Here is a 118916-nt window from a genome sequence, read left to right on the forward strand (position 1 = left end):
TTGGTCACACTGGGTGAGCTCTAACAGGCTCGGTCAATGAAAACAGGGGGGCAGGGATTTCCAGTACAGTCCTAGCTGTACCATTCCCAGCTTTGCCATATTTCTCTAGGACATCTTCCCCTTTCTCACTTTGTAGGCTTTTATTTACACAAACAGAACTCCTGCAAACTGGATTTCGCACTCTCCATGAGACAGAGGAATGCAGCTAAACTGCCCACATGATGGGCTTTGATAGGAACACAGGTTTCCAAAAAACCCCCAAACTAATCAGACATTTATATGAATTAAATTACATTGTTAATTAAAATGATTTAAGATGGCAGACAGTCTAGAAGGGACACCAGCTCTCTTGCTTCAGGATTGAAAGCAAGCTCCAGTTTTTACACATCCAGATAAGTTGTCTTTGAGAAATGGGAATTTGGCTCCTAAATCAATTAGACCTGGCAGCTCCACAAAAGGAAATTTATAACTGAGCACAGAATTAACCCTAGACCTTGCAAACTGTATGTCTGAGCACTGCCTCTGTGCCCACTAGAGTTTCACGGCCCAAAGACAGAAATTACTTTGCAGTAATGGTGTCAGAGACCAAAGCAAATCCTGATGCTCCCAGACATGTGGAGGCCGCAGGTCTTGACCTGGGACTGTAACCATCTGCAGGCAAAGGATTCACCCATTTGAGCAAGAGAAGAAACAAAAGCGAGCATCATCACTGGTTTCCTGATAACTGCCTCTTCACTGGACATCAGCAGCCTGTGTCAGGAGCCCTGGCAAAGTCCTATAATGTTTAAAGACTCGCCTTCATGGTCCTGGAACACACATCATCTGTCCCCATGAAAGACAGAATTGGGACCCTTCAAAGAAGTAGGCTGGACTGCTTTGTTTGCCAGAGATCATGACCAAAAAGACTAATGAAGGACACACATAGTGCAGCAGTTCATGTTGAAATGATCTTGTAAATATGCCCTTGAGTTTGTTTTAAAGCATTTGGTGACCTCTTTTCTAGAACAAACGTGTCGGTCAATGGTCACTTGCAGCATGGAGACACAAATCATGGAATTCCAGTCAATCTGGTCTCAAGCCTGACTTTGAAGCCACTTCCTCCCAAACATATACACAAAATTTGGTCATCGAGGACCAGATATCCAGAGCCCGAGTCATCTGCTTTGAATTTAGCATCTTGATTCAGTTGCCCATGAATAGGCATCAAGTGACATTTTAGATGTCCTCAGCCTCCAGCTGCTCTTCAAGACCTGCATAGGTCTCCCACAGATCTGTTGTCATACCTCTGTGACACCATATAAATGTGAACACCTCAGAAGAAAATGTCTTTGGGTTGGAACTAGACAATCATTGAGGTCCCTTTCAACCCAAACCATTCTATGACTATGATAAACCCTAGAACATCTAGGAGGGCACTATATGACTATGTGTGCGCAGCTAAATGGATGCATCCATTCAAGCTAATGACCTCTAAGCTCCTTTTCCAGTCACTACAGACCCTTGCAGACAGGCAAGCATGAATCATTTGACCTCTTTGAGATGCCTGCTTTAGGTTGAGACAAACTGTGCCTTAGAAGTGCTTTGTCTCTTTTCGGTGACTACAAAGTGAGCTTGGAGTGATCAGCTCAGCTATGGATGTTTACAACACATAAGGCAAAATCTGACCAGAAGACTCACCCTTGGGCCTTTGCTATTCTACATGTCCCTGTGTCCCTTCCAAGGCTGGGTTTCTAATAGAAAAAGGGGAAAAAAGAAAGACGAAGAGGCCCTCCCACTATGCCTCTGCTTACATCGTCCTTACACTAAATGGAGAGGATCCTAATAGGATATTTAGAAGAGGTTAACTCTTCAGAAGCCTCTGTCTCTGCCCTACATCCTGGACGCCTGCCAGAGCAAAGCCAAGGATAACAAACCAGCTTTCGTTCAAGTATTCTGAGCCAATTAAAAAAGACAAATTAGTTTGGCCTTATCTCTCCCTCCTCCTCCCCCTTCCCACCCGAGAGACAAGAGGGGATTCGCGGAGGAATGTTTCTCCTCTGTGATGGCTCTGCCTCGCTGAACTCTTCAAGGTCTATGATGGATGAAAGCTTTCTCTTCCATTATGCTTCCGACAGCCCGCTGGGTCCTAATGGGATGGGGGGCAGGGGCAGTGGTGGGGAGACTGGAGTGGCAAAGGAGGGAGAAAGCTTTATGAGGGGAATGAAGGTGATGGAGCTAATGGACATCTCTTCCCCATCCAAGCTCAGCCTGAAGATCTCTGCAACCTTGCAAGCCCCAGTGTGAGATAAACAAGAACTATCCTGTGCCATCTGCCCTTTACTTTTGTTGTTCTTTCTTCCTCTGCATTTTTTGACATGCGGTTGCTGCATTTTCCACATGCTCCAAGCAGAAACTCTGGCATGGTCTGGGTATGTCAGGAGGGGGAAAAGAATAATTGCCAGGAAACGGTTTTTGGAAGAACAATCTGGTTCAGTTCTGGGCTTTTTAAAGCTATCACGTGCTGGTTTGACCTCTGCCATGGTCTGTGCTCATCTGCATGAAAAGCAGGGCTAAAACATCTGAGCAGCCGCAATGAGTCAGAGCAGAGCTCTATCTGCTTACGTGCTTTTTCCCAATCCTGGCCACTAGCAAATGTTTATGTAAAGGGTTTAAGAAGCAGGGCAAGAGGAGTGATACATCAACAGGCTCAGCTGTGCTGTGGCCACATGCTTGCTGCACCCAGAGAGGGTTCAGATAGGGCACCCCAAGAAACTGGGTGCTCCACCTGAACAGCATCTGAGTGAAGCATCATCCCTGTGCTTAGACTGTGAAAGTAGATTTAGGATGGCTTAAGTTGGCAGTAGTTGATGGGGGCCAAAACTGTGTCAAGCATCATGTTAACAATATAGACAATCAAGTTCCAGTATATGTGCTTGGTGCTGTTTATTACTTGAGCTGTATCCTCATCTCATTCCCAAGACTAGAAAACCACTTGTTCTTGTATGTCATGATAACGCTGAGCTTGTTTCATCCTACTCTTGCACTATATTGCACATAGAGACACAGGATGAGAGTCTGCAAGGAGGGGAGTTTAAATCCTATCCCACTTTCCAACTAACACTCTACCCAGTGGGTAAATAAATGTCTCACTTGGCCAACCGATTGGCTGGGGAAGGCAGGGACAGGACCCAACATACACTGCAAATACTCTGTCCCCACTTCATGGACCCTGGCCTGAAGAAAATAAAAATATCCAAGCAGTTCTGGAGAACAAGACTCCTTGGTTTCCATCCAGTGTCAATCTCCTGGTTCCTCTGTGGATTTTGCAATATCCTGCTTCTGTGAGTGTAAGAGAAACACCCCAGGATGTCTTCGCAGTCAGACTGTGTCTTTACAGAAGGAGCAAAAAAGACATTATAGAAAGGTCCTGGGGAAGTCTTCAGTTCTTTTGTGAAACAGCTATTGGGAAAGACTTGCGTTCCCTTGAATTTGTGCTAATGCTGTCCAATAGTTTGGAATGGGGAAAAACAGCAGCAGACAAGTATGTACGGGGACAGCAAGAGGATTAAAATACAAAACAAATCAGAGGACCACAGAGAGAAGAAGATGCTAGTTTTCACTTTGTTAGTTCCATGCGGGTTCGGCCGATAGTTGTTTTGAAAGGCTGGTGGGTTGGAGTGGCGTTCTCCCTTCTTATTTCATCAGCCTGACCAGCCACTGCTGTTGTGTACCAGGGTGCCAGAAAGGCCCAGATTTCCCACAGCATAAGCATATCGCAAACAGCAGCAGTGTACAACTCCTACCTCACTCCATCACTTGCCTCTTCACCACCTCCACCACTGCTTTGGAAGGAGATCATCACCAGGAGGTTAACGACTGATTTGCATCCTTACATCTGCCCTTTATGAGTGATTGGGAGGGGTAAAACCTAGACTGAGGAAAAGGGCTCACAAATTATCTATGAAGCGGTAGCTATGTAGAGCTCCTGGAGACATGCACAGCTTGGGGGGGTCGCATTATACCCACTGTAATGTCAGTTTGTAAGGACCTGGTCTCTGCATAGTGTCTGCAGCAGCAGGGACATTGCAGAGGCTCAGACCAATGCCAGGCACAGCATTCCCAGGGCAGAGTGGTGACTATACCCCATGGGCAAGTGCCAGGAGGGATTTCTAGGAACCACTCAAAAGGACCTGCAGGGCTTGAGGTCAACACTGCAGCACTTCCACATCAGTCCTGGGGATGCAGAGTGTGGAAAGACTATCAGAAGCACAGGAGCAGTCCCCTCAAAGGGGCTCTGGACAGGCTATAAAAGGAGCTGGTCTCTGCTGAATTCCAGAGGGAGGGAACAAGCTGTAATTACACTGGTGCTGTCTCCATCGACAGTGGCACAAACCAGAACCTTCCGGTTCTGCAGTGGAGAACAACAGCAGAACAAACGCCTTGTGCCCTTGAAACGGGGAGCGTGCAAATCAAAGCCCAGGCTGAAGGGCCACTCCTCTGCAAGCTCAGGCCTGGCCTTGAGAAGGAGGTGTGCGTCTGGGCTGCTGAGAGAGAAAAACAGTGGGAGAGAAAGCAGGGAAGGGAGAGGTGGAGGTGGAAAGGAGGAAAGAAAGATTTAGGATAAACATATTCCCTTTGATAAGCAATCAGGGTCAAGACGGGAGGGGCTGGAAAACCTGCTCAAAAGAAATGGATGGAGGTGCTTTCTTTTCTTCAGCCATGCAATGAAAGGCATCACAGCCTCTCTATATGCATGAGCATACAACCCCTCCCTGCCAGGCTGAAGGCTGTGTACACAGACATGCAATACTTGATGCTCCCAGGGCTGCAAGCCCACATCCATCTCATATGGAGATGGTTGATCTGACATCCAGAGGGTCTGGGTCAGCACTGGTTCTGTGGGTATTGAAAATTAGCAAGAAGAGAGCACTGTATTTCCATTGGCCTCTTTGTATAGAAACTCTGTGCTGGAAGCTGGGTTTTAATAAAGTGATCCTGCTCACAATGAGATAGTACTGGTGGAAAGGGACAGATCAGCAGGAGCAGAAGAGGATCTGCTTTGCAGATCAGAAGCTGAGCATGAGTCAGCCAGTACAAAGGAGGTTAGCTCCACACTGAGGTGTATAAACTGGGGCATCACCTGGGAAGCTGGCGGTCCAGAGGGGACCCCAGCACAGGGTTCAGCTTGGGTCATCACACAGGGCTACAGGAGCAAGTGGAGGGAATACTGAAGACAGTAACAAGCATGAGCAGGGGAGTGGAAAACACAGACAATGAAGAGCAGCAGAAAGATGTGGAGTGTTCAAGTTCAGAGATGAAACATAGGGTAAATGTGATACGTACTTCATTTGCCTCATTTGAGAGGAAGGACAGTGTCTCCATAGGCAGTGGTTTATAAGAACAGGCTGCACAAGGAAGAAAGGTTATGGAGGCCTAATCCAGCTGAGCAAGGAGTGTTTGGACTGGCTCAGGTTTTCAAGGGTTCCTATATGTTACAACATCCTTCAGTCTTGTTCTCTTTTTATTCCTCCGTTGGTGGATATTTGCTCAAGATTTGCTCAAGCTGCCCTCCTGATGGCCACACCTTGCAGGCTATAGTCTAAGTGGTGGGTTTAGACCCTATTTAGCTGCTGGCAGCTCTTCCCAGTGAGAACCTGTCAAGAGCTTTGCTCAGAATGGCAGGCAGAGCTCAGAGAATCATTTGGTGAAAGTTTGTCCTGGAGATCTTGCCCAGTGAGGAAACTGAACCTTGACAGTGAAATAGCTGGCAGTGAAACATGTCTTTAAAGAACAAAAGAAATAAAAGTAAAAAAATAGGAGCAGAATGAGTGATAGAGAAAGGAAAACCCCATTTTGAAGAGGTGAAGTACAAGCTCACAGAGACCTGTTTGCTTGTGATCTGCAAGCACAGTGGCACCAGGAGTATAATAACACCAGTATAAAAGCAGAAGAAAACATTTCCTGGATTTCTCCCAAGTTTTCCTGGTGAAAATTTTGACCCGATGTCTCCATCACCTTGATTTGATGAGCCGTTAATGTTACCTCAAGCAGGAGCTCTATGACTGTAAGGGCTGTGCCCTCAAACCAGGAGGGAATCTTACAGCTCTCATAAACATTTACCAGACCAGCCAGCAAGTAGGTGCCAAGTCTTCCTCAACAGTCCTTCCAGGATAAGCAAATCCAGCAGGAATCTCCATACATCAGCTGGGCATCAATACAATAAATCAGAAAAGATAATTTGCCCACATCCTTTTCCTAAATCTCCCATCACTTTTCCTGAACTAAGGCATTCAAGGCCCCCACAGTCTCACCTTCCATATAACTCAACTGATTATATTTCAGCACTATGAGTATGATATTGAGATGTAGCTACAGCCCATAACTCAATTGTTTGCACTTGGCTAAAACATTGCTTCCCGAAAGGCATCTGCTCTTAATTTAAAGTTATCAAGGGATGAAGAACCTGGGTAGCCTTTTGACTAATTGCCCTCAGCAGTAACCACAAGCCTGGGTGGTTTGGCTCTTCTTTGGAGCTGTGGGAAGGCCATTTTTTCTCTAGACTAAAGAGACGAGACCTTTTGCATCAAGTATTTTTCTTCACAAGCAGTTCTTTTCCAGTCACCTCTCCATCTCCTTTTCTGATAAGCCAATAAGTTTTCTGTGCCTGTCCTGCTAAGGCTTTCTCTTCACTCTTTAGGTAATTTTTGTAGGTCTTTCTTCCATGCCCTTTCTCATTTTCTTTTTCTTTAAAGCAGTGATGTGGCTTTCCCAGTGTCTAGCAACAGCCTATCTCTGCATTCACAGGGAGAAGAAGTCTCTGGTTTCATCTCTGTGGCCTAGTTCGCAATGAGAGGAAAAGAGTCAGGAGGTTTTATAAAGGTAAAGTAATTAGGATGTTTTCATCTCTCCTTTTCAATATTTTAATTTGTTCCACCCTGTTTACAGTGAAAAACTGGAATAAAAATAGGATGACAGAACCTATATTTAGGGAAACTCACAAATCTGGGGGCCGGGGACTGTTGCTTTTCACCTTTCCTGAAAAGAAGGGGAAAGTTTCAGAAATGGGAACAGTTCCTGCAGATCTTTTTTCTTTTCATGTAGCTATACCAGTCAAGGAAATAGAGCCAGGAATACCCATTGCCACTAGCTGACAGTCACTCAAACCACTGTTAGCAAAGCCTTTGCCATAGCCTTTGCCCTGGATCAACCAGCAGTTAAGCTTCCCAGGACCTAAGTCCTACCTGGAAGACATGACCTATGTGAGCAGGCATTGCCTGCCCACAGCAGTGCTGATGCTGGACTGCAGGAGTCTCTGGCTCTTCCGTTGCCTCTGGCCCCCACGAAGATATGGCTAATTAACAGAGAAGCCAAAGGGTTGTTGGGTAGTGGAGAAAGGTGAAGGAGAAGGAGATGTTGCTCAGATAGAGATTAGTGTGGAAGAGTCAGGTGAGCCAAAAGGCCTCACCAGCAAGGCTTTATTTTCAAGCTCTCAACACAGCTACCTGAACCAGGTCCAGGACAGACCAGGGCCATCCTGGCTCTGAAGAAATGCACATCCCACAGAGTGTTGGAAGTGAGACCCAACATCGTTTTGGGATGCAGCAATCACAGAAGGTCACCAGCGGCCAAAGAGTGCTGCTTTTCATGGTCAGAGCTTTGCACCAGAGTGCAAAGTTGGTGTCCCACCTTTTCTTTAGCAATGGCAATGAAAGAATACAAAATCAGGGCAAGGACAGAGCAATGCTTCCCCAACAGCCTCTTCCATACATAGCAAGTTGCTGCCACATGACATCCTGAGCTGGATGAGCTGATCTCCTGTATAACAGCCCTCGATAGATGTTTTCTCCACCCAACTGACCAGTTACTCCTCTGAACGTGCATGAACCTCAAGCTGGGCTGGAGTTCAGCTCCTGGGTTTGATCCCATGCCCTGGTGTCATGAGGCCAAGCTTCTTGCAGACGTTAGGTTTGAGGAGGCAAAGGGGGACAGAGGAGCCCTATCAGCCTTACCCGCCACTGAACTCCTGCTGACACCGAAAGGAGCCAGCCAGACTCCTGGGGATGCTGAGCACAGGGGAACTGCACAGGCCACATCCCAAACAAACAGGAGGGAAAAGGCAGAATGGGTCCATGTAAAAAATGAGAGAAGGAAGTAAGGGGCAAAGTGAGAAGGGAAACGACTGATCCATTATGAGCTTGTTTTGCTTTTGTCTTCTCCAAGGAGGAAGAGGATGGAGCGCCGTCGAAGACAGAGACAGAAGGATATTTCCTGGCCTGGCCTGGGAGAGGATCAGATAATGAGCAGATAACAATAGAAATGATGACTGAGACGAAACTGGAGCCATTTGATGGGCAGAGAGAGCAGCCGGCCCTACCACAGGCAGCCAGAGGATGAAGAGGAAGAAGCAAGGGCACAAACAGCATTGGTGCATGAGCTGGCTGGCCCAGGTAGGACCTCTGCAAGCCAAAATGCTCCAGGACTGCTGCAGCCCCATTGCATGAGTGCTTTCAGGTTTTTATTGGGGGTTCTGAGGGCACAACCGCAAATTCAGACCACAGACGTGGCTGGGGATGGGCAGTAACCATTTACCATGACTCTTTCTGGACGCTGTGATTTGTATTTCTACTCTTGGTATCCTTTCATCAACACTTCAGAACTGCCACATAAGCACTCGTTCCGAACCCAGTTCTGTCAAGTCCCCATCACACTGGGATTCCCACTAATCTGATGGGTGCTGTCTTATACAAAGGAGCAATAAATCAGGCTAACTCTGAAGGTCTTCTCAAAAATATCTGCTTTTGTTTCTCCATTGCAAGTAAAACATGCTGTGGTCTTCACACATCCCCAGGGGTCAACATGCAAACATCTCGGGTATGCAAACACAGATGCAAAAGTACTGGTAGGCAAATGCCGAAGTCCCAGGCTGAAGCCAGTTGTGTATGAACGAAAAGTACTGTTGTTTGTGCCTGAGTTAGTGGTAGACAGGACATTCTACCATGTATGAGGTAATTTCCAACACCAGACCTCAATGGAAACTGCTGCATGATGTGTATGTACATACCAGTTAGCTTCTCCTCTGGGGAAAGCACACTGTGTGTGAGTATTGCTTCAGCTGGAGAGCCATGTCCGTCACACCCTAGGCAATAGCCCAGAGGATAATGCTCACATGTGTGTAGAGAGTTTACCAGGGGTTTCAGTTCACTCTAAGTTCCTCTTGGCTTAAGGATAAACTCCTAAGGGATGCAAACGGGTCCTGAGCAGCTTTTCAGAGCTCCGCTGACTCTATGTATCACAGAAAAGCCTTGAATATGACTCTAGCTATTAAGTGGGAGTTTAGGGGTCTATAGCAGGATACACTACTTATCCTTCCCCATCAAACAAGCCTGCTGAGCTGACACCAGAGCTGCCTAGCCGCTGGGGTGCTGGATGTGCAACAGACACCAACATAGAGCCACACAGTGCAGCTCCTTGCCTGGTGTGAGTCACCCAGCAGTTGAACCCAAAGTCTAAAATCAATGCTGTCCTCTGCTTGGTCACGCTGTGAGCGAGGCAGTAGTGAAACAGCCAAAGTATGAGTCATACCAGGTTCTTATTAATAACCCATTAATCGTTGTACAGCTTCTACAAGCGGCTGTACATACTTTATGAGAATGTATTGCAGCCACAGCATCCAGCCTACTGGGCTGGAGTGAAGTGAAATAGGAAATGAACAAGTTCATTATAAGCAGTGGAAACCCAAGCTGGAATATGTACCTGCAAACATCTTCTGATCTTACCCCCATGCACAGAGTTGGGCAGACAGGGTAAATACAAAATCCCATCAGGGAAGGAGCAGAGATTTAGTGGTCCACTCCCTTACACCAGAGACTGCTCCAAGGGGGAGTTACAGTGGGTTTGTAAAGACTGGTGATGATGACTTTGGCCAAAGGATGGTTGTGCATGGATGCTACCATGTGGGCTGAAGTAGACAAGTGAAATCAGGCCATAGTAACCAAGGAGGGTGCTCAGGTATGGCTCCAGATGGATATTGATATCAATAAGGTTGATGATAACCTCATTGCTGCTCTTACTCCTACTAGATAGGCTAAATCTAACTCACTTAATCCTACCTGGCCATATACCTCATTTTGCTGTATTGACATATGTTCAATGTGCTTCTCTTACTGACTGTCATTGTTGCTGTGATGGAGATGGGTCCTGAGGGTTTAAATGCTCAGGAAGCAAAGCCCGTGAGGCCAAATTATTTTAGTACTTCATGCAGGTAGCTTCATTTATCCTTCCCATTCAACCCCAGAATTTTTTTAAGCTTTTGGCCACTTACGGATGTTCATTTGCTGGGTTTTTTTTTTTTTTTTTTTTTGTGAAAATAGATGTCTAGAGATGGGGGGGATGAGGGAAAAAACGCAGTGAGAGCTCAACTAGTATAATCCAGTGAAAAGCTGCCCAGGAGAGTGCTGTTAGGGGTGACCCGTGCTCACCTTGCCAGCAGCATGTGGGCCAGTCCAGCTTCAGAAAGCCAAGTCTGCACATTATGGTGCTTGCAGAAGGAACCAGAGAGGACATTCATCAACATTTTATGATCCAGTTAAAAATACTGTGTGGAGAGGAGGAGCAGAAATTATGTTCATTAAATTGCTGCCTGCACATGGCCTGCTCAGCTCAGGCTGGTAGTCCCCCTCCACCACCCAGCCAGCCCTCCCTCCCTGCTCTGTGCAGGAGAAGGGCTCCTATCTCCTGAGAATCCCGATAAACCCTCCTCTCGCACCCTCCCCTTCCCCCCCAAAATAAAAGTGAGCTGTCTTAGTGCTAGGATGCAGAAACCACTTCCAAGCCAGCATTACATCAACAGTGCAGCTGATAAAGGGATGCACAATGGAGTGTTAGACTAATAGAAAAACACAGCTCAGATAAGGCAGGCTCCTGATAGCCTGGGCTGATGTAAAATGCCATTGTCTCCCTTTCTGTCAGCTGAGTCACAGAGTGATAGGGAATTCCAGTGGCAACAGCAAGTCAGGGGTCAGAAACCACAAACCCTGGGCAATGCAAAACCCCAGTGTGGGCATTGGTGGGCAGACCCCAAGAGCTGGGCTGGGGGGACATGGTTGGGGGTGCAGGTGGTGGCAAGGAATGGGTAGCGATGGTGGATGGAAAGGCTCCAGACTGCAAGGCTACCCCCGTGTCTGTGTGCAAGGATGTACCCAGCGCAGATCCCTCAGCACCAGTCCTGGCATGGGACCTGTCAATTTTAGTGTCTTTTTCTTGCTGTTTCACCTCCCTCCCACTACTTCATCCACCTCCAGTATTTAACCCAGGTACTCTGAAGTCAGGGAGGGTGGGAAGTCAGCTGAAGAACGTGTGTGTGTGTGTGTGGGATGTTGGTGGCACTGGCCTGGGCAACCACAGTCTTCCAAGTTCTTTTGGGTCAAGATCATCTTTTCCATGGAGCTTGAACAGCACCAGGCACAAGAGGGGCCAAATCTCATCTCACACCAGTGCGATGATAAGGTGGGAGAGGCATGGAGAAGGATGCCGTGCCTGCACCCACCCCAGTGCCCGGAGCCAGAGGAGGATGTGTGTCTCCATCCCTCCCATGAATGGGAACTCCCAAAGCCCACCGAGGGCTGCGATTACTCCCTGGCCAGTGGCTGAGGGTGTTTTTCCCTGTATGGGCTCTGCTTTCTTTTTCCTGTGCTGCCCTTTGATCTCCTCTCACACGGGCCCAGCCAGTGAGGCTGCCCCAAAGGAGGAACTCCAGATTACGTGACAGGGTTATGTCATTTTTCCAGCGGACGTGCTGGCCTGGCTCACTGTTGAGAGGGCTTTTTTTAGTGCTGGCACCACACTCGACAGCCACATAGGTCCTAGAGAAACCCTGTGGTGGGGATGCTGCAAAGTCTTTGTGCCCAGTAAAAATCTGGGCCAGCCAGATGAGACCCAGAACAGTCTCAGGAACCATCTCTGGTCCTTCTGTCTGTGTTTGCTCACACCTCCATGGGAGTATGAGGGGTTCAGAGCCTGCCACAGGCCAGTTGGTGCAGGAACAGCCCTGCCTGAAGCTGCACCATAAAGGCAGAACATGGGTTTTTATCTGGGGAATGACTGCTGCCTCCTACCCAAGTCCTTGGAGGTGAGTCAGAGCTATAACGACATCACACATTACAGGGGTACAAAACATGAAACTCCAGTGATGGAGAACGAAATCTGGCTGAAAATCATCATATATTGCTTTTCTGTTGCATCAGAAGTGGAAACTTTTGCTGAAAATTAAACAACAGTAAAAAAAACCCTAGCAAACAAGTTTGGTTTCAACAAAGCTTTCTTACATGTTTTTCTTCTGAAAAAAAATCTGATCAAAACGCTTCTCTTTCTCCCATACTAATGGCTTTTCTTACAAGCCTGGACCCTTTGGGATCACTTCCTCATTATCCAAAGGTAGAAGCAAAACCCAAAAGACTGAAGAGTGCAAAAAAGGAGTATAAAGGCCCATCATTTACATGACTGTGAAGAAGGCAAGATGGCCAGGCAAAGCTGCAGAAGGTGGAAGATTGTGGAGTAGACCCTGTCACATAAGAAGCTCTGACTCTTACGTCTTGATCCTACCTATACTCTTCTTTGTGTCAATAAAATGACACTGACCAGCTGAAGGACCCCCATATCAGTCACATTGCAAAATCTTGTGATGTGGAAAGATGCAGCTTGAAGCAGGCTTCTGATACCAGCTAGATGGATGAAGGGCACTTTCTTGCCATAGTGTCTGGCTTTAGTACTTCAGTGTACAAGGAAGGACAGAAGGTCCTCTCCATCTGGAAGAAGAGAGGGATGGAAGGTCAAGCTCCCCCTTGCCCGTCAGGACTGCTGGAGATAGGATTTGTGCCCTGGTTGCATTGGTCTGTAGAGGTGTACTTGTGAAGGACCAAGACAATATCCCAGAAAGTGCTCCTGACATGCTCAAGGCCTCATCTGACTCTATCAAGATGAAGTGGTGTTTCAGGGGTCTGGGAGATGTTCCCAGGAGAAATTCATTGTCTGCTCTGGAACACCACCGGGGCAAGGGATTAACACCTCTGTTCCCATGTGGAAATCTTTCATGACCACAAATTTTGCAGGAAATTTTCTGTGAAGACAAGACCATTCCACACAATTGAAAGCATCCCCACTTCTGGAAAGAAAAGGCCCCTGGAACAGCCACTCTGTTCCAGAAGAAACTGTTCCACTTTTACTCAAGCCTACTTGAAGAAGAGCAGTTCTGCAGCGCCAAACTGCAGCTCAGAAGGCGAAGGTGTTTCTCTGTGACACATTTCTATGTTGAAATGATCAAAGCTGCCTAAGCTGCAGATGGGGTTGAGGACTGGGGAACAGGCTTCAGAAACCCAGGGAGAGGGGATATGGGGTAGATTCTGGGTTTCAGGAAACAGAGCAACCTGGATCTGGTCTCTTACAGATGCCCAGTGCTGTGAAGCATAATGTTTATTCTCCTGCAGAGATCTTGGATGGGATTCAAGTGAAAGATTCAGGAACCTAAATTACGGTTTAGGATAGTTGTCCTCACTGAAGATGCGCTAGAGATGCCGAGATGCCCTCATGAGGCTGGAAGGCAAAGGAAATAGAGGTGACTCATGCCCTTCTGTCCAGAAACTGGAGATTAAGTGGGGATATTCCAAGGCTGACCTAAACCTGGTGCCTAGATTGGTATGAACTAGTCTTCTCTTCTGCCTTCATGGACTGGATCTCCAGTGATTATTATGGGAGATAGGCACACAGAGCCTTCAAGGACCCTCCAATGTATGTACCCAACACAAGTGTCTGATTTTGCAAGCTGAATCCCTCCCTCCATCCCCTTCTGCCAGCACAGAAAGGCCTCAAACTAAGCAGAAAGTTGCTCCTATCCATTTAAAGATAGTATGGTTACCATAGATCTTCATTCAACAAAGCTTGGCTTTTTCCCTTTCTTCCTTACTGGGGTAATGGTTGGACTTGATGATCTTAAAGGTCTTTTCCAACCTGGTTGATTCTATGATTCTGTGATTCTTTTCCTTCCAGATACACATGTGTAGCTGTAGAGCATGCCCCCACATCAGCGTAAGGCTTACTTACAAGCCACAAAAACTCTCAGACCACCACCTGCAGTGGTGACCTCCTTACTCCCACTGTAGGTCTGTTTACACGCCAAAACCCCACCACTGGGTCTTTTTGAAGGCAAAACCATTTAAATCATGAATGTGTTGGGAGAGGAGCTATGAGGATAAATCCCAGAGAATGCAGCTGGACTGACAGACAGGATCCCACCTATAAGCTGACCCTCTTTCAGGAGAGACAGAGACTGCTGAGCTTCTGCTAGGGAAGAAAAATCCAGTCTGGCACTCAACCCTTGAAAGGTTCCTGGCCCCTGGATTAGATGACCTCAGTATGCCTTTTTCATATCTGCTACCACAGATACAGGCCTAACTTGAGCCTGCTGGGAATTTTTGGACAAAACTACTCTTTCTTTTTTATTTTTAATGGAGAAAGCCAGTTTACTTAGCTATTATTATTAATAATAATAATAATAATAATAATTGTTGTTGTTGTTACTACACTTTTCTATGAAAGCAAGCTGGTTTCAGTGAATCCTGTTAAAAACTGTCAATGTTGGATGGAATTTCTGCTCAAAATGACCACATTTCTCACCTTATAGATTTGAAGACCTTTACAGTCCAAGCCAGGCATTTAATTCTCATTTTCTCAGTATAGGGATCAGCTTTTACTCTTCGAATATCTCACTTTAATGTTTCTCCATGACAATCTAGGGCTAGGGAAAGGGTCTACTGCTTTGTGAATGAATGGCGAGAAAATGCCTTCCCCACCTGAGAATGGTCTCTGGATCTGAGGGTCATGCAAAATAACTTCCTTTTTTTTGCCTGTCCTGAAATAAAATTACAAGGGAACACACAACTTCCTAGGAAACAACAGCTTGCATTAGGTCTCCTATCCCAAAGCTCTTCACGATACTGTTGTTTTCTCATCTTTCTTGGTTTTTTCCATCTTAGCTGGGGGATGGAGGAACCGACTGACTCGAGACCCCCACTCACCTGCAAGACAGGTTGTGCTTTTCTGCTTATGACCAAATGTTAAAGCTAAGTTATGATGGTCTGTAATGGTAGAAGATTTTCATATTATTCATTATGAAATCTGGAATTGCCTTCTTTATGGAAAACAGCATGACTAAAAAAGCTGACTTCATTTTGGCAGTGATCAGTTTGGCATGCCTTAAAAACATCCTGTTGTTATACAACACCGAATACATTCTCCTGCCCTGAGATGGAGTCACATTTCCACAAAGCCATTATTGAATGTTTTGGCCCATTTCAAGAAACTGATTTTCCTGAAGGAGACTCTTCCCACTGACAGCCTCCTGAGAGCAGCTGTGGGGTTAAGGGAAACACCAACAACCAGAAATCCACATTTTGCTCTGGTATTCCAAATCAGAGATAGCAGAAATCAGAGAATGGTTTGGGTTGGAACGGACCTTAAAGCTCAACCAGTTCCAACCCCCTGCCACAAGCAGGGACACCTTCCACTAGACCAGTTCGCTCCAAGCCCCATCCAACCTGGCCTTGAACACTGCCAGGGATGGGGCAGCCACAGATTCTTTGGGCACCCTGTGCCAGGGCCTCAGCACCCTCACAGGGAAGAACTTCTGCCTAAGAGCTCATCTCAATCTCCCCTCTGTCAGGTTAAAGCCATTCCCCATTGTCCTGTCCTTACAGGCCCTTGTCTAAAGTCCCTCTCCAGATTTCTTGTAGCCCCTTTATGCACTGGAAGCTGCTTTAAGGTCTCCCCTTAAGGAGCCTTCTCTTCTCCAGGCTGAACAAGCCCAGCTCTCTCAGCCTGCCTCCATAGCAGAGCTGCTCCAGCCCCTGGAGCATGGAATATAAAAATCCTCTATGCAGCAATCATAGAATCATTGCTACTAAAAACACACCCTCACAAAAGCTGGTTTGAAAGTATGACGTCTTATCTGAAGGCAAGTTGAAAGGTCCAGGTTGTCTGAGTTTGTTTTGCTTTTCAAGGAGGGAAAGGAGTTTCATTTTCAATCGATATCTTTACGTCAAAGTTTGGAGTCAAAAAGACAACTTGTGACTTGAATCAATTTGAAATTACCCTGAGGGAAGAGGAAATTTTGCTGCCAAATAAATTCTGAATCAGGTGTGTTTGTATTTTGATGGGTGCAGAAGGACACACATGCTCTTTGGAGGTACTGCTGCTGAATTCCCCTTTTCTAGTCCAACACATTGCTTTCCACCACATCAAGACCACGGTGGATGTGGTGGGATGGGGCAGCTACAACAGCAGTTTAGGTTCAGGGGTTGCTTCCTTCACCCCAATGGCAATATCATTCTGTCCTTCCCCTGCTGCCAATGGGAAAGAGTCCCAAGACTGGAAGTTCTGGCACTGAAGGAGACCGGGGTGAGCATGCACAAGTGCAGGATGAGGATGGAGAGAGCAAGGGGCAAAGCAAGGTGTATCGATTGGTGTGTGAAAGGCCTCCCCGGAGCCCCGTTGCTGAGAGACAGCCCTGGGAGATGCAAGGCTGGAATTAATAACTGCTCCATTGGGGCCCTGTTTGCTCTCCTTGCCCAGAGCCAGAGGACTTTGGTCGCAGCTTATCACCCAGCCGAAAGCCCCAGGAATGCAGTCACAGGCAAATGTGCATGTTCACACGACATCTATTAATCAAAGTGCTCCCCCACCCTTTAACCCTTTGCTGCTCAGGGAGTGGGGAGGAGGTGAGCATAGCTCTGCTTTGCCTAAAGTCAGGGTCCCAGGAGCCTCTTTAGAGCAACTGGAGATAGGGGTAAGTCTCCTGTGAACTTCAGTTAAGATATCAACCCTTGCTCTGTATCCGGGTCTTTTCTAAAGTGATATCCTCAATGCCCTTCAGAATGCTTAGAGAACTGATTTTGGTACCTGCATCTGAAGACATCCCTTTTCAGTGGAATCTCAGCATCTGACCACCTTGAAATGCCTTCAAAGTCCCAATCATTTGCCTTGAAAAATTATCACAGACTTTTTTTCCCCTTCACTCTGTTTCAAATTCCAGGCACTGTTTGCACTCACACCATGGTGGCGGTAGCTTCCCCAAGGTACTACTGTTCCTCTGCTGCTGTACATCTCCATAATGGGATGATCTCTGCTCTGAACAGCACAGAGATGATCATATTCTTTCTCCCCAGCTTTCACCTGGAGACACAAAGCATCACAGGTAAATGACTTTGCTGCAGCCTACAGCCAGCAGGATTTACCCCAGTTTTGTGCACACCAAAGTTAAGGCTCCTGTATCATCCTCTGGAAGATCCTCATGACAGAGACACCAGGTAAACATCACCTGCTGAATTAAATGCTGAAAACTGTCCAGGATAGACATTGCTTCACTGGTTACCCTGAGATTTCACCTCATCCTTGCCAACACCATGCAATGGGCAGGTTGGATTAACGAGTCAATCAAACATAGACAAACAGCAAAAAGACCATTCAAAAAGGCACCAGGGATGCTCCAGTGTGGCACAGTATGAGTTAGCTGTGCTCCTACAGAGGAGTGAGGCTCTTGGATGGCCTCCCAGGAGCTCACAGGTGGGATAATAACACCCAACTGACAGGTGGACTCTGAGCATCTTGGATCATAGAATGAATCACAGACTGGTTTGTGTTGGAAGGGACCTTAAAGTCCATCCAGTTCTAATCCCCTGACATGGGCAGGGATGCACACCTTCCGCTAGGCCAGGTTGCTCCAAGCCACATCCAACCTGGCCCTCTGGTGTCATGACCAAGTGTGGAGGCTGATGCAGCTCCTCCCTGTCCTCTGTCCCCTGTTCCTGGATAAACAGTGCCCAGCGATAAGGTGCCCATTTGTAAAAGGGGTGGGGACTGAGCAGCCTCGGGAACTGTGGTCAGTTCCACATCACCTGTTGACACCCAGACTGGCATCTCCTCCCACAGCCAGGTTGGGTGGCAGGGTGAGGCTGTGGCTTTTGTCACAGGCCAGATCAGGTGGTATGATGGGGTGGGTGACTTTCATCCTTCACAGACCAGGAAGGAGGAAGGACAGGTTTTTGCATGTCATGTTTTGGAAAGACATGACATCTTTACCAAGAAAGGTTGGACCAGATGACCCTTGAGGTCCTTTACAGCCTGGCATTCTATGATTCTGTGTTTAAGTCTTTAGCCCTGGGTCCTGTTTATGTCATGTCAAGAAGGAGAACCATGAGCTAAAGAAGGGGCTCGAATGAAGACAGAAGTCATCTCCCCAGAGGTGGGATTTGGGTTATTTTTACCTGCATCTTTCTTCCTAGCCTAATTAATGAAATCTAACAGGCTTGGCTCCTAGGGTATCACAAAACAAAGGTGCCAGGATCACAGCCACCTTCTCGTGAGGTCAGATTTCACCTGTTAAGGACAGTGAAGGAGACAAAAGATGTTATTAGCTGTCATTTTTAGACATGCAAAGTTTTGGGTTCTTCTAGCTGTCAAAGAACCAAGCACATCTTTGGGGATTGAAACCGTTCATTTCTGAAGCACCACCACACTCTAGTCTTGAGAGCCTTGAGAAATTCCCTGTTACATCCAACTATGCCTAAAAACCTAGATTGCTTTTGAATTAAACTAACCCAGAAAATGCACTACAAGTGATAATGAGTCTTTCTTGTCTATGTGACCAGAGCAGGGCTGCCCCAGAGTAAACCCCTGATGAAATATGTGCATTGTGGGCATCATGTGCTCAAGACCAACCGTTTGGCTACACTGACCTACTCCTACAAGACCACCCCAAGAGACTGATGTAATCTTTCTTCTTGCTCTTCCACAACCTATTGCATAGGACTTTCCACATGTCTGTGCATTGCTGAAAGTAAAAGGACCCCGTGGGGCCCCAACATGAAAGACAAGTGCTAATAAGGAATAACCATGTTACAGGACCCCATTCCTTAATCCTGGTGAATCAGTGTACAGAGAGAAAGACATACAAACTGAAAATTGCATTACAAATTCTGCAGTGCAACCAACCACCAGGAAACCAGGTATTAAGAAAGGGAAGGGGGAAAAAATCAAGCAATTTGACACTTCTACCTCTATTACTATTCATCCAAGCCCTTAAAATAAGCACATGACACTGTCCATGCAGGTTAGCACCCCAATAGAGAATAAAGCACTTATTGCTTTCCCTCTTCCCTGAAAAGGCTGTATTGTTCCCAAAGAGTTAACAGCAAAGCAGGTCTGCAATTACCTGGTAATAATGGGGTGTGATTTGGGCACTAAAGACCTGGAATTGATTTTTTTTCAGGCCTTCAGCCTTAGAAGCCCCTCCCTGACTTCCTGGTAACTCATGCCCAGCAGGGTCAATAGAGCAGAAATCCTTATAAAGGGCCAATCTGTATTTGAATTATTTAAACAATGTAGTACAGCCAAGTTAAATGGGGCTTATCAAACGTTACACCTCTTAAAGCACGATTGGAGACAGAAGGATATTAACTGCTGAATGCTCCACCGATGGCCCCAGAGAAGGGGGGTGAAAAAAAGAGCAGGGAGAAAGAATGAAAGGGGGGGCTAAGGCAGGCTGATCTGTACAAGGGGAAGAGCAGGTGTTTGCTGTGGAGTCTGGCTAGAGATGGTCTCTTCTTCCCTTTCGACACCCTCTATGCCTACCCAAATCAGGGTTGGCTTTAACATCCTGCCCAAGGGAATTAAAACCCCAGACTTGGGCTATATGAGTGCTTCATCTGCATCATCTCCCCCTCAGGATGAAAGCATCTGGGGATCTGGTGCTAGAGGATATGGGTCTTTTCTTTGCTTTTCCTAAAGGAAATGCAGGCAGAGGTTGTTTCCATGTCATGATAGGCTGTGGGTTATTATCCCCATGCACTTTGCCCAGAAAGGGCTGAGACACGGAACCATCAGCTGCTGGAGAAAGAAACAGGGAGCTAAAAAACATAATAATAGTAGGATTTTCCTCCAAATTTACAAGCCAAACAATAAACCTCTTATTTGCTGAGAGGGCCTAAGGACAACCAGGGGTAGCCCAGCTTGCTGAGAAGCCCCAAAAGATGGCTTAGGTGTGGGAACTGAGAATTTATTTGTCCAGGAAAACAGCTCATGACTCTCTTATGAAGGTGAAAGCAAAGAAGAATCCACATGAGGGTTCTTCTGGTCATTTATCCTGCTTTACCCCAACCCTTTTGTGGTGTTTCAGGTGACCGGCTGTACATCGGGAAGCTCAGAGGGGCCCTGGTGGGATGCAGAGGGTAAATAGGTCTCAGGTAATTCATGCACTGACATTTTCACATGACTTATTTGACCCAGAGAGAAAACAAATATGTTTGCAAGTAAAAATGTATGATCTGCCACCAAGATGCAAACAGAGTCCAAAAGAGCCTGAATTCCCTAGATGATGTATGGATGGATGGGTGAGAAATAATTCAGCCATGTAAGGGTAAGGATATAGGGAAAAATACACAGGGGGAAAAGACTTGTAAATTATTCATGAACCAAAAATGTATAAATATAGGTTAACTGACCCACAGAGCTTTTTAGCAGAAAGCCTTAAGTTTAAAGCAAAGAAGAGAGGGAAAAAAGCAGATTAACAACACTGTCCTAAGAATGCACTTCCCTCACTAATAGAGCTACTGTGCTGCCTGTGAGATAGTTAACCATGTTAATTAACAGGGATTCCAGTTGTTTTCTCCATGCTGCATGCACAGGGGTACCGGCTCCCCAAAAGCTGATTGTTTTGTGGGGGGAGCTGTCTTTGCCCATCCCTGAGCTGAGCTGCAGTGCCCAAGCTGAACCTTCAATGGATCTGGGACGTGCAGTCGGCCAGAGCTGGCCAGGAAAATCCAGAGGGAAACATTTCCTGCTGCAAAAGTCTCTCCCATCCAAACTGGAACATTTCAGATGTTGCTGCTTTCACTGAGGGTGAGGGTGTTTTTAAGGGGAAAAAAAAAAAAAAAAGAAAAGAAAAGAAAAATAATGAGGGGAAGGAGAGGAAAGTTTTCCTGACTCTGTTCCATCCTTTTTATCAGAAGTTAGGAATATAAGAAGGTGCCTCGCGGCTCAAATCCAGACCAGTGCTATCTCAGTATTTGACATTATTTGTCATTTGGGGAAGAATTTCAAAATGTTTAGATTTCGTTACGGTTCAGAATGGAGCCCCAAACTCAACCCTTCCTCCCCCTCCTTGCCAAGCAGCATCCACCAACCTTCCCCAACTGCGCTTTTAGGAACATCATTTGCTACAAACCCAAAGGAGTTTTTGGGACAACGGCTGTAACCTCCAGCTCAAACAAAACCGGGCACTGGGTTTGCTCACAGATCCAGACCCAAGCACCCTCTGCCTCCCTGTGCACTGGGGGGGTCCTGTCCCCACTGGCTCTGGATGTCAACATCTCCAGTGGGTTCTTCCCCCTTGAACACCAGATGTCTCAGCAAAGGTCATCATCGCCAGCCCTTCGCACCAAGCGATGTTGGAAGGGGATGGGATGATCACAATATTGAGAAAGCTCAACCCAAGCACATGGAGGGTTTACAGAGTACTGGCCTAGCCCGCAGGCTGCAAGGTCGCCCCTTATCTGAGTTTGCAGAGGGTTTGCAAAGTGCTGGCAGCCTTCCAAATATGTTTGGGAGTTTTTACTCTAACCTAAGGCTGCCGGACTCCCACATTTGACATTTTCCAAGTGCTGCTAAACGACAAGGAGTGACCGGGAACAATGTGTGATTATAGCAGCCGCCTGGCATCGGGAAAGCCTCTAGCTGAGACTTTCCAAGAGCTGTAGCAAGTGTGAAGGTTCAGCAGCCTGGCTGCCCACCCCGCAGGCATGCTGCAAGGGCGGAGGGGGGTGACAGGCAAAGCCAGCACTTGCCCCGTAAGAGCTTTTTAATCATGGCCCAGAGGTGGAATAATGAAGCTTTTCAAAGGGAGAAAAGTTGGGGTACCTTTGTCAGAGCTGCTCCTGGAGCATCCCTGCCTGGTTGTCTCTGCTTTGCCTGCACCGTTGTGGTGCAAGACCCTGCAACGGACCCCATACACTTAGCCCGGGGAGTCTGGTCTACAATGCTCATTTCACAAAGAAATGAGACAAAAATTAGCTACACGGATGCTTCAGAGTCAGTAAAGGAGCCTGTAGACTCAAAGCTGGGTTTCTCAAGGTTTGTATTGAGCCCTGCTTAGAATCTTCTTCCTTTTTGAGCCTTAATTAATCCATCAGGAGCAAGGGCTAGCCACAGCTGAAGAGCTGCATCCATTAACAGATGTGCTCAGTATTCCACAGTAGTTGAAATGAGCTGAGGTGCCCTAATTCTCAGCTGGGAATATTTCTATTATTTGGTGGAAAAAAGGAGAAGGGAGGAAAACCACGCTGAACACAGATAAAGACATTGACTCACTTGTTGTTTTATTTCCCCTTTTTCTTCCTTTTATCTGTCTGGAAAACTGGCTGTGCCGGACAAGAAGTAAAACAAAACAAAACAAAGAGGAAGGAAAGTGTGGAAACAAAAGTGCTGGTTTCCCTCAGGACAACAAATCCAGAACATTTCTCCCAAAACACAGTTCTTCACCTGACAGCTGCCCCCACTTAAAATACATATTTTTGGGAGGTGAAATGAAAGGAGAGGAATGGCTGAGGAGAAGTGGGATGTGCTTGAATACAAATTGGATCGGAAGCGTAAAGAGGGTTATTAGTCAGATAGGGGTGATTATTTTATGCCTTAACCACCTATACAACCATGCATATGACTGCCTAAATGAAATGTTGGCTTAACCATCCTGGTCAAAGTCCTCTGGCTACAAGCAAGGCTGTTGTACTGTGGAGTAATAGGGGGAAAAATAATAAGGGATTCTATATACACAGCTTTCCTGGCTTTGGTTAGAAACTCCAGGGTCAGAGCAAAGCTCTGATTTCAAACAACTGTATTTGGAGTGATCCTGTTTATTCCAAGTGTCTGCTGAGGCTTTGACTCCGAGCCATTAATACAAAATAAATAATTTTCACACGAGCTATTTTTTCCTCCGTTGCCAGAAAAATAAAGCAAGGCAGCCACAGAAGTGATGTGTGAACAGCAGAGAGGCAGAGAGATGGGGCTGTGGGGTGCTGCGGTTTGCTTGGCTGCTGAATGACACATGGCGCACCACTGGCAAAGGATCCCTGGAGAGATCCCCTCAGCCAGCGCAATGAGGGATGCTTTCGTGACACATAGGGGGTGGTGGGAAACTCCCAGGGTGTGTTAGACCATGGGTTTTATGGCATTTAAATCCACTGCTGTTTGAGAGGGTGTGTGACCTGCAATAAAGGCAGCTTAGCCTCTGTAAGCAGTAGCTTTGAAAGCTGCCCGTTGCGGATCCTGCCAGGCAGATGTGCCAGATGATGCAGATGTGCTGCCATCTCTGCATGGGTGTAAATGCATCCAGAAGACTGTTCTGTGGGGTTGGGTGCAAATATGTTTTTTGGGAAGTAGCATCCCACCATGGTGCTCCTAAGTAGGGATACAGGGGATTCCTCAAGGACTCTCATTCCCTGTAATGTGGGGCCCATCCAAGCTGGCTGGGATGTACTTGCACCTACAGCATTTGGATCCTCAGGGCGGGGGAGCAAGAGGTCAAGAGATAAAGGCAGCAGGTCCCTGCTCAGCTGTGTTCCAAGAGGATGCCAGGGACGAGCTGTATTTGCACACCTGCAGCAGAGCCCCCTCCCATGTGGATGCTTGTACACTCACTCACAGCACACACCTCCACCAGCTGCTTTCCTGGTCCTCTTTAGTCAGATTGATGTCTTGAACTCACCAGGTCTCTGCACCTGGGTACTGGATTTCAGATCTAGTGATGGAGTAAAATGGGAGGGAGGTTCAAATGGTGGCATCCACTCCAACAAATAAGGGTCTTAGAGATGGGAAAGAATTCTGTAAAGCCACAGCAGAGACCACCTGTCTTCCTTGTATGGTGTATCTGAAGGACACCATATAGCCCTGTAAGACCAAATAGCCCTGATATTTGTCTCCAAGAACCACTTTAAAGTCTCCACCACTTGCTTGTTGTGATCCCTGTAATAAAGGGGCTTCACTAGGGTTAGAGGTTCAGAAATTATGGCAGCCTTGGGGAGCATCAGCAAGGCAAGAAGGTGGCTGGTGAGAAGTGCAAAGTGATGGCCTCTCAGAATCACAGCCCTTAACCTATAACCATGTGAGACACTCAAGTCTGCTTGGGGAAATGGAGATCTCTGCTCTCTGCAAACACCATGGCCCCTCCATTGAAGTACTAGCTGGACCAGGAATGGCTCTCCCACCTCTGCTGGATATGAGTCACGGACGGACACAGCCTGACCCTGAGGTGTTTTGCTTGCTCAGACTCACAGAACCACAAAGAAAGACCTTCAAAGTTGCTGGACAAAGGACCCAGTGTTGGAGGCTCCCTCCGGAGCTGGAGGGGGAATTGATTGCTGCAGAGATGTGGGAGGTGTTCACTGGAGTCTGAGTGTCTGCAGGGAGAGCACACAGACAGAAAATCCTACCTACCACTCACATCCAGCTTTGGTGCTGGGTTTTAAGCATCTATTAAACAATGTATGGATCAATTGAGATAGCTATCTTGAATCACCATGTTATAAAAAGGCATACATCCATTTATGCTGTAAGAGCTCCAAGGCAGGACTCTGTCCTACAGAAGGTAAGCACTGCAGTGAGGTGTAACATCCCTGTTAAACTATGGGTTGTACAAGAAGCAGACAAGGTTTCAGATACACAGGTGTTTCTTAAGGGGAAAAGATAAATAAGGATTTAAACACAATAATATCAGTTCTGGTTCTGGACAGCCATCACCTGCAGTTTTCTAGAGGCAGGGGGAGTGTCCCAGGGAAAAATCACTGCAAGCTCACTTTGGTCTCATTTTTTCCCACAGGTGTCTCCTAACAGCCACTATTTTCAGTTTGGAGGAAGGAGGTGCAAACACAGCCCATCCCTGTCAGAAATTATACATTTCAGTTTCCCCTCTTTGGCAAAATCAGCATACCCCTAGTGCGAAGCACCGGCTTGGGTTTACTGTCACCTTTGGAGACTCTAGGTGGCTGGACCACTGTCATGTTCATAACTTCTTGATCTCAAATAGAGCACCTGTACAGATCATAATATGGATAAATACCAGTAAAATGTGGGTGTTCTGCACATCATTCCGGTGGGGATGGGAATCTGCAATGCCCCAAAGGAAATCTATGAATAGCCCAAATCTGAGGTCCCACCAGGACCCAGGGAGGAGAGCAGAGGGGGCCAGCTGGCTTTCCTGAGCCACGAGCTTTAGGCATCTATTAACAATTAGCCTTTTGGCTCCACTAAGTGCACTCAGGCTGACTTGGTTTTATTGGCATCACCCATCTCCCAGTAAATGTGATAAGGGAGTCTGATTAGCCACAGCATTCAGACTGGGCTCTGAGCTAGTCTCCAGCATGGCTGTCTGAAGACTACTTACCACATGTGCTGTCCGTGCCACACTTCCAGGCCAAGGAGGGTCTAATGAAGATTACGGTCCCTGGACCTCACTATTTACTCTTAGGCAAGCATCGGAATTAAGACCAATTTAGCAGCCCCTTCTTTTCCTTTTCCACCAGGCTCAGTCTAAACATGCATCTCAAGAAAGAGACTTTTTTATTGCCAAGACAGCAAATGATAAGGAAAGATCATCTGTCTGCGAGAAAACGACTTCTGTGGGGTTCAGGAAGTGGTCCCAAGGGCCTGATTCCAGGCAAGATCAGCCCCTGGAGAACATTAAAGAATTATAACCCCCATGATAAGGCACTTTCTTTTATAGTTTTTTATTTCATAGCAATAGCCACAGCTTAAAGATAAGAACAACATACATTTTGTTTAACTAGGCTCTTGTTCCTTGGTGTGGGGCTCCCTGTGAACTGGCATCCATCAAACTCTTTTGTGATTTACATGAATACCTGATTCTCCTGATAAGGGAAAGTGTAAGTCAACACAGTTCTGTTGTAATTGGGTGTTACCTGTTTAGATACTGAACTGCTATCTCAGCATCACAGGCAAGCTTGACTTTACCTTTCCTTGCTAGGTGCAGAGAGAATGTCTCTTGGTTTTGCATTGGCCCCCAGGTGTTGCAACAAGCTGCCTGGAAGTGTCTTTTCTCTTCAGCCTAGCGGAGGTGGCCCCAGGATGTTGTGGATACTGAAAGTCAATGTGCATTCAGACAGTGATGGGAAAAAATTGCAGAAGGCAATTACACAGCTAAACCCAAAGTCCCCACTTCAGGTTCAGCATAATCCTTGACCACAGATTGATTGAGATTCCATGATCTAGCAAAGACGTACTACTGTATCCTTACCTTGCTGACGTAATTATTTACCTTAGTGAGCAGCATTTAACACTTATAGTATAAAAAAGTACTCCAGAGGATAGCAGGAATCTCTGATCCTCAGCATACCAAGACTTGTTTGCACTAGCTGATAGAGATACTGAGACACAGAGTCATAGAATCATAGAATAGGTATGGTTGGAGAGGACTTTAAGATCACCCAGTTCCAACCCCCTGCCATGAACAGGAACACCTCACACTAAACCATGTCACCCAAAGCTCTGTCCAGCCTGGCCTTGAACACTGCCAGGGATGGAGCATTCACAACTTCCCTGGACAACCCATTCCAGTGCCTCAGCACCCTTACAGTAAAGAACTTCTTCCTTATATCCAATCTAAACTTCCCCTGTTTAAGTTTTAACCCATTACCCCTTGTCCTATCACTACAGTCCCTAATGAAGAGTCCCTCCCCAGCATCCCTACAGGCCCCCTTCAGATACTGGAAGGCTGCTATGAGGTCTCCACGCAGCCTTCTCTTCTCCAGGCTGAACAGCCCCAACTTTCTCAGCCGATCTTCATATGGGAGGTGCTCCAGTCCCCTGATCATCCTTGTGGCCCTCCTCTGGACTTGTTTCAACAGTTCCATGTCCTTTTGATGTTGAGGACACCAGAACTATGAAAGCCTGATAACTTTGCAACCTAAAAACAAATCAGAAAATGAGCCTAGTAAAGTATTTGATGACTGCTATGAAGAAGGAGTTCTCAGAAGAGGGACCATAGCACCTGCCTTGGACCATACCACCTTTAGTTAGATGGCAGTGTTGCAGGAGACAACTGGAACTAACTTCTAGCAAAAACAAGAGCATCTGATCTTCCATAACAAGCATGACTAGGAAAAGAGAAAAGAAAGAAGGCAAGACAGCAAACAGCCTGAATCTCCTGCCTGAAGCCTCTGAGGGGAGAAGGACTGGAAATATGAAATGTAAATCACTAACCCCAGGAATACCCCAGAGGCTGCTCACTGTTTGCTCTCTCTGCCTGACATCTTTAGGAGAGCTGAGTTCAGGAACCTGAAGTGGAAAAGCAGTGTGGAAGTTGCCATTAGCAGCAAGATGACCTATTTTGCGTCCATCCCAAGTTTTAATATCAGGATACCACATTTTTTATCTCCCTGGTCTAAGCCTGGGCCCCACCAAACCCCCTGGATCTGCAGAGGTGTGGACAGCAGGACCCTCCCAGGAGCTGCTGGTTGAGAAGCCAGAAGACTGAACATCAGTGAGATGCAGACTGGGGAGATCCCGTACAAGGGCTGTGAAGGGATGTTTGGATGCATCTCCCTCCCAGACCAGAAGGTCAATCTGAGTGACTTGCCAGCTCCTCGCTGGGGTGATACAGGAGCACCCACAAGTTTTTTATTAGGCCAAATTGTCCTCTCAATGTGAACCCACCCGACTGCAGTGAAGGTGCAGCAATACTTTGCCATGAAAAGCAGAGTATTTGCTTTGGGGATGCTCACTGAAGATCTCCCCAAACCACAGTGATATCCCACACGCTAATCCTATCTCCCTGCCCAGATGGGAGGAACATTGCTTCCTGACATCAAACACTCGGGGCTGGATATACAGGAGGAACAGCAGGGTAGATACAGCCTTCTTCCCAGAAGTGGGATCCATGCCTTCAAAAAGAGTAAGACTCAAAGCCTGATCCCTCCTCAGCATTCCTGAAAGCTTCTGATCCATTCAAGCCTTGCTTAAGCCCCCCTCATCCAAGTGCTGGGCTCCAGGCTGCAGCAGATCATGCTCTACCTAAAACAACATCTTGGCCATGCTTGGTCAAAGCTTTTCTCTGTGGAGGTATCTGCTTGGCAAGCAGAGATGATGGTGCCCTCAGAGGCTGGGAGTATTTGATATTGGAGAGACCTGGAAAAATGCTTCAGCCCACATAGTTGAAAAGGCAGCTCGTTGTATCCACTTGTTTTTATGAGTTTAAAAGAATTTCTTGGCCACCACACTGATAGAAGACAGGGATTTTATGGTGGTGTGGAGAAAGACAGACATAGAGATATGTACATGTATAAAATGCTAAATATACTTTTAGCAAGGGAGAGCTGAGGTTTAAGAGGCTATTTCCTGGCTTAGTCTAATTCTCTCACTAGGCATTTTTCTTCACACTAAGTGAAATTCTGACTGAATTAAAGAGCCGCTTTCCCCCTTATCTGCTGTTCCTGTTATCTAGCTCCAAGGGGAAAGGCAGGAAGCTGAGAGACAGCCAGGGCGTACCATTTTACAGCTCGCCTTCCCACCGTTCCCCTGGGCTTGCATCAGATGCCAAGAAGGTTTGTTAAAAAACAGCCTGTCATTCTCAACCATACAGGAGGAACAGCGATGGGGAAGCCACAAAATAGGTCACTTTGATGGATATCCTGATTTTAATACTTTTCCTTTTTAGGGAAGGGTATCCCAGTATCTCCTGCAGACCCCAGTGAAGTTGCTCTATGCCCTGTGGAGCAGGGACCATCATTTTTCCATTAAAAATTCCATGTTCGTTCACATGTGCAAGCCTCAAAGGGTGTCATGAAAGGGGAAGGAATAAAAAGCACCAACCCTGTTCATCATTTACTGTCACTACTTGTTTCTGGCTCCTGAAGCAGGTTGGTGCAACCAGCATGAACGAAGATAACTCAGCTCCCTCTCTGACTCCATCACTACTTACTGCTAGCTCTGGACAAGTTCTTCCTCTAATTTTCTCCTCTTTCTTTCCCTTCAGCAAAGTCTCTATCTTGGTTATAGAGGTTGCCAGTTTTGGGGGAGCAGGGTAATTTTGTTCAGCGCCAAACACAACAGAGGCTCCTATTTGCAACTGATCCTCTTTATGCCACAATCAGAGCAATACACATGCACAATTAGGATAGCCCTTGACTAATAAACCTCTTTTATAACTGGATTTTTCATTAATGTCTTGTATCAGGGTTATTCACGTACCTTTCTGCAGGCTTCCTCCAAGTCCTCCCTTGTCTCAAGGTACCACAAGACTTTTCCACACTTCTTGTTTGTGTGTCCCAGACTTCGCAGCTGAGTTAACTCTGCCAAGAGCTGCACTTCTCACTCAGGACAGGTTTATCAGGTTGGCATTGCCATTGTGTGACATGTCTGTTCCCTAAATTAACAACACAATGCTAAGGACAGAGGTGATTACAGCTCTTGAAACCAAATTAGCTACTGTTTTGCTCACATGCAGGTTCCTTGGTGTACCCTTAACTCAGGGTTCTTGCAGCCCCCCTCCTTGCAGTGTCTTGCTCTCTCTGAGAACATCAAGCAAAAGAACACTGGCAAAAGGGGTCCTTTCTCTAAAGATCCAGATGCCCTTCCAAGAAGGGCCCTGCTCCTTCAGGTGGGACTTGCAGCAGCCTCAATGTCAAAGGCAGTATGGATGCTCAACACTAGGTCTCAGGAGGAGGTATTAATTCCAAGGTTTTCCAGAAACGGACAAGCCAGCATGCATTTAGGTCTATGGCAGAGAGTTATGCCACTTCAATTTTCTGCCTATAGAGAAATGTCAAAATAGGTATTGACATAGGTGGGACATGGCTGTGGTTGGATATCTACTATGGGACATGGTGGAGGCTGAGATGGTGCTGGATGCCAAGGTGTTTATTACTCTCCTTCTTCCTTTTTTCACCTTCCTCTTGCACAGCCAGTTTTGACTTGTAGACCAGGAGAACAAAACATCTCAGGCAGTGAAAATGGGCAGATCCACCTCTGAGGAAGACAAAAGGTCTTGATTTGAAGCATGATCTTATGCCCAGAGCAACTAAGAAGCACAAAGTTCTGCTTGTCTTCCCAGGCCTCTCTCTTGCATCATGGGGAAGTTTGGGAAAGTCTCCTGCCTTGATTTCCCCTCCTGTGTCTTCATCAGGGATGCTGCAGGGTGGAAGGGGCTTCCTCAGCCAGTGAAAAGGGTGTACAGCATCATAAAATGAGGGTGATTAGAAAGACATGCCTCTCCCCATGTGAAACAGATACAGATCTGGCCCAATAATGCCACAAAAAACCCTCAATCTGAGTATCATTAATACAATGATCTGATTTAGAAAGAAACAGAAACCTGGAGTTAAAAGCAGGTGGGTTTTATCGCCTCTTTTATCATTTAATTTGCCTGGAATGCCTTTTTTTTTTTTAAGATGAATGAACCTTCTGCTGACAGCAACTCCCTTGCTTTTTGCTTTCAAACCAAAATTGATGGGATTTTAGGGGATTTTCTGTTAAAAAAAAAAAAAAATGAAACCAAACATCTTCCTCACAACAGAAAGTGTGTGCAGCTGCGGTTATGAAAAACTCTGGCTAAAACCACAGTATCCTTCTGATGAAGTTACACCGCATAGAGTAGATCTGCAGCCCAGAACATTTCTTGTCTTTCCTACTCTGGCAGGTTTAGATGTCAAGTCTTTCAGATGTTCACAGGTCAGCATCCCTGTACCTACCTGCCACAATGCACTCATCAGGGCTTAGACCTATTTAAAGTTATGGTGAATCAGATGGTGTGCATCTTGGCCAATGCCACCCAAACGTGGTTTGCCACCCAAGCTCCAAACACTGCCTCTGAGACACACAAAGCTTGGTACAATGGTCTTCCATTGTCATGGTCTTCCAAGAAGGAGCACTTGCTCGCACACTGCCAAAAGACGAGTATGTAACAGCTCCACCTGGTGATACCTTCCCAACAATGGCCTTGACCCCACCAAACTTCACTCACTCAAGTCCTTCTGTGCAAATGTATGGCACTACTCACTTGGATAACACAACCTAGCTACAAATTCATCACAAAGCCAAGCCTCACAGAGGTTTGGACAGTATAGCTTTCACAGATATGTAGCACAGTGGTTGGCTTGCGTTACTGCTGTCCAGATCCCCAAGAAGTAACACCACCAGTGAAACACCGTGTCTTGGTCTAAGTGAAGTTGTAATCAAATGATCATCAGCATTACCTCAACAACAGCTATTCAGGGCAAAACCTGTGGATGCCCAGTATTTGTTAGTTAAGTTCGTTCTAAGCTTTGCCTCTAGACAAATATCCTCCTGAGCATTAGGGTGAGATCTGAGAGCCCTCTATCTAGCAGAGCATAAGCTGGAGACCTCTGAAACTTTCCTGAGAAGCCTTAGATTTTCCTATAAAAATAATACAATCACTTCTTTGCACTTCTTCTAGCTCATCCCACGGGCCTGTCCAACCAGCCATTGTCAATGCCTTTATCTCCCACCTCTCACTCTTGGGGGATGCCACTGCTTGGCCCAGCAGTGAAGGACCTCAGCTGACTCAGGAGACCTGTAAGGCAGAGCAGCACCTTTACAGCCCAAACAGAAAATACAGCAGGCAGCTGTGTATTTCCTTTAGACGAGTCATACTGGGGACAACCAGAGCCCAGACTTTGCTTCTTCACATTGTGTGGATTATAACAAGTTTTTCTTGCCGCAGCAATAGCCCGTCCTCACTAGAAGTAACCTCCACCTTTTTAAGTGCAGAATTCACGGGCTCTGCCAAGTGGACAGGAAATTAATGAAGTTTAAATGAAGAGCTGCTCCCTTTTCTAGCTGTCTGATTATTTCTTTTGATTTAGTATAATCCTGGCAGCACACTCCTGATCTAATCACAGGAGCTTGCACTTCAGTGATCTAATTACTGCCAAGTTTCTGGACCTTAGTTTTCCTTTGATGGGAGCATTTAAATGTGTGAACTTCACAGGGGCTGGCTGACAGCTCTCAGCTCTGGGATCTTATTTTAATTATAGACCCAGTGGAAATGGGTGCAAATTGGTTGCCTCAAAACACTACCTTGTGAGAGCACATTTCTCTTCATGGGAAAGCTTGAAGCCTTTCATTTGGTGTAGGGTGGGGAATAAAATAATGTGACTTTTACACAGACCACATTTACTTCACCTTTAGCCAGTCTTGCAGCCTGCCCATAGCTTAGACATGCAATCAGCTCAGCATTGATTCTAGCCAGAGTCTATAAATTCTGATACGTCGTACCTATTCTTACTCTTACCTACAGATCTCCAGCTCTCTGCCAAAGCAGGCTTGAACTAATCAGTAAATGTAAATGCTATCTGGGCAAACATGCAGCCAGCATGCTCACATAGTTTCAGTTTTAAAAAGGAAGCTGCAGACACAGAGATAACACAAAGTCTGTTTTCCAACAGCCTTCTTCAACCCAAGCTTGCAAAAAGTTGGGCTGAGAACTGATGATTTCAGTGCACTTGGTGAGAATCCAAGACATAGAATCAGAGAATCATAGAATGGTTTGGGTTGGAAGAGACCTTAAAGATAATTTAGTTCCAAGGCCCCTGCCTTCTCCCAGACACCATCACATTGTACCCTCAGTCTTCCTTGACTTAAAGTTGCCGTAGTTGCCAATCCCCCCCATCACCACTGGGCAAAGAAAGCATCTCCCAGGGTTTGCCTTGCAAGATAGCCTCACCCCACCAGCTCCCAAAGGGTTTCTTGCAATGCTGCTGCCCACTGTTTGCTCATGTCTTTGCATTCTCCCCAACCCTGATAACTCCTCTGGTCGATGTTATCCTCTTGTCGCCACAGCAGCACTGCTGAGCCATCAGCCCTCCATGTTTCACAGGGAGGGCACTAAACTCAAGCCACTGATAGACCTATCCACAAGTCCATTCAGGATTGGTTTAATCAGTGGCTTAATCTCTGTCACTATGATCAGATCTCTCTCTCCCTTGTCTGCAAGCTGGATGTTGGGATGAATGTCCCCTTGGCTTGTGCCATATTATATCAGGCTACACGGAGAACACGTCGCAGTCAATGATTTACCATTTGCACCCATGGGGCTTTATTACCCTTGTTTTAGCAGATGGGAAACTGAGGTCCCTAGAGGTGCATTGGCCTCGCCGAAGTCTCAGGACAATTGAGAACTGAGCTAGGCTTTCCCAAGCCTTAAGGACATCCTCCTCCTCCAACAGTGTTGCAAAGGACCGGCCAAGTTAGGGTGTTATTGTGCTGACAGACGAGCACAGGAGCCTTGGCCAAGACACCTTTCCATCTGAAGTCCTGATATCTTTTGAAGACGTGACCATTTGCTTGGCTTTATTTACCAAGCAATCCTCTTCCAGTCAATGGAGCAAAGACAAGCACATTAAGCACATACTGAGATCTTGATGAGATCAGGACTCATCTGACAGGATTAGAATAGGGTGGAGAAGAAGAAAGAAAAAAAGTAAAAGTAAAAGTTCATTAGTAACCCAGAGTCCAAACTGGACCAAACCTGAAGGGTTCTCCCCAAATACTTCTCTTTTTTCTTCTCAGAAACAGCCATGTAAGGCATTTGGACTACAGCATTGAACCAGAGGGGAAAAAATGAGAGTGGGGGAAAGAGAAACCCAACCTAAATGATTCTGTGATCCTATGACTCTGTGACTTGATTTGATCCAGAGGTTCAGATGAGGATGAAAATAGTGCATCCATTTTCACCTCGCAGGAGGTGTCTGGACATCAGAGGAAAGGAGCAGAACAGAGAGATTTCCGTGATTACAAACAACCCCTGAATTTTGCCCACAGCCTCGAACGTCTGAGGAAAGAGATGGTGAGAGCAATTCTCCAGGTACCACCACCATAGCCACAGTGTCCAGGCTTCATCAGATGTGAAAATATTAACTCACATCACTTATGATTTGGGGATGAAACGCAAGGACAGGCAAAAGGCAGGAAAGCTCAGGCTCAAAGATGCTCTTCATCAAACCAATTACTAGAAAATAAAAGATTTTAGGTTGTCCTCAAAAAAAACTGTAATTTATTCCAAATGGAACATAAAGGTGTGCAGAACAAAGAGAAAAACTTCTCTGTTCTTTAGTGTACCTCATTTACAACCTCGAGGCCAGGAACAGTGGACACAGCTATGATGCTGTGATTTACTCAAACAGGTGAGTAGAAGAAACATCTGGAAGGGGTGATGACAGAAACATGCATCCCATGTAAGAAAAAGACTATTGGAGGCTTTTCTGTTTTCCTGGTATTTGTGATGGAGAGCTATAACTCTCATATTTTTAATAACATTTTCCAGGGGAGATAGAAATAAATAGTTGAATAACAAAGGCCCTGTTTTTTTCTGTGTTTTTCCCACTGCATCTTGTTATAGCCAAGGCTTTTGAGACTTGCTGGCCTGCAGTCAGAAGATTGAAATTGGTAAATGTTCTTTATTCTCTATATGAACACCCCTCCAAAAAAGAAGACTCTGGAAAGAAGGAATACATACATTTTTATTGCAAGCTAAGGAAAATGCTTCAAAAAGTTCTTAGTTATAATCAGTAAAACCCATCTGAATTCATGCCCCGGTTATATTGTGTTTTGACATACAAGATCTCAACCTTAAATGTAGCTGAAAGCAATTAGAAATATTTAAACTCCTTGCTTATGGCTGTTCAAGCCCAACTATTCTTTTTATGGCGTTCAAACAGCACTTCATTCAAAAATGTCTCCAAATCTTCATAATCCAAGCAAACCAATCAAAACCGACCCAGAAACTATGAAAGTGAAATCCAATTCCATTTAATACCAATAAATAAATAAAATAACCAAACTGTTCTGCTTTGGAGCTTTGTTCATCCAGAAACAAAACCCACTGAACCTGAACCTTCCAGTTTGCTGGGTTTGTGTTTCTGCCTCTTCCAGATGAAACACGAATGACATTTTTCTTGATTTTGGGAGGATTTTCCACTGATCCAAATAATGCATTTCCTAATCAGTTCTGCTTCTGACACGTGTGTTTTTCTGGAGCAAACATCAGAAGTACACACAGCTCTACCACAGCCTGTAGGGAAAGGTGCTAAAACTTGTCCTTTTGCATGCCAGAAGACAGTAAATCAAAAGTCTATGTTTTGCAGAGGAGCAATCCCTGGGCGCATTCAACCATTTCTCCATGGTGTTTCACATATCTTCGGGTGTTAACAACTGGAATAAGCTCCGATGCCTCCGATGTCCCACTGGCATTACAGTGAGACTTCACAGCTGTTCTGCCAAAAATACATAATCCTGCATTAAGGCACAGGACTAAGTGCTCTGTGAGAGATGAGTCCTGTCCTGCATCTGCAACACCCCCCAAGCCTTTCAGTCATCCTTTCCCTTGTCTTCCCAGATAATAAGATGTTGCAGTGGTGTTGTAAAGTACATAAGGATTCTTTGTAAAAGAGAAAATATATGATGCTGCCTGGTTCTGGTCTCATATGGCCAAGGAGCAACTCCTGAGGAGCTGATTGACACATCTCCCCTTCTCTGATGAGACCCCCGCTGCAGTCCTGCATCCAGCTCTAGGTGCCAGCGTAAGTGAGATGTGGAGCTGCTGGAGCAAGTTCAGAGGAGGCCACAAAGATGCTCTGAGGGCTGGAGCACCTCTGCTATGGAGACAGGCTGAGAGAGCTGGGCTCTCTAGCCAAAAGCCCCTCTGCAGAGCTCTGTCAGCTCTTTCAGGCTCTGGAAGCTGCTCTAAGGTCTCCCCAGAGCCTTCTCTTCTCCAGGCTGAACAACAGATTAGGATCTCCCACTATCCCCCTTACAGCATCCATCCAGTACCTGGTGCCTGGCCAGGGCAGGATATCATGAGGCTGAGCCCAAGATGCTCTATTCTGCAAGCTGGGAGCTATATACACCTATTCAAAACAGCCAGGTGCAATACAAAACCAAATAGCTGTGTGTACAAGTGTATCAGGCTTTGTCTAAATCTGTTGTGGTTTTTTTTCCACTTGGTACAATAGATAAATTGATTGATGGATTGATTGACAACCAATAGCTGGAACTACACAGACATTTAAGTCCATCCTGCCTCTTCAGTGGCTTTTCTCTTTCTCTATTACCAATAAATCCCTCAACGCTCCAGGGATGCCCAGCATTCAGCCTCTCCGCCTCCTGCCCTGCCAGCCCCAGGGCTCACATTCCTCCTGGTTTGTATGACTCAAGGGAAACCAGAGGTGCATCTGTCTCCAGGTGTGTTAACAGATACTACTGTTTATTAACAGTATCAGCACTGTGTTAATGAGCTAAGAATGAGGGCTAATTAGATATCAATTTGCCAGCATACCTGAGTATTCTTTCCACAGTGTGCTGCGCTGGGGTTTTGCCTAATGGTAGCAATATCACTTCATGATAAAATGAACTTTCATGCTACTGTTACGATTACAGTGTTGTGTATTTCCTTGCTTTCCAAAAAGAGGACAAAATGCCACCTTCATCCAAGATCTTCCATCCTGGGCAGCACTCCTAGCCCGGTGTGAAGCTGCAAGCCAAGTCTGAAAGACAAATCCAGACTGGGACTCTGCAGATTTAAGGGATCACCAGCTTTGCTGCTCTCCAGCAATGCCAACGCATCAGCAATATTAACACCAGTGCTATTTCTCTTCTCTTTATTAACACCAGTGCTATTTCTCATTGCAGCACAAACCCCAAAGAGAAGCAGGAGGGTGAGCAGACTCCTTCTGATGGCAAAGGGAAACCAGGAGCTTTTTTCGTGCAGCCGTAGGAATCTCAGCGGCATAGTCTGAATTCCTGCTGCTGTGAGTGAAGGCTGCAGCGTTTGCTTGGCTGGAGAACAGCAGGGCAGAGGGTGCTCTGAGGGGCCTTGGGAGGGATATTTATGGAAAGTTGGGTGGATGTTAATTAGGAAAATGAAAAACACCCAAAATGTTGCCACAACTCCAGAAACTGTTGGGGAGATCATGTGGAAATCAGATATAATCCAAAGGAGCAGCTGGAGATTAACAACTACTTAATAGCACTGGCTCTGCTTATCCAGCCCCTGAAACATCCCCACTCTGAAGATGCTGAGCCCTTCCTATGTGCAGCTCCCCAACACCTCTCAGGATATCCCAGGGTTTAGCTGCAGGAATTGGGTCCTCCCTTCCCTTGCAAAGCTGAGGCCGGGGGTTTGAGGGCTGGGGTTTGGGGGAGGCTGTGTGAGAGCCTGCCACTGTCCCAAGCTCAGGGAACTCATCTGTGACAGGTCCAAGTGAAGAGAAGAAGATTCCCAGGAAGTTCCTGGCTGCCTGCAGTGTCCCTTGCTGAGGACACTGTCAGCCTCAGGTCTCACACTCGCCCTGCGCCACAGGGTTTTTTCCCTTGTTGAAAATGAATGGACATTTTTAATGCCTTTTTCCCAAGTTTTCCGTTTTTAAACCCTTCAATATTTTGTGGTTTTGTCAATCTAGTCCAAGGCCAAACCAACCTCCTGCGTTACTGCTCAGCCCTGCCAGCACGTGAAACTTGCCTGCACGTGAAACCCTTCACGTCCTTTGCTCGTGTGAGATCATTTCACATGGATTTGGCGCTTGGAAAACCAGGGCTTGGAGCACTGAGCATCATGATAAAAAAACAAACCTACTACTTGGCTTTGAGGTTTCTCCCGTCCAGAATACATGAATTCAAACCCTGATATGCCACTGCAGAGAGAGAAATAGGTTTTTTATTCCAGCACAGAAGGAAATCAGCGGTGAAGCCTCCATCCTGATCCCACATCTGCCACCCAGGGGTGTAGGATTTGTGTCAGGATTGGCCCTTTCCCATCATATCCAAGCTCACCGCTCCCATCACCCGGTGCCCGATGCTCGGAGGGGGAGCAGGGGCATCCCTCCGGGTCCAGCCCTTCCCTTCCCGGCGGCGACGGGGCTGGCCGGGGCACTGACCCCAGCGCCGGGGAGTCTGGAGCGGAGCCGGCGGCCGCCGCTCCCCGCCGTCAGCCCACACCTCATCAATAGGGGCTGACAGCCGCGGCCTCGCCGCCCCGACGGCACCGCTGACGGCACGGCACGGCTGGGCACGGCTCGGCACGGCACGGCCCGGAGCCGGGGCTGCGAGCAGGCAGCCCCCTAAGCTGGGACTGCAGGCAGCCACATCACTTCGGGCTGTAGGGAGACCGGTGGTTTGGAGATACAGGGATCGCCATGGGTCTGAGATGCAGGCAGTGCTGTGGGTCCAAGTGGAGGCAGTGCCAGGGGGACCAGGGTGAAGGCAGCCCTGTAAGTCAGGGTGCAGACAGCCTTGTGTGCAGGCAGCCTCATGGAGCTGGGGTGTAGGTATTCCCATGAGGCAACCCCATGAGTCCAGGGTTTTCAGTCATTCCCACAGACTGAGAGTGCAGGAAGCCCCATGGGTCTGGGGTAGCGGCAGCATACCCTGTCCAGGGGTACAAACTGCCCTGTGGGTCTGGGAGACACCAGAGGGTCAAGGCAGCCATGGATGTGGAGGGGTGCAGGAAGCCCCAACGGCAGAAGGGCACAGACAGTCCCACAGCTGAGGTGGCACTGACACCCACATGGGTAGGGGCAGACCCATAATAGACATCCATGGGGATGTGGCCAGTGCAGCCACACACAAAGGTACAGTGACAGATAAGGACATACAGCAAACAGCTGTAGGCAGATTGACCCATAAGTGAGTGAAGAAGAGATCCATGGATAGGTATGTATTGATAAATAGGTATGTTGTGAAGTAAATAGGCACAAACAATCAAATAGACAGAGGAATGACTAGAAAGTCACATAGATATTGGATATATGGCTAGATAGATCGATAAATGAATAGATGGATAGATGGGCAGGTGGATAGATAGGTGGCAACACTGACTGAGGTTCTGCACTGCCCGCGCTCCAGCCCATGCATTCCAAGGCAGCTCAGCTTTCTGCCTGGTGCAGAAGGCTCTTCCAGCCTCTTTGACATGGGAAGGGGCTTTCCATCACCACTGCCACTGCCCCCAGAATGAGGGGCTGTGCCTAGGCTTGAGCCACCCGTGGGCACCCAGCAGCCAGGAAGGTGGTTTCACAGCAGGTGTGCTCCAGATGTGTGTTTTTAGTGCTGTTACATCACCACGGTCCTTTGATGTGATGGCAATCAAGCCACACATGTGGTCAACAGTGTGAGTGGGCAATGGGAAGCTCGGCAGCAACGCACCCTGATTTGGGTGATGGATTTTGGTAGTGAAGCTTAACAGGAGTGTAGCACATTGATCCATGCTGTATTTTCATTGTACCCTGGGACACCTCTGTCCCCTGTAGCAGGGATCTTCCATGCAGATGCAAAGGCACAGCCAGGGCATGTGTTCACATTCTGTGGCCCCTGTTTCCCTAAAGATCCCAGTTCCAGGTGGGTTTTGGATCCTGACTCTCCCTAAATCACTCCAGCACTGACGCTCACCACTTAGCCCCTCTCCCCTGCTGCTGCATCAGAGCACTGAGCACTGCTCCACACACCTCCGCATCCCACGGTTTTGTCCTTGGGGAAGTTATCTACACTGCCAGTAGGGAAAAAAATACAAGGAAAAAGCAGTAACATAAGATTGGGGGGCAGAAGGAGTGGCCAAAATGGATTTAGAAATGCCCCTGGAGCATCGCTGAACGATGATGCTGTTTGGACACCCTCCTGGCCTTGAGGAGGTTGTAAACGCACGGGGTGGGGTGTGCATTTTGGGACCACTGTTGTCCTGTAAGCAGATGTGACAGATGTTTAGGAAAGTGTCTCTGAAGGTGTGACAGGGACTTTGATAAGTCGGGGTGGGGGTGGCAGCCAAAGCAGAGCAACCCTCCTGCTCTGACACCTTCCTGCCCACATACTCCCTTGGTTTGGAGCTGACCCCCCTCCCATGCCCTCACTCCCATGTGGGGTTTCTTTCCTTGGGCCACGTGTCCGTGGACAGGGGTGCCAGGGGGTGCAAGGTGAGGACTCCGAGTCTAAGCAGGGGCTTTGGGAGGAGCCAGGATCGGTCCCGCGGGCGGGAGGACTGATTCACCCCCAGCAGCTCTGCACCGGGGTTTGATGCTCGGGGGTCACCCCTTCCCCTGTGTCGGCCAGATTGGGGGGGTGGGGGTATGAGCATCCCTTCCGCCCTCCTCCATCCCCAGACCCCAAAGGCGGGTAGGGGAGGTGGGTGCGCTCCGCTCCAGGGCTGCCCCGAGATGTCTCTGGTCTCGCAGGGGCCTGAACCCCCCCAAACCATCTCCCCGCCCCTCCAGTCTGACACCCCCAAAAGCCGCGAGTGCCAAGCCATGTCCCCCTCGGCTTGGGACATCCCTCCGCCACCTCCCGAATTCCACCGGCTGTTCTAATACAAGACAGCGCAGGACAAACCCCGCCGGCTGCATCTCCATATCCCCTATGCACCTATAGATACACGCACCAAGAGACACACACATCTATAGACAGGCAGCCATAGATCCGTGCTACCCAGCCGAGGGTACCCGCACTCTGGAGACCGGCTGCTCGCTCCCCGCAGCCCGTAAAGCCCAGACCCCCCTCATCCCCAGACCCGCTCCCCACATGGGATAAATAAAACGGTGATAACAGCACCCCCCAAACCCGCTCACAAAGCCCCGGGAGGGCTGCACCGACCCCTTTGGCTCTGTTTTGCTCTCCTAAACCCCTGCTTGCTTGATGATGTTTTTCTTTTCTCCATTCTTTAACTTTTGGGGGGTTTGGTTTGTTGTGGGGTTGTTTTTTTTTTTTTGTTTTTTTTTTTTTTGTTTTGTTTTTTTGGTGGGGTTTCGGGGGTTTGGTTTTTGGTTGTTTTTCTTGGGGTTTTTTTTTCGTTTGTTTGGTTGGGGTTTTTTTGAGTGAAATTTTAAAAATTCGATTTTCAGCACAGTCCTGAAGAGAAAATTTTAAATAAACTCCCCCCCTCTCCTCACCCAAATTCCTAACGTATATTTTTCTTTTTCCTTTTCTTTTTCCTTCTCTTGTTCACTGCCTCTCTCGGGTGCATCTACCAACACCCGCAGCTTTAACTCTAAAACCGCCACGGAATTAACTTCAATGAGGGGGAAAAACCCTAACAAAACCACCCCCCAAACTGGCACCGTATCGATCTATTTCCTCCCTGGGGGGGGGGGAAGAGAGCACTGGAAGGGAGAGCGGAAAGGCCGAGGTTTGTTCCGCACGGTTATTTTCAGCCAGATTTCGTTGACCGCTTCACTTTGCGGGCGAGCGCAGGGAACAAGGCTCCTCGGAGCGCACAGCTGAGATTTACACACACACACACACACACACACACATACACACACCCTTGTCGCTGGGCTCTGTCCCTGTCCCATTCTTTGCATCTGGGGGTTTTGGGGGGGCATAGAAAGTGTCCGAAATCCATCCTCCCCCTCCCGGCTGGCGCTGAAGGCTGGGGCTCGGCTCCTCACGGAGCAGCCCTCTGGCCGTGCGCACCGGCCGCGACGCGATGCTCGGCACCGAGGGCCGGTACTTCCCCATTGAAAGAGTCTGGATCTGGCCACGGGGTATTTTCCCCTGTGTGTGCGCGTTCATTCCTAGGAGAGACAAACCCAAGGCAGGTCCTTGAAACCATCGGCTCCTGGTAGAGCTCCTCCAGCGGTTTTAATAGGGTTTAATTGCATTTTTACTTCGTTTTTTTAAAGGAAAGCGCTGATATTTCGTAAGAATTCAACGAAGATTTAGCAGAAGAAATCACCAAGAATTCTGCAAGGCGTGGATAAGGAGATGCATGTCCCGAACCCTGAACATCTGGATACACAGCTGCTTTGGAGAAAGAAAGATAGGAAAAACATCGATATGTTTAATTCTCCCTTCTTTCTCTGCCCACTGACAGCTCTGTGTTCAGAAGCATATTTTTATATATACACATGCACACAGCGTGGTATAAATTACACTGTATATTTAGGTATAGGAGTATATATATATTTATATGTAAGACATGCATTAAGTCCCATCTATAGGCAGTGTTTGTTTTGGTAAGTATAAAGCTACATACTCATTATTACATGAAGATTTATCCCGTGTGCTTAAAATATAAATATCGAACAAGGCACATCGTGGCCCTTATTTCTCTATGCCCTATTTATGTACCCATAAGTTTATTTCTATAGGTACCTCTAGCCATCCTCCTGACCATATTGCTGTATCTGCCCTGATTTATGTGCAGACACATTTTTAAGCTCTGTGCCGGGCTGGGGCACCCTTTTGGGGGTTTCCCGGTCACAGACTCTCTGTGCCCCCCACAGAGGGTACCCCAGAGTAATGGGGGGGCTGCTGGCGGCTCCGCGGCAGAGGATGGGGGGATCCCCCGAGCACTCCCGGCACTGTCCATTCCCCCCGTAGGTGAATCACTTCCCCTCCTTGTCCCCCCACAAACCCTGCTCCCTTCACCTCTTTCATAGGGATATCTTTAATTACTCAAGGACTTTTTTCTTTCCCAGTCCCAAAAGCTGCTGCCAGCCCCCACCTCAGGTAGGACCCCAAATTTCCAAGGGAAATCCCGGAACCAGAGCGTAGGAAGAATTAAGGGTGTGAGCATTATTCCCTGAATTGGCTCTGTGCTGCACCATTAACCTTTAGACCTCAGCGCACACGGAGGCAGCGGGGGGCAAAAGATGGGTGTCCAGTTTAGGGGAGCACTCTCAAGCAAGTTGGGGTGGAGGGGACAGAGGCTGTCACCTCTTCACTCTGCTTGGACCATAAAGGGGTTTGAGGCAAGATCCTGCAGAAATCCCCACCTTGTGCAGTATCCCCACGAAAGGAGGTTACCTCCAAAGGGACAGGGGAGATGCGGGGGGTCCGTGCCCCCCAGAACATACCGCTTTTTACTTGTGTGGGCTGTCCTTCTGGGTGCAGGGGAGGTGCGGAGCAGGGCAGCCCGGCTGGACTTTGCCTGCAGCGTGGGGCCGGCCGTGGGGCCGTGCCCGTGGTGGTGGTTTGATTTTATTATTATATCCCTTTTCCCCTTCCCTTGCACAGCAATGAAACCTGGCGCCCGGCTGATGGTGCAACAGATACCAGACACCCCCCGGTTACCCCCGCACTTTCCTCCCATCGCCACCCATTTCCACGTGATGTGGGCAAACCAGTCAGCGAGCGGGACTGGGGAGTCTGGCCTCACTGGGGAACCAAAGGGGGGGGGGGGGAAAGCAGGGCCCCACTGTCCCCCACAGCCCCCCATCCCAAAGCAGGAACAGGCAGGAGGCAGGCATCTCCTAGTCCTCTGCCTTCCCCGCAGAGAGGGGGTGTCCTGCCCCACGGCCTGGCCGCCTCCACCGCTTGTGCCCCCAGCACCAAAGGTGGGTAGCTCTTCTCTGTCCCCTTGCTCCTCTCCCTCGCTGGATCCCGGCGAGCCCCTTCCTACGGGCCTCCCCTGAAAGCTTCCTCCTATTGTCTCCTCGGGCTCCAAACCAGACTTAATTTTGCCCTTTTTTTTTTTCCCCTCTTTTTTTAGTTGATTTTTTTAATTATTATTATCATCGTTACTATTTTTAAGGCAGGAGGGAAATTCACTCCTTTTTCCCCTCCTGTGGGTCCTGCTCCTCTTTGGAGAGCCCAGTGGAAATGCTCCATCCAAGGCTGGTTACAGGCACACGACCCAGCCACTGCTCTATCCCCTGGGTTTTAGCGGGAGGGGGGATGCAGAGCTCCCTTAAACCCTCTTTTTTCCCGGCCCATTTCCATCCTTACCACTTCCCAACGCTGCCTCCGGCTTCTCCCCCTCTCCTCGGCCGCCTGCCCGTCTCCCGCTGTCCTCCCGGGTATCAGCCGTTATCTGCCGATTATCTCTTGTGCTGCTAAATTCAGCCCAGCAGAGGGGTTCAGCCGGGGGAATCTGCTGGTTACATCGAAATCAGTCCCAAGAGTTGTTTCTCTGTCCATAATTGCCCCCCATCCAGCCCTTCTCTGGGTGTGATGTGGGTTTCTAGGATCCCTCCATGATCTGCAGGGAAAACAGCATCTTAGAAGGTTTCACCCCGTTCCCAGGCCCTCCTTGGGAAGGGGATTTCCCCCTGACTCCCCTCCACAACGCTTTTTGGGGTCTTGCCACTGCAAGCCCCATGCAAGGCCCTGACAGCACCCCTCGGCCTAAGCCATGCCCCTCTACCCCAGCCCCCCCCCCCCCCCCAAAGGAGCTCTTATCAAAATCAAACCATCATGGGGAAAAGCATCCATCACACCCACCCTGCCCTGTGGTTCTGGGAAATGACTCCCCATCCCAAGCCACAGCATCCCGTGGGTCACCCCACTGTGCTTCCAGCTTCCCGCAGCTCCCCACGCAGGAAAAACGGGAGTAAAAACACTCAGGAGGGAGTAGTTTTGCAGCTGCTCCTAGGGGTCTGCTCCCCACACGCCATCACCTGCAAACGAGCAGCATGGATCGGGGTGCAGGGGTTAATGCACCCCCCTTCTTTTAAGCACCCCTCTTCCATGCATGGCCGGCCACGAGTGGGGCAGGAAGGGGGGGGTGTGACAGGGTCGAGCCAGCCTTCCTCCTCCTCTTCCTCCCCACCGTCTGCCTAATTTACCCCCCTCTCCCGCAGCCTCCGTGTCGCCCCCCCCGCCGCCAGCCCCACATCAAACACGGGCCTCGGGGGCCATTAACAACTTAAAGCACCGATCGTACCTGCGGGACAAAGGTTTTTGCTCCAGGCCCTAGCAGAGAGCATCGCTGTCTCTCACCTTACCGGCTGCGCACCCCCCCCCTTCCACCTCCCCTTTCCAACACCCCCCCCCCCCAAGAACTGCTCTAACCTCCCGATCCCTCCGCCCCGAGGCGGGGGTGAGGGGGGTCCCTGCCGCCGCCTACTCCCGCATCCCCCGGCCGCGGCTCCCCCGGGCTCCCCAAGGTGCTGCTGGACGGGGCGGGAGGGGGGGGGGGGGGAGGAGACTGACCCTGGGTTTTAAGCAGCCCAGCCCCATCGGGGGGGGGGGGGGGGCGGGAGGTGATGGATGGAGGCCGGTGGGAGACGCTAAATCCAGACAGGAGCTAAGTCTCTCCTCCGGAGGGACCTGGGCTTCTTGCCTGGGGTCTCGGAGCGGCGGCCGGACCTGCTGAAGGTGGGGAAGGTGGGAGGTGTGGGGGAAAGGGTGCTGGGGGGGGGGGTTGGAGGAAAATTGCATCGCTGGTGGTGTTTTGGTTTTGGCTGGAAGGCTGCACCCACGGGAGACAGCGCCGGCTCGGCTCACCGCAGGCGAAAGTGGAGCCAAGGGGATTTCACCCGGTCTCCATCGCTCTGGATTGTGGCCGGGGACCCGGCCGGGGTTTGGGGAGGCCCCTCACGAGATGTACCAAAGTTTAACCATGGCAGCTAACCCCGGCCCTCCGGCGTACGAGGGGGCAGGTGGCTTCATGCACAGCGCGGCCGCAGCGTCCCCCGTCTATGTGCCCACCACGAGGGTCACCTCCATGATCCCCAGCCTGCCGTACCTCCAGAGCAGCGGCTCTTCCCAGCAAGGCAGCCCCGTCTCCAGCCACTCCATCTGGACTCAACCCGGAGCTGAAAGCGCCGCTTACAACCCGGGATCTTCTCACCCTCCCGTGTCACCTCGGTTCTCCTTCTCCACCAGCACCCCTATCCCTGCCACCTCTTCCCGGGAAGCCGCGGCGGCTTATGGCACCTCCTTGAACCTTTCTGCTAACGGGAGGGAGCAGTACAGCAGGGGTTTCGGCAGCTCCTATTCCAGCCCCTACCCGTCTTATATGAGCCCAGAAATGGCCACGACCTGGACTTCCTCGCCCTTCGACAGCTCCATGCTGCACAACCTGCAGAGCCGAGGGACGCCCGCAGCCGCCCGGCATGCCAACATAGGTGAGCACAGACCGGGTTGGGATAGGGGAGGGAGGGTTTCACCCCGCCCCCCCCCCCCCCGATATTTGTGCACTCACGGGTAGGGTGAAGAGGGAGAAATTCAGCGTATTTGGGATGTGGCTGTTGGATTTGGCTGCAAAACACGGGGTGCCCACGGTGCTCCCCTCCCCCTGCACGCACGTTGTCTGCAAAACCATCATTCCAAAATATCCTCAAAAATCTCCGTTTCCAAAAACGCAAAAACAAACAAACAAACAAACAAACAAACAAAAAAAGGCATAATTCGGGATAGGCCTGGAACGGCAAGAAATGATGTGCCGAGCTCCTGCGCCAGGGCCTGCCGGCTCCACAAACAGCTCCGAGGGGATTTAGGGCCCGCGATCGAGATGATCCTGGTGTATAGGACCCCGATGTGCACAAGCAGCCCCTTCCTGGGCTCGTCTGAGGTGTAAAATGGGGGAAGTCTGTAGGGAAAATGGTAAAATTGAAGTGTGGCCCATGAACCCCAGATCTTCCCTTCGACCTGCTCTGTGTTACGTCTTACTTTTATTTAAGGCCAGTTAGGGTAGAAAAAGGGAAAGGGGAAATTTGGTGCTGAGAGGGGAGAGATGATAGAGAAAGAGAAAGATAAATGCATCCACATTAATTAGTACAGTTCCTGAGGGCTTCACAGGCACATCTGGACAGCCCAGCCCTGTATTTCGGTGTCTTCTTGCCGCCCAGAATATCTCAATCCTGATCTCTTGTGCCGATCCCAATCTTGGAGCCTTTAATTTCACGAAGCACCCCTGTGTCTACAACCATAAATTGGCCCAAATGGCTTAAAATACTGTTTTCATATTCCGTAGAGAGGAAAAGAGAGAAAGAGGGAGAAAAATGCAGGCACAACTTCGCACTGCTGTTTCATAAGCCCTTTTTTCTCTCCCGTTTTCTCTCCATGAAGGTATTTCTGTCGGCTTTGGGGTTGGGATTAACAAAGAAAACGACTCAAATTTGTGTGCAGATATATTCTGAGATTGCATTCCTTAACCTGAATTTTGGAGGGCAATTTTCCCATCGTTTTGGGCAAGATTTCCTTTATCTTTAGCATTATTTTAAGACTTAAGGAAAGGAAAGTTGGGCATCGGTGGAGGCTTGGCCTCACCAATGCCTTTTGCTTTCCTTTGGGCATTATGAAATTGCTTAAAATGGGGAAGAGATTATCCTTAAGGATAAAGTTTTGGCCAACCAATTTTCGAACGCCACAAGAAGGTAGAAAGCATAGGAAAAATAGTCAGGATGAATCAAATAATCAAATAGTAATTGAATGTTAACAAGGACATAGCGTGTTTGTATTTGACTACTGTGCCATCTCTTCCTTGGGGAAAAAATAATGCCGACTTTCTGGAGTGATCTCAAAAGAGCTCTTAGTAATAAAAATAACTTTAAAGTAATGCAAACGAATATTGCAGTTGCAAAAATACCCATCGGCTTTTAAAGTGCCAGAGCCTGAGCGCAGTGATTTGGGGATTTTAAACCAGCAGTTTGCCTTGCAGGTCTCGCAGCCTGCATTTTGGTGGCAAAAAGTGTTTTTTATCTGGGCTTTCAAATAGCATTGGAAAGATGGGATGTGCTGAGCCAGGACAGAAAATGTTAGTGGTTGCTAATGAAGGAGAAAGGAGCCGGGACCCTTTTCCATTGCCAGGTCCCGATTCACGGCATCGCCTCCGTTCTCCGTGTCAGAAACTGGGGGATTTATTAGCTTGCGTGTAATTCTCTCTCTTTGACTGAGGAAAAAGCACTTGGGTTTTAAGTAAAAACTGTTTTGGTTTTGGTAAATATTAAAAATAAACTGCCTGAAAGCCGACAAGTTTTAAATTCAGGATTAAAATAGACTTTTTGGAAGGCAGCTCCCCCAGCAAGTACTTTAAGGTGCAGACCTGCCCCTTTCCCTGTTCTCGCCGAGTCGGGATGTATCCGATGCCGTGCTGCTTCCAGCTGGGTCCCTTTCTGACACCGGGACGATGCTTTACCCAGGCTGCAGGTATCGAGGAGGGGGTCTTGAGGCATGTAAAGACTGGCTGGTGGTTTCTGAGCCAGGAGAAAGGGGTATTTTTTCCCATGAGGAAGGGCAAAAAGCCTTTATGGGCTGAAAAACCAAAGGCATGCAAAGATGTAGTGTGGGGGGAAACACTCCTGTGTACTGCACTCATTGCAGACCCAGTTTAATAACACATCCGAGCCTGGCTCAGCATCGGAGCCGTGCCCAGCACAGTGCAGCCGACTCCTTTCTTTGCCTTTCCTTAAGACTAAAGGTATTTTTATTCTTTGCACTATGAGGAATCTCAAGCTGGAGACACAATCCTTCCTTATATTAAATCAAGTGGTTCCTTCAGTGCATTTTCTTCCAGTGATTTAGCTTCCTGGAGAACCACCACTGCCTTTGGACAGTGCTAATTGCCGAGCACCAATGGGATCATAAGGGTTTTAATTATTCTCATTTTTTAATAATGAAGATCAGGTCTATGCAGGTGTAGCTGAGTATGCAGACACCGATAGGCAGTCTGTGCAATTGGGCATGACATTTTTCCCCACTGTAAAGAAATGCACCAGGAAAAGAAGTCCAGTGAAATGTATTCAAATCAAATTATACTAATAGAAAGAGAAACCTTCTTCTTTTTCCCTAATAAAGAGGGATTTTGGCCTGGGTTAAAAGGTGCCAATGCAGCTCCGTGGTATAAAGCACCGGGAAAGATGGGTGCACAAAGATACGGCCCTGTTTGAAAAACTTTCCCCGGTGTGAGTTCAAAATGCCAGATTTGGGCTTTTCAGAGTAAGTTTGGCGAATGATTTCATTACCCTGAAGGGCAGGATCAGACCCTGCAGCCGAGGCCGTGAACTTGCTCCAGGCATTGCCTTGGATGGGGTTGCAGCGAATTCCCGACTTAATGAGGCATGAAAAGCACCCGCCGCAAAGTGCCCTTTGAAGAGTCTTCCCTGCCAGCCCCCTAAACCTCTTGAAATCTGTCCCAGAATTAGCATGGAGGAGCAGTTTGCCCGTTTCCCCTTCCCCAAGCAGAGGGAGATCGAGGGCGGCACAGGAGATCGAGCGCATCCAGCCCGCTGCTGCTTCCTGTCTCCGGGTTGTTTCCAGGCTGAGGATGGAGGGCAGATCCTGGTTTGCCATCCCTGCCTCCTGTAACTTTGCTTTTGGGTAAAAAGCATTGGGTTTTTCTTTTGCTGTAGCATCGAGGAGGGTGGTGTGGTTGGAAGTAAATCGGCGCTAGGGGCTGAGGGCATTTGTAACGGGTGCTTAGCGTTTTGCTTTGACTACGTCGAAGTCAGGGTTCCTCAAACAGGAACCATTTGAACACAGCAGCAGCATCTGGGAAGATCAAAGCCTGGAGCAGACACTCGGGTCGAAAATGCCTTCTCTGCTGCTGGTGGGGGAGAGATTGTGAACCAGATCTCACGCTTTCCCATAGGGATGCTAAGAGATTTGCCCTGTAGCATCCGCAGGGCCAACCTTTCCAGTAACTCAATGGCATTTGTTACAACCCTCTGCCCTACAAGGAGCCCGTCACCTTCCCCACAAGGTGACTGCTCCCTATGGGGCAGTGGGCAACTGGGGGAGCCCAATCTCTGCTATCCCTGCCCCCTTGAGGAATAGGGCCGTAGGACAAGGGACAGGGTCAGATGGCGGAGGGATGGGGCCATAAGATGGAGGGATGGGGCTGTAGGATGAGGGATAGGGCTGTAGGATGGCGCGATGTGGCTGTAGGATGAGGACGGAGCTGTAGGATGAGGGATGGGGCTGCAGGACACGTCTGCATTTCACATGGGACCCTACATCCCCAGTTTTGCAAGCGGTTGCATTTCTCACCTCGGCTCCGCCGGCGGGGAAGGTTGCCCCAGGGCTTTGTTTTCCCCCCCTGCAGGTTTCAAGCCACCTTCTGCTCTCCCACCTAATTTAATTGTCACCAGTCAGTCTGGGATTTGGGGTGAGAGCCACAGAAGTAAGGTTTCTAATCTCTGAGCAAAATCAAGCTCAAACACGCAACTCATTATTACCACCCAAATCCACAAACAGGGCATTTTAAATTGCAAATAAAGCAACAACAGTAATAAAAATATCCCCACCACGGGCACCAGATTACCCTGATTAATAATGCAATTCCTTAATTGAAAATTGCACATTATTACTGCCTACAAGGGCATATGTTGCATACAATGGCCATGGTGTAGTACCTAATACATTATAAACGCTCATGGATTTTTGTAAAGCAGTAAAACTTAAGGCAGCAGATAATGGCACTGCATCTAAGACTTATTAAGCCAGAACTATTATTCTCTTCCACACATGCACTCACGTATGTGCATTTATCCTTGAAACAATAACAGCATTTTTTTTAAGAGCCTATATTTTGCTCTCTACATATTTATTTCAACCAGTTTGGGGGGAAAGAGGCAAAATCCTTGGACATGAGTGTTTACCAGGCAGTGTTTCCAAAAGGAAATTGGGCCTGATTCTTCTGTTCGGTGCTAGTCTGATTGTAGAGAAACCTTGGCTCGGTGGGCAGAGAGGGGCTCCCCGGAATCAGTTATCCCAAAAGCAGCTGAGTATTTTGAATAGGCAAACCGTTAAAAAACTAAGGATGCCCTGAGAGAAGCCCCCTCCAACAAAGCATCAACCAGCAAATAAAATCCCAAACCGGGTGAAAAAAGCAGCAGCACAGCGAGAAGAGCAAGTGTTTGTGCCTGAAGGTCGGTTGGAGGAGGATGTGTGCAGGGGCTGATAAAGTAAGGGTAGAAAAATGCCGTTTTAGGGAAAAATCAATTTTAAACAATTTGATGGTGTAGTCCCCAAACCTGCAGAGACCTTGTTTCTCATGGGCTGAAAGTTTTGCTCCTCAAGACCTGCACAGCTTTGTACACGAAAGAGAAAAGGGTGGAAATAGAATATATCATCTTTCAGAGGTTTTGTTCCCAAATTCACATGCCAGCCCACTGTGGCCTTCTCTCCCTATAGTTTCCTCACTGAAAATGGGATATGTGGGGATGTCCCCCTGCTCCTGGGGGGCAGAGGAAGGTGGGGGGATGCAGTGGAACACCTCGGGTCTTTCAAGGCTTTTTCAACCCTACAATAAAAAGACTTAACGAAGGGTCTGCCTTCCATTTGGGACTCACCACTGCTTGCGAAACCAGGTGGGGATCTGTGTCGAGAGCTCAGACTGCGGGCTTAAATCAGCCAGTTTTGCCTACGCTGGGAGGCTGCGCCGGTCGTGTCTTGCAGGGATGTGTGATCCGCAAATAACACGATTACGCTTCTGAAACCCCTCAGTCCTAATGGTGAGGTTGGGTTATTAGAAGTCAGGCTTGCTCTGGGAGGGGGATGTGTAATTACGCCTGTAGGACTGACAAAAAGGAGGTTGGAAATGCCAAATATTCACCTTGTAGGTAGATTCTGAATTCATGCTGCTGTCTGGCAGGAAGGTGTAAATATGCCTTTGGTGCACGAGTGTGAAGTGCCGCTTGAGTTAACCAGGGAAATACGTGAGAACACACTCTTACCTCCAAAATTAACCCAAATTATACAAGGAAATTTCATTATAAGGTTGTATTGAGGTTTTTTTTCATGGAGAAAAAACCCTTGCGGGTCCCCTTTGTGGGACAAAAACCTCGCAGCTGCCTACGATAATATTCAGCATTATGGCAACATACTAACATCTCTCTGGCCTTTACAAGTCTTCTCCATATCATCGGTCACGGTGACCAGTCCAAGCTGTAAATACATCCGTAATGACAAATTAAACCCAATTATCTGCCATGCCTGAGCAGTGAGGTCTTTATACACGGGTGCTTACACATGTGTGACAGCTCTTGAAAATGATTCGATCATCGCTGGCTTCGCAGCGGCTGGTGCAAGTGTTAACAAAGGCTCTTTTGGAAGCCCCTATAGCTCTGCCACAATGAGCGATGCTGTTGTAAGGTCTCGCACTGCAGAAACGTGTTGGGTTATTTTGTCCCTTGCAACTTTTCAGAAGGTCACTTGCTGCAGAGCTTGCAGCATTCCCCGTGCTGTTGCGCTCTTTGGAACACTCGGGGCACTCGGCTGTGACTTCTTCTTCAACACGATAAGCTGGAGATGGATTTTCTCATCCCCCCAAAAAGCACAGGCGGGCGGGTGCTGGGTCTGCTAAGAAAGAATATCTGGGCAGAGATTTCTCAAAGCTGGACGTAGATCTGACCCCGCCATCGGCGCTGAAATGTTTCAGATCGTAGGTTTTGGCAAGGGCCGGATTTTAAAACCAAGTTTGGGGCAGCGTCAACTGGAAGCAAAAACGATTTCTTCTTTTCCAATAAGTGCCCGGTAATGATTTTCTTTATCAATTATTTGTTGGCACAAATGGGTTTTTTTTTTGCTTAATTAGGTGGACACATATATGTAGGATGCACCCTTTGACTGGGGGAAGCAAAGTTGGGTCCTTCCAACGTCTTTCTGCTGTTTCCTCCATCTTTCTAAACCAAATCCCTCTTTCACCCAGGGCAAGGCTTGAAGGACACAGCATGCAGGAATCGCCCCCCCCCGCCCCCCCAATTCAGTATGGACTATGAAGAAAAAAGACCCAAACAGCCCCAGAAAATCATCTCACTTGTTCAGAGCTGAAACCATTACTGTTTTAAAGCAAATGGAGCTGGTGCAGGATCAGGCCCATGCAAGAAGCTTTCCTAGCGAAGGAATGCAGCCTCCTGCACATTATATGGGGATCTATAGGTTTTCGTGGGGAGGTGAAGCCTTAAAAGCCAGCAGGACCTTTCTTTTTCCGTTCTGGAAAGTGGCTACTTGGTTTATATGTTGCAGCATGCAGGGATTTGTGGGTTTGTTTTAATTATTTATAACGTGACGTAAAGCTGGTGAGCCCCTTATCGCAACCAGTGGGGCTCGAACCACTCACGCCAGCTTTGGGAGAGACTTGGAAATACATCTTGTTTGTGAAAGGGGAAAAAATAATTCATGGGAAGTCAGGGAAAAGTAAATTTTGCATCAGAGGTGGGGTGAGGGCAGCCGGATGAGGGATACAGCGGGGCTGATCTCCCGTCTCCACCAGGGACTGGTACTGGACGCTTCAGAATCTGGGATAACAGAATTCCTGCCTGGAAATGCTTCCTCCTAATCCCTGGGAATTAGGTCGGTGTCTGCTGGGAGAGTATTTCAGGAGAGGTCCTGTGGTGGGACGCCGCTGCCTGCTCTTGCTCTTCTTCCCAAAGCTCACTGATGCTTCCTGCTGCGGCACAGTGTATCTAAAGGGTGTTGGTCTAGGACTGGGTGCCTGTTGCAGCCAGGCTGCCCTGAAAGGTTAAAACCTGAACCCATCAGAAGAGGTTGAGGGCAGAAATGAAGCAGGGGGGTAGAAGGAGACCAGATTTTGCCAATTCTTGCCTTTTTGCCTCCACAGCTCCTGCTTGCACAGTGCTTTCTAGCTGTGTCTGTAATATTTAAGCAAGTTCCAGGCTGCCCTCTGGCCCCGAGGGCCAGGGGAGGGGGCTGTCTGCTTTGGCTCTGCAAACATCGCCAAACAGCTGAGGAGACATCTCCCTCTTGTCTGCTTCTCAGCTGCCCGGCTCCGGCTGTTGCCAGTCCTTGTGCTTTGGTGCACCTCGGTTTTCCTTCCAGCTCCAGCTTCCGGAATCATGTTACCATATGTCAGGCTCTGCTTTTGCAGGAAAGGAAAGGAGTAGCTTTTCTGGACAAGAGATAAACTGGGAAACCCTGATTCCTTCATGCTGAAACTCTAGAAGAGACCAAAACCATGACCTAATTGCTATTAGTTAAACTTCTATGAGTTTCCAAGCCAGGATCTTGGGCTTGCCATCCAGGGATCCATCATTCTTCAATATTCAGGGCTTGCAGCAGTGCAGCTGTAAAAAAGTCAGTGAAACAGTGAGACCCAGACATCAGGACTCCTCCAAATGACACGTTTGGCCCCAGATGGCGGAGATTATTTTAGGAAGGGAGTGCTGGTCCCAGGGGCTGGCTGCTCCGGGGAATGGCTGCTGGGAAGGACGCTGAGTTGGGACATGCCTTGGTGATGAGGAGCATGAGAGGGGCAGCTGGCTTGGGGGAATGACTCCTCTTCATGCTTCCCTGGGCTGGGAGGATGCCCTGGATCCTGGGGACAACTGAGGCTCTTCTCCAGGGGCTCCCCTTCCCACCTTCAGTCCTTCATTGCTTTAATGGGGCAAATCACTGATGCTGTGATTTACCCTGACCCTCCAGATGTGAAGAGAAGGCCTTGATGTTTTTTTCCAATTCCCAGCACAAGTAGGACCACATGCAGGAGTGTAAAATCCCCTTCTCACCCCCTTCCCTTTTCCCACAGCCAGGGAAGGGTCTCACTCCAGCAGGGCGAGCTCCCTGCCCCACTGCCTGCCCCACTGCCTGCCCTCCCCAACCATTTCTATTCCTAAACCAACATCCCAGTCAGACTCTGTCACCTCCCTTCACACAAAATCAATAACAACGGGTGAGCAGGTTAATTATAATCACAGAATAAACGCCACGGTCTCAAAGTTCACTCAACTTCACCAGCATTTCAAAATGAGGGGACGACGCCAAGCAACTTTCATTGATTCCTCTGGGGCAGGTGTGGGAGTTTGAACCTGTCCCCAAGCTGATCTTGATTCAAGACCTACTCAATTTTCTTTCTTATCTCGACTTTCCCCTATCTTATAATGCCTGTTATTTTAGATAAAAAGTCCAATCAATTGAGTTAGAAAAACTGCAAGTTATATGTAGCCCTGATAAGTTCGGTACCTGCCGTTTTATTGGCCTGGACTGCAGTTTCTGTGTGAACTGACCTTTGCAGATGCTTTATCGGCAGCCAGGACAATCACTCCATCCTCCCACCCCGCTCAGGGGCTGAGTTGACTTAACGTTCAGAATAACTAATAGAAGAGGAAAAGAGAAGGGCCAGGGGTTAGACAAACTGACTGTCCCCTATAACGTGATGAACTGTAGTAAACACCTTTTTGTTTGTCCCTGGCTAGCTTCCCGCAGGGAGGCCGGGATCTGCCCTGACTTATTTTGGTGTAACTCCTCTGAGTGGGATTTATCAGTGTAACACCTCCTGACTGGAGCCAGAGCCTGTGTCTAAATAGCGAGCTAAAGAAAACTGGGGCAGGGGTTTGGATATGCATGTGATCGTCAATCTTGGTCAGTGCTGTCATGCTCAGAGAGGGCTTAGACATGTGGAGAAGTATATAGCCTGCATATTTCCTATATTCCTACACATGCTATATGTATGGTTTAGACACATAAAGTGAGGTATTTAATATATATATGCGTGTGTGTCTCTGCATCTTATATTTGTGAACATATATATATACACAGACACAAAATTGTATAGAGCTATGTTCTGTATAGCCATAGAACAATAATTCTAACAGTAAAACCAAACAGAATTGATTAGAGATGACTCCTAGCTTGCATTATTAAGGACATGGTATATGTGTATATATACAAATGTATACATTTATATGTATGCATATAGAAGTGCATATATGTGTGTATATGTGTATATATACACATGTATAGTACACAAGTAGACGGTAACATAATTCAATCAATTGTATTCCTACAAGCAGAATTTTGCTAATTGGATACATGTCTTTCCTTCTGCTCTGAAAAAAACAACACAAAACTTTGAGTTTCTGGAGTTGCAGGGCTGCAGAAATGTAGGGCAGAAGATCCTACAGAGGATCCAGGCTCCTGTTTAAAGCAGGACAACTGGTAGCAGGGGCTGAGGTCAGCTGTGGCTTTACCTGGATAGAGTTTGGAAATGCCCAGGGATGGAAATTTCCCCACCTCCAAATGAAAACACCTCCTAATTCCCAGCCCGTGGTTTGTGCTTCATCCCCCTGTGCCTTCTCCCACTATTGAGAAGGGTATGGCTCTGTTGTCTGCATATATCTGGCTAACTGATGTACTTGTACTGAACCCAAACAGCATCAATTTCCCTGGGCCCAGAGCTGGCCCTGGCTTTGGTCCACCTGGGTGCTGGCAGTCACCTCTACAGACAGACAGATGGTCACCATCAGACAAACAGATGCTGCACCAGGATGTATGACCAAACACCGTTGGATTCCCGTAGTTTAAGGACTACCAGCTCTTTAGCTCCTCTGTAGGAGCCAAGTGGACCAAGGGCACGTGAAGGCTGTGTCACACTTGATGACGAACTAGTGCCAGATGCAAGCCATGGAAACTCAATAGACCATGTTCTTCAATCTTAGCACAGCTGCTCAGCTGGGATCATGGCATTGCAAATCCCAAGCTTTGCTCTACATTTTTTCCCCCATCATCCTTTCCCCTGCAGTCATCAAAGAAGAGCCTCTGGTAGGATGCATCCATTTAGAGATGGACCATATCAAGGAGGTTAATGCTGTAGCTGTTTTTCTTTAGTCAAAAGAGAGAAAGACCATTTTCAGGTGCCTCCTGCCAAGCAGACCCCAGGGTGTGGATGGCCCCATCCTGGCCATTCCCTCGGCTCTCCATGCTAATCTAAGATTTGTTAAACAGTATTTGGACAGTGGATAAGCAGAGGAATCTTCTGTTTATCAGAAGAGCCTCAGATATTTACAAGTGTAAGAAAGAACTGCAAGTAGGATGAAGAAAGGGGAGGTCACTGTGGTGGGTGGGATCAGGCATGCATCCCAGCAAAAGAAAGCAGACCTTGGAGCTCACTCACACACAGCCAGACAGCCAGCAGAAGCTGCTGTTGGACACCAGGTTGCTATCAAAGGGGTGGCCAGCAAGTGCTCCAACCAAAAGCACTCTCCATCCTTGGGGCAGTTTGCATGCTGTCTTGTGTGTAGCAGATTATGTGCCTTTTGGATGTGGGATATGGTACTTCAGTATGGGGGTCAACAGTCTCTCCACTCAGCCCTGGTACAACCACTGGGTTTGATGGCTTGGGGTCTGGTGGTTCTGGTGTGCTGGAAAGCTGTCTGTGCTTTTCCAAGCAACCAGGTTAGGCAGGTCCCCCAGGACCAATTCTTGCCCCTTCCCAAAACAGGCAGTTTGTTTGAGTCTGCTTTAGAGGAATCCAGGCTGTTTCCATCCACATCCCTAGATGTGGAGACAGCCAAGATGTGGTTTGTGTCCATGTCTATGACCATGGCCTTTGATAGCTGTCCTGTTGCCTCTCTCCAGTGAGGCGGGGAAGGGCCTTTGCTCCCTCTCATGGGTGAAGAACAGCATCATGAGGAGATGAAAAGCCTCGCTCAAGGCAAGCCTACTGCAGAGCCAAGACTGAACTAAAAGCCAGTCCCAAAATATGACAAACCTTTGTGTTGTTGTGTCCTTCTTGCATATGATCTCAGCTGGTCCCTTGGCTGCTTCTACCTCCACTGTCCTTCAAACTGGGGAAAACATATCCACGAAGGAAAGGAGTATTCTTGGCTGTTGGCAATGGTGTGTGCCATAGACCTTGGCTTGCCACAGGCAGAGGAGGGAGCTTTGCAGGGGAGGGACACAGTGTTCTCTTTGCCTTGATGTGAAACATTTGGCCTGGGAAAGGTTTCACAGGAACAGTGTCCCACGAAGCAAGGGAAAAACAGATTTCTTTGCCTTTTTGAAAGCAGCATTGTCTCAACCACATTGTAGGCTTAGTGTTTCCTAAGCATTGAGCAGGGTCTTTAGGTTTGCAGGGGGAAAACTGGTCTAGGCAGCCAAATGAGTAACCAACCATTTTCTCCACCCTAAAGGTGTCAGATACACCTCAAAACATTCTGAGACAGCACCAAGCCATTTCTGTGAAGCAGCACAATGATGCATTTTGCTTGAAATTGTGTTTCTGGCAAGCACAGGGAATTTACCCACTTCTCAATTTCCTGTAGATCAGCTGTCACACAGTGATGTCTGCTAATCCAGACCAGAGGAGAATAAAGAGCTTCATTCCCACAGTAACCAAGGCGGTGATGAGCACCTCTCAAATAGGCGCTGCCCTTCTCTTCCCGTGTCTGGGTCCCATTAGTCTCTAAAATAGTAGGGCCCTGATGAATTTCCCCTAAATTCCATCAGAGGGGAAACAGGCATAGAAGAGGGAGGGGGAAAAAAAGCCAATGGGCAGAACCTGTTTTCACAGAAACATCCTCAGCTCCATTAGCTAAAGGGCAAGATAAGGCACATGGGCTTGTTGATCCAAGTCTGTGCATCAAGCTGATGATGTCACCGTCAAAAAAGGAAAGACCCATTGACAGCTTTTTTTTGGCTACAGATCTCTCCCATGCATAAATCTGGGCTCTTTTATTTATGTATTTACAGTTGCTTCTTGCCCCTTGTATTTTTGTCTCTCCTTGGTTTTTGCTGCTGTCTTCCTTTCCAGTTCAGCCCTGCTCTGCAATGGTACTGGGCCAACCAGCACTTTTAACTGCTGTGATCTGGTGGGGTTTTCCCCATGAAACTTCAGGTTCTGGACTCACACAATCCATGGGAGCATGTCAACCCATTCAAAAGAAATAGAAGATGTGACTTGCAGCTCCACTAGGGAAGTAGATGATCTTAAGGTCATTTCCAATCCTAACCATTCTATGATTCTATGATTTATTAAAAGGATCCCTAAAGGCTTGAACTTTAGGATGGATTTTCACACTGTCACTTTTTAATGGAAACAATTGTGGGATTTGGGACAAACCATCCTAGGCAGCTGGGAATGGCAAATCCTCTTTCCCCCTGCCATGCTGTTATGGCTGCCTCTCAGAGCAGAAGGTGTCTTGGGTGGGATCCTAGGGTGTCCATGTGTCCGAGGGGCCAACGTCCTTTGCCTCAGCTGTGAGCTCCCCAGAGTCCATTTGGGATTTGTGTATACACAGGACTGTGGCTCTCACCTCTTATCATAACAAATTGTTTTAGGAAACTGCTTCTCTGTGGGGAAAACTGCTCTCAGGGTCTGTTTAGAGCCTGTAAGTGCCTGGCTGTGTTTGAAGGACAGCTTCTCCTTTGCCGAGGTGCTTCGTTGGGTTGAGAAGACGCTTCTGCAGGGGGAAATGTTGATATCAAATATCCCTCCAGCTGTAAACAAAACTCCAGTGCTTTATTAATGGAAGTCTCTTTCCATTTCTCTTCACCCAGACTTTTGTTTCTCATGCAGCAGGGTCTGACCCAAACCAGTGTAGGGAAGGCTCTTTGTCCTCTTCTAGAGGCTGGTTTGGGAACAGGAACTTATAAACTGGTTGCTGGCTCTGAACTGAAGGTTCCAAAATCTCTCTGTTGGAGGTGCTTTTGCTATTACTATTCTTTTAGGTGCTGATCCATCAGGTTTTACGTGTTCAAGATGATCTCTCCAAGGCTGAGAGGTTGAGGGTTGTTAAAGAAAAGCCCAAACAAACCCAGAAGGTCTGGACACAGCCAGCCTGGAAGAGCTGGGGTTGGCAGAGATGATGGAAAGGCTCAGGGATGGCTGTTCAAGCCACCCTTTAGCTCTTCAGACTCAAGCCCTGAGCAACCTCCCTCTGACCCCCATCTGGTATCTGATTCTCCTGGTTGGGAAGGCAAAAGCACTCAGACTTTGAGTGGGCCATGTCTTTGGTCAGAGACGCTTGTCATGTCCTAGCCATGCTGGACATGTGTCTGTAGAGATGTGGGCTGCCTGGTAGTGCTCAGATCTGCTTTCTTACTGAGCCTTCCATTGTCCATACCAGTTAATCTCTGTGGGCATGGTGGGGGATATGAAGCACCAATTCCAATGACTAAGAGCCATGGATGGCCATACCCAAGAATGCTTTTTCCCTACCAACCCCAGTGCCCCACTTAGGAGTTAGACCTGGCTCCATGGGTACTGAATGTCGCATTGTAGAAAGTATTTCTGACATTAGCATGCTTAAGGCCTCACCCAAGATTAGGAGGCTGTTGTGCAACACAGAAGTGACATTTGCTGCCCTGCAGACCTTGCAGTTCTCATAAACAGTAGGTGTGAGGGGAAAAAGATCTCCTTTTACACAGTAAACTGATGACCAGGATAGGGACAGGACCCAATCCATCCTCTCCACCGGCTGGATAATTCAGCAAGATTTCATGATCTCCTCTCATGTGAGAAGCTCCTTTGTAGACTAAAGGTATGGTCTTAAGAAGATTTAGGTAGAAGCCCATTAGCATTAGTCAATGCCAGCGACCCAACCTATAAAAAGGACTGTTCCAAGACTGATATTATCCCAGATAAGGACTAGGCAAAGGCACTTATAGGAGCTGTGTGCTCAGTGAGGAAGATGAGGCCATTCAGCACACATGAGGCTACTCCAGTCATGGGGCTTTGTCCTTCTCAGTGTATCCAGCAAACGCTATCCATTCGCCAGCCCTGTCCCAGCACTGGTCATACCTGGCTTTGAGAGAAGGAGTAAATCTTTCCAGCAGAAAGGCTGTTACAGAGGTCACCGGACAGACCCATAAATCTCCATTATCAGGCAGCGGCTCCTATGCCATGAAACGGAAGCTATTGCCCTGAGTGTGACTGGGGGAGCCTTTCCTTCCCCCCGCATTGTTCAGGGCCCTCCGGGAGCCGCTCAAGCAATTTGCTGCCTGAATAAACGTTTCCTTTCCCGGCTGCTAAGTACAAGGAATAAGTGTCAGGGGATCTCATAATGCCAGGATTTAGAGCTCCAGCCCCAAGACAGAAGCCAAGAAAACACTTCACTGCTTTTTGCCTTCTTAATCCCCATTAGTAATAACAATGGCAAATTAAACAATTAGTGCACTTGAAGCCCAGTGACCTCCATGCCAAATATAGCTCAGCCCAATGATGGATCATGGTTCCTTTGGGCTCTGAGCCCTGGGAACGTTTGGGTTTCCTAGGTCTTGGGACACCCACCTACGTCAAACTGCATGGCTGCAACTCTGCAGGTGATGCTTTCTCATTATGTTGTAATCCTCAGGTTTTCCAGAGCAGCTGGGATGTCTCAGCAAGGTCAACTCAGAAAGCTCCCCTTGGCAACTTCATCCCTGAGTTTAGTGATGCTGTGAAATTATAGTACCTCTATTAAAAAGAAATCCAGTCCCTTGCCTTCCCTTCCAGTTTTCACCTGGGGCTCCAATGCCTTTCACTCACTAAGGGCCATGCGCTAAGCCTACACCACCTTCTCTAAGCCGGTAACCATTAGTGTCCAAGACACACCCTTTGCCATCATCAAGCCTACTTTGAAGCAGGAGAGGGTTATTTCTCCTCTTGTGATGAAGATCTCTTGTGATGGAGGTGAGATCTTTTGTGGTTGAGGAGCTCCCCCTGCTCTGATGAACTGTTTTAATGAGGCTGCACTGTGCAGATGTCATCTTCTGACTCAGCACTGGGTGGTGCACGCAGGGACGCACCCATCTGATATTGCCCCATGAAGGCTGCAATTAGGGAGAGCCACCCATTGCGTGGAGCCTCAGAGTGCCCTGGGAACAAAGTCTGTTTCTTCCCACCTTGAGCACCAGTGATTCCTGTTTATTGATGTTCACAAAGATTGCCCTTTTCTACAGATGAGAGGGGAATATCACACAAATGCTTTTACTATGGAAGCAAAACAGGACTTGTGAAAACTTAAACCAATGAAAGTCCCTTAAGAGAGAAGCTTCAGTCCAAACCCCACGTAAATTGAAACAAACCAAACCACCAAACAACTAGTGACGAATATAGGTTAAAAAATACAGATTAAGAAGGAAAGCAAGCCTCAAGATTGCTTTGTATTGGTGGTGTGGATGTCTGAATACAAACCAAGAGTGAAAAGAACGTGGAGCTGGGTGTCACACAAACTCTTGGGAAATAACACTCACTGTTCAGTAGCAAATTTGGTTATTGTCAGAAAGTAAGAGACTTACACTTTGCCTGGTTTCGATTCCACATACTCTGCTTTTTTCTAAAACCATAAGTGTATTCATATTTGACATCTCTTTGTATCATACCCGTTTTGAGGGACCTTCTCGTTCAAGAGCCAGTCCAACTCTTAACATGCGACTGTTTGTTAGGAATTTCCTCCTTTTTCTTTGATTAAAAACTTTCAGATTTGGGTTTTCTGGTGCAAAAATCTCCAGGAAAGATGATATTTTGTAATTAGTCACAAACCCAACACACTTCAGTCAAGAGTTTTAGCTGTTACCTTTGGACAACTTTTGCTCTCTAAATTCTCCCTGTATTATGACAACAACTTCGTACTGAATTACTTTCAAAGAAGAAGGGATTTTCTCACAAAACAAAACTTATTGTGAAAATAATTTGGCTTTTTCTTTGGAAAATTATAATAAAAAACCTCAACAACCTCTAAGATGAAAAAAAAAAAAGTGAAATGTTTTCCTTGAGATTTTTCAAGGAAATGAGTTCTTTCCTGACCAGCTGTTCCAATCCCTTCTCTTTTCAAAGGAAGTTTATTTGATCTAGATTTTGGCTGTGATTCAATCATGATTTTAAAGGGGAAAGTGAGGCATTATGGTTACCAGTATCTCTGAATCCATGTGTACAATGTCACCTGGAGGGATTCCCATCTTTCCTAACCCACCAGAACTGCTCAAAGGTAATGAGATTTTCCTAAGCTGTTGAGAAGATACTGGGTTCCTCCTTTTCTGCTCCATGGGTACACTCATTACTGTTTTCCAGCATTACCCCATGGGCCTATCTCTTGTCATTTTTAGCCTGGTTTTCTAGGGAAAAATAGGCTCACGTGAATCTTTTTCTCCATGTCTCAGTTTACTGGCACCACTTTACTGGTTCATGGTTATGTAGTTTCCTACAGATTTTCCAAAAAAAGTCTGGAGAAAAGAGAAAATAATGCTGACGTTTGAACATTACCCTTGGTAGATATCAGCGAATCCACATGGGATTGGGACACAGATCGGCACGAGGACACATTTGGTTGGTTTGCTCTTTAGGGAACAATTTTCTTCCAGCAGGAAGTTGAGATAATCATGTAAGAAGCAGGTAGACAAGCACAAAACATAGCAAGATGCATAATAACATTTTAAAAGGTAATTTATAACATTGTAAAAGCTAATTTTACACTGGCTGAAGGTCCTGATACAAGGCTCTTGCTGCCTTCCAAACGCTTCCCGTGTGCTGTGGTTTCTTGGGAATATTTTCAGGAGTTTAGTTTATTCCCAGCCTATGCTAAGTAATGGAGCCCTTTGCTGCCATTTGTCAATTTCTTCTTCTCCCCAGTTATTTTATTTTCTCATGTTCTGGTTTTGGTCGCCACATCAGAACGTGCCCATGCACAGGAAAGAATGGTTTTGTAGCACAAGAAATGCATCCCCAAGCTGAACTCAGTAGCTGATACTCTTCAGGTGGGACCATTAGTAACACGCATTTTCAAGGGCCCTGCCATTTTGATACAGATATATCTACATCTCCACAAAGCCAACAGATGATGCTTGTATTTCATTAGGCAAAGTTCTTGGCTTTTTGAGGGCACTGCATTCAAGGGTGAGTTGACAAATTTATGGTGCAGTCAAGGTGCCTTGTGCTGATCTCTTCACTGTCTCGCAGATGACATGGACTACCATAGCAAGAGGGATTGGTCTGTCCCATCCCAGGGCAGTGGTCCTCATCCTCATATCACAGCTTCAGATAGCTCCTGGTGGAGGATGAACCAGGAACGTGGTGGGTCAATGCACCCTGGAGATTGACATCAGGCACGATGGAGATTTGCATCAAAAGCTCAGCCTCTGATATACAAATGCCCAGTGATGATGTCTGTTAGCTGACAGCCTGAGCTGGGGTTGTACATGTGGACTCCTCTAGTTCAGGAGATGTTCTTATGCAAAGAATAGGGCAAGGACCCGTGAACATCTCTTCCCCTGAGCTCTCTGCAGCTATTTACCTCTGCTAAGGGCTGGGTGAGGAACAAAGAATACGGCATAGCTTTCCCTGCCCACACCTGCTTAAACGCTGTTGAGAGATGCTTGGGCATCTGTCTCATTCTGGGCAGTTCTCCTTTGTGGGCCCAGGTCTGTGTTTGTCCTGGTCACAGGAAATCTGTCTTGATTGCAAACACGGCTGTTCGCCTGCCCAATCTGTTTGCCCTGGCTATGTCCAATCTTGAAAATTGGATAACGTCAGAGCAGAAGGGGAGGTTTCTATTTCTGTCTCCTTGTATCCGTGTCCCAGCACAACCCTGCTGCCACAGAAGTCCTGCGGCCAACATTGCAAAGCAGGAAAAGGGGTTCCTCTGCCCAGTAATCCCAGGGGGGCTTCCTTAAGAAAGGAAGAGCTGTTTCTTGCAACTGATAAAAGCTGAATATTTGTGACTTGTTGAAATGTCACTCTGGGCTAACCTGAGAACCAGACCAGAAATTAAACGTATGGCCTCATAACCAACCCTTCTCCCTTTTCTCCCATCATGGCAGCAGAATTTTTTGATGACTATTCAGAGGGGCGAGAATGTGTCAACTGTGGGGCCATGTCCACCCCGCTCTGGAGGAGAGATGGCACGGGGCACTACCTCTGCAATGCCTGCGGGCTCTACCACAAGATGAATGGCATCAACCGGCCCTTGTTCAAACCTCAGAGGAGGCTGGTAAGTTAAGATCACACAAATGCATGTGGGGCAAGGCTGCGTGCAAGGGTGAAGCAAAAAAACCCCATCCCTGGCAGTGTTTAAGGCCAAGCTGGATGGGGCTCAGAGCAACCCGGTCTAGTGGAAGGTGTCCCTCCCTGTGGCAGGGGGTTGAAACTGGATGAGCTTTAGGGTGCCTTCCAACCCAAACCATTCTGTGATTCTATGACCCCCGGAAGAAAGGAGACACCAAACCACCCTGAGGACCATGTTTGCCCACTCCTCGTCTTCCATGGGGCTCCATCCCCAGCCTGCGCTGCCCTCTGCATGGCTCAGACCTGTCTATACTCAAACCGTTCCCCGCAAGTGCCAGAAATGACACCGGCAGTTTGAGCGCTGCCACCAGCCACAGCCACCCAGCGCCCTCTTGTGATGCCCCTTCCTAGGCACGGCGCTGACAGCCAGTGCCTGAACCCTGGCACCCAGGACCTTGCCCTCACTCATTTACTGGTCTACCTGTAACCCTTGGGCACATCTGGGATGCCCCGCTGGGTACCAGGCTTGGTGCTTTATCGCAAGCAGCCATGCGTGCTGTTAACTCTGACAGCCTTGGGGTAAGGCCTGGAAATACTCATGAGAAATAGAAACGGATGAGCTGTGCAGATCTATCCATGCACTTTTGTCACTTGGCTGGGCAGCTGGCAATCTGGAAACCTTGCAAACATGGCCAAATCCCTGCTTTTTCGTCTAGAAGAGAACTTCCATGATGAAAAGCAGGACCTGCCTGGGGATGCAATGCAGGACTATGGTTAAATTAATGACAGCTGGTCTACCTTAAATAAACAGTGATTTGGTTTGTTATTGTGTAAACCCTTTTTCTTTTGGTGACTGAGATATGCCAGAGAGCCCTGCAAGGAGAGATCTTTGTCTTTGCTGCAAGCTCTCTTTTAAGCCCTTGGTCCATTTACAAAGGACAATGATTAAAGCAAATACATGGTGAGGTTACAACTAGAGAAGTGTTTGGTTTCTCCTCACCAAGGGGGTTTCCAGCTTTCAATGTCTAAGAACTACTTGAATTTCAATTGTTACTGTCCCACAGCTGTAGATTAACTGATCCTGTCGTAATGACAGAGAAGGCACAGAGAGAAGGCTGTGGCAAAGATCACAGAGGAAATCTCTGGCAGCTGCCAGGTCCTCATCTCCCAGGCTTTCGCCCTGTTATCAGCTGTGCTGTCCAGGTCTGCAGAGCTGATTAGATGTCCAAGACCACCAGATTGCTTCCCTGTAGGTTCCTTTTTAGGGAGTCTTTACAAGCAAGGAAAGCAAATTTGACGCCTGCCCATCCAGACATTATCCTCAGCCTCTTAAGACCTGAGCTCTGAAGGATGCTGGGAGGTCTCGGGCAGGCACAGAGCATGTGGCTTTTCCTTCTTCCACCTCCCACTCTGCTTCCAAGCTCAAACCTTATATTTTACGTGATTTCAAGCCCATTATCTTTCTCCTGTGGCCTTCTGAGCCTAGCTAAATGAGTTCACCCAGAAAGGGAACTTTAGAAAGCCCATTACTTTGTACTGTTTCGTTAGTGGGGATTCCTATTAATTATCCTTCTTTAGGAAGATGTTGCTATTGGAAGAGCTCTTTCTTATTTCCCCCTCAAGCCACATATGGAACATCACACAAAGCCAGCAAGGAGTATGTAACATTCATGGCATTGATAACATCTTCTTGGGATATGCCATGATGCTTGGAAGTGAAAGGCTTGGGAGCCTGAAAAGGGCAGGAGGGTCTGAGATTCAGACACCTCCGTGTAGGGGTGTGCACATGCAGTGGGTCTCTAAGCTGCTGATAGACCTGCTGGAGATCTGGGGCTCTGTTCGGGTGATGTCTCAGGCACCATCTGAGATGCCGCAGATGTCTGTGCAGCAGTGGCAGGCAGTGGAAAGGCAGTGGAGCAGCAGCTGAAAGGCAAGAGGGGAAGGAAAAGGTGGTTGTGTTATTCACAGAGACAGAGAAAAGAGAGGCGAGAGGAGAGGAGAGGAGAGGAGAGGAGAGGAGAGGAGAGGAGAGGAGAGGAGAGGAGAGGAGAGGAGAGGAGAGGAGAGGAGAGGAGAGGAGAGGAGAGGAGAGGAGAGGAGAGGAGAGGAGAGGAGAGGAGAGGAGAGGAGAGGAGAGGAGAGGAGAGGAGAGGAGAGGAGAGGAGAGGAGAGCCTCCCCCTCACTGGGCTCTGAGCTGCTGCCGGTGGTAGGAGCAGGGTGCTGATGTGTTTTCTCCTCTGCATTTCCCTGCAGTCAGCTTCCCGCCGTGTCGGCCTCTCCTGTGCCAACTGCCACACGACGACAACCACGCTGTGGCGCAGGAACGCCGAGGGAGAGCCTGTGTGCAACGCCTGCGGACTCTACATGAAGCTCCACGGGGTAACGCCTCCAGTGGTTTCTGCTCTCTACAGCCAGGGTATCAACAGCACCAAGGGACTGGGTCCATTGCACAGCTCCGTGGTCTCTGGGAGCTGCTGGTCCTGCTGTCACCGTGGGCTTTAGTCCCCCCCCTCAGCATTACATCATGTTTCTATTGGCAATGGGTGATGAATGTAAGGCATCAAAATCTTAAAACCCAATAAAACTAGGACCAGGTTCTTGCTACCTAAATTTAGGCACTTCAGTGAAAAATCTGAGTCAAAAGTGCAAGGAAAAGCTGAGCTCCTCCACACCGGGTGTCAGATCCCAGCTACAACTTGGCTGTAGACTTCTCATGGGACTGATAGACAGTTTTTCTTGCATGGATGCCCAGATCATCTCTTCCTGGGCATCATGCATCTGTGTCATAACTACAGAGTCCCGTTTGGAGCCCAAGGTACAGCAGGACTTCAAGATGCAAATCTCCAGCCCTTCTTCCATCAGTCAGTGGCAATGGGGCCACCCTCATGGCAGAGACCGAGGCCTTCAACACCCTGGGTACAGTAGCAAATCCCAGCTCTGCTTCTGCCTGCTATTCCCAGGGTTTTTATACACATCCATGCTCTCAATTATGTCCACTACTTCAGAGTGGATGAAAGCATTTATGAGAGATAGGTCAAAGATGGAAGACAAGGTGGATGAGGAGAAGCCTTTCCCAACCCAATAATTCTCCCTAGAAATCTCAGCATGTGTCTAATTATGAGGATGACTACTGCAGTAGGATCAGTCCCTAAGGCAGGTCTCCCTGCACAGGCTTGGCACGTTTCCAGAAATCAGGGATGAGCCAGAAAGACTTCTGCTCCGAGTTAAACAGGAAAGTAAATCAGGCAAGCTGTTGTCTCCCTTCTGGCCTTAAAATATTCAATACCTATGTATGAAAACCTATGCTTATTTGGATGCACATCTTGTAGCCTTGACATACCAGAGCTGACCAATGAATTTGGGCTCCATCTTGTTGCTTTCAATAAAATCAGATAGTTTTCATGGAGCTTACAAGGTGGAGCTGGAAACATTCCCTCAGACAACCTTATGGACAGAACCATTATACACCTTATACATTATATACCTTATACACTTTATATAGAAACTAATGTGCTTTTATATTTGGGTCCATAGGTTCCAAGGCCTTTAGCAATGAGAAAAGAAGGCATTCAGACAAGGAAGCGCAAGCCGAAGAACCTTAACAAAACAAAGACATCAGCAGGTAAGTGTTAACTGCAGGAGTTTATTGTATGCGTATACATGTGGGTGCTTGTGTTTCTGACCATCATGTCCTGTGAGCCAGACACCCCACCACAAAATGGGATGATTCTTCAACAGTGGGGGATTGCTGAATGCCCTTCAGCAGCAACAAAGCCCTTCCCACTATTTATATGCTGGTTTTTACCCAAACTCACTTCTTCATGGGTGGGTACAGCTCTGTACGAAAGGTCTTTGGGAAGAGCCTGCTTTACCATCTGCTTTCTCACAGGTCCATCCAGCAGCGAGAGTCTTACCCCGACCACCAGCTCCACCAGCAGCAGCAGCAGCACCACAACCACGGAGGAAATGCGCCCCATAAAAACAGAACCTGGGCTCTCATCTCATTATGGGCACCCCAGCCCAATTTCTCAGGTAGAGAGGGGAGATGCTGGGAGTGGGACAAAGATGGGAACTAGGATGGTAGCCTGTTCAAAGTATCATGCACAGGCTGCAATCTGCAGCTCTACAGCAAATCCTCTGACATGTTATTACAATAGCACCAGAGCCCCATAAAAGGATTTGTATAGTCCTCTATGGTTTGAAGCTTTGTTCACAGGATTTTCCTCTTTCTATAGGCATTCTCAGTCTCTGCCATGGCTGGACATGGGGCATCTGTTCACCCTGCGATTACAGCTCTGAAGCTTTCCCCACAGGCTTACCAGTCAGCAATCAGCCAGTCTCCACAAACCAGCTCCAAACAGGACTCCTGGAACAGCCTGGTGTTAGCTGAAAACCATGGGGACATCATAACTGCATAACCTGGTCTTCAATCCATGAACTTCAGGCTGATCTGCTTGAGAGATGAAGAAGATGCCATGTAATCATCAAGTCAATGCTGTTTCCCACCTCCCTATCTCTCCTGTCTTCTCTCCCCTTGTGAGGTGTTCCAGCAAAGAGGTAAAGAGGACTTCCCTGAGGTGTAGGAGAGCTCTTTAGAAACTAACAGAGAAGACTCAAATCTCAAAGTAACTAATGGATTTGAAGCCTTTTTTTTCCCCACTTTAAATGAGCCTCTCTATTTGATTGCCACCACCTTCTATGAAATAGCCAGAAAACACAAAGATGGACACAGTACTTGAGCTTTGTTTATTTAAAAATATCTGGCATTTAAGAGACAAAGGTGGAACAAGCACACTTTGTTTTACTGTCACCAGCTGTTCTTTTCCTGACCAGAAGATACTGCCACCATCTTCTCATTACCCAAATGCAGTGATCTTCCACCCAAATGGAGCCAGCTCCAGAACAGACTTCAGTAGACATGCTGTAGTGTCTTTAGTGGATTTGATATGATCTAGGGCAGAGAAAAAAAGAGACCCTCCTGCACACACATCCTCAGCTCACACATCTAGAGCACTGTCTTCATTTTCCTAAATGGTCTGAAAAGCTAATGAATGTCCGTATTTAATAGCAACTCCTTTCCTATTTATCAGCATGAATCATGGGACTGTGTTTTCAACAGTTTGTTGGCTGAGCCTGGAGAAGGTCCTGTCCAAAATCAAAGAGGGATTTTGGAAAGAAGCAGCTTCTGGAAGCAGTTAGAGGAGACCCACACTGGTTATCAAATCCTGGAGGAAACGGCTGGGTTCTTCCCTTACGGATAGCTACAAACCAGGCTGAGAGATTATTCAAGAGCACAGCAAATGAAAGATGCTCTTCTAACGCTGCTGTGCCATTGCTTTTGAGACAGTTAATTTAAGTCTTTTGCATACTTTTATGTTGGTTTTGATGTCATTGATGAAATCTGATTGTCCTTTATTTTTGGTTGTACTGTGAGTGCCCACTTCCCCCTAACAACTGCCTCATGGCCATTTCACACACCCAACCCTTTAAGATTCCACCTTCTGCAAACAAGCAAAGGCTTCAGCCTCCAATGGAGGTAGGCGGGAGCTGTTTTCTGTACCAAGCATGTGCATAGACTTGCTTGCCTGCAAGAGAAGCGTAACTCCATTCATGCATGAGTATTAAACAAGACTCCTGTTTCTTCTTGCCCATAAGGCTCTCAGCAACCAGAGAATCGTAGCAAATGGAGTTGGAGGAGATGCTGATTGCTCACTGACTCATTCCCTTTTCCCAAAGGGATCAATTCTACCTAAACTAACCTGACGGCTCTTCCTCTAGCATGTGCTTAACAAACTCCAGCATTGCAGATGCTGCAGCTTCCCTGTGCAGCCCAAGGGCTTCACCAGAGGCTTGCCAGGATGTTTTCATCATTTATATCCAGACAAAGAATTTCTGGAGACCTCATCTTGCAAGATTCTCCATTCTGATTTCTACACACTTCACACTCTGCTACTCTTCTTGCCTTCCCAGTTCCTCTCTTTTCCTCCCTGCATCCAGAACTTGGGTATGGAAGTACCAAGTGAAAAACTAGAGGAGGGATTGTTCAACCCTCCCAAATGTGCCATCCTCTGTCTCCCACTGTTTAACATTCCCACAAAGAGTGTTTCCACCCAAACACCGAGATACATGGAAAGCCACCTACATGTTTGAAGCAAAAGAATGGCATTGTATTGTCTCTGTTTGAACTCGTCATTTTCCTCTGGTGGTAGAAAAGCTTCTTTAAAGAGAAGAATTCAACTGGACTGGTCGTGGTAAAGACTGGGACTAGAGTCACAGACCCTTCCACGTTGCCTGTGCTCTGTGCAACTCAGCAGAGTTTTGAGGGGTGGCAAAGCCTCTGCACTCCCCAGAGAAAAATACCATTGCAAAGGATGCCATGGAAATGGCTGGATGGGATTTGCATCAGAGTTCCCACTCTGTCTTGATGAGCTAATGCAGGGCCTAGCCTCATTAGTGTTAATTACAAACAAGCAAAAGACATTCATGAAACATGAATAAAAATAAATGAAATTCTGTGATTCTGCTCAGGGCTGGTAGATTGCAGAGAAGAGGCCAGAATTAACACCTGAAACATGAATTTGGGGTGAAAACATAAAGGTGTTTCTCCCTGGACATGCAAGCCTTTAGCCAGCCTCCTCCTTGAACTATATCCCTTTGTAAATGGCAACTGAGCTCTTCTGGGATCTGACTTGAATTCCTGTCCATATCAGAGAAGCATGCACCACAAAGATACCACCTGGGTAATGCACATATCTGAGATACTTAGAACTACCCTGGACAACCTGAGAGGGAGGGGAGCAGGTGAAAGTCCAACCACATGCCCCATTTCTCTTTCCCTACGGATGCTCCCAGAGGCTCTGTCCACTTTGCCTTACTACTGTGCTCCTCCTCCTCCCCTCAAAGCCAAACTCCCTGGCTGAATTTTTCTCCTGCCCTTAAAACACATCCTGAGATGCCATAAAGGAGTCTGCTTGCAATACAAGAAGGAGAATCCCCTGCAGAACATGAGCCTGCTTATGCTCCCTCAGGTTATCTAAACAACCACGGTAGAAATCTGTTAACTTGTTCTCAGCCTCCCTCAGAGCCTCAAAAATAACTCTTAAAACACAGTGAGGAGCATTTAGAAGGACCCTGATAACAGAACAGGATGTCTGCTTTCAAAAGGTGAGACTCTGGGGGCTGTGAGGACAACTCGGCTCTCTTTAGTGGTAGAAATAAGCTCTTTTGTCCCCCCATTCTGCACCATAAGCAGTAGAATTCCAGATACACTTGGTTCTGTTGTTCTTTTGAACCACCCAAAACTGTTGTAAAGCTACTGTTGGCTCAGGAGCATTGGCCATATTCTGGCCAACACTGATACCAAGACGGTGAGAGGCTGACTTCAGGTGGAGCACCACCATGCTAGTGTTGTACAAACAGACCATAATATATGGGTCCTGCCCTAGGGAACTCTTATCAATAGAATTACGGAGTAATTCAAATCTGAAGGGACTAGATCAGGTTTCTCAGTTAAATACTGAATATCCCTGAGGATGGAAAACCTACAGCCTCTCTGGGTTCCTGTTCCAGTGTATACTACCCACATGTTGGAACTGGCTTTCCCAAATAACTATTAGATTCTAATGAGAGGCAAAATCATTGGTAAATTAATTGCTCAGGCATGGGCACTCCAAGCAATGAGTCACTGCAGGAGACTGAATGCTGTCTCCAAGCCCTGGAGTCACACAGAGCCCCTGTTTGTGGGTAGGAGCCAGGATAGGCAACCTGGGATGACAAACACCAGAAGTGACAGATGAAGGGATACTCACAGGATGAATGGAAAGGCATTTAGAGTCTGCTTTGGTAATGAAATTAGATGCAATTATTAGAGACACATTAAGGCAAGAAATGTCTTGCTCCTATTATTGTTGGAGAGCCTAGTGAAAACCATACCAGGCCAGGTCCTACACAAATGCAGGACTGAGAACTATCTCTGCCCTGAGTAGTAATAGCAAAGGGCCTAACCCTGCAAAATATATAACATATATAACTGCCTTTGCAGGACTTGTTCACTTAGAGACCATCACTAATGACACATGCAAATTTTGATGTCAAAGGGCTTGGTTGTGCCAAACCAGACCCTTGCAACAGTCAGAGGTCAGCAGAGTGAGATGGACAGATGAGAACAGGATGGGGAGCCAGAGAGATAGAAAGGTCATTTATCCAGTTCTAAATGTCTTTCCCTTCGTGGAAGTGCAGTATCTTGAATCACTTCAGTCATTCTTCTGTAAATCGATCAGAAGAGATCCCTATTTCACTTCCAATCTTACAGGTTGGCTGGAGAGGGTGCAGTCAGGACGAGCAATGGAATATTGTAAGGGAGCTTTAAAACTGATCAACAACTTTTAATATAACATTGAAGCTGTGACTAGGTCGGGGTAGTGGTCTGCATTGCTTTTTTCCTCCCCGTTTATAAAGTTTGATGCTTCTCAGGCCATCTGGGAAGGTCCCACAGAAACACGCTTATTTGGAAGGGGGAGAGGGAAACCAACCAACTGAACAAGCTGTAATTATTTAAAGATGTAAAAAAATATATATTATGAAGTAGTATGGCTACCAATCCATGTAACTTCCACACCTTTAGAACTAATGAAAATAAAAGAATGACAATAAAAGCAGAAGGCTGCTGCTTGACTCTGACTACCCTCATGGGCTTCTTGGAGAGGGCTGCGGGTAAATGAGCCTGTATGAAGTACACCTGGAGAAGTGATGGTACAATGTCCTGCTCCAGGGAGCTCAAAATGATAGAATTACAGAGTAATTCAAGTCAGAAAGATGACAAACACCAAAAGTGACAGACCCAGCAACAGGGCAGTTTAAGGCTGGGTATGATGGAGCTTTGAGCAACCCAGTCTAGCGAACAAGGGAGTTGGAACTATACATACTTTAAGGCTCCTTCCAACCCAAACCATTCCATGATTTTAACACAAATGGGGAAAACCACTAAATATGTTTTCTGTGCAGCAGGTAATCCTCCTAGCACAGAGAAGGGGAGACTCCCCCCCAAAGGCACTTTAATACTGACTTCTCATTCTAGCCTGCGCACTAACACAGCTTTGCACAGCAGGCTGCTGTTCAGCCTAACAGCTGCCAGCTGCACGCACAACCACCACCCTCGCACCAAAAACACGTTCCAGCAAGGGCCGTGCTCCCGGAGAGGATGGAGGTGGCTGAGCACAGCCCTCCTACGAGCACCAAGCCTGCCTCCCAACCAGGGCGCTCAGCTGCCCCCATCATCCAATCAGCTCCTAACCACCAGCGCAACTGGTAACGGGACTCAGACCAGCGCTGGAGACCTTAAACCCTGCCCATTCCTGCCCCACCAGCCAATGGGGGAACTCTCTGCTATTTGGGAGGAGGGTCTTCCTTCTGCTCTATAACGGCAGTTGGGTGCGTGGGGTCTGGCTGCAGAAGGTCGTGGTGAGGCTGGGTAAGCGGGTTGGGAGAGGATGGAGCTGCTGTGGAACGTGGCTAGGGGCAGAGGAAGGGCATGCAGGAGCAGGAGGGCTGCGTGCTGTGTTTCTCCAGATGCATCCACAGGGTGGGCCTGGGAACGGGGTTGGTTTGAGGGCTGGATGCAGGAATGTGCGCATTAGGGGCAGTCCCACTGCACTGCGGAGACACGAGGGTGGAAACTGTGGATGCGGTTGTTTTGGAGAGCTGCACGTTGGTGCTTGGCTGAGTGTGGGAAGGTGGGAATCACTGCATCCCAGGCACCCTCTGCACGTGGAAGGTGAAGGCTGTGCCTTGAAATCACTGCAGGAGCTTCGTATGGGGGGGGGGGGGGGGGGGGTGGAGCCATGCTGGGGCTGCAGTCCCTGAGTGCAGGTGGTGCTGGGTTAAGGCAGATGAACTGGGCAGCCTTGCCCTTGTCTTGTGTTGGTGCTTGGTTTCTGTCTGAGCACAAGGACTGGAAATAAGCCTGTACATGGGGAGGATTTTTCCTCGTCCCAGGCCTGTAGTGTGCCAGCTAAGGCAGTTTGCTCTGGGATGCAGTGGCCATGCTTTTGGGAAGATGGGTGTCATGCTCTGCACAGGGCTTGTTATCCTCCTCTTCCCTGCTGGAGTGAAAGACTGAGCTTTATTCCTGTATCCCCTAAGGTGTGGGGTAATTATTCATAGGCCTGCTACAGTTTCACCCAGAAGGGCTACATATTGTGCACATGAAGGCTTATACAGCCACACTGCCTTGCCTGTTCCTGTTGAGGGTATGTCCGTACCACACTGCGGCTCATAACCCTGTTGAGGTGGCTGATTTAAGTGCTCCTTCTGGGCTAAGAGCTTCTTGCTGTGGCAGGAGTGTGTGGCACTGAAGGCTTTGGTTCACAGTCACTCTGAGCTGACACAAGCGTGGGTCTGTATCTGAGTTAGCCCAGACACTGGAGAAGCCGAGATGCTAGCATAACATGGGATGCACCCACTGATGAGGGACCATGCACAAGACTGCTGTTGATTTTCATATCAGACTAAGAGCTGTGCCTGGTAACACAGAGCCTTGTAGCTAGGTTAGAAGCTGAGCCTCTGGTCAGTGCTGGTCCCTGGAATTAGTCTGCAGAGGAAATTGGCACTGTGGGATGAAAGCCAGACTGTGCTTTCTGTGTCCTAGAGCCTGCTTTCTTGTACACCCAGTCCTGGCAGAAGTCCTCACTGCAAGCAAATGTGGCTGGGATTTCATGCCAGAAATAACTCCTTATATATTGGTGTGACTTCCTGGAGGGCCTTACAGGATGCTGTAGGATGGTGCTGCTTCATCTCTCTCTCATACAGCATCTTCTGATCCCAGATGCTGCTAGTAGAGTGTATAAATGCTCCTTAGCCCACCTCCCTCATGCTGTTGCAGTCAGTGGGGTGAGCAGCTGGTAAAGCAAGCGAAGGGGATGAACCAACTCCAGGGAGCAGCACTTGCCATGGTGGCACGGAAAGGACGGTGCACTGGCCTGTTCTGGTTCATTAATATCTGTGCAAGGTTGTGTTCACCCTTTATATTGGAACATCACAGCTTTAACTATTGAATTAGGTGAGCTCTCATTTCTGGTGAGGAGAGAGATCCTAAACAGTCTAATTTAAGGTTCTCTGACTCCAGGGGAACCTGTGGTAGGAAAGAACTTCTGGAGAACCCCAAGCCAAATTCCTGCTTTGTGGAGCAAAAAGTGCCATTAGAGCAGGTTGCTCAGGGCCTTACTTGATTGAATTAAGACTGTCCCCAGGGGTGGAAATTCCCCAACATCCCTGGTCCTGAAATGAACCTGTTTCTCTTAGTGGACTTTGGCACAGTGTCTAGAGAAGGAAGATGGGGGTGAGGAAACTGGCAAGCTCAGCCTCTGAGTGGTTTTCTGTATTTGTGAGGTGCAACTTTCCTTCAAGCCTAGGGCACCAAGTGTGAAAAAGACCTGCTATTCCCTCAACTGCTCGAGATGCCAGAGGGCCCATCCGTGAGGAAGTTCCAGCTGCTGACTTCCCCTTTTGTGGGGCAAGTGGTGGTCAAGGTGGGGGGAAGCAGCAAGAAGATCAGTGTGAATGACCTGAATGCTCTGAGGCTCCAGGAGTCCCAGGTGAGCTGGTCCATGACAAGTCTGAGGCAAACACCGTTGTCCTGCATGAGTCACAGAAGGTGCATAACCTGAGAACAACACCAGGCTGGTGTTTGAGGTGGGCCATTGCTTTGTTTATAGCTGGAATAGGTGCATGTCATCAGAGAGATGTGAACACTCATTCTGGAGTACTGCTCTGTGCTGCAAAGTTTAGGATCAAGGTTAACTATGAGGAGAGGCTGTTGCAGTGATGTGGCTGCACATGGGGATGCCCAGAATTGCAGTTTTGAGTCAGTTATGCTAATGCACTGTCTCTGTGCCTTTCAAGGGATGCAGAGTTGGTTTTGTTTAGAGCTATTTGTAGATGAAAGCTGGTCTCCGGTATGTGGGTGTCAGAAGCAGTAGCCTTGTTCCCCTCAGCTGTGAACTTGCACAGTTGCTCCCCTTATACCAAAGGGCAGGGTTTTTACTGGGTTGGGTTGAAATGTCCACACTGTGGGAGCTTATGAGATGGTCATGCTGGGTCAGTCCTGCTGAGGGCTTCACTTCCCTGACTTCCCTCAGGTGATGACTTGGACTTGACTGACCAGGTGCTAGTGCAGCTTCACCTCTGATTACATGATAGTCTCAGCCAGGGGCACAGTGCAAGCCATTTAATAGTCATTTGTGGCTAGGCTGTGGCTTCAGAGCCACCTTTGAGTTAGTTCACCCTGTCCTGAGACACTTGAGGCCAGCACAAAGTGGGGAGGCAAATGAGAAGCAGTGATGACAGACTTTGATCTTTGTCACCAGTGTCTGTCATGGGGTGTTTCTCTGGCCTGACAGGGGCCTTTGGGAGGGCTTCACGCTGCAGTGGCATTGGAATACCATGTGCTTTGTGCAGAGAAAGAAGAGGTGCTGAGAGAATGACTTCAGTCCTCAAATGCTGATGAATCCCATGTTCAGGATGGGGTGATGTGCCTTCTGTTTAAAGAGGTTGTAGAAAACAGTCACTTGTATGGAAACAGCGAGGGGTTCCATGAATCCTCAGTACATCCCATCTTTTTCCTCAGGTTCATGGGAAGAACTTGTACCTGGCATTTGTGGCAGCTGGAGAGTCCTTAGGACCAGCTGCAGAAGAGACAGTGCTGCAGGGAGAGGCTGCTAGCGGGGCAAGTCCTTCTGCTCAGGGAGGGCAGGGACAGGTTTGTGTTCCACAGACACATCCCCAGGAGGAGGAGCTGCAGGAGCCCCAGCACTCGGGATTTGAAGCCCCAGAAGCAGCAGAGGGTCCAGGCAACTGGCTGCGCTTCCACTTCGGCTTGTTTGGCAGCATCCGGGCAAACGAGTTCTCAAGGGCAAGCAAAGCCAATAAGAGGGGGGACTGGAAGGACCCTGCACCCAGGTATATAATGGAGCCCTTACTAACTCTGCTTTCTCTCTGTGTCTCATTGTGGAGAGGCTCTCTGCCTCGAACTAGATGTGTGTGTGGATGCTCTCAGCCCTGTCTTTACACTGATAAGTCTTAAGATAAGTAGGCAGGAGAGATGGAATGAGTGGTTGTGTGGTGTGTTCAACCACAGCACACTTGTGGTGTGCATGCTGCCTGTCAGCCTGGGGATCATAGTGCCAGCTCTGTATATGTTTTTATTCAGAGAGAGAGAACTTTTAGAGTGCTGGACTGAATCATGCCCTGAAAATGCCAGTTTCTCACAATTACATGTTTAAAAACAAGCATTGGGTAAATATCCTACATCTAGGGTGGCTGGAGCAGGCTGGAGCAGCACTGTCTTGAAAACATGGGCTACAGTCTGTCCTAAGTCCCAGTGGAAGTGCCCTGGACAAGGGATAAGTACAGGAAGACAGTGTGGACTCTGCTCTTGTGAACTGTTTACCCCAAGTGGTTAATAATGCACAAGGTAGGTCTGGCCTCTGTCTGTGGTGTCCTTGTTAGGTACACACTCCATGCCCTCCTATCCTGCAGTGTTTTGAAGGATTACTTTATTTCTGTACAAGTAGTTTCAGCATCAGATGCTCTGATTTGTGGACCCTACTGCTGGAGCCCTTGGTCATCTGGCTTGTCTGCTGGGGAGAGCTGAGGTGCTGATGTGTCTTCCTGTCTGCTGCTGCCTTTTGGCTAGGGACCACAGGGCAGCAGAATGAACAGCTGTGTGCAAGTTGTGTGGGTTCACAAGCAAGTTTCCTGCGTGAAATCATTAAAGAGGCTACCTTGTATTAAGATGATGGCCTGGAGTGTTGGAATGCTTGCTGTGACCCTGTGTGCCCAAGCAAGTGTGGTGATAAGCTGTAGGGAAGGAATAGCTGGACTAGGGTACAGCTTTGATTCCTTAAACTGTGGCAGTCTTCCTGCATGGGGGACTGGTACAAGATGCCTCCCTGTTTTTCATGAGGATGCATAGGCATGTGTGAGTACTGATGCCTCGCTGTGCGCTTCTCCCTAGGCTTACATCATGTACAGGCTCTTTTCTCATCCTCTGGTAGCTTTTCATTCCATTGCTGTCTTTTTGTGTGCCAGAAAGTTTCTTCAGCCAGAACAGATTATAACAAATGGTTCAAGGATGTTTTTGATGAGAGACTTGAACTTCTCTGCTATTCCCAGGCTGGTTCTGTACTTTGAGAGTGGAGGCTTCCTTGTTTTCTACAACTGCCGAATCCACTGGTGCTCTTCTCCGAGGGCTGATCCTGCTTCTGACATCCTGTCTGGGGAGTTCCACCGTGGGCAGGCACTGGATGCCCTACGCGCACCCAATCCCATCTGCTACACGCTCTTAGACCAAAGATATTTTTCAGGGCTGGGTGAGTTCCAGGGCACAGTGGCCTCCAAGAGATGAAGGAAGGTGGGTGGGACGTCTGTAGATCCAGAGCTGCATGTGTGAGCCTCCTTCTCCTTAGTTTATGGTTTCTGGCTCATCCAGCTGAGGGTATGTGGTCTTCTTGCTGAGGACAAGGCCTGCAGCCTGTAACCACAGTCCAGTGGTGCAGTGCCCTGTGAAATGTCTTGGTTTGGGTGATTGGATTGGCTTGTACTTGTTGAAGAAAAGGTCTGCTTCCAGGGTTGTGGGAAGAGAACATCTTCCAGTCTGATCCCACCTGTAAGCCTGCTCTTCATATGCCACCTCTGATAATGGGAATGGTGTTGCTAGCTGTGATCCTTGAGGCAGAAGTCACAGGTTGGAGCTATAGGTCTGCATCTTCTTGGTAAGAAATATCCTTATTGTGTCCTTATTTATGACTCTTCCCAGGGAATATCATGAAGAATGAGGTCTTGTACCTGGCCAAGATTCACCCATTAACACAAGGCACTTCCTTGGCACTCGTGGATCTGGAACGTCTGCTTGACTGTGCCATTCGGTACAGCTCTGACTGGCTGCAGGACAAGCTGCATGGGAGAAAGATGCACCTTCAGATATATCGGAAGGAGCACTGTCCTCTTGGGCATGCAGTGATGAAGGAAACTCTTGGACCGTCGGGTGGCTGGAAAAGACTTACATGGTGGTGTCCTCAATGCCAGCCTGCAGTGCTATCAGGCGGTGGGGATCCTTCCCCAGGCACCGAGTGACCTGCCCTTGTGTTCCTCCTTTCCTGGAGGGTGTCTCTTGGTTATCGTGGGAAGGTCTTCATGGTTTCTTTGAGGCTGTTGAGTTTGCTCTTCAAGGACAGAGAGCTGGCAGAGTTGAGTGCTCAGTGGAGGTTACAAGAATCACTCTGTGCCTCTGGATGCAAAAAGGAAAGCAGTTGCACGTGTCTGTTGGGTTTTTGTTACAGTGACACAACAGTGTAAACAGAAATGTTTTGGTCACCTTGTTTGGACTACAGTGAAGGGAAAGCATAGGAGATCAAGCAGGTGATTCCTGGGGTCTGAAGAGCTCCTACCCCTTGGCCCTGCTATGGGTGCAATGGCTTATGGTGGAGTTGGCAGAAAGAAGCATATCCTTCTGCCTAAACAGCTTGATTAATGCACTACTGGGTAATCCTGCCTCTGTACCTGTGTGCTGGGCTGTGATTAGGTGTAATTAGATGTGGCTGTTCCCTCTCTCAGCTCTTGCATGAACAGCTGCCTCCATCCCATGCGGGAAAATAAACCTCAGCAATGCTTGGTGGAGATGTTAGTTCTGTGGCAAACTGCCAATTCACTTAAAAATACATCATTAAAAATGCTGTGCTTGTGACAGGGGTTGCATAAACTTCATTACCTCCAAAATAACTTGAAAGCAGAAAGGTTTGGAAATAGGGATGGTGTGATCCCTCCTTTGTTTGGCTGTGTGTCTGTCTGTGTAGCAGGCAGGAGCTGTTGCTGTTCCCTCTCCCAGTATTTGGGTTTATTTTGACAATAGATTGCTGACTCGAAGAATAAAAGCTGAAGTTAGAACCAGTGATGTTCATCTGAACTTCAGTGTCTTTTCTTGGTAGTTTCTTGCCTGAAAGCTGAGATGTACAGGGGAATTCTGGCAGTTGGTGCTGCCCTGTAGAGGATGGAACCACCAGTTTCCCCCAGCTGCTTAAGCGTGGGTCAGCAGCAGAACTGTTCTCAAAGAATCATAGAATCGGCTGGGTTGGAAAAGACCTTGAAGATCGACAAGTTCAACCCTTACCCCAGCACTGCCAAGTCCACCACTAAACCATGCCACTGAGGACCTCATCTACACGGTTTCTGAGCACTTCCAGCGACAATGACTCTACCACTGCCCTGGGCAGCATGTTCCAAAGCCTGACTACTGTTTTGGAGAAGAAATTGCTCCTACTATCCAATCTAAACCTTCCTTGGTGCAGCTTGAAGCTGTTACCTGTTGTTCCATCACTTGTTCCTTGGGGGTTAGTCTCCCACCTCACTACAACTTCCTTTCAGGCAGTTGTAGAGAGTGGTAAGGTCCCCCTTGAACCTTCTCTTCTCCAGACTGAATACCCTCAGTTCCTTCAGCCATTCCTCATCAGACTTGTGCTCCAACAGCTTCACTGTCTTTCTCTGGACCTGCTCCAGCACCTCAATGGCTTTCTCGTACTGAGGGCCCAGAAGCAAACATAGTATTTAAGGGCACATGATCTAAAGGTGGCTTGCACATCCACAGGGTGTGCTGGAGTTGAACACCTCAGCGGTAGGCTGTTTCCCAGGCTTGCACAGCCTCTCCTGTGTGAACTGTGCTGCCCTTGAGTGGTTGCAGGTTATGGGACTGATGAATAATCCAGTTAATGGGGTTATGGTGCTGAGGGAGATGGTTAATGTCACTGTTGAGCATGTCCTGCAGGGTGTCAGTGCAAGCATGGAACTGAGGCACGGTAATGCCAGTGCCCTTCTAAAACAGAAATCAACACGTACATGGAAGAGCCTCCAGCAGATGAAGCTCCCATTGTTAAGGGTGAGATAGCAGCTCCTAGGTGTCTGGAGGGTACTGGAGGCCAGGCTGGATGGGGCTTGGAGCCACCTGCTCTAGCTGAAGGTGTCCCTGCCCATGGCAGGGGTTGGATCTGGGTGGGCTTTAAGGTCCCTCCCAACCCAACCCATTCTATGACTCGTGGTTGAGCCAAACGCACAGAGCCGGCGGCGGTCTCATGTCTCAGCTCACAGCAGGCTGGGGCGGTCCTGCCGAGAGGAGGGTGGCTCCAGAGAAGTACCGCTAGGGAAGGGGACACGAGGTGCCTTAAACAAGCGAGCGCCTTCACGCCTGAAGCGGGGATGGAACAAGGAGGCCCCGCAGCGGCCCCTGGCCCGCCCGCTTCCCCCCGCCGCCTTCCCGCTTTGCCAGCGCCGCGCGTGTGGCGACGCGCACCGGCACCCAATCAGCGCTGGCCGGCGGCCGTCACACCAGCCTTGCTGCCATTCTATTGGCTGGAGCTCCCCTGGTGCGAGCGCCCTTCTGCCAATAGGCGTCCAGCCGGCCCACCGAGCGATGGGACGAGAGCGCTGATTGGCGGAGAGGCGGGGCAGAGGCGGCCTCGCCCGGCTCCGGTTAAGCGCCGGTGTGTGGATAGAGGGGGGGCAGCGGTGGCGGGAGCGCGCTCGGCGTTGGTATCCCCATGGAGCTGCTGAAGAAATGGCTGGGCCACCCCGAGGACATCTACAACCTGCTGCGGTTCAAGATGGGCGGCTACCGCGCCGTCATGCCCAGGGTCGACCCGGTGAGCGGGACGGGGTGTGATGACAGGCAGGGGATGCGCGTCGTTATCAACGTAGATCGGGCTGTGCACGGTGCCCGGGGGGAGGCGGGGGATGCGGTGCCGCGGTGATGTGGGGCCGGGACGGGGGAAGAGGAGGAGGGGAAGGATAAGGGGGGGCTATCTCCCTGCGCGGCTGCGGCGTTGAGGCAGCACCGGCCAGGTGTCACCCGTGGGCAGCATCGGCTCCGTGTGCCCGGCGCGGTATCGGAGCATCCTGGGTGTTGCAGCGGCTCGGGCCTCATTCATTGCTCGGGGTCCGGGTATCGCACCGGCTCCTGGTTTCCCAGCAGCGGGTCTTGCATTACCGTGCATCGCACCGGTTGCAAGCGACGCACGGGCCTGGTGCTTTGCATGGGACCGGGACTTTACCCTGCTCTTGCTTCTCCGCAAGCACCGCACCGGCTCCGGGCAGCGCACAAACCCGGTGCCACAGTCTCGATGCTTCCCGTGCATCACACCGGCTCTGGGCACTGTACGTCCCGGGTGCTCCGCACCGGCTTCGTTCATCCCGTGCGTTACATGGCTGCGGGCGTCACATGGGCCCGGTGCAGCACTGGCCTCAGGCTTCCCATGCATTGCTAGGGGCTGGTACCCTGCTTGCATCGCACCGGCTCCGGCCACCTCACGGTCCTGATGCTCTCTATGCATCAGCGGTCCTCGGACGGGGCGGGCACGGAGCGGGCTAAGGGGCGGGCAGCGGGCGGTCCTGGGCGGGCGGAGCGGGCTGCAGCCCCCTGCCACCGCCGCCGCTGCTTCCCGCCCCGATGGCGGCCAGCACCAAAGCGGTGTCCCTCTTGAAGCGGGCTCTGGCCCTTTCCCCCTCCCCACCGCGGGGTCCCCCTCGGGCTGCGGGGCGGCTGCGGGGCGGCGGGAGGCGCGCTCAGCAGCGCGGGGTCCCTGCGGAGCCCCCGGTCCCGCCGCCGGCTGCCCCCCGCCTTCAGCCGCCCCCCGGCACCGCGCTCTGCCCCCAGGACTCGCTGGAATGTGGGCTCCGCACCTGCTATCGGTACCTCAACCAGACCAGCCGCAGCTTCGCCGCCGTCATCCAGGCGCTGGACGGAGAGCTGCGGTGAGCGGGGGTCCCGGGCGGGAGGCTGGGGATGGTGGTGGGGGTAATGCACGCCCCGAGGATGCAGGGCTCCCCGGGAGGGGTGGGTGCGATGTCTGCCCAACACCGGGGCTCCCTAAGAGGTGGTGGGTGCAGTGTCCCCCCTCTAATGCGGGGGTTCCCCATGCAGTGCCCCCACTTACGATGTTCTTTATCCGAGCCACAGCACAGCCCTCCCTCTTCTCCCCCTGTGCCTCAGGGGTGCTGTGCTGAGCAGCGCTGGTTGGAGATGCTCAGGGCAGCCCCACCCCGTGCAGCGGGACGTGGGGTTTCTCACGTCCAAGCTGCCTATCACACATGCCCCCCCTCCAGCCACGTTCCTGGGGGCTGGCATTGCAGCTCCTCGGCCAGCAGATGGTTAAACACAGCGGCTGTTCCTGTGCTGTTAGTGATACCCTGGGAATGTGTCCTGGCAGTGCCAAGGCTGGGCTTCCCGAGGAGGTGAGAAACGTGCTGGGGCTGACCAAGGGTCTGGATCCTGCCTGAAAGATGCTTTTGGAAGCAGCTGCCTCAAAACCTGTTCAGTCATGGGGTGGGCTTGCTACAAATACTGCTGTTGTGTGCAAGAAAGTTTCAGACAGTAATAGTAGTGGAGGATGCAAAGCTCAGCTGGCCTGGGGCCTCGCGGCTATATATATACATATATATATATATATGCTCTCCATAATTCCTTGTATTTGTAGGGTGACTATTGACTTCAGTATATAGGTCTCTTTTCAGTTAATCCCAAACTGGGTTAATCATCAAAATAGGGAGTTTCTGTACTGGATACATCTAATGATGTGGTTGTGGCTCTGCTGAGTGGTTGTAGGCACTGTACACTGAGTTAGCTGTTGGGTTTCTGAGCCCTGGTTTGGCTTTTGGGATGGTGCCCCATAGCTGTTATCCAGTGTTTATGAAATGGTGTTTGCAGCCTGTTTTACAGGAAAGGCAAAGAAATGCAGTGGTTTGGCAGGGGATATGTGGAAAGGTACAGCTGGGGCCAAGAATTAAGCTTTTTTTTCCATGCTTGGTACATTAGCTAATGTAGAAATTGGGGAGAAAAAAAAAGGCTACTAAATAAAACATCCTGAATCCTATTGGCAATGTCAGTAAGTGGTGTGCTTGCCTTCATATTCCTTTGGTTATCTTTCTCATCTCTCTTTTCTGTTCTTTCATCCTTGCTTTGCAGCTTGCTGGGATCAGGAAGGTGCCATCCTTCAGGCACAGAAACTTATGCCTGGCATCCTAGAAATGCCATTGCCAACCTAGGGCTGTGCAGGGATTGCTGCTGAATTACAGCTGGCTCTGTAGTGCGTCAGAAGAAACTCATTTTTGAAACACAGTGGCTCTGGTGAAAAGTTAAGGACGAAAGAGGGAAATGCAAAATAGGGAGAATATAGAAACAGGCAGATCAGCAGCTTACTGGAGGAATTAATTTTGCTGCATCACCTCAAAGTGAGAGGTGATCATTGTGCTTTCACTGATGTTAACCCCACTAGGGGGGTAAACTGAACCTATGTGGTTATAAACTACTGAATACCGGCCTCTGTTCTTGCTGGCTGAATGAGCTGCGGGTATAGGGTTCAAGCATTGAAGCAACCACATTGTGCTGACAAACACAGCACTGCTCGGGGTCTGCTCCTGAACCACAGTCTGGTCCCCTCCCCTGCCCCAGCTTTGTTTGTGACTTCTTTGGAGTGAAATCACCTTGTTGTCAGGCTCCTGCTCCCTAGTTCCAATCACTGCTCCCGGGAGAGCTTCTGTGCATCCCCCAAGGGCTGCTGGAAAACAGAGAACTTCTAGATGAGTGCTTGGAGCCATGCTTCCCTGGGCAGGATGTTGGTAGTTGAGTTAAATGCCTGGTTCCTTCTTATTTATCTTTCTTGGCCCCATAAACCGTGTGTTTTGTTGGCCAAGGCCCTGTCCAGCCTGTTGCTCCATGCTTAGGGTGTTTTCTTGGAAGGTGGGAGGCTCAAAACTGCAGCTTCCATCAGCAGCTGAGCCAGTGTCATAACTTGTGGTGGGGGCGAGGAGTTATGAGACAACACCACAGCTCCTCTCCTGGGGGTGGAGCAGAGGGATGCTCCTGCCTTGTCCTTGTGCCTGTCCCTGGGACCCTTCAGCATCAATCCCTTCAGGTTCAGCTGCTTTGTGGAAAGGACCAGCTTTGCGTTGGTAGAGAGTGAATGCAGTGGCAAGGGGAAAGGAGACCTCTTCACCTGGGAAGGGGGAGCTGCACCTAAGAGCTTGGGCCCTGAGATGAAACCACGCTTGCTGTTGGGAAGTAGGCACTTCCAGTTCTGCAAAGGAGAGGTAACGCCAGTGTTTTCTTCTAGCAGTGTCACACAGGTTTCCTGGTGAAGACTGTGTGGCTTTGGTTAGCCCCTTGTCATCTCCATGGATCTCAAGTTGGAGCCCAACTGGGATCATGGTGCTTGGGAACCCTGCAGAGAAGTGGAGAGCTGCAGGCAGACCATGCTTAGTGCATAGTTGTTTTTATGATCTTGTATTTCATGCAATCATAGAATAGTTTGGGTTGGAAGGGACTTTTAAAGATCATCTAGTCCAACCACACTGCAATAAGCAAGGACATCAACAAGATCAGGTTGCTCCCAGGCCATGAATGTTGGCAGGGATGGAGCATCTATCACCTCTGTGGTACCTGTTCCGGTGTCTCACTACCCTCATCATAAACAATTTCTTCCTTTCATTGCCCAAATCACCACAGAGCTAAATTCAGTACATGATGGAAGCTAGGGATGGAGTTATGGTTTGGATGCAGAAGTGGGGTTAAATGAGTGTTCCAACTATGCTGGAGTTATTGCTTCCCTTGGCATGGTGTCAGTGTGAGAAGTACTTCTGGGATGGCCATTGAGGTTCTGCTCTGCCTTTCTTGGTTGCTGCTGAAATGCGGTAGGAGTCCTGGGCCCTTGCCTCGTGTCAGATAAACCTTTGCAGCTTGGTTGAAATGGAAAACTCAGTTGCACAAAGAAGCAGGAGGGCCCAAGAGAGCTGCTCGTGAGCACTGGGGTGTGTATTTTGATGGAGGTATTAAATACTCTTCAATTAAGGAAAAACTGCCAAATTTAACAGCATTGGCTCCAAAAGCCAGTCAGTTTTCCCTGGCTGGTTAATCACCGCTTGCGTGGTGTCATTCAAGGAGAGCAATGCTTTTGCCTGCTAATTAGCAGTTAAGCAGTCCAAGCTAGTTTCTATTTGTTAAGCAATTAATAAATGCATCATCTCCTTGATGTATCATTGTGCTCATTTAGAGCTAGGGGATTATTTTATATAGGTTGTAGAGTTGGAGCCAGTATTTCTTGCTGTCAGCAATCTGTCTTTGCTTCAGCAGCAGAAGTGTGGAGCCTGGATGGGGAAGGCAGGAATAGGGAAGGCAGAGGCAATGGGATGGAGAGGAGAAGTGGTTTTTGAGTAGCTTCCTGCTGGGGTGCTAGGATATGTGGGCTGGTTCTGGTGTCTTGCATGTGGAGATATGAAATACAGGGTGGTTTTGGCTCTATTCCAGTCCTAATGTTCCTGTTTCCTAATGTTCCAGTAAGGCACCCCAGGCAGGATAAAAGGGTGCTGGGTGCAGAGAATGGGAAGTGATAGGAAAATGACACCAGCTTTTTCCCTTCCTTATTTTGCATTTGCTTTTCCCAGTACGCTGACTTCAGGCTCTGTCCTCTGGGTTCTAATGAATGCTGGCCTTGCTTGCAGGGTTGGATCTTGCTTGCAGGTTTGCATCTGGCAGTGCCCTGTCTTTCCCTTCCCTGGTGTATGCATCTTAGAACGCCAAAATCCATGCCATAGTTTCCTACAGGAAGGAAAGGGTTTCCTGATGCAGCTCTCACAGCAGTCAGCCCATGGGGAGTTTGTGTGGAGACACCACTGTTGCTCAGAGCACAGGTTCAAGGAGATGATGAGTAAGGGTGGGAGGTGCTGCTGGTGGGGCTTTCCATCCCTAACCTGCTCCTCTGACCCTGGGATGGGAGCAGCATGTTTCTAATACATCTGATTTACTTTCCTACACTGCAGGGGACAGTCACTGTCCCCATATGAGGGCTGGGGAAGCTGCCATCTGGGATATAGTTGAAGATATCCCTGCCCATTGCAGGGGGGTTGAGCTAAGTGACCTTTGAAGGTCCCTTTCAACCCAAACCCATGATATGAAGCAGGAGGGATTGTATGTGGATATCCCTTGACCAAAGCAGTACTGTATCACCTGAATCGTTAGAGTGGATTTTGCTGGAAGTGCTTCTATGTTCCAGAAGCATCAACGACCTGGCAGTGCTAACGTGTATCATATTGAGCTTTCAGCGCCTGCTGAAGGCTGTGTGGTTAATCTAAGCTATTTTTCCTGCCTAATAGGCAATCCCAAGTAAGGGATTGTTTTTTCTCCTCCCCCCAGACATGCCGTCTGTATATTCTACCTAGTTCTCCGTGCCCTGGACACTATAGAGGATGACATGACCATCAGCTTAGATGTGAAGGTCCCAATGCTGCACGAGTTTCACTCCTATCTCTACCAACCAGAGTGGAAATACATGGACAGCAAGGAGAAGGACCGGCAGGTGCTTGAAGACTTCCCAACGGTAAGGCATCCACCTCCTTGCTTCAGCTGCCTTGTGTCACCTTTCTGTGCATGGTTCTCCCTCTACACTAAGTCTGCCTATGCCTGCTGAGGTCGTGCAGCCCCTGGTGAGCCTGTAATTCATCACTTGCACATGGGGCTGGAGTGAGAAACCCAAATACTGTGCAACTCTGTCAGTGAGAGTCTGGCTGTGGAGAAGTGCCAGCTTTAAAAAGCGGCTTTTTGCCTGCCCTGTTGGAAGATTAAATGACCATCACCTTGCTGACAGTGTTTTGGACTGGGCACTCTGCATTACGTGGGTTTGGTGTCCTGTACTCCTAGGAGAGGAGGAAATCTCTAGGATTTGGCTTATGGATGGGCAGCATTCGTACTGGTCCTGCAACATCTGCCCTAAAGCTACAGTACTCTGCTTGCAGACCTTTCCCATGTATATAATCATTGAATCATGGAATGGTTTGGTTTGGATGGGACCTTAAACCTCATCCACTTCAAGCCCCTGCCACGGGCAGGGACACCTTCCACTAGACCAGGTTGCTCCAAGCCCTGTCCAACCTGGCCTTGAACACTGCCAGGGATGGGGCAGCCACAGCTTCTCTGGACAACCTGTGCCAGGGCCTCATCACCCTCATAGGGAAGAACTTATGGCTAAGAGCTCATCTCAGTCTCCCCTCTGTCAGGTTAAAGCCATTCCCCCTTGTCCTGTCCCTACAGGCCCTTGTAAAATGTGCCTCTCCAGCTTTCTTGTTGGCCCCTTCAGGCACTGGAAAAATAAACAGTGTTTATTGCACTTTGTTGTTGTGTCTCGGTGTGTATGTGTTATTCACTTGGGCAATGTGAGTTCATGCTCCGGTGTGATTTGATTCTAGTAATGTTTCATAGAGGTGTACTCGCAGGTTGTGCTTCTCCGTGTAGTAAATTGAAGCAACTGAGACAGAAGCAGAGTCAATATGCTTATTTTATAGACAGACTATTTTACAGGGCAAGGACATGCCAGCAGCTGTGGATAGAGTCGGGAGGGAGCCTGGATCAGTGGTGGGGTCTGAGCTGTAATCAGTCAGACCGCTGTCATTATGCTGTCACACCTGCTGGGCTGGCTGTAGTTACCCACTATAAATAAGTAATACAGTATTAAATAATAAATTAACAATAAAAACCCCTTAGCTTAGCACAATAATAGAATAAAGCTTTGCACTACGAAGCACAATCCTCCTCAGTTTTGGGAAGGGGAGGGTGCACTTTTTTGTTTTCAATGTGAGAGCAATCGATTCACTGAGTCATGTTAGTGAATATACAGAAGGAGGATTTCACACTCTTTAAGTTGTCTGGTGCCTTTGCAGTTGTGCAAGTGTAGTGTAGCTACTTCTGTGCTGCAACTCCCAGATGATAGCAGTGAAGGCCACTGAGCCTTCCCAAAGATACTGCTGTGTCTGATCTACCGCCAGAGACCGTACTGAGAACAGACGGAGCCTGTGCTTTAAGGGCCTTGAAACGACTCTTGGTTGTGGGAGTTGTCCTGTGTCTCCAGCCAGGGTGGGATAAGAGCCTCGTAAACAGCCTTTTTCTTATTCCTTAATAAACGTTGAACCCTGCTGGTTTTTCCTGACGCTGTCTTTTGTTTTCTTCCTCGTGGTGGTTTGTGCTGCAGATCTCCATGGAGTTCAGGAACCTGTCAAAGGTCTACCGGGATGTGATCTCGGATATTTGCCACAAAATGGGCGTTGGGATGGCAGAGTTCTTAGAGAAGAAGGTGGACTCTCAGCACGAGTGGGATAAGGTAAGTCAGCCTCGACAGAGGAGTGGACTGAATGTAAGATCCACTTTGTCACTGTGAAAGCACTGTTGTGGGAAGAGGGTTCACCTGGATGAGGAAGACTGTGGGCTTGGGAAGGCTTTGAGAGACTGCTGGTCCTGTGGGTAATGGGAGCATGGCATGGCTTGGTGTTGCCCATCAGCATGTGTTTGGGGTGACCCACTGCATCAGCTTGTTCCCCTGTGGGTGGTTCATTTGGCTGGTGGCAGCAGAATGGCAGCTTGGTGGGACATGGTGAGGTGATTGCTGGGTATGGGAAAGCTGAGATGTCCCAGGAAGCGCTGTGAGAACTCACAGAACATGTACTCCCAATGGCTTCTGAGCATCAGTTTTGTAAAGCTCACTGCAGTAAATAGCTTGTAACTGCTTCTTTTATCTTGTTTTGTTCCTGCCCCTTCCCCTCTTGGTGGCCCTCAGTATTGTCACTACGTTGCTGGGCTGGTGGGGATCGGCCTTTCCCGTCTCTTCTCTGCATCAGAGCTAGAAGATGCTATTGTTGGACAGGACACAGAGCTGGCGAACTCCATGGGCCTCTTCCTGCAGAAAACCAACATCATCCGGGACTATCTGGAAGACCAGATGGAGGGAAGGGAGTTCTGGCCTAGAGAGGTGAGGGAGAACACTGCTGTGCCTCTTTGGGAAGTGCGCTGAGGCTGAAGGTGCTGTTGCTACTCTGATATAATGAGTTGCATCCTCTTGTTAGAAGAATTCCTACTGGAATTTCCTTTGAAGTACCCAAATCTGTTGTTTTTCCTCTGAAGTTGGTGTCCCTTGACAGTCTTTCACACTTCTGTTGGAGAACTCTAATGGATGGAGCCAACCATCCATGCTTCCTAGGACACCCGGCTTAGGAAACCTTTATAGGGTGCGCAGTGGAAGGTGGACAGCTAAAATTGTATTGTCTCTCAAGTCTGTTTAAGTCAAAGTTAACAGGAGAGACTTGATGTAGATCTGACAGTAAAGCTGTGCTGCATAAGGTTGTTCCTATTGATTGTACATCTTGATAATAACAGTTCTTGTAATTTCACAATCTTCCTTCTTTTCTTGAGCTTAGTAAGCCTTTCAAGGCTTTTGTGAGTCTCTGGTGGTTCATGTTGGTCTCCCAGACCTCAGAGTGTTACTGATGTCACTCTTACGGCATGAATGTACCCTCCAACTTGTGAATCCTTATCTCTGTGTTAAGGTTTGGAGCAGATATGCAAAGAAGCTCTCGGATCTTGCCAAACCAGAGAACATCGATATGGCTGTCCAGTGTCTGAATGAGCTCATCACCAACGCCCTCCACCACGTCCCTGATGTCCTCACGTACTTATCCCGCCTGAAAAACCAAACTGTCTTCAACTTCTGCGCCATCCCCCAGGTGGGTTATGTTTTCAAGTGGTTCTTCATCATCGGCAGCCCAGCTGATAAGAAGTTGGAGGTGAAGGATGTTATGTATCATGTTGATATTAGCCTGTTTTATTCTCCGTCTCTTCTTTCTTCCTTCTTTCCCGGTACCTACTCTTTCTGCTGTTGGTGAGATTGTGGCTCATCTCCAGAGTATCTTAGCATCAATTTCAGTAGAGCCGAGGTTAATCCCTTAGCAAGCTCCTTACAATGTGGTAAGGGCTCTTTGTGTTTCTCCTCAGGTGATGGCTATTGCCACATTGGCTGCCTGCTATAACAACAAGCAAGTGTTCAGGGGTGTAGTGAAGATACGAAAGGGACAAGCCGTCACTCTCATGATGGATGCCACAAACATACAAGCTGTCAAAGGCATCATGTACCAGTACGTGGAAGAGGTAGGTTGAGCAGTTTGAGACACTTGTGGCTGTTCCCATCCTCATTCCTGGTGTGGAACTGGGAAGACACGTGAATCTGTTAATCCTCTCCTTACATCTCATAGTTCAGTGGTGGCAGGGAATGGTGACCTTGAAGTGGTTTCGGTCTGGACCAGACTGGGTGCTTGCTCTGAGGGGCAGAGACTGAAGTCCTGCCTTCCTGATGGAGAACCAGAGTAGTCAGCTCTCACAGCACCTGGGCTGAGTAGGCACAGAGGGCCTTTCCCACAACACACTTCTGAACAGGTTGCATCATCTCCCTATGGGCTGATTGAAAACAAGAGAGCACTCTTGTTTGCTTGGCGTCTGTACTTGCAGCTGGCAAGATGATGTGGTGGTTGTGCTCCACGGCCAACAGTAACTAAGGGCAGATCTTTACAGCTGCTTAAAGCAGTGGGACTCTCATCTTGAGGGTACTGTGGAGGTTAAAAGTTCACAACTGGTGGTTGTTTTCATGGGAAGATAAAACAGCAACTCCAGCAAGGGGTGTTAAATAGAAAGACATTGCTTCTGCACCAGGGAGACCCCAAAACATGGGTTACTAGAAATCCCTTTGTGGGCTGGCCAACCCCATGGCAAGGGACACCTCGGCACCTTATCCAAAAAGAGGGTCTCTGCTCATTCACACCTCCCTATGCCCCACGCAGACAAGTATCTCACTGCAGTGAGGACTGTGGGGCAAGAACCCCTGGTTCCAACAACACCACTGGTGATTGAGAGATATGTCTGATGTGGTCCATCTTCCGTCATGGGGTGCCCTCAAGAGGCTGCTTGGCTTAGTGCACTTCTCAAGGGAAATGGACCTTGGCCCTATCCAGGCATCCCTTGCAGCTGGTCCTTGCTCCATGACAATCCACCACTGAGGTTGTTCTTCAGTACATGGTGGCCCTTAACATTTCCCCTTCCACCCAGTGGTCCCATTTGCCTCTTGAACCTCGGGTGGGAGCCGTAACTCCTCCTTCCTCCCTCCTCCCCAGATCTACCAGAAGATCCCAAGCACAGACCCATCATCCAACAAGACGCAGCAGATCATCGCCTCCATCCGCTCCATGAGCTCACCCAGGGGCCCCATGGCCTCGCGCCACCACTATTCCCCCATCTACCTGTCGTGCGCCATGCTCCTGGCTGCGCTGAGCTGGCAGTACCTCAGCACCATCTCCAAGGCCACCGAGGACTACGTCCAGGCGGGAGAGAACTGATGGGCAGAGGCAGGCGGGGGGAAGAGATGGTCGGACATGGGCAGCGGAGGTAGGAGGCTCCTTATCCCCTGCTGGTGGGGATGGCCAGGCATCGGGGTGCCATGGGGCCTGGATGGTGATAAGGACAGGACACCGGTGAGCTGTGGCCCAGGGCAGTGGTGCAGCGTTGCCAGGCTCCGCTCCTCACCGCCCTTGCTGTCTGCTTGGATGGTTACAAGCACTAATCGGAGTCCTGCTGTTTGGGGTTGAAGATTTTTTTCCCTTCTTTCCTGTTGGATGGTTTCCCTGAATCTTTTTTATTTTTGGTTAGGATGGTTTTAAGTAGAAAATCCAGTTGCCTCTTCACAGTATCACAGTATGTTAGAGATTGGAAGGGACCTCAAAAGATCATCTAGTCCAATCCCCCTGCCGGAGCAGGAACACCTGGATAAGGTTACACAGGAACGTGTCCAGGCGGGTTTTGAATGTCTCCAAACAAGGAGACTCCACAACCTCCCTGGGCAGCCTGTTCCAGTGTTCCGTCACCCTCACTGAGAAGAAGTTTCTTCTCAGGTTTAAGTGGAACCTCTTGTGCTCCAATTTGTACCCATTACCCCTCTTGCTTGAGATGTGAGACACTTTTCCAGCTCAGAGCTGAGGAAAACCACTTGGATTTTGCCTCCCTTTCTTAAGCAGCCTCTTCCCTGTCACCCCTGGTGCCTGCTCCACACTGGAAGGATGCTGCTTCAGCCAGGAGAGCAACATGCTTCCTTACCCAGGGAAAAAGCTATGGCCACCTTCTGGCCCTCAGCCCAGGCTGGTTGACACCCTGCAGCCTGGAAACAGAGGCAATCTTTACATTTCTATTCTTGTGCTGAAGGAGGCTGCTAGACTTGAAACAAGCCCTTTTAATGTTAAACACATAGGAGGAGGGGTGCTCTGTCCACTTTAATGTGCTCCCAGCTGAAAGCCACATGTTGCAGCTTCCCTGCTCTCTAGCAGATGGCACCCTGCACTTCGTGTCTGAGCATGGGGAGGTGGTTAAAATAAGAAAGGAGCTGCCTGCATGGTCCTAAGCTAATAACCCCGTGCCTGGCTCCACTGCAGGCTCTGGGCTCTGCAGCACTTCTTCAGCCCAAGGGATGGGAGCAACATCATCGCAGCAGTGCTGGGTGCCTGTGCAAGGTAGGAGGGTGAGGGTTTGCACTGTCCTGGCCCTCATGGGATGTGTTTTGGGGGCCTTGGTGCGCTGGCCAGCCTGAAAGGCAGCAGCACTCTCTGGTATGGGCTCAGAAGGCTTAAGCCACTGAGATGGCCAGGGTGGGTTTCCCTTGCCTGCTTGGCTCTGGCTTGAAGTGATGCTTTGGGTTAGACGGATGTGGAAGCTGTGTTCTGAAACACATCAGGCCAGACTTCCTTTGAGAGGAAACAGCACTTTAACAGCAAGTGTTTTCCTGGGGTGGATTTTTGTTATCAGGGTCCCTACCCACCCCTTGTAAGTGCTGCTTTGCCTTTGTGAAGGGAAGGACAGCCCCTGTCTTGGTGCAGGACAGAGCTCTTCACACAGAGCAGTTTGGTTGGTGCCTGTGCAAGGCCAAGCCCCTGTGGCCAGACTGTTACTCAGAAGGAGAACCCCTACTCCACAAATACTGATGTAGATAGTTTTAAGCTGTTGTTGAAAAGAAACTTGCGGTAGCTCTCTCTGTGCAGCTTCCTGTCTTGGAATTAAAAGTTTTCTTTGGGAAAAAAAAACAGCTTGTTCCTTTTTTTAGCTGTCGTTTCACACTGGTACTTCCCTACCATGCCACAAGTTGCAAGCCCTGCTAGGATAAAATGCAAACTGGAGAATCACGCAATGGTTTTAGTTGGAAGGGACCTTAAAGCTCATCCAGTTCCAACCCCTGCCACGGGCAGGGACACCTTCCACTAGACCAGGTTGCTCCAAGCCCCATCCAACCTGGCCTTGAACACTGCCAGGGATGGGGCAGCCACAGCTTCTCTGGGCACCCTGTGCCAGGACCTCACCTCCCTGACAGGGAAGAACTGCCGAAGAGCTCATCTCAGTCTCCCCTCTGTCAGGTTAAAGCCATTCCCCCTTGCCCTGTCCCTACAGGCCCTTGTAAAAAGCCCCTCTCCAGGTTTCTTGTCAGCCACTTTATGCACTGGAAACTGCTCTAAGATTTTTTGCTACTTAGGGCATCACAGTAAAGCTTTATTTGCCAGACCCAAAGAAGTAATTTTAACCAGAGTGGAAGACAGCTAAAGGTCAGTAAAGTGACTGTTACTGGGCCTTGCACTGCAGGCATGCACTGCAGTGCCTTGGTGCATCCTCACAGCCCATGTACCAGTGTGCAGAGATGCTGGGGGCAGAAGCACTTCACCCACCACCAAGTGCAGATGATACCCAGGGGCTGCTCAGGAGTCAGCACAAGCCCCAGGCAGTAGCTGCAGCTGTACTGTCACCAGAGGACGGGGCTGACACTGAGCTCACTTGAATGAAGACAACATTGCTTCTACAGTGCACAGGAGTATAGTTTGAGGTGGTTTAAGGTCAAGCAGAAGCAACCAAGAGCCATGAGACAAGACACTGGAGAAATCATTTATTGGCACAGTTGTTCCAATCACATACACCACAGCTCTGTCTCACTGGTGAGTAAGCAGAGGCAAGGGGCTATTTTACAGTGCAAGGGAGAGCCTGCTTCATGTGTTCCAGACATGTAGCCTCAGCAGTATACTTTGTGCTTTAAAATGAAAGGAAACTCTCTTTCACTATATTAGTGTCAGCAAATCACGATTCTTCCTATACAGCTATTACACCTCCCCCAGTAATAAAAGTAAGGATTTTTTTCTTCTTCCTTAATGCCTGTGGCTCAAAAAGGAAAGAAAAAAAGCTTCACTATGTGCAAGTTAGCAAGAATCCTCCAAGCATCTGCATGAGCTCCCTGCAGCAGACCTGGGGAACATCCCTCATCCCTGCTCAACATTCATCACAGGCCATCCCAAAGCACCACGTCAGTGTTGGATGCAGCACTGTACACATCAAGCTGCAAGGAAGTGGTTTATTCCTTCCATCGTGCTCCTAGATGCTTGCAGGACATTAGGTCAAAGGCTCATGGAGCTCCAGCCAGGCCCTTCCTTAGGACCAATAACCCCAGACTACAGCAGAAAAAGCAGACAAAACAGCTGAGGAACAAGTGGTTTAAAAAGCAGCCGAGTGGATGGAGCAAGCAATGCACAAAGGACTTATTGCAGGCAGGAAGGGGCCTTAACGCAGCTCCGGACAGAGCCAGCCCCATATCAAGTTCATCAGTACATCATCATTAATAGCTCTAAGTTTAACCAGTTCAAGGCACACGCTAACCCTGCTTATTTTGGGCACCAACAGTCAGAACAACTCAGGCAGGGGGGTACAAATCACCTCTGGCCACGGCTTCCCAGCAGGGTCCATTTCCACCACCCCACCAAGTCCCTAGCCCCAGCACAAAGCTACTGCTTCCTACCTTCCCAGCTACAGATATAGCTGGAAGGGGTCCAGGCTAAGCAAATATCATGGCACAAGAGGCCAGCAAGTCCTTCAGCAGTCCTTTGAGCAGGGAATGTCCCATACCTGCAACCCAGCAGGAGCAGAGGGGTGGTGGAGAGCAGTTCCACCTCCAGCTCCACCATACAGTTAAAAAAAAAAGATAAAAAGCTTTAATAAAGTAACCTCAACTATAGTCTCTTAGAAGGGGGGGCTCTGCACCCAACCCACTATCAGTTAAAAGCATCGGGGACCCAGGGTTGTTTGATCAAGTTACATCCTCTTCCAGTACTGCTCCGTCCTGGGGACACCGGCCACAATCTCAGATTCGATGCCACAGTGGTCCTCTCCTCGCAGGATCTTGAAGAAGCCTGAAAGCAACCAACAGCACAAGTCAACATCCCCACTGGACCACAAAGAACAGGGAAGGGGTTCCCCCTGGCAGCATCCGGGGTGCCTCACCGTTGTCGCCCCAGTCGGTGTTCCAGGAGTTAGCAGCCAGCCAGTAAGGAGTGCCGTTATCCACACCCCAGCCCAGGAGCCGGATGGCGTGGCCTCCAACCTGCTCACCAGACACGTGCTGGTAGACCCCTGCAAGGCAACACACCAACACGCTCATGGGCACTGTGCTGCTGCACCTCAGAGCGCCCACAGTCTGTGAGATGTTGGATAGCAAACCCCACAGACCGGCCGAGAAAAGTGGGATTGGTTAAACCATGGCATCACAGAATGGTTTGGGTTGGAAGGGACCTTAGAGACCATCCACAGGCAGGCATGCATCCCATTAGATCGCATTGCTCCAAGTCCCATCCAACCTGGCCTTGAACACTGCCAGGGATGGGGCAGCCACAGCTTCTCTGGGCACCCTGTGCCAGGGCCTCAGCACCCTCATAGGGAAGAACTTCTGCCTAAGAGCTCATCTAAATCTCTCCTCTGCCAAGTTAAAGCAAACCTGGAGCTTAGTGTAGAGTCTGAAGGAAGGACTGATGCTCAGCATCAGCTCAGCACAGGACACCCAACGCCAAGGGGCAAGGGTCTGCCCCCTCGGCAAGGGGCCCAAAGGCAGTACATCCCAAGAAGTTCATAACAGGGAACTGGAGTCCACATCAAGAGAGCCACCTGTCAGGATCTTACCTAAAACCCTGTTGTTCCAAACCCTAGCTGCAATTCTGGGGGGTCCCCACTGGGGCTTCCTCCCTGAGCCAGTCCCAAGCACTTATTCCCCTTGCTGTAAACCAATGGATAAGGGAGATGGTATCTTGTACCCACATTCTTGTATGACCAGATACTCTAGTATAAGCTTGAGATTTCCTCTCAGAAGTGAGTAGAGGGATGGACCCTATGGATGTAGTAGGGAACAGGGCTCCCTACAGCCTCAGTGCTGATGCTCACCAGACTTGTACATCAGGAAGTCCTCATAGACAATAAAGGCTCCTTCCACTGGGCCATTCTTGTAGATCTCAGCCATTATTTCCTTCTCACTGCGAGGGACGCCATAGGAGGTGATGCCTAGGGAGGAAAAAAGTTCCACCATTAGTATGGCATTGTCAGGCTGCAGAGACTGCTCAGCATGCCCCTGCAAGAGCTCTTCTCCACTTAAAGGTTGAATTCAAACCCAATTGCTCCAGAGGCACTAACACAGGCAGGCAGGAAAAGTGGACTCCAACCATCCCTCTTCCAGACAGAATGATTTAACCCGAGTCCTATTCTTCACCTGAAGACCTGTTTCAGACAGCTTCAGTGGGAAGTTTTCTCCTTGTACGTCCCCATTTCCAAAACAACCCAAATTTCTCAAAGCCAAGACAAATCCCAAAGAAGCAACCAGATTATGTACAGGGTTACATAACCAGATTACATGTATAGGGTTTGCTACCAGCACGGAGTAAGAAGGAGGTGGCTTTGATACCAGAGTCCCACCATGCTCTTCAACCCAGGCATGTGCACCACAAGGACACAAACCAGTTCCCCTGTCTCAGTTGCACCTCAGCAAATACAAACTGTGCATCTGCCAGGTTTATGGTTGCTGCAGGACTGCCCATCACTGAGGGCACAGAGAATAACCACCATAAACCATCTTAGGAAGAGGTCCAACCCTGCCAGCCCCATTGGGAACAGCTCTGGAGCTGCTATGCATTGAGCAGTGCTGGAGGCCACCCCCTTTACCGTAGTGCTTGTCCTCCTTGTAGGAAGGTGAGTATCCAGGCTCGCAGTGCCGGCTGCACCTCGGGGTTTCTCCTCCCTCCCCAGTACAGGGTGGCCGGGAGCCATTGACGTGGTGTTCACAGGGTGGGATGGAGTAGGGACGGCAGCCTGTGGAGGAGAGATAGCAATGAATTGGCTGTTCCCGAGCACCCCTGTCCAAAAGCCATGCTGGAGAAGGCACCGGATAACCCATAAAAAGATAGGACCTTTCTGACCCAGAAATCCCACAGATATCAGTGGGGTGTGAGCAAGAGTAGGTCTGCCACTGCCAGATGGGCAACCCCTGCCTCAGCAATGGGTTTCCCTCTGGATCTGCTTCCCAGCACCTCCCCCTTGACAATGTGATGGAAAAGATGGAAACATGAACCAACTCATGGCTATAGAATCATAGAATCACAGACTGATTTGGGTTGGAAAGGACCTTAAGATACACTTCCAACCCTCTGCCATAAGCAGGAACATCTTTCACTAGAGCAGGTTGCTCCAAGCCCCGTCCAACCTGGCCTTGAACACTGCCAGGAATGGCAGCAGAAGCCTTGCAGGGTTGTTAAGCCTGGCTACTGTGCTCCTTTCCTGGATGTCCCTCCTGCCACTAGCTGCTGCTCATAAACCCTTGTCCCAGGGAGTGACCAGGAGCCATAGATGGGGATAGGAGCAGCCATCTGGGTAACAGAGGTTTAGCATCCACAACAACAGAGACCAGAAGAGAGGCACTGTGAAGGACATGAACCTGTAACGGAACACCAAGCAGAGGTGCTCCTCTTTGCTGTCACAAGGGTATCTGCCAGGACTTACCCACATGGGAATCGTAGAGACCTCCAGACACCAGGCCCCTTTCTGTCCAGTACCTCCATGCACCAGCAGGATAACCACCATTGCACCTGGAGAAAGAGCAGTACTTCCAGCTCCAGCCTGCTCAGAGCCATTCCCTTTGGGGTAAATTGAGCCACTGATTTTGAGGTGGTAAATTGAGGTGGCTGAAGGGAAGCTTTCAGCACATTGACTTCCTGCCTTCCCCAGGGTTTCCAGGCTTCAACACACCAAAGTGTTAGGGCAAGGAGCAGCTAAGAGCACCCATGACTCCAAACCCCAAAGCAGTGGTGCTGCCTTAGCAGGTCCCTGGGTCAGCCATTGCTGCCAGGAGCAAGCAGAGGCTACACAGTTTGGAGACCCAACTCCCCACCCTGCTCTCTACAACTGCAAAAGGCTTGTGCCTGAACACCAAGGCTTGGGGCTATTATAAGATCCTTCATTTGGATTAGGCAGCTGCCAACTCTGTATAGGAAAGCACTGTTATGTGCTTGCCTTCCCACCACCAGCCATCATTATCTACTGCTGCTGGGGGTAGGATATGCCCCAGAGGGACTTTCAGTCCATGCAGTCACCTTTATGTTCTGACCTAACTCCAGTAACTACAGCATAAACTATTAGTGAGGCTGCCTGCTCATCGGGAGACCAGGAATCACAGGATCATTCAGGTTGGAAGGGACCTTAAAGTTCATTCAGTTCCAAGCCCCTGCCACAGGCAGGGACAGCTTCCACTAGACCAGGTTGCTCAAAGCCCCATCCAACCTGTCAGGAAGACAGGGCTGAAATGATCAGCATCTCCAGGTTGTGCCCCTGCTCCTACCACCCACCCTTTCAGTGCACGAGAACCAAGAGCAGCTCACCCCATGCCGCACTCGAAGCCGCAGCACGACAGCAAGTCCTCCGCCGAGACCTCCACGCTCACCTTGGCGTTCGTGTGAACACAGATCCTGTCTGAAATCGCTTCTACAGCACCAAAAGCCTGCGGGCAGCCCCCAGAAACCCAAGGGAAGACCATTAGAGCTGGACATGGGAGAGAAACCAGGCAGCCTTCCAGCAATGAGTGCAGCAAGCATAAGCCTAGCTAGCATAAGCCCATCGAGAAGCTCAGATACTGCAGGATGCCCCCAGCATCTCCCCATTTATGCAGTTTGGCAGCAAACCCAATGGCATCCTTTTTGTCCAGCAAACTCTGTACCAACGTGACGTCAAACTGCCCATGCACTTACCCAGCAAGAGCCACAAGACCCCTGGTCTCTTATCTCACTGATGGTAGGGCAGTTAGGCCACTGTGTCCGTGAGTCAAAGGTATCAGGCAGCTCCATGTCTGCAGCAAAATCCACCCTGGAAGTGAGAAGAGAGAAGCACTGTTACAGGAACACCAGTGGAACAGGACCAGTTGCACAGGACTCCCCAACCTCCTCTGAAGGTGACCTGGAGGACAAGGGCTCTTGTTTGCTTAGTGAAGCAGCACAGATACTTCTGAAGTCCTCAGACCAGGTCAGCAGCTCCTCCAGTGTTTTAAGTTTCAAGGAGTATGACTGGTCAAGTATCTAACAGAACAGAGGACAGATGTCCCCACCCCCTTCCACATGCTGCTCTGTGTAATTCCATGCATGATGCCCACCAAGCTGCACCCAGGAGACCCTCGCGCATCCCAGATGCACCAGGAGCATCCACGCAAGCTTTTACAGGGTACTCACCTTCCTCTCCCAACACTCACCTCTCAGGGAGCCTGGGCCCACCCAGGAAGGTGCCGCAGAGCTTCTTCACATAGCTCATGTCAGCCTTGTGGAAGTTGTGCCCTGCCTGGAAGAGACAGAGAAATGGGACACAACTCCTCACAGCCACCAGTGCTGGGACCAGCCTGGTGCTCAAGATCTCCCTCAGACCCCATCAGTGTCTGACACTTGCTGTACAACCCAGAAGCTAAGACCCAGGCTACATACAGACACAGAACACAGCCCCTTCCCTGATCAGTGCATCATGACCTGCAAGCTAAGGTCCAACCCTAGCATTTAGCTACTGCAACCTGGGTTTGGCCAGGTCACCAACACTTGCTGCTTGTTTCCAGCCTTCCTCCTCTTATCATTGCTCCTACTCTACAGATCCATCAGTGCTCTGTTCCACAGAGAAGATCCACAGTTACTGTCACCATGGGAATCCCTGACAGCATCAGCTCACTAGAGAAGTCAACTGGGACCAAGGCTGCTATGAAGCAACCACCATGGTGAGACTCCCAAAGCTCAGCTATGGAGTCCCACAAAGAGACTGCTGAGCAATGCATCCAAAAGTACTCACCAAGCCAGTACTCACCTTCCAGGTGGTGTTGAGCTTGTTTATGTGGTTGACCAAGTCGCTGGAGAGAGGAGGGTAGTGACGAATGCTGCGAGCATTGGTGAAGGCCACCAGGACACAGAGGATGGACACGGACGGCCACATCTTGGCTATAGGCTGGGACACTCCACCTGCAGCCAGATTTGGACATCATTGGAAACCTTCCCAAGGCAGACTCAGACCCAAGGCTTGGCAGGAGCACCATTGCAGCACCACGTGGAAGGATAAAACACGTGGCTGCATAAAGTCCCTCCCGATCCCGGTTTATCCCAAAGGTCAGGAGAGATGCAGGAGCAGAGTAGTAATCACCCCCCTCCTGCAGCTCATTAAGAAATCAGACAAGGCAACCCTGTTTGTTGACCACTGCAGGATTAGGACCAGCAGGAAAATATCTTTTGAAGCAGACCCAAGGGATTTGGAGGGTATTACAGGCTGTGTTCACTTCCACAAAAACGGAGAATAAGGACTAGAAGGAATAAGTGTTACCCCACACCCACAAACTGCAGCCTCAGGGATTTGCTAGCCCCTGCCCTTCCTTCCTTTGAGGATATCACTCCAAATCACACTTTTGGACTCTATGGCCTCATGTTGGTCAGCCCATTGCCCTGGGGACCTTGATGGGGGTTAGAGCCCAGGGGGGTGACCCCCTGCCCATGTCTGCAAGCACCAGAGCTGCCTGTGCTCCCCTCCCACTGGGGTTTTTCATAAGGGAGGCTGTGAAGCTGCTTCCCTTGGCACAAGGCACCAGGAAAGCCTCTGATTCGGGGAACAGAGATGCAGGGGAAATCCAGGAGCACAGCAGCAGTGAACACAACCTCCCACTCAGAACCACAGGCATCCCCCAGTACAAAGATGCTCCAGGGTTTGGTGATTTCTCTGCTCTCCTGCCTCCTTTAACCTAATCCACATTAAATTGCACAACTCCAATTTAACCCCCTATTAAGAGATACCAGTTATTTAGCTGAAGCAGGGTTTAAGCAGCAGCTTCTCCCTTACAGCCTCAACACCAGCAACCACCATTCATTCCACGTCCCCACACTGGACTTGGACACACACTCTGACCATGCGCTGCTGAATCCCTGCAAACACACCAGGGCACCCTGCTCCAGAACCTCCCAGCTCCCCTTCCACCAACCCCACATCCACCCCAATGAGCTCCAACCCAACACCTCTGACCCTCCGCAGCAGCCCGAGCAGCAGGGATATTTAAGCTTTAATTCCTACTCGTCTCAGTGAGCTCAACATGTGATCACCTTTGCAAGCCTGGGTTTAAGCCCTCCTAGGCAAACACACCGGAGCAGCCGGACATGCAGCTCTTGGCAGCAGCACTCCAGCCCCGCGGCCAGAGCCGGGGCAGGGATGGGGAGATGCACACGTATTTCCTATGCAGGCTGCCACCACCTACTCACAGCCAAGTTTAGCCTTCCCAGAGCAGAGAGCCCAGCAGGAGTGCCCTACTTTCTGCCAGCAACAAGCCCAGGCGGCTGCAGCTAACTGTATAAAGGGTCTTGCTTTCTCTCCCCCTCCCTCCTCCTTCCACCATTTGTTGGGTCTTATCCCCCTCTGTGCATCCAGCAGGATGCTCAGCCCAAATGCTAGCTGAGTTTCAGAGCACATGGGTTCTCCTGCCCCTCAATCTCACCTCTTGGAAGGGGTTTCTATTTCCTTGCTTAGAGGTTTCTCGCACACAAGGGTCTTGCTGGTGTCCTCACCGTGCTTATGCAGCAGGAAAGAGGTTATGGCCAGAGAAACAAATATACATTCATTCCTAAGGCTACTGTGGGGTTTGCCTTGTGCCCTTCAACATGGCCATGGGAAGCCCAGAGGTGAGCAGCCTCACCTGAAGCACCTTTTCTAATGGAAAATCCTTGGAAACAAAACGAAAACCCAGCACAAACCCAAACCCCAAACCTGCTGCACTTCCTGCAGTCAACTCTATACCACCTGTAGCACAGAAGGGAAGTGTTTTTGAGGCCAGAAGCCACCTAATACACTTGTGTTTTCAATAGGATGCTTGTAAGTTTCCTGGCATGCTCAAACCCGCCCCGCAAAGCCTCCCACATCAATACAGCTCCTGATGGGTGCACAAGGGATACCTCACATCCTCAGGTTACCGGGCCACACAGCCACACACTTGGAGCTCCAGACAATCCGAAACCAGACTGAAAGTGATACCAGGCAGTTTCCCCTTGGACAGCTATCGCCTTCCAGGCTCTGCTGCACTGCGCCCGCCCCACGGCATGGCCAGCAGCAGCACCGCGACACAGCCCAGTGCAACCTGAAGAGCTGGGAGCCACTCGGTTGTTTCAGCAAACAAGGCTCTTGCCAAACCTCCCACTGGCATGAAGCCTCCCTATGGGCCATGAGAGAGCTGAGCCTGGAGAAGGGAAGGCTTCTTAAGGGGAGACCTTAGAGCAGCTTCCAGTGCATAAAGGGGCTGACAAGAAAGCTGGAGAGGGGCTTTGGACAAGGACCTGTAGGGACAGGACAAGGGGGAATGGCTTTAACCTGACAGAGGGGAGATTGGGATGAGCTCTTAGGCAGAAGTTCTTCCCTGTGAGTGTGCTGAGGCCCTGGCACAGGGTGCCCAGAGAAGCTGTGGCTGCCCCATCCCTGGCAGTGTTCAAGGCCAGGTTGGATGGGGCTTGGAGCAACCTGATCTAATGGAAGGTGTCCCTGCTTGTGGCAGGGGTTGGAACTGGATGAGCTTTAAGGTCCTTCCAATGCAAACCACTCCATGAATCCATGAAGTCTCCTATGGCTGTGAGGCGTCAGAGGGAGCTGACACAGTTGGAATATCCCAAGGTCTGCGTGGAGAAGGAAGGGGAAATCCTCGATCTCGTGATTCCTCCTCCCCGCCCCCCCGCTTCAGAAGCGCCCTGTGTACAGCAGGGCTATAAATAGGGAGCACAGGCACGGGACCCGCAGGACGAGTTTCCTCCAGCGGCAATTCCCCAGCCCCGGCAGCAGCACAGCAAGAGCCGCTGCCCCCATCACCCACCCCCGGTACCAGCAGTGACAGTGACACACCTCCCGCGGCAGCGTTACTGCCTGCGCACCCACTTCCCCCACCGCCGCTATCTCCTGCACACACTCCTCCCTCCCCATAGAGCCCCGCACATGTTCCAGATACCAACACGCGAGCAGCACCAAAACCAGCCTTGCAAACAAGAAACCTGCGCACTGAACAGGCCAGGGGAGCTCCTCCAGCAACCTCTTCCCTTTGCAACCCCCAGCCTCTTGCAGGTGCCCTGCAGCATAAGGATAACCCTGTTCAAGCTGTCTCCACAGGTCACACTCCACCACACCTTGAAAAACAGAAGCAAAGCTTGGCTGTTGGATGTCTTAAGACACAGCAGCTTCGCCCCAAACTCTCCAGGTGGGAGGAGGATGTTTGAGGCTTGCCAACAGCCTCCCAGGCTCCTCCATCTCCTCTGGGGCTGCAGACCTTGGAGATGAGAACAAGCTCCCTGCTTTGGGACCCAAAATGCCTGGGATTTGGGACTCAAATTACCTTCAGTTTCTTGAAGGGTGAGCAGGAAATAACTGCAGGAAGCTCTGCCCACCAGCACACCACACCCTGATCAGGGCCCTTGCACTTCAGACACTGCTTAAAGAGGGGAGATTTGGGCCACCTGAGAGCAGCCCTTGAGACACCCCTGTGCGAGCCAGTGATGAGGAAGCACAGAGGCTGAAGGCTTTCCAGCATGAGCTGGTCGGGGTGGCTGCAGTGTGTGAGGGAGAAGAATGTGAGAAGCAAGATGCTGCAGCTGGTGCTGCATCACAGCCCTGCTGCGCTGCCTGCAACTGCAAATAGACAGGGCACAGGAAAGGAGCTGACATCACCCAGGTGCCCTCTCCATCCATCCTGAGCAGCAGATCTCAGAGCTGGAGCCTGCTCCCACCTGCTTTCCCAGGGATACAGATCCAACTGTATGGACCATGTTATCAGTAGGGTCCCACAGCCTCCGCCTAGCAGCCAGGGGAGATGCGCAGTGCCTGCTATAAGAAATCCCTCTGCAGTTCATTGCTGCAGAGTCCCACCACAAAGGTTGCAGGATGTCACCCAGAACTCCAGACCCCCAAGTCCCATTTAACTGAGCATAGTCAAGAAATAAACAACCACCCAAAAAACCCAAACCAGGCTATTGAAAGCCCAGCTCACATGATTCTGTTCAGGAAGTGGTCAGGCCATGAGATAACAGCCCTGAAGCACTTCTCAGCTCCTCCATCATCTGGGCTAAACCCCTCCAGGCACAAACAGAGACATCCACATACCCCTTTTCAAGGGTTAGGGGAAGATAAGAGCTGTCCCACGATCACAGTTACAACACCCCCACCCCTCCAAGGTGAAGGTGCTCAGCAAAACCCAAGTCATGTGTCCTCCTCACCCAGGCTGAGCTTTGTCCTTTGTTCTAGCTGCCAACGATTGTGCATGACTCTAAGCCACAATAAAGCAAGCATATAAACAGTGCAGTCCAGCTTAGCTTGCTCAGTCTGGGAGCACCAAACTCATGGCCTGGTGACTACATTGCAGTTATTATTGAATTATCAAAGCTTGAATATTTTCCTTAAAAATAATTAAATAAAAAAGCATGAGGCACTCTTCCCCACGCCCATTCCTTCCCAGGAAAGCTAAATCTTTACCAGAAGTCTGATATCTGGCTAAATAAATACACCTTGAGACAACCTGCAGTGCTTGCCTCTACAGCTTCCATTCACACACAGTGCAAGCTTCCCCTCCAGTGGAGCTGCACTGATTTTATCCCCTCTTCTCACAGACCACTCCACAAAGCAGAGCCTTGCACAAGCCCCCAGCAGACACCCCGCTCTACTGAAATTCCTTGCTCTCTTCTGCAACCTTCCACTTTGCAACCTTTAGGTAAACAGGCGAAGGGGAGCGATCTTTGCTGCATCACGCCCGCTGGTGCGGTATATGGGTGACAGCTATATATGGATGGCGGCCAGGCTGCGTGCCAGGCAGACCAAGGCAGCTTTTACCCGGCGCCATCTCCAAGCCATGGTCCTGATGCCAGACCCCAGCTCGGCCGCGCATCACGGCATCTTCCCACAAGCACTGCAGCTGATGGCAAACCGACCTCCTTCAGCAGACAAGCAGGGCTGGTTTTTCTTCCCATCTGCATTATATAAACACGGTTTTCTCTCTCCACCCGTGGCACTTATGGGAAGGTTTAGCTGCCTTTGAGACGCACTGCGGGTTAATAGCACTTTCCCTGCATCAAACCTCACCTCCGAGCCGCAGAGCATCCTTCCTGCATCCACCACCGCCCAGAATACCCCCAAACGCAGCTGGGAGACACCGCTGCTGCCCAATGAGTGTTCCGCAGCATCCGGCAAGCTCAGGGTTGAGTCCCCCACTGCTCCCCGCGGCGGCAGCGCAAGGGGTGCCCCATCACAACGCACCCACCCGTGTCCCCCTGCCCCAGCCGAGCCGCGCAGCGCAGCACCCACCCCATCCCATCCCCTCACCTGCCCTGCCTCTGCCCCGCTGCAGTGCCTGCACCGCACCGCACTGCACCGCACCGCGCTCCTTAAGCCCGTCGCGGCCCGTCCCCTCCGCACTCACCGCTCCGCAGCTCCCGACCGGCCCCGCACTCCCCGCGGCCGCGGAAGGGGCAGCTCCCTGCGGCTGAGTCACCCCTGCCCGGCCCGCCCCCGGCGTGACGGCATCCGGCCCGCGGCCCGCCCCGCCTGCGGGTGGTGCAAGGAGGTTGTGTCTTCTCGTGCTTAGTTTGTATGGAGTCAGAGTGGTTTGGGTTGGAAGGGGATGTAAACCTCGTCCAGTTCCAGTCAACTGCCACGGGCAGGGACGCCTTCCACCAGACCAGGTTGCTCCAAGCCCCGTCCAACCTGGCCTTGAACTCTGCCAGGGATGGGGCAGCCACAGCTTCTCTGGGCACTCTGTGCCAGCGCCTCAGCACCCTCACAGGGAAGAACTTCTGCCTAAGAGCTCATCTCAGTCTCCCCTCTTAGGTTAAAGCCATTCCCCCTTGTCCTGTCCCTACAGGCCCCTTGTCGAAAGCCACTTTCTTGTCAGCCCTTTAAGCACTGGGAGCTGCTCTGTTCCCTGCCCATCCTGTCTCCAGCCTGACAGTGTCCCTTGAATTTTTCACCTGGAAGTCCAGCAGTTTTTTTTCTGTTACTGTACTGTTCCTGTGCTGACTTCTTTTTCCCCCTAATTTTGGCTGATACTCAGAAGTATGAACAGTGCAGAACAGTCAATTTCAGAGCTAGTTTCAAGCCCTGCTCTAAACCACCGTGATGCTAAAGCTTCTCTTTATTGAGAAAGACAATATATGTATTTTTATTTATTTTCTCACCCCTCTCTGGAAAAAAGGTGGGAATAAAATATACACATATGCATACATACATACAGACACACACACACACACACATATATATATATAATGTATTCCCCACCGTCCTTAGAAATGGACAGAACATTTAGCCTAGAACAGAAAATAACAACTAATCAGCAACCAAAAGTCTACTGACACCCAGCAGCCGGTGTAGAAAATCAAAGCTTGGCAATGGGAATCACCTGGGAATTACTTCGGACAAAGATAAAGGTGAACCCTGAGGCCCCCTTAGGAACAGAGGGTGGCAGGGCTGGTTTGTGGTGCTGTAGAGATGGGACAGAAGGGCTGGTCTGTAGGGACCAGACTGATGTGATGCTACTGACTGGCTTCTCTAGACTTTCAGGAAGCTTTAGAAGCTTTACAGGAGCTTAGGCTTCATGGCAGGACACAAGCAGATGCCAAACAGGATGGAACAGAAGCAGATGATTAATGCTCATTTCTTACCAGCTTTGCCTGCGGTGCCTGGGCAAGGCTGCTCCAAGCTCTTTGGCCATCTGAGAGCATTTCTGCAAGGTAACAAATGCATCCTTTGGCATCTGGTCAGATCCCTCTCTCTGTTGGGTCTTCACAAGCATTGTGTATGTATTTTTACATCAGTTTTAGTATTTGCATTCAACTTTTTGGAACCTTTGTTATATATTTTCTTTAGAAAATGAGAGAATAATCCATCCACCCCCCCCCCCCCATGCTGCCATTTATAGCCAATCATTTATTTGGTCACATTCACATTTTAAATACTGTTTTTTGTTTAGAAGGCTTTCTAGTGAAGTGATGAAAAAAAAAAACCCAGTAAAATAATACACTTGACTGTATTCCCCAGTGTTTATGCAGCAGAAATGGAGATGTTGCTGTGCTTGCACTGTGTGGAAAGGCCTTTGGACCACTGATTGCCTTTACGTATAATTTTTAGCCAGCAGAGAGCAAAGCCCTTCACTACGTTTTTATTTATGCTTTGGCTATTAAAATAATAATAATAAAGGGAATAAATCACTTGTAACCTGCCTAACCTCCCTCTGACTCACGCAGGACTCCTTTGCTCTGCTCAGTGCTCTGGTTCTGCAGTTTTCCATGCTCCCTCTGAGGTTTTGTTGACATAGAACACATGGAAATGAACCTGATTTGTGTCCTGCCCTTTGTACAGTTGGGCTCAGCAGTTTTTGGGCCTGACATGGCATGTGATCCCAAGGAGCTGGAGTCAGGACATCACTACTGCTTATTTTTCCCAGTAACTTGCAGCAGTTATCTCTTTATTCCCAATACCTCCGTATTTCCAGACAGTTTTTTTGCCTAGAAGTTGCACATTAGCAATTTAAAACTTGTGCAATCCTATAAACACCTTTTAGTTTGCCTTGTCATGGGACATCATGGAGCCCATCCTTCAGGCTGTCCATGCCATTGTCCAGGGTGGGAGCAGCTGCCTGTTTTTCCATGGATACTTAGCAGCTTTTTCAAGGGCTGGAAGTACAAGCTGAAGCTTTGCACAGACTACGGGCATTTCTGCCCTCTTTGGAGAAGCGTCAAAGTTGCCATCTCTTTTTCACTTGGTTCGGGATGAAAACATGCCAGTTGTTGAGATTACTTGGTTTTATATATGAAGCTGAATGCAACCAGGAGAGTTTCCCCATTAGAGATGCTCTCCAGGGAGCTTGTAAATCCCTTGTGTGCCCAAACCAGGCCATGAAACAACCCCCCTTATTTGCTTTTATGAGATTTTTTTAGTGTGTCAGAGAAATAAATGATGTTTGCTCAGGCTATGGTTAGCTTCAGCCTTCAGAACAAAATCCACTGCTACAGGAATGAGATAAGGAAAACAGACAGGAGGTCTTGGGCAACCTTCCCTTATCACTTGTTAAATCACTGCTGACTAATTTATGGTGTCCCTGCTCCAACATTAAGCAGCAAATAGTTCCTAATGAAGCTGCTGGAGTACCAACACCTCAACCTTTAAGAAAAAAGGTTTCTATGCTATTCATTCCCCCCCTGAAAGAGCCCTAAATAATGCAGGTATATATATTTTTTCTAGCTGCAGGGTTTAAAATCATTATTGCTTATGACATGGGTATGAAATACAGATTTATTTAATAAAGCGAATAGTTTGGCTTGGCTTAGGATAGGGGTGAAGCATGCTTCTTCCTAAATCCAAAGCTTGCACTGTCCAGTTGGGATGCCAGACCTTCTTCTAAGTGTATCCGTCAAGATTTTTCCTAATACACCCTTATCAGCCACTTTTAAACACTAAAAACTTAAGTACCAAAACAGGTCTACAATATTTGCTGTTGGAGGTCTTCTATTCCTGACTCACCTCCCTCTTTGAGCATCACAATTCATCTCAGAAGTCAACTCTGCCGTTGTCAGTGCCAGTTTTTCCTCTTCCCACCTGTCTTGTGATGGTGCATTGAGCCACCTCATCTGCAGAATGTTGCAGGTGACCCAACATGAGGCATTTGGGGAATAAATTAAATAAATGGAATTAATAGAATCAATGAAACAAGCCTTCATGTTTTGCCCAACAGACATTACTTTTAAGGGTGTGTATCAGCATTTATCACTTTAAATTGAGAATTAGCCAGCCTAGATTGGTCTCTCTTGTTGTTTTAGACAACATATCTGGGTTTTTAATCTGAAAAACAGAAAACCAGTGTCTCAGTGATTTTAATAGGTGCATTGGAGGCACCTCATTGATGTGAACGTGAGTGGTACCTGCGTCCCTAACAGTGTCCTATTGCTTCTGTAGATTTTGCCCCTGACTTGCACACTCTCACAGCAGCAGCACATCTGCCATGACTCATTAGTTAGGTTTTGGGGGGGATAATAATGGGTATTACAGCTGGATGAGCTGCCAAGGTAAATAACCTGCCCTCTGGTAAGTAGGATTTTATAAAGCCATAACCCTGCCTAATAAATCCTTTCTGGAAGGTTTGGACACCGATGTAATTCTTGTTTCTCCATGGGAGCTGGGATATACTGAGTTTAAGTACTTGCTCTCCAGCTTTCAACATCTGCCAGAACTACTGATGGAGCACATGGCTTTAAGAACTCACTGAAACATGCCTTGGACTGGCTGTTGGCTAATTCTATGGGATTTGGGCTTGTCCAGTGTCAGTGGGGGCTGTTGACCAGATTCTCCTGCCCAGACAGAAAATGAGCTTTGCTGCCTGCATTGAGCAAGCAGTTATCTCCTGCCGTGTCTGCTGGCCAGGCAAGGGGGCTGCATGCTGCTGTTGTGGGTGGGAGATGAGTAAAGAACCACAGTGCCAGAGGGATAGCCCCCCAACCACAGAGAAGAGGTGGGAAGGGTTGTTCTGAGGGCAGAGCCTGGCTTTGTAGCTCTGCTCTTTCCACCTTTGCAGGTTTGGTCTGTATCTAACCCAAAAGCAGCTGAGCAGGAAGCAGCAGCAGAGTTAAATCCATCACCGAGCTTGGATATCCATCCATGCAGCAAGGCAGGTAGAAACTGGGGGACTCTTGGTGTCCTGCAACCCCTGTGCACCCCTTTTGCCTTATGCTGCTGATGCTCCTTAAGAGAATGAAGGTTCCTTTTAGATCCTGCAGCACCCTCCTCCCTTGCATCTCCCTGCAGATCCCTGTGAACAGGGAACTCTGGCTCCTGCAAGGCTCCACAAACAGGGTACTCTGGTTGTGCAACCCCAGGGCACGCAGTGACTCAGCTGAGCTTGCTCACGAGGAACTGATTGCCTTGGCTGGGAGGTGGTTCAGGAATGGGTGACACAAGCAAAAAGCTTATTCCCACCGTTGCTGGACAAATCAAATCCAGACCTGGGTGAGCCAGGGGTGGTAATGGCAGAGCCTGCTGCTCCTGGCTGGGTGTGGGAAGGCAGGGCTATAATTGGCTCCTGCAAAGCTTGACTCCCTTTGCAGTGACAAGATAGATCCTTGGCCCTGTTGAAAAGCAAAATCCTTCTGTAAATTAAACTTTAATTAACTTTTTCTGTATTTGCTAGTAAAAAGCTCTCCTTTGTTCCCTTCATCCATCTTGTCTTCCTGGGGTGCCTCCCCTCCTTTGGCTTCAAACATGACCAGCTGTGCTAAGCTTATGCTGAGCCCAAGGAGGTGCCAAACTGCTCTCATACAAAGGTGGAAAAGTCTTTCTGCATGTCTGATGTGAAAGAGGTGCTGAGAGTAAAACCCGTCCTACACCTGGTTTGAGATGCAGGTGCTAACATTGCTGCTCAGCTGTTCAGCGTGGCCAGACCTTTCTTCCCAGCTCTCCCAGCAGTTTCTGGCTGCATTACTGCTGGACCCGTAGGTGTGCATACCTGTGTGGATCACATTTGTGTGTAGTGGTCCAGAACTGTTTTTTTATCCATGACTTTGGCAGCATTCTCAATAGAGTCATAGGATGGTTTCGGTTGCAAGGGACCATAAAGACCATCTGGTTCCAACCCCCTGCCATACGGGGAGATGGGGCAGCCACAGCTTCTCTGGGCAAGCTGTGCTAGTGCCTCACAGGTTAGATCTCATCTCAATCTCCCCTCTGTCAGTTTAAACCCGTTCCCCCTTATTCTGTCCTCACAGGCCCTTGTCAAAAGCCCCTCTCCAGCTTTCTTGTAGCCCCTTTAGGCATTGGAAGCTGCTCTGAGGTCTCTCTGGAACCTTCTCTTCCCCAGGATGAACAAGCCCAGCTCTTTCATCCTGTCTCCATAGCAGAGCTGCTCCAGCCCTCTGAGCATCTTCAAGTCCTCCTCTGGACCACGTCCTTCTTATGTTGGGTCCCAGAGCTGGATGCAGGACTGCAGGGGGGGCTCACCACAGTGGAGCAGAGCAGGAGGATTTTCCCATCAGTTTTGGCCTGGTTGGGGCAGCTGCGGTTGTCCCAGGTACACCAAGGTGCTCCTCTCGGGAAGCACCTTACCTCCAGGGCACCTTTCCCATGTGCTTTCCATGCGAGGTGTCAGGGAGGTTCAGACACTTTGGGGCAGATGCTGTGGTCTCATTTCCCTTTGTGGTACACACCTGACTTCAGTCTTGCCCCTACCATACCGCAGCCTCCAGGAAATTCAAGAGTGGTGGCATGTGCTCAGATCTCAGCTGCTCTCCCCAGGCACCTGACCCTCATCTCCTACTTCCATCACTTCCTGAACCCATGCTTTTAAGCCTCTTGCCCGCAATCTCTGTCTATGTGTCCTGGTTTGTGATGGGAAGCAGGAGCCGACTTCCCCTCTGTGCCCCAGTGCAGTCACCCTCTGCTCAGATGACAGGTTTGCATAAGAAAGGCCAAGGATGGCAACAGCTCTTCTGCTTCAAAAAGAAACCTCCAGCTGGCCTCGGAGGAGGAAATCCACAGGAAAGAGGAAGTGAAAGAGAATCAGGGGCAGTGGCACGCACACCATGAGAAATCTCATCCAGAGCATTTTTCTGTGGGTGCTGGACAGAGGCACAGAAAAAACACCCCTGTCCTTTGTGCTTCTGCAGGACCAGCCTGTCATTGCCTTCCATTGAGAGCAGTCAGGACAGCCTGACTTTACAAGTAGAGCTCTGGACACAGATTTTTGGGCGAGTATTTAATGGTTTTGCCTTTCTCTGCCAGCTCTGCAGTTGATGTGGCCCAGACAAGAACACGAGCAAGGTGGCCACCTAGGCTCTTGGCTGATGGGGCTACATTCACTTTCCTTCCTGGTACAGGGCTGGAAAGATACCTTTCCCAAGCATCTGACCAAAGAACAGGGCTGTGCTTATCATTGTCTGTTCAAAGAGACCCCCAGACTCTGATCTGTGTCACTGAATTTATCTCCATCTCTTGATCTCTCCCCCTCATGGCATGAAACACACATTGTGGGGGGTTCCTTAGACCAGAACACTTGTTCTGTATCGTGATTCGTTTTGATAGAAGGGACCTTAAACCTCATCCAGTTCCAGCCCCCTGCCACAGGCAGGGACACCTTCCACTAGACCAGGTTGCTCCAAGTCCCGTCCAACCTGGCCTTGAACACTGCCAGGGATGGGGCAGCCACAGCTTCTCTGGGCAACCTGTGCCAGGGCCTCAGCACCCTCACAGGGAAGAACTTCTGCCTAAGATCTCATCTCAATCTCCCCTCTGTCAGGTTAAAGCCATTCCCTCTTGTCCTGTCCCTACAGGCCCTTGTAAAAAATTTATCTCCAGGTCTCTTGTAAGCCCCTTTAGGCACTGGAAGCTGCTCTAAGGTCTCCCCTTAAGGAGCCTTCTCTTCTCCAGGCTGAACCAGCCCAGCTCTTTCAGCCTGTCTTCATAGCAGAGCTGCTCCAGTCCTTGGAGCATCATCGTGGCCTCCTGTGGACTCACTCCAACAGCTCCATGTCCTCCTTATGATGATACAGGGATGGATGCTGCATATTGTACATGCACAATTCAGGTTCAGGGAGATACCAGTTTCTCTGCATAGCCGTTATCAGTGTCCACTTTTCAGAAGGGAAACTGAGGCATAAAGGCTCTGTCTCATGGTGAGCCCAGATAGAGAAAGCAGCAGCCCTGTCCCATGGAGATTCCTGCTGCAACCACACAGCCACACTGCCTGCACCCTTTGCCTGCCTGCAGAGCTAGGCTTGCTGACTCCTAGCAGGAAGGACACCTCCCAGGATCCTTTGGAAACGGGTGTTTTTGGTGCTGCAGAGAAAGGTTATCTGCTCAGGCACAGTGCCAGGCATGCAGTGACGTGAGAGGGTCTTTGGCCAGTGGCCATCTGGGACCCATTTTCTCCTGGTAACCCTGTTTTTCCCTGTTCTTTGCTTTGTTTATACATGAGCCTCAGGGGAGAAATAGAAATAGGAGGAGGACTGGTGGAACTGGAAATCAGGGTCATTCTTAAGGACCTGGGTCAGGAAGGGCAAAGTGTTGGGAAGGTTTTCTGAGGGTCAGTAACAAGGGACTATGGACCTGGTGAGACGGGTACCTAAAAGCCATCCTATTGAGATGGAGCTATTGAGGATAGGGGGGAAACGGGAAGCACATTTTATTTCACTATATTTAGGGAAAATGTGCAGGACGAGGAAGATAATGATGAGTTTCCCACGGGCAGAAGGGGGGCGTCCCTGTAAGGAGGTTCATACTGCACCATCCATCCCCACAGGATCCCAGCTCAGGACCTCTGGGTTAGCGCGATGAGGCCAGACCGGAGGGGAAACCAGTCTCGTTCGACTGCTCTATTTTTTGATGCCATCTCGTGGTCTGGGAAGGCTTTGCAAAGGGATGTGTGGAGCATATTTCCTTGGCTAGGAAATAGGCAGTCAAGCAGCTCCTGCAGCTTGCTGTTCCAGACATCGTGTAAGCTGGCCCTGGCCCCATCACTTTGAAGAGGTCTCGTTCCTTGAGGAAGATTTCCATCACCTCATCCCATGTCTGTTTGGGAATTGCCATCCTGAATGCCTCTAGGGAGATGGGTTATCCCATCTCATTCTAAGCTCCTATGGGGAAAGTCCCTCATGGCATCATCTGTCCAAGGGAGTGGGGATTGATGATCAGGGAGGCTTCGCCTCACCTTCAGCCCTAACCCTCTCCAGATGTGGTCAGTGCCCTTTGTCCATAGGGAGCAGGCTCCGGTGATCCCCTCCTCTTTCTGCCCCTCCCTAAACAAAAGGCAGATCCACTTCAAAGGTGAGGAGAATCAGGACGTGATAAGATATTGGAGCTGCAGCATCCTTATCTGTGTCTTCAGGAGAGATCGAATCAAGTCCTAGCCCAATGACACCATTGTCAGCTGCTTAGGCTGGAAACAGACTTCTTGCACAGCACTTAGCAAATATTGACTGGTGGGAGTGTTTAAAGTGCTTGCTGTCAGCTAAATAAAGCAACTGCAGAGCCCTGCTTCATCACAGCACAGAGAGAAAAGCCACATCAGAGACCAAAATGCAAGGGGTGTGTACATCAGGAATGAACAAGGAGCTGAGCACCGCAAAATCTCCATGCAGAGAGGCCTGAACCACTGTTGCTGCAAGCCCGGTTGCCCAAGAGGAGTCCGTGTGCTGTGGTGTGCAGCAGAAACCGCCTGCGAAGCTTGCTCAACATCTGCAGCTGCACAGATTTGAGCAAGCACCTCCTGGCTGGCACGGGCTTCCAGCTGGGAACAGATCCCACCGAAGGATGCAAAAAGGGAGGAGAAGGCAGCTACATGTTGTCCTTTCTCACTGTGGGGGTTTTGGAGAGGTTTTGCATGTCATTCTCTGGTATCACTGCCAAAGGATAGCTTGGAGGTGTTAAAATCTTTTTTTAGGTACTTACATGCACTAATCTCACTTGCATCAGTAAGAATTCCCATTTAAGGCTAACTATCTATGTGGGTTCAAAGGAACAGCACTGAGGGGCATGGGGAGAACAAATTGCTTTGGAGCATCTCCTGGGTACAAGTGGCACCAGCTCATCCTGGAGGGAAATGAGGATTGTGGAGGTTTGTGAGGCAAGTGGGTCTCCAGCACAGGGACAATGAGCCCAGCTGGCCATGCACAAGGATGCTAAAGGCTTTAAAATCATCTGTAGAGCATGAATAATCCAACACACGATGAGCAGGCTCTCAGCTTTACACTGGAATTACCCGGAGGGACACGTGAGAGCATCTCACAACAGCCACACTGGGATGGAGGCAGCTGCAGGTTTTTTCCCATGGCTGATTTCTGAAGTCCCTCCACCCTTGCTGCTTCCCCAAGCACTTTCCAACCATCTCAATCATTCTGATAAATATAGCAGGAGGAAGGCAGCAGGTTTGGCTTGGGAACAGCGGATGGAGCTGGCTCTGAGACAGCAAGCGTGCTTCATTCTTATTAGAACAGAGTCACATGAGTGTACTTAAACTGAGACTTAAGTGTAAAATTATGCTATTCTGGGACTTCAGAGAAGTCTTGGGTTTTGGAGAGGAAGTTGGCAGCTGGTGTCTTTCCCCAGCTGATGAGGCAGAAGGTCAGTTAGGTTGAAACAAACCTTCTTTAGCTATGAGGTTCCCCTTCCCCTGGGTAAGGGTGGCAGATATCCCAACACACAGCCCTTCTGCACAGACCTGTTGGTGTCTCCAGCTATGCCTGTGCAGTGGGGGCCAAGAACCTGTCCCCCAGGTCCCTGTTCCTGCATCACTTGGCTGCAGGAGCTTCCTGGGATGGAGAGCCTCTGGGATGGGGAGAGGTGATGATGCTGGCTGCAGCCTCCACCACGCTGAGGCACCCGGTCACCTGCCAGGGGCTGGACCTCAACATTTGAGGTCTGACAAAACACCATGGGGTCTTACTGCATGCTTCAAGTGCCTGCAGCCTCTCTGAGTACTTGTAGCCAACAAATACTATGGGCTGGTGTTTGCAAGAGCCACGGGCTCCTGAGACTGGCTCACTGAAGTAGGACAGTGGTCATCATCTATGATAGGCTTCCATCTAAGCTGGACATCATCTGTGGTAGTCCTTACAAGGCCGACAGCTGTCCCACGGAATGGGCTGTGTCACCAAGGCCCCAAGCGTGCACCAAGTGCCTGTATGGCCTGCTTGAGGGGCAAGGGATAGCCCCAGGTCTTTCCAGCATCAGGCACTGTTGGTTCTAACCCTGAACCCTAACCCAAGGCAACAAACACCAAACAAGAGGGGACCCCCTCCTGGGAGCTGCTGTGTCAGCAGTTGTTCCCCCATTGTGTCCCCATAGCTTTGATCACCTTCCTTGCTGCCGTGGTGCTGAGCTGCACGTCCCAAGGTGAGCAGAGGCTGAATAAACAATTGCCACCACTCCAACAAGTATGCTGGGGAAGCCCAGACTGATGTTTATGCCAGAAGACGTGCAAACATTTTCGATGAACAGCCCTGACCTCCTCTTCCCCCCCTCTCCCCCCCCCCAGAATGAGGCTTTTTCTGGTTATCTCTGCACCCCTGGGGTAACTCTTTGTGGAGATATTCTGGGAGCCCAGTGCCCTTGTTTCCTCCCAGCACCGTTTCCTTTGGTGTGGGGTCAGCACCACCTCCCTCCCCTGGGGCTGGGCGGGATGCCCGCTGTCCCCTGGGATGCTGGGGGCTATCACCGGGATAGAACATCAGCCAGAGGAGGAGGAAGCATTTCGACAGGAGCCGATGGTCCAGGAGCCAGGGAGGCTGGAGGGTGCTTGGTGAGGAAGAAAAACAGGAAGGTGATGGAAGATAAGGAAAAGACCCTGGAAGGGAAATACAGAGGAATAATGGAGGGTAGGAGGGAAATGAAGATCACAGCTTCTACAGCGAAGGAAGCTGAAAGGAGAAAGGAAACAAAGGCAGCCCAGAAAAACCCTTCTTGTTGTGTTAGGAAACAGTTCTCAGCCTCACAGCAAGATGAGAGCTGGGAATGCCCCATCAGGTCTGTGTGCAAGGGGTTGTCACATACCTATGGGGTTGTACTTGGCTCGGAAACTCCAAGCAGAGCCCTGTGGGAAGTTGCTAATTAGGCTGTTGTGAAGCCCTGCTGTATTAATCTGTTCGTGACAGGCTTCCCATTGTGGTGAGAGTGAGTCACTGCCTTGTGCATAGACAGCCCTAGAGAGGGAGTGTCCTGGGGACAGGACTTGATGTGAGCCCAATACCTTGCTATCCTGCTGAGATGAACCATATCAGAGACAGGGTTTGTGTCCATGGCCTAGGTCTGTCCTGTCTCGGGATGTCCTGATGTCTAATCTTATTGTGGTAAAACATAACAACTGTGTTTCCTGACTGATTTCCTGATGGGGCCTTTTAGCCTAGGTCATGCTTTGCCAAGAAAGTTTGAACCAGATGGTCCTTGAGGTCCCTTCTAATCTGGTATTCTATGGTTCTGCAGACACCACCACCTTCCTGCTGATCTCTCAGACATGCTCTTGGTATCACCTCTAAGCAGGTCTCACTTTTACGTGTTTTCCATTTCACACATAGAAATCTTGTCCTTTTGCATAGTTTATCCAAGATGCAGCCTCTGTCCTACACCTGCATGGGTGAATCCCCAGTCCACGTGCTTACCATCGTCCTTCTTGACTATTTTGGTGTAACTCTCCCCAGAGCACAGATGGGTGCGATGGAGGGACACCTAACCCAGTGGCCCTTCAGAATCATTTATCTACCCGCAGGCTCCTGGGAGCATCCCATGTGGGAGAC

The 118916-nt window shown here is 49.2% G+C and overlaps 4 protein-coding genes and 1 long non-coding RNA gene across 6 annotated transcripts; 3 read left to right on the forward strand and 2 right to left on the reverse strand.

Annotated features, from left to right (window-relative positions):
- Positions 1-41347: 41347 nt before the first annotated feature.
- Positions 41348-44748, reverse strand: LOC133222484 (uncharacterized). Its single transcript, XR_009728300.1, has 3 exons — positions 44687-44748; positions 43750-44002; positions 41348-41594 (listed from the first exon to the last, which is right to left on the reverse strand). It is a non-coding gene; the product is annotated as an uncharacterized LOC133222484 (long non-coding RNA).
- A 252-nt stretch (positions 44749-45000) lies between these two features.
- GATA4 (GATA binding protein 4) lies at positions 45001-70921 on the forward strand. 2 transcript variants are annotated; one of them, XM_061372216.1, is made up of 7 exons: positions 45001-45120; positions 45631-45872; positions 64222-64388; positions 66657-66782; positions 67938-68025; positions 68293-68435; positions 68639-70921. In XM_061372216.1, the coding sequence occupies exons 2-7, from the start codon at positions 45764-45766 to the stop codon at positions 68819-68821; spliced, it is 816 nt and encodes a 271-aa protein (XP_061228200.1). In that variant the 5' UTR covers positions 45001-45120; positions 45631-45763; the 3' UTR covers positions 68822-70921. The 2 variants fall into 2 exon arrangements, with proteins under 2 accessions (XP_061228200.1, XP_061228199.1); XM_061372215.1 differs by lacking the exon at positions 45001-45120 and having other exon boundaries at positions 45150-45872.
- Positions 70922-75583: 4662 nt separating this feature from the next.
- NEIL2 (nei like DNA glycosylase 2) lies at positions 75584-80070 on the forward strand. The gene is made up of 4 exons (XM_061372217.1): positions 75584-75994; positions 77026-77357; positions 78573-78769; positions 79216-80070. The coding sequence occupies exons 1-4, from the start codon at positions 75857-75859 to the stop codon at positions 79530-79532; spliced, it is 984 nt and encodes a 327-aa protein (XP_061228201.1). The 5' UTR covers positions 75584-75856; the 3' UTR covers positions 79533-80070.
- Positions 80071-81936: 1866 nt separating this feature from the next.
- Positions 81937-92980, forward strand: FDFT1 (farnesyl-diphosphate farnesyltransferase 1). The gene is made up of 8 exons (XM_061372237.1): positions 81937-82087; positions 83098-83195; positions 87628-87811; positions 89456-89584; positions 90038-90229; positions 90804-90980; positions 91249-91401; positions 92418-92980. The coding sequence occupies exons 1-8, from the start codon at positions 81986-81988 to the stop codon at positions 92637-92639; spliced, it is 1257 nt and encodes a 418-aa protein (XP_061228221.1). The 5' UTR covers positions 81937-81985; the 3' UTR covers positions 92640-92980.
- A 3312-nt stretch (positions 92981-96292) lies between these two features.
- CTSB (cathepsin B) lies at positions 96293-101651 on the reverse strand. Its single transcript, XM_061372218.1, has 9 exons — positions 101464-101651; positions 100871-100956; positions 100377-100491; positions 100011-100129; positions 99136-99221; positions 98302-98448; positions 97531-97647; positions 96601-96729; positions 96293-96509 (listed from the first exon to the last, which is right to left on the reverse strand). Exons 1-9 carry the CDS (start codon positions 101587-101589, stop codon positions 96412-96414), a joined length of 1023 nt encoding a protein of 340 aa, XP_061228202.1. The 5' UTR covers positions 101590-101651; the 3' UTR covers positions 96293-96411.
- Positions 101652-118916: the final 17265 nt, after the last annotated feature.

Source organism: Neopsephotus bourkii, unplaced genomic scaffold (genome assembly GCF_033783945.1).
Source record: "Neopsephotus bourkii isolate Nb327-2 ecotype Australia unplaced genomic scaffold, CSIRO-AGI_Nbou_v1 NB_1600, whole genome shotgun sequence".
NCBI lineage: Eukaryota > Metazoa > Chordata > Aves > Psittaciformes > Psittacidae > Neopsephotus > Neopsephotus bourkii.

Bases quoted from the DNA above. Each gene is read 5' to 3' on its own strand.
- FDFT1 (XM_061372237.1), top strand. From the start codon at position 81,986: ATGGAGCTGCTGAAGAAATGGCTGGGCCACCCCGAGGACATCTACAAC. The intron at 87,812-89,455 runs GTAAGGCATCCA...TTTGTGCTGCAG, and splicing joins TGCTTGAAGACTTCCCAACG to ATCTCCATGGAGTTCAGGAA. The intron at 90,230-90,803 runs GTGAGGGAGAAC...CTCTGTGTTAAG, and splicing joins GGGAGTTCTGGCCTAGAGAG to GTTTGGAGCAGATATGCAAA.
- NEIL2 (XM_061372217.1), top strand. From the start codon at position 75,857: ATGCCAGAGGGCCCATCCGTGAGGAAGTTCCAGCTGCTGACTTCCCCT. The intron at 75,995-77,025 runs GTGAGCTGGTCC...CTTTTTCCTCAG, and splicing joins TGAGGCTCCAGGAGTCCCAG to GTTCATGGGAAGAACTTGTA. The intron at 77,358-78,572 runs GTATATAATGGA...TGCTATTCCCAG, and splicing joins TGGAAGGACCCTGCACCCAG to GCTGGTTCTGTACTTTGAGA.
- GATA4 (XM_061372215.1), top strand. From the start codon at position 45,347: ATGTACCAAAGTTTAACCATGGCAGCTAACCCCGGCCCTCCGGCGTAC. The intron at 45,873-64,221 runs GTGAGCACAGAC...TCATGGCAGCAG, and splicing joins CGCCCGGCATGCCAACATAG to AATTTTTTGATGACTATTCA. The intron at 68,436-68,638 runs GTAGAGAGGGGA...CTCTTTCTATAG, and splicing joins ACCCCAGCCCAATTTCTCAG to GCATTCTCAGTCTCTGCCAT.
- CTSB (XM_061372218.1), bottom strand. From the start codon at position 101,589: ATGTGGCCGTCCGTGTCCATCCTCTGTGTCCTGGTGGCCTTCACCAAT. The intron at 100,957-101,463 runs GTGAGTACTGGC...TGTCTCTTCCAG, and splicing joins AGCTCAACACCACCTGGAAG to GCAGGGCACAACTTCCACAA. The intron at 100,492-100,870 runs GTGAGTGTTGGG...TCTCACTTCCAG, and splicing joins GGGCCCAGGCTCCCTGAGAG to GGTGGATTTTGCTGCAGACA.